General features: G+C 36.0%; 10 protein-coding genes and 1 long non-coding RNA gene across 13 annotated transcripts in view; 6 read left to right on the plus strand and 5 right to left on the minus strand.

Annotated features, from left to right (window-relative positions):
* Positions 1-4,871: 4,871 nt before the first annotated feature.
* On the minus strand, positions 4,872-10,100 carry LOC120637286 (flap endonuclease 1). The gene is made up of 8 exons (XM_039909052.1): positions 9,905-10,100; positions 9,761-9,826; positions 8,728-8,931; positions 7,702-7,847; positions 7,155-7,322; positions 6,502-6,720; positions 5,902-6,051; positions 4,872-5,405 (listed from the first exon to the last, which is right to left on the minus strand). Exons 1-8 carry the CDS (start codon positions 9,984-9,986, stop codon positions 5,301-5,303), a joined length of 1,140 nt encoding a protein of 379 aa, XP_039764986.1. The 5' UTR covers positions 9,987-10,100; the 3' UTR covers positions 4,872-5,300.
* Positions 10,101-10,384: 284 nt separating this feature from the next.
* On the plus strand, positions 10,385-12,747 carry LOC120623731 (plasminogen receptor (KT)). The gene is made up of 4 exons (XM_039889928.1): positions 10,385-10,751; positions 10,826-10,956; positions 11,076-11,185; positions 12,123-12,747. The coding sequence occupies exons 1-4, from the start codon at positions 10,671-10,673 to the stop codon at positions 12,254-12,256; spliced, it is 456 nt and encodes a 151-aa protein (XP_039745862.1). The 5' UTR covers positions 10,385-10,670; the 3' UTR covers positions 12,257-12,747.
* A 498-nt stretch (positions 12,748-13,245) lies between these two features.
* LOC120624729 (mitogen-activated protein kinase 15) lies at positions 13,246-22,769 on the plus strand. The gene is made up of 8 exons (XM_039891424.1): positions 13,246-13,302; positions 13,576-13,929; positions 15,899-16,105; positions 17,323-17,463; positions 18,363-18,502; positions 19,719-19,917; positions 20,427-20,588; positions 21,531-22,769. The coding sequence occupies exons 2-8, from the start codon at positions 13,607-13,609 to the stop codon at positions 21,976-21,978; spliced, it is 1,620 nt and encodes a 539-aa protein (XP_039747358.1). The 5' UTR covers positions 13,246-13,302; positions 13,576-13,606; the 3' UTR covers positions 21,979-22,769.
* A 4,247-nt stretch (positions 22,770-27,016) lies between these two features.
* On the plus strand, positions 27,017-36,473 carry LOC120626203. Its single transcript, XM_039893593.1, has 14 exons — positions 27,017-27,053; positions 28,315-28,510; positions 29,413-29,485; positions 29,751-29,878; positions 30,293-30,364; positions 30,634-30,717; positions 31,045-31,090; positions 31,555-31,724; positions 32,264-32,331; positions 32,820-32,955; positions 33,285-33,394; positions 33,601-33,694; positions 34,562-34,678; positions 36,376-36,473. Exons 2-14 carry the CDS (start codon positions 28,330-28,332, stop codon positions 36,438-36,440), a joined length of 1,344 nt encoding a protein of 447 aa, XP_039749527.1. The 5' UTR covers positions 27,017-27,053; positions 28,315-28,329; the 3' UTR covers positions 36,441-36,473.
* Positions 36,474-40,493: 4,020 nt separating this feature from the next.
* LOC120625269 (GMP reductase 1-like) lies at positions 40,494-63,912 on the plus strand. The gene is made up of 8 exons (XM_039892287.1): positions 40,494-40,650; positions 54,041-54,160; positions 55,117-55,207; positions 57,208-57,374; positions 58,962-59,027; positions 59,816-59,938; positions 61,147-61,363; positions 61,967-63,912. The coding sequence occupies exons 1-8, from the start codon at positions 40,564-40,566 to the stop codon at positions 62,134-62,136; spliced, it is 1,041 nt and encodes a 346-aa protein (XP_039748221.1). The 5' UTR covers positions 40,494-40,563; the 3' UTR covers positions 62,137-63,912.
* Positions 63,913-67,983: 4,071 nt separating this feature from the next.
* On the minus strand, positions 67,984-71,334 carry LOC120624555. The gene is made up of 3 exons (XM_039891188.1): positions 71,092-71,334; positions 70,282-70,428; positions 67,984-69,399 (listed from the first exon to the last, which is right to left on the minus strand). The coding sequence occupies exons 1-3, from the start codon at positions 71,162-71,164 to the stop codon at positions 67,985-67,987; spliced, it is 1,635 nt and encodes a 544-aa protein (XP_039747122.1). The 5' UTR covers positions 71,165-71,334; the 3' UTR covers position 67,984.
* A 5,289-nt stretch (positions 71,335-76,623) lies between these two features.
* Positions 76,624-78,713, minus strand: LOC120626783 (laminin subunit alpha-like). The gene is made up of 2 exons (XM_039894564.1): positions 78,642-78,713; positions 76,624-78,566 (listed from the first exon to the last, which is right to left on the minus strand). The coding sequence occupies exons 1-2, from the start codon at positions 78,703-78,705 to the stop codon at positions 76,624-76,626; spliced, it is 2,007 nt and encodes a 668-aa protein (XP_039750498.1). The 5' UTR covers positions 78,706-78,713.
* Positions 78,714-78,939: 226 nt separating this feature from the next.
* Positions 78,940-81,662, plus strand: LOC120637400. The gene is made up of 3 exons (XR_005659430.1): positions 78,940-78,999; positions 79,581-79,657; positions 81,469-81,662. It is a non-coding gene; the product is annotated as an uncharacterized LOC120637400 (long non-coding RNA).
* Positions 79,384-90,811, minus strand: LOC120637391. Its single transcript, XM_039909217.1, has 7 exons — positions 90,732-90,811; positions 88,181-88,297; positions 86,559-86,741; positions 83,949-84,362; positions 81,409-81,624; positions 80,180-80,375; positions 79,384-79,543 (listed from the first exon to the last, which is right to left on the minus strand). Exons 1-7 carry the CDS (start codon positions 90,793-90,795, stop codon positions 79,414-79,416), a joined length of 1,320 nt encoding a protein of 439 aa, XP_039765151.1. The 5' UTR covers positions 90,796-90,811; the 3' UTR covers positions 79,384-79,413.
* Positions 90,812-93,863: 3,052 nt separating this feature from the next.
* On the minus strand, positions 93,864-128,655 carry LOC120637369 (kielin/chordin-like protein). Of its 3 annotated transcripts, XM_039909206.1 has the most exons (15): positions 128,491-128,655; positions 112,841-112,900; positions 112,016-112,177; positions 110,822-110,962; positions 109,712-109,852; positions 108,394-108,504; positions 107,148-107,203; positions 102,410-102,601; positions 101,618-101,776; positions 100,522-100,689; positions 99,863-99,997; positions 99,360-99,398; positions 98,444-98,594; positions 96,843-97,001; positions 93,864-95,695 (listed from the first exon to the last, which is right to left on the minus strand). In XM_039909206.1, the coding sequence occupies exons 1-15, from the start codon at positions 128,549-128,551 to the stop codon at positions 95,559-95,561; spliced, it is 1,872 nt and encodes a 623-aa protein (XP_039765140.1). In that variant the 5' UTR covers positions 128,552-128,655; the 3' UTR covers positions 93,864-95,558. The 3 variants fall into 3 exon arrangements, with proteins under 3 accessions (XP_039765140.1, XP_039765123.1, XP_039765131.1); XM_039909189.1 differs by lacking the exons at positions 101,618-101,776; positions 102,410-102,601 and having other exon boundaries at positions 128,491-128,652; XM_039909197.1 differs by lacking the exons at positions 100,522-100,689; positions 101,618-101,776; positions 102,410-102,601 and having other exon boundaries at positions 128,491-128,651.
* A 9,052-nt stretch (positions 128,656-137,707) lies between these two features.
* The window catches only part of LOC120626373 (EARP and GARP complex-interacting protein 1), a 9,626-nt gene continuing 3,154 nt past the window's right edge, over positions 137,708-144,179 (plus strand). The window contains exons 1-6 of the mRNA XM_039893882.1: positions 137,708-137,861; positions 139,022-139,156; positions 139,656-139,802; positions 140,448-140,534; positions 140,994-141,182; positions 142,338-142,462. Of these exons, the coding sequence (XP_039749816.1) occupies positions 137,820-137,861; positions 139,022-139,156; positions 139,656-139,802; positions 140,448-140,534; positions 140,994-141,182; positions 142,338-142,462 (725 nt within the window). The 5' untranslated portion in view covers positions 137,708-137,819. The remainder of the gene's footprint in view (positions 137,862-139,021; positions 139,157-139,655; positions 139,803-140,447; positions 140,535-140,993; positions 141,183-142,337; positions 142,463-144,179) is intronic.

The following is a 144,179-nucleotide window of genomic DNA, read 5'->3' on the forward strand; positions in this document are numbered from 1 at the left end:
ACTGCTGGCATCACCAGGGTTTTGCAAATTAAAAATTAACGATGAAATGTGCTCCCTAAATAAGGGAAAAGATTTCCTTGCACCTACTGAGGATATCATGGCCGCAACCACCAATGCCTTGCTACACCAGAGAGAACTGTTACAATCCGGCTTGCAGGGGATTATTGATTGGGCGCACAAAAATCCAGCTGAGTTAAACCCTGATAGACTTTTTAGTAAATTTACCGAAGCATTCGGCAAATCGTCTTCGTCTTACAAATTATCAGAACAAACTTTACAAATTGTTGGCGGCAAAAGGGCCGAATGTATAGAACTTAGGCGTAGGAGATTAATAGCAGAAATCTCGGACAAAAGTATTCAAGCGGCTCTTAACAATATACCTCCTAGTGAGGAATTCTTATTTGATAAAACAACTCTTAATACATTAATTCAATCCCTTGGGGGCCCACATTTTTGGATACAGCCACAAGCACCTAAAATAAGAGAACACTTAAAAAGAAAATACAAAGAACCAACTCCTTCTACGTCAAGAGCACAAACACAAAATAAAAATAATTTTCGCGATAATTACAAAAAACAACAGACACAACATACATACAAGGGTAAAAATGAGAGTTACAAACAAAATAAAAACACTACATTTCGAAACAAGGATACAAAAAAGTGACTATCCGACACATTTCAGGGGAGGGTATTTAAAGATGTTCAAAAAACGGTGGCAAGCGATGGGCGCAAACAAGTTTATAATGTCAATAATAACGGGCTTTCGAATACCTTTATACAAGAAACCTCCTCTGGTAATGCCCACCAAAAGCATAATGCGTCAATATGCAACCAAACCATCATCTGCCATGACTCTAATGATACAAGATCTATTGGACCAACGTGTACTACAAATTGCTCACAAAAAATCGCCCAGTTTTATCTCCAAGCTCTTCCTGCGAAAGAAAAACGATGGATCGATGCGTCCGATCTTCGACCTTCGCGAATTAAACAAATTTGTGAAACCAAAACAGTTTCGTCTGATCTCTCATGCATCAGTTCCAAGTTTTCTACAACCAGGAGATTGGATGATAAAACTAGATATTTCTCAGGCTTACTTTCACATTCCGGCTGCAAAATCTCATCGACCTTTTTTGAGAATAAGCTACAAAAACCAATTGTATCAGATGACATGTCTACCTTTTGGTCTGGCTTCAGCACCTCACCTTTTCTCTTCTGTAACATGTTGGGTTGCGGAAACCCTCCGTGCGAAGGGATGTCGAGTGCTAGTGTACCTAGACGACTTCCTTCTGGTCCACCAAGACCAATCCAAGTTATGTCTTCAGGCTGCGGAAGCCGTGAGGCACTTGGAACATTTGGGCTGGCAAATCAATTATCAGAAATCGATTTTGACACCCACGCAAGACCTAGAATACCTGGGTATTCGATGGCAGACCATAGCAAATTCAATGTCCTTGCCTACGAGAAGGATAAATATTCTCAACGAGGCCTTAAAAGACTCATTACTGAAGAGTCGGATCAGTCTCCGCGAGTGGCAACGGTTGCTGGGGCAATTAAATTTCGCCAACTTTGTGATTCCCAGGGGCCGACTTCATTGCCGCAACATCCAAATATTCCTGCGACATTTCGACAGGAACCGCCCTCGACTAAAACTGTTCACTCCACAAGTCGTGGAACAGGAAATGATATGGTGGTGCAGAGCCACAAATCTCTGGTCTCCTATACATCTAAAACCTGCCACCCATTTCCTGGCCACGGATGCCTCAGATTGGGGTTGGGGTGCCCAATTAGACGGGAAATTAATGTCAGGAGCCTGGTCAGCTCAGCAAAAAGCATGGCACAGCAACAAAAAGGAGCTCTTTGCAGTTATAATGGCAATCACAAGCAACACAAGGACCCTGCGAAGATCCCACGTCTTAGTTCAATCAGACAACCGAACGCTCATAGCATACATTCGGAAGGAGGGGGGAACGAGATCACTCGCTTTACTGACTCTAACATTCGATCTCCTAAACATAACAGACAAGTTTCAGATTACACTATCTGCTCATTACCTTCCAGGACGATACAACATAATCGCGGACAAGCTGTCTCGAGGAAAACCGCCCGCAGAGTGGCACCTTCTTCCTCAGGCTACACGGGAGGTCTTTATAAGATGGGGGCGACCCGAGATCGACCTGTTCGCGACAAAACAGACTGCCGTAGTAAAGAACTACGTCTCAATAGACTGCAAAGATCGATCAGCAAACTATATAGATGCCTTCAGCAGACCATGGAGACACCAATTAGCGTGGGTGTTTCCTCCTCCAAATCTATTGCCAAAAGTACTAACACATTTGAACAGTGCGACTGGGGTATACCTGATAGTAGCGCCCGAATGGCCTCGAGCTTTTTGGCTTCAAGACCTGAAATCCAGGGCATTAGATCACCCACACGAATTACAGAACCTGAACGAGACCCTGATAGATGCCACGACGTCACAGGTTCCGCCTCAAGTGCAGACATTGACCCTGAAAGTCTGGAAAATTGGGGGTGGGGTAGCCAAATAAAAGATTGGTCTACTCGGGAAAAAGACCTATTAAAAAACAGTTGGAGGCAATCTACCTTATGTACCTACTTACCAGCCATCAAAAGATGGCTAAGTTGGTGCAAGAGCGTCCAAATAAATCCTAAATTTCCTCAGCCTGCAGAAGTAGCAAAATTTTTGATAAATCTTTTTTTACATGAAAATCTATCTTATAGTACCATTCTCGTACACAAATCAGCTGTCTTAACCTTCTGCGGTCCCCATGCAGAACAACAATCATTTTCAAATTTTATAGTAAAACACGCCCTTAAGGCAATCAGCGTTGCTAAACCTAAAGCTCCCAGACTAACGCTCATATGGGACCCAAATGTCGTGCTTGAGTGGCTTTCATCTAACCCACCTAAAGATACTCTTTTCGAAATATCTAGACGAACCGCTACTATACTTTTGCTAGCCTCGGGACGTAGGGTTCACGACCTAACTTTGCTAAAAATTTCTAGCGATTTTTTTTGTGACTCCGGGGATAATATATACTTAATACCAGCATTTGGCTCAAAGACTGACACACACTCTTATCGACAATCTGCGTGGAAGCTTTCAAAACATAATGATAAAAACTTATGTCCAGTAACATTGGTCAGGTTTTTGATAGAGAAAAATAGGTCAAGGAGATTGGAAGTTGAGGGCTTAGATAATCTCTTTATTACTGTCTGCAATAAAACTAAAGCTGCATCGCGCACAGTAATAGGCAACTGGGTTCGTACGGTTCTTAAGCAAAGTGGCATTAATGCACCCCCAGGGAGCTGCAGATCAGCAGTAGCTTCCTTAGGATGGTCAGATAACCAACCAATTGACGATATATTGTCTCGGGGTAACTGGAGATCATCAGAAACATTTTTTAATCATTACTGTCGTGAGATTGACTTACCTATAAATAACCGAAACTTATTTTTTGGTACCTTTAATCCAGTTTGAATTTTAATAATATGTGCGCTGATTCTTACAGCACTTAAATTATTTTTGTCATAATGTGTATAAATTATTTGTATTTAATTATTGCAATATGATTAGATAATAGAAAGAAATAAGAATAATTAACTATTATTCTCACTTAATTTCTTAATCCTGATTAAATATTAATTCATCATAGCGTTGTGTTTACATTTCACCAGCAGATAACAAACACGTCTTCACATCAATGCTGTATGTTTTCCGGAGGCACATCAATATGACGGTTTTACAAAACAATAAAACCGATATTATGTGCCGAGAGGGAAAACATACAGCATTGCAGGAAGTTCTTCCTGGTGGAAACTATGACGTTCAAAGTGACAGCGGGTACCCGCTACCTTGCTGGGTGAGACACTAGCGCCATCTATATCGGTAAGATGAACTGCTTTGTTTATAGATAGACCGCAGACAATCGGTAAAGTACTAACTGCTTCTTCTTCACATCAATGCTGTATGTTTTCCCTCTCGGCACATAATATCGGTTTTATTGTTTTGTAAAACCGTCATATTTTGTAAGGCAAAAGTATTTAAAACGTATTTTAATATTTTGTCTAACTTGAATGTTTAAGAATAGATGTATTTTAATCTTTATAGAATAAAGCTTATGAATGTTTCGTTTGTTTTTTTAACTACTTGGTTATTCTGCCAATTTTTTTCACTTTGTCAACTTTAGGGTTATAAAAGTTTGTATATGCTTGTATATTGTAATAATGTTGCTTGCAGGCTGTGGATAATTTAAAAGAAAATAGGTATGCACTTGCATACGTATTTTTTTTTATATTTCATAGTGACAAGGTTTAAATTGCGACTGGTCATTAGTATTTCACATAATTTAATTGGGATTGCTATGCTTGTGTGCGCTGTGTATGTATAGGAGAATGTTTGTATGCGTATTAGCTGAAAGTATGAAAGAAGACGTGTCAGTTGTACGTTTGTATATTATGTATGTCTCTTTGTCACATATGTATTTATTATTTAGCATTATTTGACTCAACAATGCTAGATCAGAAAAACACATTCAATTTGAAAGAATATTTTTGAGTTTCATACTCTACATCTCATTCTTAGGGAAGACGAGAAAAATCCCCTAGCAATTAACAGGAGCTCTGTAGAAAATGGGACTGTTAATACAGTTTAATGTAGTAAGTATAGCGTATAGTAGAAAATTGTATGTGCAATCTGCTTGTGCTTGCTCAAACATAATTTCTGTAACTTAATGCTATGGTATTACTGTATTTCATTTACATTTATTTATTTACTGTATTTTAAAATGCATTTTCTGTTCTATTTGAACTGAAATATGCTGGAATATGCTAGGTATGAGATTAAAATTAAAAAATACTATTATATTATATCAGTAACAAAGTCATTTATTCACATAATATATAAGAATACGTCATATAGAAACATCGATCCTGCGAAAAATAGAATTCTATACTTCAATTTATTTGTAAGAAACTTTGTCTTACAAATAAATTTAAGTAAGTGAAATGAGAAATAACTGCCTCTTTAAACAATAGAACTACCCAAAGACATTTTTAAAACTTTTTGTTATTTTTTTTAACTAAACTTCGATAGACTTAAGTTAGTTGACGGGATTTTCATATTGTCTTCACAAGCGTGTTTGTCAGACACAAAAAATAGAAACTTACGGTTTTATTCGTTAACATGTCATTAATTAGATTTAATATAAGTGTTATAAATGTAATCATATTTTTATAGGGAAACTTAACTTAATTTAATATATATACTAACATAGTTATTTAGGTTTTCTCCCCCTGCCGCCTCCGGTTTTTGTTTTTTTATTTGCATTCTTTTTCTCTTCTTCGGCCTTCCGCTTCGGGTTTGGTGTTGTTGATAATACCTAAATAAAATCTTGGTTAAAAAAAAAATGTAGAAACATCATGTTACAATGCTGTATGAACCTATCTGCTTAATAAAATACATGTGTTAGACGTAATATTTTTAAATAATGCGTCAATGTCTCAAACGCCTTTCCCATTACTAAATTTTTAATTTTAATATTTTTTTTGTATTGTTTACACAGTATTTTTTGTTTTCGTTATTGTCATTTGGATATTTGGCCTGAATTAAAAGCATTTATTATTATTATTATCATATTATTATTATTATATTTAACGTTCGGTAACTTTTTTGATTTAAATTCTAAATGTGTGAATGAAAACCGAAATTTTGTTTTACATGCTTTAGAGGTAGATTATTTACTGTCTCTGGGACTTATCCGTGAAACCGAAAGGCTAATAGTTTTGAATATACCCCTGCCATAGTTTTGACTATGAAAGGAGGCCTGTTACCAACAGAGGGATAGCGTAGTATGATGATATGACCATTTTAGGTACCTTAAAGAATCCATCAAGTCTTCCCTGAGTGGTTCCTGTGCGAGCCTTTATAAGTTTCTTGGCTCCGTTGCGAACCCTGTCCTCATTGAACTGCTTGTCTCCGCACAGGAACTTCACCAGGCCCTCCTCGTCAGGGTCACACCATTTCAGCTGGAAAATAGAACAACGTACACAATGATCGACACTTTCAGAAGTGGGATCAATTGTTTTTTGGATAATTTCATAAATAACAAAATCAAACTGAATACTGTCATCATAAATGATTCATTATTTTCTTTAAGCTTTTGAAATTTATGAGAACGCATTATTACATGTTGCATGTCAAAGTCAAAAAATATCTTTATTCTTTATAGGTGACACTGTTGATGCGTACATGAGAATTACACGGTAGTGAGATGATGGCGATACCACATTCGTAAACTTAAAACTAAAGCTACGAGGGTTCCAAACGCGTCCTGGTCTAAGAATTTTTAAATAATAATAAATTACTATTTTGTTATCAAAGCCGAAAATGAGTAAAATACTTTTTATGTCTATAGTGTACAGGACTTGTTCTATGGAGCAAGTTAATCTTGAAGCACTTTTTGGGGAGTAACTTACGTCGATATCCTTAGCTTCAGCAACTTCGGGCTCTACAAACAGTCTGCGAGCATCCTCAAAGTCCCAGTTCTCCGGGGGCTGGTATTTCTTTGTGTCAATATTGTGTAAGACCTGTTCTATGGAGCGATGTTGTTTGATGAGCTCAATGGCTCTCTTTGGCCCGATACCTCGGATGGAGCCGCAGTAGTCACAGCCGAGGAGTATGCAAAGGTCTATAAACTGTAATGGAATTATGGGCTTTGAAGATATCAGCATTATAACTTAAATGTTATAATTATACCGTAATAATTGTAAGGTAGGTGGTGAATCAGTGAATATAGTCGCCAAAGACAACACTTAGAGTTACTGTAACTAAAAATGGTAAATTCATTTAAGCTATGTTTGTACTACAGTTACATCAATAATTATGATTCTCGGTTATTTAAGGTTTATCCATCCTTGTTTTCAATCTGATTTGCAGTCAGACGGGATTGAAGATTAAGCATCCAAAGGTCAGAGATAATCGTGAGTAAACTGTAAGAATTAGCAAGAATACAGTTGTGATTACCCGCAGGAGTAGTACAAGTTGAATAAAAGATAGAGGATGGCATATAACGGAGAACAGGTAGCAGAAACCTCTTAGTCTGCCCTACTGATGGTGAAGAGGTACATACCTCTTTCTGGTTAAGCTCCAATCCAGACAATACATGGTTCAAGTGGAACTCCTGTACAGGCATCTTCCTGGCCTCCGAGAATGTGAGATGCCTTAACAACACATTTGCTCCAAAGGTTAATGCATCCATATCTTCGGTGGCCACTGCAAACACTTTGCCAGCTTTAACCTGTGTATGAACAGTTTGTATGTGGAATTGTATAACTTTTCACAAGACAAATCTCAAAAATAAGCTCATTTAACTGATTTCAAAAAAAGAGTAGGTAATGTTTTAGCATTTACTTGCCAATTAAGATCGATGTTGCTGATTTTTTTTTTCGTAATGTAATATATATTGTTATCAGGTCATACTTAATACATCTAGTTGTCATTATTATTTGTCTAAAATTATTTAATTTAAAAAAATGTCTGCGCCCAAGCCTCCTATATACACCCCTATATACGTTAAATTATATAATTAAATGTATATTGTATGATAAATGCAACATTATGTATTGTGCTGAATAAATTGAAAATTAAAATGATTGATTAACAGATTTAGAACTTACTAAAGCAGCGCACTGAGCCTCTGCTTCGCAGGGAGCTTCTACAACGGGTACACCCATCAGCTTGAGCAGCTGTCTCGCTTCCTCACCATGCTGCTTGGTCACTTTCACCAGCCGTCGATTGAACTTCTCTATAGAGGCTGTGTCACCTGTAAATATATTTAGTGGGTTAAGAAACAATTCAAGAAGGAATTGAACAAACCAACAATTTATTTCTTTTATTTAAATAACTTTATTGCATAACAAAGAAAACATACACAGAAATTTAATTGTGTGCAAAAGGCAGCCTCATCACTAAAAGTGGTCTCTTCCAGGCGACCTTAACTAACGGAATAAGGCAATGGCATACATACACATACAGTATTAACATATTTACAGTGACAAACACGACTTTTAAAAATCGCCAGGCAGATAGAACAATCTACAAAGTAACATGGAGAATAAAAGAGATCATAAACCCATGTTACTTCATTGTTAAGTCTTTAAAGATGGCACTTGGGTGGCAATTTGACGGCCGATTGGCGCAGTTTGCAGCGGCCCTGCTTTCTGAGTCAAACGCCGTGGGTTCGATTTCCACGACTGGAAAATGTTTGTGAAAAAAAAAAAAAAAAAATTGTGTTAGGCATCCACCAGTTCGAGGTAACATCAGTTTACTCTGTGTGGACATGTCTGATTTAGAGATGCTGAAGTGCTTTTGCATTCCTTGCAAGGCTTAGGTTTGCGGCATTGTATGTATATATGCTGGTCAATGTACTCTTTTAATCATTACGTACAACCATATAAATCTTAATAACAAGACACTAGAAATATTGTGTATGCAAACAAGATTCAGAGCACTCGAATTTTTGGAAAACATTTGTAACAGTTGGCAACTTTATTGTAATTTATTAATTACATTGTTCTTAGGCTCTAAAACTTTTGCAGGTCAGTCACAAAAGTTTCTGTCTTGTTATAAAGATGTCTTTGGGTACAACACTACAGGAACAATTGTTAAAGTTGTTTTTAAATCTTTTAATCTTTAGTACATACCAGCCTCGGTAGCCTTCTGCAGTTCCTTCTCCGCCTCCTCCCTCCTCTCAGCCCGCTTATTCAGCTGATGGGACTTCATCTCTGGTGGTTTTCCATCAAACACATACACTGGCTTAATACCATTCTCAACCAGTCGTATGGTGCGGTAGAATGTGCCCATCAGATGTGATGTGGTCTCTCCGTCCACTGATGTAAGTTGAGCTCCTAAAAAATTTATTAAATATTTTGTATTATGAGTTAAGAATGCTTACTTGGATGATTAGTCTAAAGGACAAAAAAATTACATTATTATCAAGTTTATTAGCCCATTCATGTTCCACATATTTTCTCTTTTATAGAAGAGCTTGTAAGAGCATATACCCAGCATGCTGCTTCAGTGTGGGTGGGCAGGTTTAACCAATTATTTATTACGTCATGTTGATAACCAAAGTGACAAGTGTAAAATTTCTACCTATGTACATTAATTTGAGCATGAGAAAATGAATTACCTACGTTTACTTATTCAATTGTGTAAGCTGTAATGGGTATGGAATCAAAAGAGCAGCCTCTATTTACAATACTGGGAAATACTATTGTCATCTAATAGACAATATTTGACTGCCCACTACCATGGGTTAAAGTGCTCTCTCAGATGGACACAGTCAATTTTCAAACCCTGGTCTGGTACTGAGCATATTTTACAGAATTGTCAATTTGAACACATCAAGAATTCTGTATTTTGTCAGGTTTACATAGACCTGACAAAAACCAAGTAGCTTTATAGGCAATGCAACTTTCAAGATATGTTTATAATTCTTGTCTGAAATCACTCATTCATTTTCTATCAAATTTGGTTATTGACAATAGCAGGCCAGATATATATAGAATTTATTTTTTTAATAAATTCAAGGGTAACCTGACACAATATACATATGATACATGTGGGCACATATCTGAGAGCTAACTTCAGTAAATCCAAGTAAGATTGTGCAACCGATCCAAGTAAGTGGGTACCTCTTGGGACTTAAATAATAGATACAAATTTATCATTTACCTTCACTCCTTACAGCTATTAAGAACTGGTACAAGCTCATAGAAGCATCGATAGCCACTTTTCGACCTGAAATTCAACAATTCATTCATATATTTACGTATTATTCAGTCAACAAAGCTGTTCAAAAGCACATTCTTTACCCACCAAAATAGTTCTTAATTTCCATTTCTTTCACTGCTTGGGGAGCAATGTCCGCAATTAACTTTGATAAGCCTAGAATACCCATTATATTTTACTTTCAATACCAATTTATAAACCAAAATTTGAAATTTTCTATCAAAATCCCAGTGTTTTAAAAAAGCGCCAAAACTGGAATTTGGCATTTGTCAGTTTGAGTTTGAAGTTTAGCATAGTGGGGGGCCAACAGCTTTAATCGAAATGGCGACAATGCAATCTGAAATCGATACTACGTTTTATATATATATATATTAAAAAAGAGTAGAAGATGCTATACATACAGTATTTTTTAATTAATTAAGCTTTTAAAGTATATGCCTGATCTCTAGTAATGAATTAATATATTGAAAGAAAAATCGGTTATCAGTTATTGATTTTTATAACATCAGACCAATATCAAAACGCTTCAATGTCAAATTATATGAACAGTAGTAAAGTCAACTTATTATGATACTATGGTAAAGTGGTGGTAAACATTAAATCGTGTTCCTTTGAATAATTTTAATAAGTTATTATTATATATTGGATAATAGTTTGAACAAAGGAATAATAAATTTTATTTAGATTAAGAAGTCTGTCACCAAACATCCAGCTTGAAATTGTGACTTACTGTATTGACTGATTGTTCAAACAGTAATGTTAAATATAGGGTGTTGTTTTTATTGAGTAAAATTATTATATATTTCAATCAGTAAAATCAACCAAAGTCCAATTTTAAAGGCATCTACAGATAATGGGGAATTATTTTTCAATCAACTTGGAAGATCTATATAGAAACAATGAAAAATTTCTTCAGAATCTTAACGAAATTGCAGTAAGTTTAACAGCTTAGAAATATGTTTTTATTTACAAAGTAATATTTTCCTTTAAAAATGTCTACTTCCTCAGATGGAAAGACAAATTCAGTTAAGGGATCAAATGGCTGAGAGGCAACGGGCTACAGAAATAGCTAAAAGTAGAGATTTATTCCTTTGGACTACAGCATTTTCCTGTGCAGCTGCTACCGGCTTATTTACTGGGTAGGATACATTAGCATATTCTTAAAAAAATATCCATAATTAAAGATACATGACATAACATTTTGTTTGCATTTATTGTTGATTTCTATAAATGTATGTAACTTCTTTTAATTTTTCAGGTTTAGGCGCACTAAGAGAGCATATTTCTTGTTTCCGCTATTGCCACTTACTTTTGTAAACTTATATTATTGGGATCTTGCATATGGAAACAAAGTTCACCGTATTAGAAGTAAGTAATGTGTTGTAGTCTTTGAGTACCCTTAAAAACCTTGGAATCTAAAAGAAAACCCGCAAATTTATGGTCTTATATAAATACTCGCGCAACTTCGTCTGAACCGAATCCGTTATTAGAGGTTTTAATATCTTAAAAAAACCTAGTAACGAATTGCAGCGCTACCTACAAGGTCCTGTTTTATTTCGGACGGCCCGCTGCATTTTTCTTGCTTTTTGCGTTTCTATACCCGTTGCAGCTTCTAAGCGATAGGTTCAATTTTAATAATTCTAAAAGGAATTTGCATTTATATAATCTAAATTAATATTTATAATACTATATATTTGGATAAGGAATAATATCATGATAGGAATGTCAACATTGTACGATTATACCCGTGTTTTTAAAGAAAAATTATAAAAAAAGCAGTTATTGTGACTTAACCATAACAGTTAGACTTATAGCCTCGCGGAATCTTTTGTAGATAAACACTATTACTTTAAATATGTAGTACATTATTTTTATGTATCATCAATCATTATCGCGGCGTACGCCAGTAAAACTCTAAGTTGGTATGATTTATTGTATCAGTAGGATGGTACGCATGCATTCGATCGTTGTTCCACATGCCTTGCGACTTGCTAGTATCTGTGAAGAGTCCTTGTGAAGTGAAGTTATGTCGTTTATCTCCGACAATTATTATCAGATCTAGTCTATAGATTATAGTCAAGTTTGGAAACAATCTTAAAAAAGAAAAAAAGATGCCATCTTAACTATTATACGATATACTGATCTTCAGTTGGCAGGTTTTAGGATGACAAGATAACTACGGTTTTAGGAAAACACTTTCTTACAGGTTATAACGGTTGAAGCATCCTACATTACTATTGTACTTAACATTCCGTGTTTTGTTTATACACAGAAAATGCTGAAGTACAAAATAATTCCTTTTCAGTGGAAGCAGAGCATATCATGACACATGAGTCTGACATGCTGGAGTTACCATGTGGTCTACCAACTCCATCTTCAGTTGATCAAGGCCGTATGGACGAAGAGGAAAAGAAAAAAATCCACCCCCCACTACCTTAGCCGAAATAAAACAAATAATGTTGCTACGAAGTGTGCCTTCACCGCGTTGTAGTTTAGAAGGCTTTTTAGATTTTTCAATGTATGTGCTAGCTTTATAAATAAGGAAAATCGCATTACAAAAAAAAAAACTGTGCAATTATATTAATGTTCCAAATTAAGATATACTCATGTTTAATATTCCAAATCGTCTGTGTGATTTGTCTTACTATCGTCTAACTAAAAGTCTTATCGTCATTCAGTACTACTACTACTAAAAGTTTCTTAGCCAACAACAGTATTTAGGGACTTATGTTTAATTAAATTTTAACTATGAGGTACTAATTGAGTACCTAGTGATATTTTCCAATAGGTAGTAATGTTATATTATTATAAGTTAGTGTGGTGATATAATTATATATCCTTGAAACAGTTGTTGCAAGCATTTATAACTATGTATATTGCATTTACTAGTTGCATCTCATTACTTAATTTTACTTATTTTAACGTGAATACTTAAGTAAGTTTTATATATATACCTACTTACTTTTTTACATATAGAATGTATTTATTTACAGTTTATAAGTAATTTTTTAAATAATTCTTAGAGAAATTTGAAATTTTGGTCATACTTAAGTGATATTATTATTATTCTCTATAAGAATCAGATGTTCGTTCTAAGCTATTATTGCCAATTGCAAAAGTATTATTAATTATAAGGAGTAACTTATTACATTTACCTGTCAATGTTATACTAAATAAACGGTTATCATGAACTTGATTATATTATTTAAATAAACATCCATCTAGTCGAATCAGCAGCTTAAAAAATTTACCATAATCGATTTATTAATAATTGGTTTTTTATCGATCAAACCTTGTTTGTGGTAAGGTCATCATTAAGTGATGTGACAGTGCGGTTGTCATAGCAACGCACAACTTGTTTGGCGCCGTAAACAAATGAATTTCGTCCATCGGAACAAAACGTGGTGATATTTTGATTATACAATAATATTTCTATAATGAAAATATTTTAAAAATGATTTATAGGACCAATATTTGCTTCACGTGTAAGTTTAATCTTTGTTAAAATAAGATAAGTGTTTTTTAAATTTAAGAACAATAGTTTTTTTTAAATTCAGATGAAAATATTTCGGCAAAGGCTTTTTTCTTTCGTTGCTTAGTGGACCAATACAATATAATCGATAATATGATTTTAAATTTCGGTTGTCATGCTACAGTATTCAAATTAGGTAACGATTTTAGCGTTATTTTGCATAATATTCGAAACTCGCTACTACTAGTCATGTTACATGAACCATAATTTACAAGTATTGTTTTAGAGACGAGTTTTAGTCATAAGGCGGTTTAAAAATGAATCACAACGTTGCTAACGTAAAACGGGATGAAAAGAAGAAGGATGTATCGAAAGTATCGAAAAAAAGTCCGGAAAAAAATATGTCTGAAATCGACGAACATATACTAAAAAGGTTTGATATAAAAAAGAGACTGGGCAAAGGTGCGTATGGCATCGTCTGGAAGGCAGTAGACAAGAAAAGCAAGGACGTTGTGGCCATAAAGAAGATTTTTGATGCGTTTAGAAACCAGACGGACGCTCAACGAACTTTCCGAGAGATCATCTTCTTGCAGTCGTTCAGAAATCATCCTAATATCGTTAAATTGCATAGCATACACAGGTGAGTACGATATTTTGACTTGCTACCATTAATTTTAGAATAATAACGAAAATTTTAGAATAAAAACGAAAATTTTAGTTGGGTAGACGTATCGATGTACTTAAAGGAACTTGTCGATTGGTCCATCTTGTAGTTGGGGTGAGAGCGAAAGCTACCATGAGAAGAGCCCAGTTGATCGACAACATGGGGGGGGGGGGAAGGTGGTACTTCGACCTGAGCGCCTCCTGCAAGGAATCGTTTCGGTTCGGCTCGTCGTTTCGTATAAGTCGTTCTTTTGTTACTCCCGATTGTTATACCACACGGTTGCCGTTTGGTTCTATATGCTTGAACGAAAACGATATTTTGATGTATCTTTTAACTGTAACGTGTTTTGTTACTAGATAATCTGAGGGAGATTATTTTCAGTGTTAGGCTAACCCGCTACTATTTTAAACTGCACCTTACCTAACCACCAGGTTTTTACAGTCAAGGTCTAATTAGTAGTGGAATAAAAAAAAAGAGGCGGTGGACACATTTGTCTTTGTACCGTTCGTTCTTATTACAATTGCCGTAGATGTAAGACTCGCACCAGAAAACCTAAAGTTTCATGCTCGTGTTCTAGAACGTACTACGAGTACAATTCATACTTTTCCCATCCTCCATTAACTACTTACCCCTTGGCATAGACTTAATACTGTTGAGTTGACCTTCCGTCTTTCCATCTTAGCCTGACATCCTAATCTTCATTGGGCTTTATCGGAAGTAAACTTCGGTCAACTTTCTGTAACCTTACTTTTTCCGCATCACGCTGCTGCCTTAAAATACGTTCCCTTAGGTCATCTTTCAGTTTACCTAATACTTTCCGCATCACGGTACCTACTGCCGTCCATTTTGTTATCTAAAAAAATACCGCTAGAAGCGAAGCCACAAGGCATTCTTAGAATATCATGAAAACTGATTAACTTTTGCTGAGGATTTATAGTGGGTAGGAATATAACCCAATTTCTCCCCATCTGCCAACCAGAAAAAGGGCGAGGTCATAAAATTTAGGAGCGGATGATAGTCTCGTGGTTTCGTCACGTCCTTGACCTGAATTCCATTACAAAACTATTAAATTTCATTGGAATGCCCTCGGCCACGATTGCTATCTATCATCTTCAAAATTTCCATAAAATGTCAAATTCCTAAGTCAGCCCTGAAAAATTTATTGCTATTTGAAATAAATACTTGCCATATATACTTGAAATATATACCTACAAGCTTCAAAAAGTAACATTAGGGTACTACCCAAAAGGTAGGCAGACCTTTTAAGTAAGGCTTATGCCTATAGCTACTTTACATTTTCCAGAGCTTCCTTGGGAATTTAATAATTACTGGAAATTTTGGGCAGTACCCAAAAGGTCTGTCTACCTTATACCCATTGCCTCCTTTTGCGAGGAGATGCTTTTCGAACCGAAGGCGGTCGAACGAGGGAGAGAAGTGTTAACAACACCTCTCGCAGGACGAGGAGAACTTCCTGCCTCCATGACTGGCAGGCCTGCGGATGGCGAATTTTAAAGGAAGTTTGACTTCCGACAATTTCAAATATCAGGCTCGAAAGGACGTTGCGTGCCGTGTTCCGCGCGTGCATCTCTAAAGGGTTCGGCAGCGACTAGGCTGCCGACAATGATGGGCCCAGCCGTACATAGCTGGGTCAAAACCTTGGTGGGCTTGTGGTGAATTCGCAAGGGCATCCACCAGGCAAAGATACACCAGAGTTTTTAGTGTGTGCAAGCCCCATTGATGACAATAGAAACACCAGTATGGCGGCTGTTTAGCTCCATTTTCAAATTGAATTCGGTCGTCGAGTTTTAAATTATCTTTTTTACGTACTTGTTTCAATGAATGAATGAATGAATATATTCACATGAATTAATATTCACTCATTCGCATACGAATAAAAACATTCATTCATTCAAGGTATCAAAACTTTAGGTATTTCAAATTCCAGAGCCCTGAACAACCGCGACATATACCTCGGCTTCGAATACATGGAGACTGACCTTCACAACGTGATCAAACGTGGAAATATCCTCAAAGACATACACAAGCGTTACATTATGTACCAAATGCTGAAGGCGACAAAGTACATACACTCGGGGAATGTTATACATAGGGACCAAAAGCCGAGTAACGTTCTAATTGACAGTGCTTGTAGGTAAGTGAGTAAAGTGAGTTGACTACGAGGTAGACCTGAAAATTCCTCTTCCGAGGAAGTTGTACCGCCTTGCTCATTTCTGTCGTCAAACAGCATTGCTGTGTTCCGGTCTGAAGGTTGTGGTTGCCGGTGTAATTACAGGCACATGAGGTCCATCAACACCTACGCCTCGGTTTGATGGACTCACTTGGATCACGATGGATTGATCAATAAATACAAAGTATTGAGTGATCATTTGTATTGATCATTCGTATTGAGTGATCAATACAAAGTATTGAGTGATTAATCCATCGTGATTCAAGTCATCCAAAAATCCATCCAAGATCCTGACATGTCTAGCTAAGTGTTTCCGACCGACCCCTGTTTATAGGTGGTGGAAAACCACAGCCTATAAACAGAGGTCGGTCGGTTATTATACTGTAAGAAAAAGAAAGCAAAAGACAAGAAGATTGACCGAGCAAAACTAGGCAATCGACAAGATTATCTAGTTTGTCGTGTCAATTACATTACCTAAAAAAACTAATTACCAGGCTTTTAAATATCATTGTATCTCTTGTTTTGTTTGTTTACCTACCTTCATTTTAATGTAATTTGCTAAGTTTATTTTAATTGCAATGGAAGAGCGGAGTCTTCTGACACTGGGGTAGTAATACTACTCTTAAAAGAAGGCTTCAGCGATATATTGATACCACTTTGTTTCTTACCGAAATAAACTATTCTTATTTTTTTTATTTATCCAAATTAAAAGGCCCGTATTAACCGTGACCGATGACAAGATTTAATTTAGAACTAATGCAACTGAAATGCTTCCTAAAATGCTACGTGGCCTGGCCGCTATGTCCCCTTTTTGACATTTATAGTTGCCAAAAAAAATCAAATAAAACCAAAAGAATCAGTGGGTAATCCTGTATAAAAAAAATTACCGTAAAACTTTATTAAATTACTAAGAAAATATTAATGGCCATTTGCGCTAGGGGTAGCTTTGTCATTTTTCCCTATCGATAAACTTCTACGGATAACGATATAGTTGTAATCATGATCAGGAATAACATACTCGTATCTTCTTTTCGCGTTGAATAACTTCCTAGGGTGATAAAGGAATGTTCTCTCAAAATTTGTTATTTCTATGTTCTGTGGTTCGGGCTGCAGGTTGCTTGGCAGTCAGGACAAAGCCTTTAATATGACTACCAAGGATCACACTTTTAATCTTTTGTCAGGGTTAAGATAGCTGACTTCGGTCTAGCTCGCTCAGTGTCTTCTATGTATTCGGGCGGCGAGGACGGAGCTGATCCTTGCCTGACTGACTACGTGGCGACGCGGTGGTACCGAGCCCCTGAAATACTCATTGCCAGCAAGAGGTAAGTTTCACTATGTATATCTTAATATCTACTAGGAGTAGTAGTAGTTTCTTGTGTAATTACAGGTGCATGAGGCTTGGCATCTACGACTCAGGTTGGAGGAAACAGGGCGGTACTTTATTGGACGTATTCCTTGCATGCCCTGCGAACTTTTGCTTTGTTTATAGGTGATGGTTTCCACTTTAAACATCAGGTGGACTATCTGCTCGCTCGACAGTTATTACTTAAAAAAAAAAACAGGATCTGTTACCTCTCTTAGCACTTTGTCCTTACTATGAGTGAAATATGCTTTTTTTTTCGGCTCAATCAATTTGGAAATTTGCAGTGCCATACGTTCCCAATTAATGCGGGTAAATGATTTATAGTGGGTAGGAATATAACCCAATTTCTCCCCATCTGCCAACCAGAAAAAGGGCGAGGTCATAAAATTTAGGAGCGGATGATAGTCTCGTGGTTTCGTCACGTCCTTGACCTGAATTCCATTACAAAACTATTAAATTTCATTGGAATGCCCTCGGCCACGATTGCTATCTATCATCTTCAAAATTTCCATAAAATGTCAAATTCCTAAGTCAGCCCTGAAAAATTTATTGCTATTTGAAATATGCGCTTCTGTTTACACAGATTTAAGTTACATAAAAAAAAATAGAGATACTACGATAATACACATATAGCCATCTAACCCCAAAGTAAGCATTTCTTGTGGTATTGGTACTAAGATAGCTGGTAAATATTCATATGAAAATAATATACATAAATACTTATAATATAGATAAGCATCCAGAGGCTGAAAAACATTTATTTTCATCACACAAACATTTTTAGTAGTGGAAAACGAATCCCACTGCGCAATTCAGCTGTTAAGCTTCTCTATTTATATATATATGTTATTCTTCTAGCTACACAAAGGGCATCGACATGTGGTCTCTTGGGTGCATTTTAGGAGAGATGCTGGTTGGTAAGCCCTTATTTCCGGGCTCTTCTACAGTCAACCAGATCGAGAGAATCATGGCTTCTCTACCGCGCCCATCTTCTGAAGGTTTGTGCCCATCTTTTACGTTCATGAAATTTTCAACGAGACGCGGGGCTGAAGTGCCAATGGTTGGGGCACATAGCTCGAAGAACCGATAGATGTTGGAGTCGCATAATGCCGGAGTGGCGAAATCGCTCGGGAAAGTTTAGTGACAGGAGACCCCCTACAAGATGGACAGATGAAATAAAACGAGTCGCACGGAGTCGCTGGATACAAGCGGTATAAAATCGTAGCGTGTGGAAATCTATGATCGCTGTGATCGTTATAATCTATGACGTCCACCGCTGGACATAGTCTAAAATTTAATAATTTATGATTTCCTTATCTAATATTATAATAGATTATTTAGGTGATTGGCGATTGGTTGGTAATTAGGAGGTTGGTCGTACAAAATTCGTCAAAAATAAAAATCAACATTTTGGTTTGTTTAAAAGAGACATATAGTGCCGACCCAACATTTGTAGAATAGGGGAAAAAAATGGTTGAAATTCACTTAGTGATATACTTAATTAATTATTTCTATGGACATCCTTTAATGTAATTGTGCGTAAGAAATGTTCACGGTTCTAAGCGTCTAAGGATCTTGTAAATTTATATTTCTTTTTTCAAACTGTAACAAAGACTTTTTTTCATAAAAATTGGTTGTCTGTAAAGTCGGCTTATATAGTTGAACGTGACAACGTTGTAAGAAAATACTGATGGAATGGTTGCATTTTTCAAAAGAAATTTTAATTTTATTTGTTTGATAGATATTATCGTTGCTATAAACAATTGACACCACATTCACTTTTCACTGCACTTCATCCTTGCCGAAAACATGTAAATGTATTATTGTATAAAGCTGTCCACGCGGACGCATCGCTCACTCAAGTAGGAGAGAGACAGATGTCGAACGCGGAGGCCGACTGTGCCCTTTGTCGCTCTTTCCGCGCTCTCGCTTGCACTTCAAGCCTTGAATGGAACACCTCAGAGCGAGGTAACGCCGCATACGTCATGTTTTTTCGTGCGTGCAGCCGGCTCCATCGAATTATAAGACGTTGTCACGTCAATAACTCCGGAATGTTACCTATGTGCTTTTCAGCGAGAAAAAGTATTCTGTTTTCAATTCCAGGATGCAAGCTTGTGCCCTTGATCAAAATTGGTTCAGTGGTTGAGCTGGACATATTGAGCGAACAAACAAACAGCCATATATTAGTTTTTATACTATTAGTATGAATTACAGACATTGCAGCAGTCTGCAGCGGTTACGGTTCATCTCTCATCAGAGAGCAAGCTGCGACTAATGGTGGGGGAGCATCGCTCAACGCTCTGCTGTCCTGTGCCCCGCGAGATGCTGCAGACCTGGTCCACCAGCTCCTTGTGTTCAATCCAGCTAAAAGGCTCAGCGCTGAACGGGCTTTACACCATGAATATGTTGCCAAGTATGAATGTAGGACGAAATATTACTGTGATTATTTAAAAATAAACTGGAGCAGCTTTCGCTGATCCTCACCATTTATGCTGTAAAATTGGTTCTATATTTGATAAGTTTCAATAAGATTTACACTTTTTATATGCAACGAAATGAACCTCGTTATCATACAATATTCCTTTCTGGCTCAACTTTCAGCTATCGATGACCTAGTAAATATTGTCATAATTTAAAATAGAGAGATTCAAGTTTAGGGGGATACAAGACATGTTCAAACCTATCGTTTTTTAAGCTGTAAAATCCCCCAGAATCTTGTGAAGAAGCTACATCTATACAAACAATTTCATAAATAAGTAATAAAAATTACTCATATAACCAAACGACTTCTAGAAACAATGTCGTAAAGTCAGACAAAATGACCATTTAATTATTCGGTCTACTCCGAATTCTATTACGTTAAACTTTGAGGTTTTGCCGTATTTAGAAGTTTTGGGTGTGTAACATTTTACCTCCTCTTAGATTCCACCGTGAAAAAGACGAGCCAATCTTACCGTCGGACGTCTTACTACCATTACGGGACGATAAGCAGATGTCAGTAGACGATTACAGGAACAAACTATACAGCATCATGGCCAAGGGTTTCCAGAACCACACCAGTCAATTGAGAAAAACACATTCCAGGTAAGATATATTTCCTGATGGTGTGTGCCAAAAATTTAAGAATTCTTAGATCAGCTAAATTTACTGCAGATAATTATTATTAGTTAAGTTTAAAATCGAAATGTGTTATTGCATCATTAATGGATAAACACAGACTGAAATTAACGCATTGCACAGTTCAAAGGATGCTACCTGCCGAAGTTAGGGTATATGCTAAGCTTCAACAAACTGGGTTTTCTAATAACAAAAATAAAATAATATAATTAAGCTTAGATATGTTTGCTTATTATTTTAGTTTATATAAATATATTTTGGTTTTATGTTATATTATAGTTGTGGGTTTATTTAGTGAGTTTAGTAGTATTCATTTTATTGCTTTTTTTTATTTTTGTTTTTTTTTATCGATTGTTTTTTTTGTCACTTTTATAAGTTAAGCTTAGGTTATTATTAAATTAAAATATTCAAATGTGGTCAGTAGATGGCTACTCATTTCCGTGGTGTCACCTGGTGCAGGGTGCCAACTGAAAGTCAGCGCTAAATGCTCCCACTGGCGCATGCAGCTAATGCTGAGCTGGCACCTTTTTTCTAGGTTGTAACACACATAAAACGTAGTTAATATTGTAATGTGTGGCGCAATGTAAAAAAAAAACTTTCTTTCTTTCTTTATATGTGTACCTCATAGTCTACAGGAGTAGTAGTAGGGATTTTTGTGAAAGCTCGTCCGGGGGAGTTTTACCATGCTTTTTTCTGCCGCTAAGTAGCATTGTAGCAATGCTCTAGTCTGAAGGACGTGGGTGCTGGTGTAATTACAGGCACATGAGGCTTAACATCCACGCTTCAGGTTGATGGACACAAGCCGGCACGTTGCAGGACATGTTACATGCTCTGCGAAGTGTCTGTTTATAGGCTAGGCTAATTATAGCTATAAAAACCTCACGAAAATAAATATAGATTTTTCAACAGCAAATCCCAAACTCTCGCGGCGACCACCAAAAGCAAGAGTTTCCAAGAAGCCTCAGACCTGACCAAATCTTACGCGAAATTAAAACATTCGAGCGTTTCAGCCGACCAAAAAATAAGACCAAAGCCTAAACCTGTCGATAAACCACTCAAAGAGTTCCGCTCCGACCAATCCATTGGAAAACCTCTTAAAGCTACTAAACTATTTGAAAACCGGGGCCATCATGAATGGATGGAGAACTGCCATGGCGATTATTTTCAACCAGTAAACAGACAAAGTCCTTCGGACGCTGGGTACATGAGTGGGGGTAAGAAAATTGTTCAGCAAAGGAGGAATTCCACATCCTTCTCTACTATAACCATTGGAGGTGATGGCTACGGATTTGGAAACCAGAAACATGGCGTCATCACAGCTAGTGCGCTTATGGATTTAAGAACGAGTATTCGGTGAAAAGGAAGAATTAGAGGCAGAATCTCTTAGTTTAAGTGCGGATAACTTCTTTTATAATGAATTGGTTTTTTATGAGTCTTTTTAAATTGATATAGAATATACAAGTTTTAATATGCTTTCTGAGGTAACGACATGCATTTGTAGTTATGAGCATTTATACTTTTCCAAGCGATATAGACATAATGCTTTGACGAGGTCCTCGAGGCCTTTAAAAAACCTCACAAAATTTGACGTATTTACGTTACCTTAATTGACAGACCGGAAAGAATTAGTATAATATTTCTCATCGTCGGTAGCAGGGTGAGAAACCTTATATTTTATTCCGATCTGTCCGATCCAAAAGAGTGGGGGACAGACCGAAAATAATTAGTTTCATCTGTACTTTAGTCGAGTCTACGGATACAGATTCAACTTTTTATTTCCACTGAGGGGGTACAGATTGGAATAATCCATACGACACTGATCTTTGTAAAACAATGTAATTCGCAAATGCCAAATTGACGTTGGTTCAAGGTCATCGTCTCCCGATGGTTTTAGGTTTAAATGACTAATGACGCGTAGTCTTTTCTCTTCTTTTAAATCTCCACCGGATTACGTTACAAGGTTGACCTCAAGTGTGACTTCTGTAGTAAGCCTACACGGTGGCTTTTTCTTTTTCTTTTTTATGGAATGACCGATGAGACGTTAAGTACAAGCACTAGCCGCTTTACTGCACCACGTTGCTCGCATTTGATGTAACATTTCTTCTTTTTATCTATTTTCCTAAAGGATCATAGATACATTATGCAATATTATAATACTGTTTCTGCTTATTTCTTAAAGTGTCGTGTATGTTTTATATCTATAGTTTTTTTTTGTCTTTCAAACAAAAAAAAAACGATATTTTACCTAAAATGTATTCTTTATTATTTCTATGTAGAAAGTCAATTAATGCAAAGAGCATTTTCTAGTCATTAAATATAGTCTGAGAGACGTTTTTTATAAATCAGAAAAACAGCTACTACATTTGAACAAATTGTTGAGTGATTTGTTTAGATTGCGTTATCGGGGGATACCTAATAGAAAAGAAGCCTTTATCAGTCATGTCATATGTCAGTCATATTTATAAAAATTATAAGATTTCACCCCCTAATTAACATAGATTCAGATTTCAATGTTTAAAAATTGATCCCAAAGGGCATTTCCAGGATCGATCTCTGAACATTGGAATTTGTAACTTGTTTTTTTTTTCTATTTCATAAAAGAGCGTGCACTGATAGGCTACAAATAACTTACTTTTACTATTTGTTGAACATAATGGTTTAATAATAATAAACGTTTTATATTATTATTTTTCATTATTATTTCTTTTTGTAAACCGAGACACAATTGCTATAGCAAACTTGGGCCCCAGTAGTAGGTACATAGTACGGGTAATATTATAACTCTTGCTACTTCTGCAGTGAAGAGGAAACAAAAAATTCCGTTAAAGTATTAAAATCTAAGGTTTATAAGAATTCACGAATAAAAAACGAAAGTTATTGGTCCAGGAATCCGACCCAGAAATCGTAGTCGAATCCGCTTAACTCAAGACAATTCTAACCAATTTCTAGACGATTTGGGGGTAATAGTAGATAATTAATTAGATTGTACAGTCTCTTTTAGTTTCAACCCCGCTATTTACTATTAATACTAATAATTGTTATGTTATGGTATACTATACAAAAACATATTCAAGATTGAACGGTCTAGTCTCCAAAACAAAATATTCTTATGATGTACTCGAATAAGTAAGTTTAGTAAATTTTTTCTTGTCTGTCTTATAATTATAAAGGTTTTCGTTACTTTTCTGCATATAGTAAGTACTAGTTTTCATCATCGTTTATTTGAGCTTCTTTTAAATATCGCGAGAAACATTTTTTTTTTGGGTAACATTGGGTAACATAAATCTCAACAAATCAGTGGATTAATAAAAAAACATTCAGTTCATTCTGTTTAAAATTATAAAAACATTATCATTGTTTTATTTTTAAACATACTTAAATCAGAGGACAGAAACAAATTTTAGTCATTATAATAGGTAGAATTTTTAGAGTGTTTGTAGATTAATTATTGATTATTTAGATATTAGATATTACCCATTAAGAGTTTGAAATTTTTTTATGTGGATGTTTTTAGGCTTACATGTTTATGACACAGGCGCTGTGCATATATAGACACGTTTTGTTATCGACACCGGACTACTATCCACATACGTTCACACACACACACACATACACTCATGCACACACTCATACACACCCGTACGCACATACATCCACTTACTGCATTACCCTGTTAAATCATTTAAATCACCATTTAATTACCCAATCTCCAAAAAAAACATTTTATTTATTTTTCTTTAATATTTTTGCATGTTGCATGTTAAATCTATATCCAAAATAAAATATACTTGTCTTGGGGCCTAAGCAGTGAGCGACAAAACTATGTGACCGTTTCTACTAACACTACCAATGTAGCATTTCTATCGCACTCTTAGCTCATACGCCTTCGTTGAAAGCGTTATCACCAGTGCTTAGCCAAGCTAAGTTTTGAAAATAGTAGATGCTTTATGATGGATCACACGTATCCATAGCTATACGGCTTAGCACATCACTGGTGGACAAGCAGCCTTATAAATGTCGTCATTAATCAAATGTCTTATTGTTAAACACAAGGCCTCCTTGCCCAGTAGAGGGCTTCTGGGATGGCCTGCTAGGGACTTACTCAAGGGCATCAATAAATGATACTAAACCTTTGCTGTCTTTTTTCCTCTCAGTCTTTATGTTTTTCATAATAATAATAATCATTTATTTGCAAGAACGTTTGTACAATATAAAGATGTTGATAAACAATATAGTTATTTTAGAGAGCATCACATTCTACTAAATTAATAGTGTGCAAATTTGGTTCATTGGATATTAAAAAGATCAACCTTAATTAAATGTCAAATTAAATTAAAATAAACACTACAAACACATGATAAAATTAAAAATGACAGAAAATAAATAAATAATGGGGGATATGGTGACTTTTTTTTATAAAGAACACACTTCTTATAAAATCTTTCACACTTTCACAGACTTTTTTCTTCCTCGAGGAGAAAGTTCGAGCATCAAAAAATATAAAACAAGTAACACAAGGTATTTTATCTAACTCTACCTGGTTCCTCAGTGCACGAGCTCTAGCTCTTGGTCAGTCATAACTGTGCCTACTGTCGGTACAAAGTGTCTATGTAGCGCGTTATTAAGTCACGTTATTAAGTCACCGCCTACATTTGTCGGTATTTTACCAAATTGATTGTTTAAATGGTTTATTAAAGTTCCTAGATTTACTTTGTAGTCAAGAAACCCAACGGTGGACAGGAACTGCTAGCATAAAAGGTCCCGGTGTCAATTCCAGCGAGGTAAAAATATCGAAAAAAAATTATGATCAGCAGAGCAGTATTGCTGTAAGTTTGGGGCAAGGAAGGCAACATTACTGAACTCGGTAGTAAGGGTTCTAGTGGCGTTGAACTACTGCATCTAGAAGTAGTAGTAGATTTTAGTAATAGTAGAGATTTTTGTGACAGAGCTCGGTCGGGGAAGAACTACCGCTAAGCAGCATTCATGTATTCCAGTCTGAAAAGCGTGGTTGCCGGTGTCGTACCGAATAAAGGGTTATTACATTCAAAATTATCTTCTTTATACTTGTTACTATGAGTTTTCTAAAAACTATCTCTCATTTGCTCTCATTTGTGACTTGCTTTTTTTCGGCTATTTTACCTATTGTAAACCATAAATTACCTAAACAGTATAACTTCACTGCCATAGCCAACGGTTAAACCTACAATACTCTTAACATTCTTGTAATAATAAAAGATTTAATGAAAACTAATATGTTTTATTTCATCTCAACGTACATTTAAGTAACCCAAACACGGATTTTTATAAGAGGTGGGACAGTTGTAATAAAACCTCACTCCTAGCGTACCGGGAGGCTAAATCGCTTAGCAGTGCGGCTCTGTCGGCAGGGTGTTAAGTAACCACCCTGACGACAGAGACATCTGCGGCCAAAGCCTGCCACCAGACCAGACCAGAGAAAATTCAGAAGTTATAAATTCCCAAAATACCCCTGACCTGAGACGTATCACTTAAAACCATAGCGATCGTACGGACCGGCGGCTGTCGTCGAATATTTTATCCTTTTTCCACCTTTTTATTCACTCTTCGAACGTGGACGCTAGAAACGAGATGAGTACAGAAAAAGATGGACTCAAAAACCGAATGTGTATCACGAATCAGAATCTTACGTGTACTGCCAGCCTTATAAAGATTAGCACGATCATTATCAGGATGTTTATATACTCATTGTTAGTATAAGTACGAAGGCCTGATGGTTGTAAGAATGTCGTCTTTATGAACCACATAGGTCCGGGTACCGCAGTGTGTGAAGTTGTAAGCCCCAAAAGATCACAAAACAGCCCAAATTTCTCATCAGATTATATCTAGATACTTCTATATGAGAATATTAACCCGTCTATTCATCATTCATCACCATCATCATGATCATATTACTGGCTCACTACAGGGCACGGGTTTTCTCTCAGAATCAGAAGGACTTAGGCCGGAGTCCACCACGCTAGTCAAGTGCGGATTAGTAGACTTCACACGACCATTATAAAGAACTCAAAGGCATGCAGATCAAACAAAAAAAAAACTCTTACAGTGTTCTAGAAAAGAGCAAAAGAAGAAGATGTAGAAGACAAGAGTGAATCGGAGACATAACTTAGACCTACTTAGACACATCAACATTTCACAATTTAGCACATGTCATTTTACTTATTAACGAATAGTCGCTAAAACTGTGCCGTGCAAGCATAAAACGCCACTAACTAAAATAAGAAGAAGAAAATAACAAAACATAGAAAAATCAAAATGAAATTCTCAATTTTATTCCAGTTAGCATATTTGGTCGCCTGCCCCTCGAATATAGTGTGTGCATACGCTAAAGTCCCCGTAATTACTCTGGATCATAAAAGAAACATTACAAAGAAATCTATCAGTGAACCTTTGAGGGTAAATGGTTTTATTATATACTTAATTGGTGTTGATAGCCTAGTGGTTAGAGCTTTGGCCTTATATTCGGGGGGACTGCGTTCGAGCACCCACCTCTTACTTTTCGGAGTTGTGTGTGCTTGCTTTTAATTGAAACAGCAAAGTCCAAGCTCCTGTTTTAAGCGTAGGTGAAACAGACCATCAACTTGGAGCATAGCTTGTGGACTTCTGGGTTCCGCTTTTTCATTTCAGTCAGGGTCTGCCAACGCTGCGCTTACCAGACAAACGTCCATCGGTTTTTCCAGCTATGTCCGGCCCTTTGCCTTTTCAGCTCTGCTACTCGTTGAACTTTCTCGGTAACTCTGGTTCTTCTTCCGATGTCCTTAATACTAATCTCTTAGAAATACTTCATCATAGCTCAGTCCACCGCCAGCTTAGTGATTCTGAGCCTTCTTTTGCCTACATTTGAGTTTTTCTCCCACGTTGTTTGACACAATGCATAGTTAAAAGGATATTTCAATTATGAAAATAAGAGTTGATGAATTTCTTAATGACTAGGTTGCTTAGAAGCTTTACGGAAAGATAGAAGATTGATTGTGATATATAGAAGTTGGAAAAGAGCAACTGCTAAGTTCCTTGCCGACTTCTCGGTGGCCTTCTCTGCCTTTCGTAAAAATATTCTATTATGAGAATAACGGTTAATTTTCTATTATAAATATATCTATTGTAAATATAACGGCCTTTACAACTCTCGTGGAAGCCATTTGTTTTTCTGGAATAAAAAGCATATGTTACCCCATACCGTGCTTTCAACCTTTTCCATGCCAAAAATCAAGTAGATTGGTTATTGAGTTACGGCATAAAGTAATGATACACAAACAAATAAACAAACACACTTTCACATTTGTAATATTGTTATGGATGACGTTATTTCTAAAACGCGGGACCGTTCTTTCCGAGACGTGTATGACCCATACAATCCCAACTTCCTAGCTCAATACTGGTACCTGTACTACTAATTTCTTTACCGAAATATTCAACTGCTCCAAGCTTGGTTATATATATTGTTTTGGTTATATTTGAGCTATGTCGGCGTAGGCTCCAAGCGTAGGCGTCGGCGTTCTAAGTGGCTACACAGCACAACTTACATCCTTCTGATATATATTTTTTAAACCCTCTCTCGTTGATTGCTTTCTGAGTTATGGCGTGCTCTTCTTATGCGGATAGTAGTCAATAGTTATTGCCACCAACTGCGGTATTTTAACATGTACCTACTTTTTAGTTTCTTCCCTTCATAATGCTAATCGACCGCGACAAAGACACCAGCGAGTACTGGCGGGAAACTGAAATCCTATCGCTGGTAAGAAACAACGATGCCAACATAGATTACGAGAAATGCGAGATGAGTAGCCCGGAGAAACTGTTGGTGCAGATACCTACCAGACGAACTGTCAGACCGATTTGTAGGAGTAATAATGGTAAGAATTCTCTTTTTAATATGATTTGCGATCGATAAAATGGGTCCGAGTGAGTCATTGAGAGATAAATTTAAAGATGTTAAGATAATGACAGTTTTCAGCCAATACATATTCGAAAATTTAATGTAGAAAATGTGACTGCAATAATTTGAACATTAGAAGCAAAAATAAACTTTCATTGCAATATACTAGACTACATAAAATAAGTCATTCATTTAAAGGAAGTTGTATAAAATTTAACAATAAACTACCAATTGATATTTTGGAGATGTCTCTTAAAAAGTTTAAAGTTTGTATTAAACGTAATCTTATATAAAAGTCCTATTATAGTATTAAGGACTATGTCAACGATAAAAATGCTTGGGTGTAAATTATTGTTCTAACCAGGTTGCTTCTTTAATAGTTTTAAATGTCAATAACAAAACAACCGGCCTAAGTTTGTTGTGGGCTTCTTTTTAGACCAGGGCGCGTTTGGAACCCACGTAACTTTAGTTTTAATTTGACGAACTTAGTTATCGTCATCAACTCATTTCCATGTCATATTTTACATGTAATGTACGCATCTAAAGTTCCATCTATTTGAATAAAAAAATATTAGACTTTGACTTTGATTTTGACATTGTTTCCTTATGTTTTTTTTAATATACTTAAAATGTGGAAAATCATCGCCTATAAACTGAGCTACACTTTGCAAGGCATACAAGGAACACGTCCATCAACCTGATGAGTAGGTGTTAAGCCACATGTGCCTGCAGTTATATATGTATTTTAGGGTAGGCAGTGCTTTTGTGCATGTATGAAGTGCACGCCACTTTGTGCCTGTAATAACACCGGCAACTACAAATACTTCTTAAACTTCTTTAGATTGTTTGAAACTTTTAGTTTAAAAAGTGTTTTTACAGATTTCCAGCTGTGCCCCCAATGCCCCCGCTTCAACAACTTTACTGAATGCGAGCTCTTCCGTGATTCATGCAAGTGAGATGTTGTTGATACCGGTTAACATTATAATATATATTTTATGTAATACAGAAGAACTTTCCAGCAATGGAAGTCTAAAAGATGTGTGTGATCGCAGAAGATGTTAGTAGTAGCATAGAAGAGGCTGCTTTTCGTTGTGCGTGTTATTCGCTTAGACGCCTCGTACGAAACGCGGGTAGAGGAGAGGTGGGGACAAGTGTAGTTCAGTTCTGCCGTCGGTACAAAACATGTACATATATAATTTATTTATTTGCATTTCTAGAGAACGCAAGGTGTTCCCATCGGAGTTTAGTACGTACTGCGACCGGAAGTATGGCCGGTGGAGGGCCATGTTCATCCCAGCAGATTACGCGCAGTGCCGCTGCTGTGACGAGTGCGTTTTCTACAGAGGTATAATCATCATTATCAATCAATTACGGCCTACTACGCTCGGTCAGTGGTAAAACCTATAGGAGAAGATGAAATAATTTGCCCTTTCCCCGGGGAGAAAATGTCCCCTGCCATGCCAGCCAGTCTGATCTATTTTATAGTAGGTAATTCAGTTGAGTCTTGGGTCGCCACCGGTTAGCAACTGCCAGCAACGTTGCTGAAAATAGATAATAATATTCATAATAATATCTTTATTTAATCAAAAAAACGTATAAATTTCATTAGTGTGAAGCCCTGTCTCCTGCGTTAGTTTTAACTGTGTTACAGGAGGCATGCAGAGTGTGTTTGGTGCCCTAAGAAGTTCGGTTCTTCAGTTCTCCTGAATTTTTAAATTATTCTTTCAGTTCATTAATTTTATTTCTTGTATTTTCGTAGAACTGGACCAATCATGTGTGGAAGACGAGTACAACTTTGACGCTGACGAATTCTTGCCTGTCACAACCATCGGTAAGTGATTTTTATCTATTCCACAGATAAACGTCTACGGCTGAACATAGATAGGTCTTTACAAGAAATTTCCACACGCCACACAAGTCCACCCTCTCCGGACACCATTCCATTTCCTTGCCACCCGCACGATCTATATGCCCGGTCCAGTGCCACTGTCACTTCACAGCTTAAGATCAGTAACTAAGTAATATCATAAATTTGTTTTACTTTACAAACAAACTAACTGTCCTTCAGGAACAATATCAATTATAAAAAAATCGTTGCAGATTTTAGAGCTGGCTGCAATCCTTATTGGGGTCATCCAGAACAAGAGTATAGAGCACTGCGCTGTGACAAAATCTTAAGGAGATGTAAGAGGCTTTATAGTTTTAAATTATAACCATCAACCTTAACCTCAATTAACCTCCATCGACATCAACCTTACTTAGAATCCTGACGATAGATCTCAACTTTTATACGAGAAATTGATTTGGACTGCAATCTCTTTTTGGGTCATCAGAAGCAAGAGACAGAGTCTATGCGGTGACAGAATCCTTGTCATTTTATTTAGCCTTAACTAATGGGTATAGGTTTCATCTTTCATAGAATAATTACGGCAGTCTTGGATCATCTGAAACTAGCGTACATTGCATTACGCTGACATTCAACCTTTCGTGATCCTCCATTTATAATTTCAGGTGTGCCTGTTACTGTACCTCCGTTGCCGAGTGAAACATTGAATATGTAAGTAATCAAAGTTCATGATGCCTTAGTACACGACCGTTAACGTATGTAATGACCCTTATTTATTATGATCAAATAGTAGAAGGAGGGGTTTTTGTGTAGTTGTAGTCGAGCTTACCCCCGACGCTCATGCGACGCGGTGTTACAAGTTTGACGTGTCTATGTGTTCACACACACATAGGCACGTCAAACACGTGTGTGTCTGTAGCATCGTATTTCCCGAACGGACGCACCAATTTTGTTTTTTTTTTATAATTTGAAAGGTGAACTAGCCGGGAGTGTTCTTTGCAACGTTTTACGAAATCGGTGCAATATGGCCGCCGCCACTAAATGGACGATTAGATATAGATCCCTCAAGATTGGTATCAAATGAAAGAGCTTGGCTAGCAGAATAATTTTCACTACTTTGAAAGCCGTGGTTTTTTTGAAATCTATATATTATTAATATTTAATTCTCTTGTAAGCCGACGCAGCTACCGATTCGAGCCTCCAACAGAAGGAAGCGACTGTCCCGTGTCGTGCCGAGGGCTCGAATGTCGAGGTGGGCTCGTGAAGGAGTCAGAGTGTGCCGCCGGAGCCTTCCTGCCCGATAAGGAGCAGTGTAATTGCTGCGGTAGATGCAGCACCTACCACCGTAAGTGAACATGTTTGTCGTTTTCACCGACCTACCTGGCGACCATTAATTTTTGGGTCATTTAGGGAAATCACCCTACCACCTCAAACTTTTTTTTGTTATCCCCATCTCAGGAACTGAAGTTAAGTTAATAACAAATGGGGAAAAAAAAGTTTGTTGGTGCTCTTCTTAGACCTAGGCGCGTTTGAAATCATCTCAAAATAATGAAAACGAATATATGAATGCACTAAAATGCCTGTGATACTGATAGGTCTTCATGAATAAAGTATTTTGATTAAAGTCGGATCGCATTAAGACATGCATTTAGTACATGGTAAATGCACAAACTTACACAGCCAATTTCCGGCCGGCCAAGTAAAATTCCTTTCCTGTAAACCCTTTGTAGAGTTACAAACTGGAAGTGTACACGTTTAAAGTTGCTGAAAAAATAGGCCAGTAGTAAGTTTTTTTTTTCAAACTATCATTTATAATATGTTGTTCTTTTCTTCGCATTTTTGCTCTTTATTAGGTACTATAAACTTGTTATGTTTCGTCTGTAGAACTCAATCAGAAATGTGCAGAATTCAAGAAGACTGTCCACCACATTAATGGAACAAAGGAAACCGAGGTAAAAAATATTTATATTTAAATCCCACGATTTATAACAGTGGAAAAGACTGCAGTAGCCTCATAAACAGTGGCTGCTGCAAAACTGTTTTTACCGGGTAGACGAACTGTTAAAAACCTAACTCATCGATTAATACTACTAAAAACAAAATTTTAATTTATTACCTATTTTATTTTACCTACTTTGATTAAAGCAATAAATAAACGTAATTTATTGTTTTCTTCATTCAGTTTTTGGTTGTAGGTAGTAGAGCTTACAGTGACCGAGCTCGTCCGCTAAGTTTCAGTTTGAAGGGCGAAGTAACCGATATAAATACAGGCACGTCAAGCTTACCTAACACTTATGCCTTAGGTTGTTGCGGTACTTGCTTGCTCTGTTATATGCGATTGTTTTCCATTTACCATTTCCTTGTTTCCTTCAATGATTCCCCAAGAATTAAATGTTTTAATATAGTCTTATTTGATAGATTAATAACTTGTGACTTAAAGGTAGAAGAAGAGTTTTTAGAGCCGGGCTGTGATGACGGCCTGGTGTGCAGACAGGGCTTCTGCCAAGACATACACACCGTCCAGGTGTCCGCTGGGTTCAGGAGAAAACGTGACCAAAGATTCCTAGAGGCTAAAGGTTAGAGGTCTTATTTTTGTGATACTTTTAGAAGATTGATTTTAGAAGCAGGACCTAGAATCATAACAGAAACTAATAATAACAGAACTCGTCCGAAGTAGTATTAGCGCAATGTTTACTTCTGCTGCCAAGCTGCATTGCTGTATTTCATTCTGAAGGACGGAACTCAAGCACACGTTGATGACATTCTTAGCATGCCCTGTTTATAGGCGTTGGGTTTCGAGTCACTATTAGGTGGACCACCAGCTTGGTCCGTCAATTATTGGGAGTTTAATAATTACGTTACGCCGGAAAATAATAATAAAACAAACAATTCAAATTTTTCACAGAGCCATGCAAGAATGAGTTGAAATATTTCAAGAAGAAGTACGGAAAAGATGGTCATCTTCATTACAACGCCCCACAATGCACTCCTCTGTGGCTTTATGCTCCAGTTCAGGTAAGCTAAAGTTCAGAATATAACTGACTCAAAAGTTGAAGTTTTAAAAAGATCTGCTGCTGCAGTCATTAATTCTGCATGAACCCCACCTTTAAACAACTTACAGCAGACAATAGAACAGTTGACTCGCGATGGAAAAAAAATTGTTATAAATCTTTTTTTTAAATTTTAGTAAAAATTATATATTCTCTCGTGTTTGTATACAGTGTCGGCGATTCGTTTGCTATTGTGCCTTAGAAGACGGCACTATCATAGATGGAATAAAGGTGCCACGCGTTGAAGTGTCCAACATGAACTGCGGTTAGTAGATTTTCTTCTTCTCAGTAAAATCCAGTCAGAGTCGCAACAAAACTACAGTCATGACTTTCCGAAAGAGTGAATATGAGCATTATCAGTTAGGTATATGCAATTTCAAGATAGGTAAACCACCGAAACCAACTCGGATAAACAGCGTTTGGGAAACTCCCTGAAATATTTTCGTCTAAAATGCTCCAAGGTCTGAAGACCAAAGTCTTCGAACAGCGCGTGTTGCTAGTGATGTCTTATCGCACCGAAACGTGATCGCTAACTATAGGGGTCTCATAATGAGTATTTATATGTGATTGAATCAGGAATGTTGAGATGTGTAGAAGAACCTCAAGTAGCAAAGGGTGGGGAACATAGCTCGATTAACACATGGACGGTGGGGCCTCAAGAAATGGTGACCGGTAAACGCAGCGTTTATAGATCCCTGACAAGGTGGATAGATGATTCAGAGGACAGATATCATTAAAAGAGTCGTAAGGAGCCGCTGGAACCAAGTAGTCCACGGTCTTGTGCTACTTGGTGTCCAGCGCCTTAATGCGACTCGTTTTGATCTTTACAGAGAACTTTGTCTGGCAGTTGATGCCCATTGGTTGACATAGTGATGATGAAATTAAGAATAAAGTATGAAAGTGTTATAGCTAAGCATTTAATGACGATTTTATTTTTCTTTTCCTGGACTGCTGGAAACAGCCCATGACCCCATCTTATTTGAATTAGCAGAACAGAGCACTGTATGTGTTTGTGTGAGTGCGAGGCAGATGACCAATAAATTGATTAATTGCATAATGATTTCAAGATCTATAAGATTTCATCGTATGGGTACTGCTGAGATTACCGGTCTCCAAGTACTTTTTTTTATAGATTGTGTGCGTGAAAAGTGCCGTACGGGTGCGGACGTGGAGTGCGACGGGTACGGGAATTATAAGGGGGCAACGTTCACGTCGCATATTGAGGAGTGGCAGGATCAGCTGGCAAAGGGTAGGTACCTCCATTGCGTCTTTTGATATCTATGTATTTTGCAGCGTTTTAAAACGGTACCTACTTTGCGATAAGGCCACCTTCCACCGAACTGTATTCTTTATCGAACTGGCTCTATGTATTTTACTATTAAAAGATAAAGATTTTTATTAAAAAAATCCTATTATTGACATTAAATGCACAGGGTGTGCAATATCATTGAATGGTCAAAAATTCGATGCTAATTTCGTTTATTATCTAGTTCTTATTTATTTAAAAGTGAGTAAGAAACAAAAAAAAAAATACAGAAAGACACCGTGTGACTTTTTTATTCATTAATTCCTACCTCGTTATCATATATAACTATCCCTTGGCGAAGTTCGATATGGAATGTTCACCAACAAAACGTTGCTTGGCAACCAATGCCACGCAGATTATATGACGTATGAACCCCAGTGAAAAATTGAGTTATTATTTTTGTGAATACTTGAGTAAATACGGCATTAGTTATAGGTAGCTAATAAATAAGTTATATGTTAGTTATACAGCTGGTGCTTATTTAGCCAAACGGCGACCAGCATTTTGGGTACCATGCCCATATGTGAGCAGTTAGAAGGCTCATAATTTCTTTCTTTAAACTAGCAATTATTGTATACTCGTATATATAATTGGAATCTCGGAATCGGCTCCAACGTTTTTTATAAAATTTAGTATACATGGGGTTTCGGGGGCGATAAATCAATCTAGCTAGGATTCATTTTTAAAAAATGTAATTTTATTTGTGTTTTCCGGTGATAACTAATTTGGTGCAGACGAAGTAGCACGGGTCACCTAGTATTATATAATAATATAAATATAAATATACTATGACAATACACACATCGCCACCTAGCCCCAAAGTAAGCGTAGGTTGTGTTATGGGTACTAAGATAGCTGTTGAATATTTTTATGAATATAATACATAAATACTTATAATATACATATAAACACCCAGACACTGAAAAACATTCATGCTCATTACACAAACATTTTCCAGTTGTGGGAATCGAACCCCACGGCCTTGGACTCAGAAAGCAGGGTCGCTGCAAACTGCGCCAATCTTATAATTTTATGGATTTATTTTATCCATAAAATTATAAATTCTGATGTTGTTTTAAGTTGAATTAATCGCAGATTTCTCGGCTGGTTTTTCTCCTTGGCCAACAATCACAACGCCTCCAAGCCCACTTGAGTCGGGTAAATTTCTCATCGTAACAAAGTTCGCTAATCGGCAAAATATATCGTCATTTCATACCTTCTGATAAACGAGGAGTAACCGGGAGGTATCTTTGCATCGTTCGAGTAGGACTGAGGTGCATGGATAATGCAGTCGTATTTATATCAAAATACCCACCAACTCAATGTCATGAATATCAAAAGTTTAATTATTTACCCACTGTATATACTATATACATTTTCTTTAACACTTCTGTAGTCAATTTGACGATTAATCATAAAAAAAATCCGACCATTTTATCAGGAGTGACATTAATTTGACATGATTTTTACTATTTTTTACCTACATGATTTGCATACTGTTAAGCGGAATTAGGTTAAGAGCTAACCATGCCTAATATTTAAGACCTGTATACTAACCCAAATTCGCAAATAAATACATAAATAAAGGTTCGTTAGACTGATGAGATGTCGTTGATGATACCGAACTGCTTTGCTTCTAGGTGATCTACGAAAGTCAACGAAAGCCCAGGAAATGAGGTCAGGTTACGAAGCGAAACCGACATAAAGTATGATGAAGCATTCGACATAATAACCTCTAGTGATGATCAAAGTAAATAAAGGAGTTCCTAACTGTTATATTTAACTTCTCTTTTTATCTATAGCCTTGGCACAAGATTTTCTGCTCGCAATCGAGGAGTCCTTTTTTATTATTAAACTCTGTATCGTAATAGTAAAATTGACCTAATGTTAATAGCCTTAGAGACGCGAATCCTGTACTTCTGATTTTTTAACAAACGTTCGGTACGGCTGTAGAGAATCCAAATATCTGAGGAATGGTAGGCAAATTTGGGCTTTAACTAAATGTACTGTGCATTTAAAATACATTTTACTCCGATGTTTAGATATTCCATACTCGAAAACGACCCATCAATAGCGAGATAGCAAATTTTGTACTAAAACTACGTTGTGCATTATTCATTTATAAGCCGAATAAATATGGGCAACCCTAGCATGTATGCCATGTAGGTAAATAATATAGATGTTTTGGCACATCGCACCTCTAGAAATGAAGTGGCTTAATGCAAAACTCTTGTTTTTTGGTAAACGCCAAAAATTTAATTGATATTTTAAGCTAAGCGTTTAATGTCAAAATTAATATTACTATATGGTAGGAAATAATCATAGGGTATGAAAAAATTTAATGGTAAGTACTTATTAGATATTAATACAAACCTATATAATTAATCATTATTGAAAAGATGACGCTTATTAGCAGACAAAAATTGTGGTCCTTGAATATTGACGGACGCCCGGAAAGCAGATGATTTTAAAGAGACAGAAATAGTACGTAGTAGTTTATTTTTAACCCCCAACGCCAAAACGACGGGGTTTGTGCCTGTCTGTCTGTGGCATCGTATTTCCTGACCTGATTAACCGATTTTGTTTTTGTTTTTTTGTTTGAAAGGTGAATTAGTCTGGTTGGCTATGTTTGATGAAAATGGTACAAAGATGGCCGCCGCCACAAATGGCGGATGACACAACTCACTCAGTATGGGACAGTTTTTTTTTGACAAATCTCGCCCGAGGAAGTACTACCACCTAGCTTATTTCTGCAAATAAGCAGCATTGTTGCAATTTTGTGTTCTGGTCTGAATTGCGTAGGTGCACGTGTAATTAAAGGCACACAGGCTTAAAAACTACGCCTTAGATTGATGGACACAGGGTGGCACGTTGCAGGTAGTCGTCCTTGCATGCCCTGCGAAGTGTTGCTAGGTTTATAAGCGATGGTTGTCCACTTATCATCAGGTGTGCCATCTGCTCCGTCCATCAATTAAAACTATTGATAACGATTAAGAAAACGGGAGGTATCTTTGCATCTCTCGAGTCCATGAAGGACTGAAGTGTATCTACTTTCTTCTTTTTCGGATGGACACTTGCCGATAACCACCTGAGAAGAGCGTAGAATAATGAACACTATATTGAAAGTCGGGCTTTAAATTTTTTATTTATATATTTGAATAAACTAATGCAGCTGTTGTACCCCTTATTAATACATGCAAAAAAGTAGTTGGACGTAAAATAGTTATTATTGAAACTGTTGTATAATAAGGGGTATTAAGACATGAGTTTGGGTTTATTCATACAGATACCACACATAGGGCGGTATGAATGTGGATGTCTGGTGTGTGACCTTTGCACAGAAGGAATTTAAAAAAAAAGCAACTTTATTTTGAAAATCATTTAAAAAATTATATCATATAATGGACATTGGGTGTTTTAATAATAAGCAATAGGCTTACTGTTCTTTTTATAGAGGATTATAAAACATTAAAGTAGATGAAAGTAATTTTCTTAACTTATTAACAGACAAACTTAACACGCACTCTCCAGACGAACTCAGTGCTGAGTCAGTGCTATTTCAAATACACTCCATTATACGCATGCCCTGCTGTATATTTATATGTGTAGCTGAAAGTTGAAACATGAAAGAGATAAAAACATCAAATGAAAACCAGCCCACCTTACTCTCTTTACACTGTACGATACGATTCGATGTGTTGAGACATGATCGATTGCGTTTTACTTTTATTAGTAAAAATTGACCAAGCAGATGACCCAACCAGTGGCGTGCATAGAGTTTTTGACCATGGTATGCATAAAGACGAAAGATGCCATAAAATTAAAAATCCTTCGCATTTATGAGTCATACAAAAATGTTAGGGTAGGCAGAGCTTTTACGTATGTATGAAAACTTATTGCCTATAAAATTGACAGCATTTCACAGGGTATGCGAGGGACGCGTTCTGCAAAGTGTCGCACTGGGCTATCAATATGAGGCGTACGTGTGCCTTTAATTACACCAGCAACTACGCCCTTTAAACCGGAACATAGCAATTCTTTGCGGCAGAAATAAGCAGTGGGATAGTAAGTCCCCGGACGAGTTTTGTCACGAATAGCTCTACTATTACTATTATTATATTATTATTCTTCTTCATCGGCCTCAGCCTATTGTGTATGTCCCATTGCTGGGCATAGGCCTCCTGTCTCACAAGATAGAGGGTTTTACAGCAGATACCCACCACGCTGCTCGAATGCGGGTTGGTGGGTCTTAAAGACTATTATCACACTTAGGGAGATGAGCGGGAGCGATAACATAACGTGCTCTCGACAAGTGTAACGTGGAAGATACAGTGGGAATAAAAGAGGAGCATTTTAACCGGTATCCTAAAACACTGGTGAAATGTTGCATATATATATATATATATAGCTTACATCTTGGAGACGGGCATAGGTTACTTTTGTCCCGGAAAAACAAACAGTCGATAAAACCAAATCAGCATCTCTGATTCCGGACATTCTTTCAATTTCTTTTTCAATATGAACAATTTGTAGTTTTACTTCTACTCCATGTAAGAATTAACAATTACGAATATTTTGAATGAATTTATTCACTTTTATTGAATACAATCCGGAAACGCAGAAATATGAGCAAGTCCTAGTGCACTAGTATTTTTTTAAAATAAATTCTTATAATTTCTTATAATTCCTGCTATGGCGGGAACGATTTGTCGTAGCTACTGTCGAAATTATCGATTTGTCGTGCAGTATAACCAATCCTATGGCTTGCGACTTGGCGCCTGCGCCCGGTCCTTCACAACAGCTGATTGTTATGTCAATAACCGGACGAAATATTAAATACAAAATATAATATTGATCGGTTTTTTTTGTGAAACTGGAAAATTATGCGAGAGTTAAAACTAAAAAAGCTGAAACAACGGGTTTTCTATTGACCTTCACCTAGCGGCTGAAATGATTATTTCTGGGCGCCCTTGTGACGTCTCTGTCACGTTACGTTACTGATGGTGTTGCCAGAATATTTTTTTCCCGTTTTTAATTTAGCTAATCCAATTATAGTACCAGCGCAAAGTTAGGAGCGATCAGTCTTCTTGCTACGCTCGGTTATAATCTACCGCATTGGAGTTTCGTAGAAGTTCTAAACTCTAAATTCCATTCTGAATAGGACAGGGGCTGAGAAAGAAAATCAAAATAGGAAAAAATACAGAACGAGCAATGCAATTCTTAGATTCAGTTTGCTAGAATTAATGTCTAAGAGTATTCAACTTTCCACTGTTGCGATCCACACGTCAGTTGCATCAGTGCAGAGACTTATAACTTCTGATTTTATTTCAAATATTTGGTTAATTTAATCTTAGTTTACAAAGTACATTGCCAACGCTATACGATATTAACAGATAAACAATAAACACCACGAACAAAAAAGTTTAAATACCAAATGTATTTGGAATTTGAAAATATTCAATATATATATAAAAATGATTGAACACTATAACCAGTTAAGTACTTTGATGACATTTATATGAAGAAACAACAATTGAATGCTGACATGCTTGGACGAACTTATTGTCTAAATGCAGCGTTCTTTTTATTTCTTATATTCTTTTTCTGCCTTGTATAGTAAAACTCATGTGAAAGATTCCAAACTAGCACAAGCATAAATGAAAATTTGCTATACCAATTTCTATTCCGAAGAATGGGAAAATAAAATTTCAGGAACTAGCAACATTTGCAAACTCGCGCAGTTCAGTCAATACCGCGCGCGGGAAGGTGTATCGTCCATTGCGAAAAGATTATATTTTTAATTTCGTGAGCTAAAGTGTTTGTACATAATGCCGAATATCATAAACGAGGTTAAACTAGACTTTAAGGATGTGTTACTCAGGCCCAAAAGAAGCACCTTAAAGAGCAGGAGCGATGTAAGTTGGGGTTTTAATTTATGATTTCAATGAAAACCAAAGATCAAGGTCCGGCGAAAATCATTTCAGTCTAGCTGAAACTAATTTTAAGCGCTACAGTTTTTTAAACTCAAGGTTCTTTTTAATGTACACATCGAATTTAAAAATTTCGTCTAGGTTTTTCCTATGTCATGTTTCATGCTGATACCTACATAAAAATAAACAATGCACATAAGTGGAAGTTATTATAAAATTTTTACATAGTTTTTGAGCTTTTAATGTAGTGAAAAAGGCGGTGAATATTCTAGAAAAAAATTACAGTGTACCCCATAAACACTCAAAGAATATTACAAAGAGTTGTTTTGTAGTTTGTGTATTGAGATACGAAATAGGAAAATAAACCCTCACTGCGCGAGTCTAACTCGCAACTTACCAAGTTTAAAAAAAAATGCTCTCCATTATATATAATGTTTCAGTAAGTAAACAATCTTTCCATTCCGTAACTTTTTAGTTTTTTTTTCATATCTTTTAAAAAAAAGAAGAAAGAAAGGATAAAGAAAAAATCGCAGGTTTCCGTACGATATTTTTCTATAGCGTTAAAGTTATATTTAATCTCCTCAAACGCACATAACTCCAAAAGCTTGAGAGAAGCTTGCCGGAAAATGAACTCGACCTCCCGAAAGGGAAAGGAGGCCGAAATCAGAACCACAGAGCTATCAGCGCTTGGCCCCTTTTTATATGGTAGCTACATAGGGTAGGCACGTACTTGATAAATACAGTATATACTTGCATTTTTAAATATAGTATGTATACATACTTGCTAAATATGTATAAAGAAATGTAAACCAACTCATAGTTTATATTGAATCTTTTGTTTCAGTCTTGTTTCGTTTTTTTTTGTGATAGTAAATAAATAAATATACTACGACAAAGACAATACACACATCGCCATCTAGCCCCAAAGTAAGCGTAGCTAGGTTATGGGTACTACGATGATTGTTGAATATTTTTATGCATAAATACTTATAACATACAGATACACATCCAGGCACTGAAAAATATTCATGTTAATCACACAAATGTATTCCAGTTGTAGGAATCGAACCCACGCTCAGAAAGCAGGGTGGCTGCCCACTGCGCCAATCAGCCGTCAAAACGTACATGTAGGTAGATAGCGTTCGTTTGGTGGTATAACTGCCTCGTTGGAGCTCGATAAGCAGGTCGGGCCAATGTAGTACCTAATAGAGGTTTCCATCAAGAACTTCTTAGTACCAACCGGAGTTGCGAAATTGGCGGTGATTTACCCCCGTGCCTCAGAGAGTACGTTAAGCTGTCGGTCTTTCGCTTGATCTCTTTCCGGTCGTGTCGGACTATCGCACTATTAGAGTGTGGGGATAGATTGCATCTGCGTTTGCGCAAACACTTGTGCAAAAATCTGACTAGATATTTTCCGTTTGTGTGAAATCAGTCGGGGAAACTGTTATTTGTTATTTTTTATAAATAGCGTTATTTCATAGTTAAGATGAACTCCCATGTAGCCTCTATTTTTATGCCGATAAACAATAAGTTTCCTCCGGGAAATGGGATATAATTTTTTATCAATTTTACTTCATAGCTCCGTTAAATTTGAATTGATTTTAACAATTATTTTTTTATTCCAAAGTGCATACTATCAAGCATGCATCGTCTTATTTTAATAAGGATCTGATAAATATTGTCGGAGATAAAGGACATAACTCTTCATATAACAGAAGTCGCAAGGCATATGGGACAACGATCGAATACGTGTGTATCATCCTACTAACATAATAAATGCGAAAGTTTGTGAGTATAAATGTATGGATGGATGTATGTATGTATGTATCAACTTAAATTATGACAACTTACTAACTCAGTATACCACGTAAAATAATAGAGGGTACATAGCTTGCTAGCCACGATGATTATGATGTTTGTATCAGATCTATTCTCGCTTTTTGATTGACTCATACGCAGACGAAGTCGCGAGGGTCCACTAGTTTTATAATATATGTATTCTTGACTAAATGGTTATCTGATTTATAGATTTCGAGAAGAAATACAAACATCTTAAAAAAACCTGCATGTCTGAAAGTGCGTCGCAATGTTTTCAGACGCGAGGGAATCCTTTATTTAGTTATTTATTTATTTATTTGCATCCATCCCTTAACTCATGAGGCCCTGTCAGGGCGTAGCAATAAGAAACAGTCTACTGCGGTTTAGTAGGCTTACCATGTCCAGCATGGTGGAAGAGTCCTAAACCCTTTCTGATGGAAAACCCGTTCCTTGTAGAAGACCGGTAATGGGTTTTTTTTTTAACTACAAGTCAGCCCTTGACTGCAATCTCACCTGCTGTTAATGACGCAGTCTAAGATGGTAACGGTCTATCCTGTTGTCCCTAATCGGTTACCAGGCGACGTCATACCGGAAAGCTAAGTCGCTTGGCGGTACGTTTTTTCCGTAGCGTGGTAACTGGCCACCTCCGAAGCCTCCCATCAGACTAGATTAGAGAAAGATCTTAGTCTTTCTGAGAAAATGCAGTAATTATGTATTAACAGTTACAAGAAAGATCTTAGTATTTCTGAGAAAATTCAGTAATTATTAACCGTTACAAGAAAGATCTTAGTATTTCTGGTCTGATATATGGTAGGCAATAGCGTGTCATCCGAGAGTTTTACTGATTCTTTAGCTGAGCAAGAACTTCCTTCTGAATTTTGTAGAAAGACATCTGCCCGTGGATGCCCTGTACCAACCTTAAATTAAAAATATGATAATACCAACACAAAATACCCACCTTGTGGCATGAACCATAGACTAGTTGGTAATGAGTTGCCTAGTGAAAATCGATTGGTGAAAGGTAAATTTATGCCTAGTAATTAACATTGATAAGGCATTACTTACTAAGGTACATTGTCTTTTCCGTTGTTAGTGAAATTTATTAGCATTAGTATCACAGATTATTGATTACGCCTCCATTCAGTAATTGTTAAGAAGGAAGATCTTATTTTTTTATACTCTTTATTTGTACACCACTCAGAAAAACGAGGAAAAAAACAAACACATGAAGAATGAAGCAGGATACAAAAGGCGATATTATCGCTAAGTAGCGATCTCTGCCAGGCAACCTTAGGATTAGGAAAACTAAAAAGAAAAACGAATAGGTATACTGTTTAGAACATACATACGAATATCTACATACTAATACATATTTTAACATACCATAAATACTTAAATATGAGTTTGAGTAGATGAAAAAATAATAATAGTCGTCTTTATTTAGCGAGATAATGAGCATTTTTAAATATGCCCAGTGACTTTGACTGTCTTATATTCAATTGGAGTGCATACAGTAGCATTGACAGTGAACCGTGAACTTCGTTTTGTGGAACGGCATTCTCAAAATCAGCGTACGACTCGATCTAAGTTCGGATTGCACTCCATGAAAGTTCAGATACGTGGTCATATTTGCGTTATCTAAATATGAACCAAATAGCCAGATTTTGAAGACGCTCAAGTTTGTTAAGATAGTCCTCAGTCAAATTAAGATAGCTTGCGTCCGCATAGTCGATAATAGAGCGAAAGAGAATGTGCTGACATAACTTTAGAAGGCTTGGAAAAATGGATCGCAGACGGCACAGCGACCTAAAAGTACCAAAAGTCCTTCTACTCAAATCCCTTACTTGATTAATCTTTCTTGTAACGGTTAATAATTACTTAATTGCAATAATAATTAAGCATAGCACTCAACTCTAAACTGGAGTTTGAAAAATAAAAAATGAAGTTTAAATTACGTGAACGGTGGATTACTGTCCTAACTTTCTGTGACTTGCTGTATCGTTAATCCAAATGACAAACAATAGATTGATTGCATTAACTTCACATCTGATAGTCTGATATTGCACGTGTTTAAGTAATGCGCTAGTACGTACTTGTGGATATGTTTGCATTGACGTGACTCATACGGTCGTAGCGTTTCCGCTAGGGTTGCCAACCGTACCCTAAAATAAAGAATTGTACTCTTTTTCATGGCGGCGTACTTTATAATCTGTGATATTAATGCCCGTTTTCAGTACCAATGGACAAGACATGGCCTAAGTAACGCCTTATCAAAGAAAATTCCTAGGCATAAGTTTACCTATCGATTTTCACAAGGCGACTTATATAACCTAACTTGTCTATGGTTCTTGCCACAAGGTAGGGTATTTTGTGTTGGTAATATCATATTTTAAATTTAAGGTTGGATATAAGGTTATTAAGGAAATCGTTTTTATTCCATCTGTCAAGTTACGAATTCTCTAAACTTGACTAAATGCCGAATCGGTGTCGCAATTTATACAGTGCTTAACGTCATTAGATATCACATAAGAGTTCGTGAAAAGTTTTTTTTTCTCTAGTAATAACTTAAATCCGATTAAGAAGATTCCTAGGTTTAGTGAAAACAGGTACAAGATACTCTTTTTACACAATTTTGACTATACTTAACAAATACATTCATACCCATTGTCATGCTTTGTCAAACTAGAACGAATCTTACTTAACGCAGCCAGCATCAGTCAAGACATGAAATCCTCCGATGAAGATGTTTCTTCTACGGCACAGCAACAACTTGCAAAGTAGAAATATAATACTTAAAAACAAATTAAAATAACTTTACTCGTATTTTATAAAATGGTTCTGTTTTATTAATACCCTCTGAAATCAGCTATGACCTTTTGGAGGACACCGGTCTGGTGTGTCGCAGAAGCATTGCAGCTCAGGATCGTTACGTCACAATGTAGTACCTTTACCTTACATTACGTAACCTTTGGTTGTGGTACCTTTTTTTTGTTTTCTCTTAGTACCATAGCCTAAATGTCCTTGAAATTCAAGAAGATTAGCATTCGCCTGTACGCCTGTTTTAAACTTTTTTTTAAAGCTGACAACCCTACTTGCCGCACATCAAAATTCAAAATTCAAAATTCAAAATTCATTTATTTCAAGTAGGCCTAATACAAGCACTTTTGAAACGTCAAGTCTGTCCGTGTGTAGTGACTCTACCACCGGTTCGGAAGGCAGATTCTACCGAGAAGAAGCCGGCAAGAAACTCAGCAGTTGCTCTTTTCCAACATCAAAAATTTACATTTTATATTTTAACATTCATTTTTCTATCTTGTGAGAGATGAAAGCGGAGCCGGATGCTTCCAAGCAACCTTGTCATTAAGAAACTCATCAATTGTATAATAACCTCGCTGTAATAAATGTGTTTTAACACATTCTTTAAACTTATGGATTGGTAGGTCCAAAATTACCTTAGGAATCATATTATAAAAGCGTATACTCAATCCCACAAATGACTTCTGCACCTTTCGCAGACGATATGCAGATGTCACTAATTTATGACCATTTCTTGTAAGTCGACTGTTTATATCCACTTTTTGTTTATAAAGACTAATATGTTGTCTTACAAATACTATATTGTTATAAATGTATTGTGAGGCTACCGTAAGTATACCAATTTCTTTAAATTTTTCACGGAGGGATTCACGTGATTTAAGTTTATATATTGACCGTACAGCTCTTTTCTGCAATATGAATATAGTTTCAATATCAGCAGCTTTGCCCCATAATAAGATCCCGTAAGACATCACACTATGAAAGTACGCGAAGTAAACAAGTCTTGCTGTTTCTACGTCAGTAATCTGTCTAATTTTCCTGACGGCGTAGGCAGCCGAGCTTAGTTTACCTGCTAGTGTATCTATATGGGTACCCCACTGAAGCTTACAATCCAAGCTCATGCCCAGAAAAAAATGTGTGATCAGTCATGTGTGAACAAACATATTATGTCGCATAAATTAGCGACAAAACTTTAATTGAACCACCATTAGGTACTTCACGAACCAATTCTCTATTACAATTTTGGTTATTTTACAACTATAAATTATAACTGATTTATTAAACTACATTACTGTAAAGTTTTATCAAAATTCGTTCAATAGTTTTTGCGTGAAAGAGTTACAAAAATCTATAATTCCATACATCCACACAAATTCGCTTTTGTAATAGTAGGATAGGATACCTTGTACGTTCGTGTAAGTGACATTACCTAAAATGTATACATACCATTTTATGTATACATATTCTACTTCATAGCTAAATTTTAATTCACTGTGGGATGGTGATAGCAAAATAAACCCTGCTAAGTTTGTTGTGAGCTCTTCTTAGACCGGCGCGTAGTTATAACTATACGCTTCATAAGTGCCTGTGGTAGGTTTCTTTTTTTTTTATGTTTTGTTTTTCAGAATTAGTAACGTACAGTAATATTTGCCGTACCAAGCAGATATTTCCCCCGATAAATAAATAAATAAATATACTACGACAATACACACATCGCCACCTAGCCCCAAAGTAAGAGTAGCTTGTATTATGGGTACTAAGATGACTGATGAATATTTTTATGAATTATATACATAAATACTTAGAAAATACATATAAACACCCAGACACTGAAAAACACTTATGCTCATCACACAAACATTTTCCAGTTGTGGGAATCGAACCCACGGCCTTGGACTCAGAAAGCAGGGTCGCTGCCCACTGCGCCAGTCGGCTGTCAAAAATAGTAGTAGTAGTTCCTAAATGAATACAGAAAATTAGAATTTGAATGTAGAAAGAGTTTCCCAACAATTCCAAGTATTTAAGCGAGTTGTCAGTTGGCATCCATTACAATATTGAGAATCAAACTGAAATAGAAAACTACTGCAATCCAGATCCATTGTGGACAACGAAACAATGTTATGACATTGACTTTGATTTTATTGTCTTTGTACACGATTCACGTGATTTGCATTACGCTAATGGGCAATGCTGCGGATACTGGTATTTAATATCTGAAAAATGTCTGTCCATGCGATGTTATTAGCATCTAGGTGCGCGGTTGCTTAGCCCGCATGTGACCACCATAAATACAGTTAAAATATGCATGGCGATAAAGATTATGTCCGGGAGATATACAACGGGTTTCTAACAGAGCCAACAAGAGGGACATGCCGTGGTGGTTTTTAGTTCGGGTATACCCCCTTTAGACGAGGAGTCCCCCATAACCTCCGTCCTGCCCAAGGGTCGGAGGTAGCTTAAAACTTTTTCACCACGCCAAAAAAAATGGCGATAAGATTAGGCAGCCATTAAAATTGACAGGGACAGCCATTAACATTGAAATAAGTTGTTGTGAGGTCTTAAGTGAGAGTTCCCAGTCAATTGTATACAGGGTAAGCATAGGGTATGATCTAAGCAAACAGATTATATAAAATGAAAAAAAATTTTAGTGACAGTTATAAAAAACCTACCCTTAAGTTTGTATACGAAGACCTCGTCGCACCGGCGCAACGGTGAGTGTGAATTTAAGGTCCCGGGATCGAGTCCCTGCTTGGAAGTACAATTTGAAATTTCAATTTCTGTTTTTTTTTCTGGCGGACAAAGACGTGCCGCTAAGCGATTTAGTGTTCCGGTGCGATGTCGCGTATAAATCGATTAGGGGTATGACTACCATACTCCCTGACAGGTTAGCCCGCTACCATCTTAGACTGCATCATCACTTACCACCAGGTGAGATTGCAGTCAAGGGTTTACATTTGTGTAAACCCTTGACTGCAATCTCACCTGGTTTGGGTGGAATGAAAAAATCTCGTCCTGGAGATTTTCTTGACTTCGCCATTTTTGGTGGCGAACATCTTAGATTTGAAATTTTTCATACTTGAAAATCTGATGTCGTTCCAGGACCATAATTATCCTATGTTGCGCAAATATCTCTATGAAGACGCTCCAAGTCGATGTGTTACTTAGTTAGAGCGTAAAAAAGTAAAACCAACAAACACTTATTTTATGGTATGGCTCTGCCAAGTATCAGCTTGATGCCCTGGATTCGGTGGATCGGCTGAGCTAGAAGGCTCATCGGTGACCTAGCCAATAAATAACTTCAGAGTTTGGAACATCGTCGCAAGTTTGCCTGCCTTTCGGTATTCTATAGGATATATTTCGAAGAATTTGCTCAAGAACTATTTGATCTAGTTCCCTTCTCGCCTTTCTACCATCGAACCGCGAAGCACCGTAGGATCTGCATCCCTACGTGGTCGATATACCGCGGACGCGTACGAAGCGCTTCGCATCTTAGTTTCTGATCCGCACCGCTAGGATCTGGAATGCCCTTCCAGCTACCATTTTCCCCAGTGCCTACAATATGAGTACCTTCTAATCAAGAGTGAATAGGCATCATCTAGGCAAGCGCGCTCCACCTTAGGCTGCATCATCGCTTACCATCTGGTGTGATTGCGTCGATAAATAAAAAACACCCTTTTGCTTTTATAACAGCTATACTATTATGAATTGTTGTGTTCCTTAATTCGGTCGCCATGAACAGACGGACAGGCGGAGAAAATTCAATATCACCCTAGTTAACTATAAGACTTTACTTTGCGAAGTCAAATATCTACGATTAGCAAACTATAGCACATTATAAAACCTTCCACAAGACAAAGTATACCCACGTAAACACCTTTTAAGCGTTTTAAAGTATTAGGCTACATTTTACCTCCGGTTTCAGAACGGCTGATCAAATTAACGAATAACTTTGATAGGATACATCAACTGAACTAGAATGATTAACGATTAATAATAAGCGCAGATAAATACTTTTAGCGGGCTACTATAAATAAATGTGATATCATCTTATAGATATATATTTTTATTGCACTATTGTGCTGCTTGCTGCTTGCTGCTTGCTAACTTATTACAGTAAATTCCTTACTGTTTCTTTTCCTGTATGTTATACGTGTGCGGTGTGATATAGTGTTTCTTCTTCTTCTTCTTCTTATTATTAAAAACTCAAAAGTACTAAACAAATAACCTAGAAGGAATAAACTAATAAATTATGTATCACTACCATGGCCAATACCAATTCCCCAGGCAAAGACATCACGTACTTTTAAATCGACTTTTACTATGTTTCAAAATCAAAACATCAAATGAATTGCGAACAAATATTTGTTATTCAAATTAACGAATTTAGTGTCCCTTATATTGCTAAATACACAGTGAACCTACCCGATCCGAACATCGTTCCTGAATTATCTCAATATATTATACTCCGTGTCAGCCTTTGGAGGTAGACTAGCTTATTTGACCATGAATCATTATTTAACAAACTAACAAGAGTTTGATGTTGATCAGCATTCCAGAAACTCACACGTCCTCATGAGTGAGCAATTATCTGTAAGCAGCTTAAAATAAACGATAGACAGAGTCACTACCTACACGTATTGCTTAAGTATTATTTATAACATTTTTTACACTAATTGCTTATTTGTGTCTGACTCTGGAATTCCCTACCTGATGAACTACGTCAGGCAAAATCCTTGCCTCTTTTTAAAAGTCGTTTGAAAAACTATTTTTTATGTATGTATGTAGTTTATTATTACATATTATATGTATGAACAATATATATATTGTATATGTTGTATATTATGTATTTTATTTAGGCATAAATTTTTATTGTGCCTAAGGTTGTGTGGGAGAGATCGCTTTAGCTAGTTTTTTATTATTTTTTATTTTGATCTCTTGTGTTCCTCTTTGTATTTTGATTTTGTGCGTGCAATAAAGAATTTAATAATAATATTAATTGGGCTTGACGACTATCATGCCAACACGGTTAGTATGGGCAGGGGACAATTTTCTCTCTGGGGAAAGGATAAAAAAGTATCTTCTCATTCGGGCCTCGTTGTCTATGTAAGACGATTCAAGGATTGTCTCGGAGGGATTTTCGTCTGAGATTGTATGGCCACACTTGCTACAGCAAAAACTGGAGACCACTGACGCATTCGTGACACTGATCCGGCTCTTCGCTCCCCTCAGTGCAATAACATCAAACCATGTAGTATCTCGGATTCCACACTCTATCTTAAACAACCTCTCCATCTACTCCTGTCGATCGCAAGCCTCTCCCAATCTTTGTGATTAATATGAAAGTCGCCCATATCTCTCTTGACGTAGTCTTTAAAGCGTAGACGCGGTCTACCCACATTCCTCGTTCGTGTGCAGAGGTCTTCTGCTTTTTAATTCTGCCGCGGTAAACGAGAAGGATTTATTCTATAAGAGTGTCCTAGTTAGCGCAAACGTTTTAGAACATTTACGTTGGTTTCCCTGTCCTTCGATGAAGTGCCCAAGATTTTGCGTAAGCAGCGCATGTAAAAAGCATTTAGCCGGTTGGCTCTGGGCAACCCTTTTCCTCCTTAAAATCATCCCAGGCGTGATAAAAACGGGGGTAAACATTTCTAATTCCATGTTGCCGTGCTTTGGCAGGTGAACACGATAATTTTATCCCTTTTCAGGGAACTCAGGGGACATAATCGGGGCGAGGAGGATGCAATTTTTGTCTGCTGCCTATGCTTACCAGGCTGATTGAAATTCACGCTTGCCTTGAAGCCATTCCGGTTATATTTGGCAGGAAACACCGATGCCGGAAGAGTATATGGTACTTATCAGAAACGTACAACCTTATCCGGGAAATTATATTTCAGTTAGAAGAGAGAATTTCTTAAACTACACGTTTAAGAAATTCTCTCTTCAGTGGAGGGCAACTTTAAGCTGACCGGTACGATGAAATTCGGGATATTGGTTTAATATAATTGCCGCATCCCTAAAAGGTTATCCCGCTACCATCTTATACTGTATCATCACTTAACGCCAGGCTAACTTCTAGTGGAATTACATGGTTTTTTTATAGTATCAATTGCCGCACCAAGCTGACGGCTCATCTGGTGGTAACACGGGACTTGTTCCTTGCATGCCCTGTTAAACCTCATGTGCCTGTAATTACATCGGCAGCGACGCTTAAGGCATTGCGATAATGCTACTTAGCGGCAGAAATAAGCATGATGGTAATATTTTCCCGGACGAGCTCTGTCACAAAAAGCTCTACTACTTCCTCCTAAAATTGGTATTGAGTCATTACGTAACAGTTGCATAAATATCAAAAAGTTATTTAGCAAAAAGTCGTGTTAGCTTTTTATGAAATCGAAGGTGACTGCAACATGAACAAAGAAAAACTTTCTCGGCTGCGGTGCCTTGCTTTGGCAGGGGCATTGGGCGGTGTGCCAATATCTTCGAGTTTCCAACATCGAACAAGGTCGTGAATGTAGGACTGTGGGCCGAATCGATAATGCTGACAATGCAGAAGTTGCGCTTTTAGGTAATTACCTTCAAAAACAAGGAGGTTATCAATTCGAAAGTTTATGTACCTGCCTTCTCCAGAAAGAATACAAGGCATATATTATTTAAACAAATAAATAATAATAAATAAATATACTACGACAATACACACATCGCTATCTAGCCCCGAAGTAAGCGTAGCTTGTGTTATGGGTACTAAGATAGGTGATGAATATTTTAATGAATATAATACACGTAAATACTTATAATTTTTCCAGTTGTGGGAATCGAACCCACGGCCTTGGATGCGGAAAGCAGGGTCACTGCCCACTGCTCCAACTGGATGTTAATGGGCACACTTTTATTGCACACCAAACAAAAATTGCAGAAAAAATTGGAATAACAACACAACACAGCGTATACGGTATACCTACAATACTATTTTAGTTTTACAAATACGTTATCTTATTTTTTATTTCGTTATATTTTTACACTACAAAAAGTAAAAAGCATGGACAGGAAAAGAAGAAACTTCTTATCCTAATTTAGAATTTCACTTCAAGTGTCCCGTTATATACACGTACAACGTATGTCAAAGAAAGTGATATTTTATTGAAAAATCACTTTCAAACTCATCAGCTAAGCTCGTAATAAACAGCGAAAAAACTTATTGCTGGCAAATACGGCCAGGAAATCAAATGTCATAAGGGGCATTGTTTGGAAAGAGGACTAAATACCATCTTTAAAAGTTAACGTGGCTATAATTAAAAGTAACGTATCTTTCCGTTTTCAAAAATCCACCTAAAAACAATAATGACTACTCTCTAACGGATTTCCAAGCGACGGATTGGTTGTACGGATCCGCTTCGAGCCAATTAAATTCAAAATTCAAATTAAATTTTTTTATTTATGTAGGCCTGTCGCAGGCACTTATGAAGCAAAGTTGTAGTGTTTACATAATTGTAATGGTGATAACTTCGTTCGACAACTTAAAACTAAAGCTACGAGGGTTCCAAAAACCCCCTGGACTAAGAAGAGCCCACAACAAACGTAGCCCGGGTAAATTATTTTTTTTGTTATCACCATCTGCACAGTAAATTACCTAATATTAAGCTAAGAAGTTAGAGCAATTCACACCCAATAAATTTTTAATATAATAGGATTTTTCTAGAGTCTATTTTTCTAGAATAAGCCGATAAAGGAGATGGAGTCGTTTGAATTTCTCAACCCGAATATTTTTCATCCGTTTCTGAAAATCCGGATCCCTATAAGGCCAATTTCCTAAAAGGCTACATCTCTCGTTGTTGATAACTGACCTTAGAAATTATGCCATTTAGGATACTTGCTCTACAGATATCTGTCCTTTTGAGAAACTGGCCTTATAGTTATCTGGCCTTTTAGAAAACTGACCTTATAGCATAGTAATCTTACAAGAAACTGCCCTTATAGAAATATGGATTTTTAGGAACAAATCATATTGTTGCAGTGGTGTGTGTGGCCTTCTAATATGGAGCTCAGCTCTGGGCCTCAGGTTTACCAACGATAAACTGTTCCGCGGATTGGCGTCAGTGAATTTCAAGTTACTATGTATTTACGTTAATCCTGATATTATAGTTCTCTGGCAGGACATACTTTGACAGCCGATTGGCGCAGTTTGCAGCGACCCTGCTTTCTGAGTCTAAGGCCGTGGGTTCGATTCCCACAACTGGAAAATGTTTGTGTGATGAGCATGAATGTTTTTCAGTGTCTGGGTGTTTATATGTATATTATAAGTATTTATGTATATTATTCATAAAAATATTCATCAGTCATCTCAGTACCCATAACACAAGCTACGCTTACTTTGGGGCTAGGTGGCGATGTGTGCGTTGTCGTAGTATATATAAAATTAAGTATATACTGCAGTTTTGTCCAAGTGAAAACACGTTTTGTTCGGCCATCATTGACGTCATGACTTGTTGTCGCATCTCATTTCTAGTTTTTCACGACCTTCAATCTTAGATACCAGCATATTATAAGGAGCAAGTTTAACCGCGAGTTTTCTTTAATACCGTGTTTTTATTTATGATAAATTCTGAGGTTTTTTTCAGTTGGAGTTAAAAGTGTCCCAATCTTTTTATCTGCCAAATAGCTATCAGTTTAAATGTGCTTTGCTTACAAAAAAACAAACAAACCTTACTATATTTAATCGTTGTACGTTGTATTATGGTTCCAGGTGGATCTATTTCGAGAAATCACATTCCGCAACTCCGGGCAGACGTACCGGGGAGTCCCCGTGATGGCGAGCAACATGGACACTGTTGGCACTTTCGAAATGGCCAAGGAGTTATCTAAGGTACATTATCATGATTGAATGAGTGAATGAATGAATTGATACTCTTCTATTGTAAGCATACAAGGGCAAAAATAACAGATACTAAGATAAGGTACATAGTCCAAGTTTTTTAAATACTTTTAGATTTACCTATAAAAAATTATGTTTTGTGTAAGAGGATATATGGCAAAATAAAATATCTCCATCTGAGCAATACTATGAGAGCATTGTAACAGTTTTTATGTATACTCCCCGCAAATCTTTTATATCCCCATATACTTACTTACCTCAAAAGATTAAGAACTTCATTAGGGCAATGTAGAAGTTTCGATGCATCCTAAGTAGATTAAAACAATAGTTTTAAGATTAGTACAGCGATGCTTATGTCTGCCGCCAAGTAGGTGTAGTCCAGTTGGATAGGCGTAAATGCTTGTGTTAATTGTTTTTCTTGTATAAGTTACACTGTTGATAATTAATAAAAAAAATGTATATAATTAAATTATCCCCATCCCTACTAATATTATAAATGTCAATGTAAGTTTGTTTGTTACGCTTCCACGCAAAAACTACTTAACCGATTCTCACGAAACTTTATACACATATTCTTGGAAGTGTTAGAAGTAATATAGGATACTTTTTATCCCGATATTAAGCTCGGTTTCTTTGGGACAGGGGTTGAAGTGTTTGATGATTTTACACCATAACTCCGACAAATTTAAAAATATTTAAATAATTATTTTTGTACTATAGAGGTTATAATATGTGTTTAATTTTGCCCAAACTGAGGTTGTAGATATAGGACAGAAATCCTCAGCGGACAGCAGCAAACCCCTCATTTAAGGCTTAGGGATACTGAATACTTTAATTGTTTTTAGAACTAAACTAAATTTAATGCCACATCAAAAAAAAATCAGACGCAGACGAAGTCGCGGGCAACAGCTAGTAGTAAATAAAATTATTCTTACTACTTTTTTCAGCACGGCTTGTTCACGTGTATACATAAATACTACACGACGGAGGACTGGAAGAAATTCGCAGAGGAGAGTCCCACATGCTTAGAACAAATGGGTAAGCGAAGTGGATTATCTATGACCAAATATGATTAAATTCAATATTCCCATCTGAATTCTTTATTCGCCTCACGGGGTAATTTGCTAAGTACCTTATCAACTATCATCAAATTCAAAATGTCTTCATTCATGTAGGCTTATCACAGGCACTTATGAAGCGTTCATACATATATGTTTACATAATTGTAAGGGGGTGGTGATAATTTCACCACCATTCGCCAACTTAAACCTAAAGCTATGAGGGTTCCAAACATGACCTGGTCTAAGAAGAGCCCACAACAAACTTAGCCGGGTAATTTTTTTTTGTTATCACCATCTCACAGTTTATTTATATTAAGCTATGAAGCTAGAGCAATTCACACCCAAGGTTTTTTATCGTTTAAGTAATCCGTTAATATTATAATAGGATTTTTCTGTAAGCTTACGTTTTATATAAACTTTGAACTTATTGAGGGACATCTCAAAGATTTCATTTGGTAATTTGTTATAAAATATCATCATCGGATAACCTAATACATAAATAAATAAATATATTACATCAATGCACACGTCGCCATCAAGCCCCAAAGTAAGCGAGCTTGTGTTATGGATAGGTACTACGACTTCGACGGCCGATTGACGCAGTGGGCAGCGACCCTGCTTTCTGATTCCTGCAGGGCTAGCACGGCCAAGAGACAAAAATTATATACCCCTATTATATCCCGTGATAAGGGATATAATGAACGTGTCCATCTGCTAAAGCGCGGGAACATGGAATAGGAGAAGTTAGGCCCCGTTTATTATTACACAAATATTATTTGGATATTATTTCCACTTGTGCGCCAGTGCTCTGAGAGTTGATAAAGATGTGGGTGAAGATATTTTTTTATACTTTCCCCGGGAATATAATTGTCTCATTGTTTTTCAGTGTCTGGTCAGGTGTGTATCTGCATATAATAAGTGTTTATGTATTTTATTCATAAAAATATTCAGCAGTTATCTTAGTACCCATAACACAAGCTACGCTTACTTTGGGGCTAGATGGCGATCTGTGTATTGTCGTAGTATATTTATTAACTATAAGATAACTAATAAACAATTTGATTATTATGCATAAATACTAAAGCCAGGATGATGGTAAGAGACCTGATGGATTGACGCTGGCTTGTTGGGAACAGGGTAGGGCGTTTTTGTGCGCAACATGCGTTGACACATTGGCCGTTCTCAGCCATCTTAGCTACGGCTCCCGATCATGATGGGAGCCGTAGCTAAGATGGCTGAGAACGGCAAAAGGCGTAAATATGCCTTTCTAATAGAGAGTTACACATTTGTTCCGTTTATGTAACTCATCTCCGAGACCCTGGGGCCATGGAGTCTAAATGAAAAAAGTGTTTGACGATTTCAAACCATAACTCCGTCAAATGACAACCGATTTTAATAATTATTTTTTTACTGGATACGTTATACTATCAGTTTAGTTTTGTACAATTATTGTTTATATCTGATGAACGTGATTGGAGATAGAGGACAGAACTCCTCAGCGGATATTGGATAGACGCAGGCGTAACTTTGCGGAATTCCATGATATATTATGAAAATTAAGCTTAATTTTGCTATACTCCGTGAAAAGGAAAAGAATCTGTATGGTGTAATTTATAATTTCTTCAATCCTTATAGTCCACACCATACAGACCTTCGGCAATGTATCCTCGACGTACGTTTCGCTCCGAAACCAGCGCATCCTCAGGAAATATTGAATTTATAATGAATAATTGTTATCAAACAACTATTCATTAAACGTGCGTAGTATGTGCCCTATATTACTGAAGGTCTGTCTGTCGAGTATAAGGATTGAAGAAATTATAAATTACACCATACAGATTCTCTTGCTTTTCGCGGAGTATAGCAAATTAAGCTTAATTTTCATAATCCTCAGCGGATGGCAGTAAAACTCGATTTAACGATACTGAATACAATATGTGCTGCCACATTTATGAGAAAAAATAATTTCTTTTTCAGCGGCAAGTTCGGGTACTGGCGAAGCAGACTTCGACCGCCTGTCAGAAATCCTCAACAGTGTTAAAGACCTCAAATTCATATGCCTTGACGTCGCCAACGGATACTCGCAACACTTCGTGGAGTTCCTGCGACGAGTACGGGCTGCGTTCCCCACACACACAATCATTGTAAGGACCTGTAATATAATTAAATAGCTGGTGCCCGCGACTTCTGCCGCATTAACAAACATGATGAATAACGTAGGTACATTTTTATTTGGATATGATATATATGAATTATAAACTAAAATAACCCCCTAAAGACTTTCAATATCGTGTATATTATTCTACTAGTCAAGCCCTTTCATTTGACACCCATATTTTGTTGAGGCGGCCATCTTGGACCTATTTACATAAAACATAGATAAGAACACTAGGTATCCTACCAATAATATAGAAATTAAAAATTTAAAGAACCCCTAAAGACTTTCAATATCGTCTACATTATTGTACTAACTAGTAGCCCTTTTATTTGATACCCATATTGAGGTAGTTGTGAAAAAATATGTAAACAACCATTTTGTGGCGGCTGCCATCTTGGACCGATTTTCATCAAACATAGACACTCGTGACTTATTCACCTTTCAAACAAAAATAGCGACCAAATTGGTTTATCCGTTCTGGTGCAACGACGCCACAGACACACAAACACAACACAGCGACGTTCACGTGAAATTTATAACAAACACCTCGTCGTGTTAGCGTCGAGTGTTAATGATAATATTATGCTTATGAAAACAAGCAATTACCTTCCTTCGTAATTAATTGTACTTAAGAACAAATTTGATTACCGAAAATATGGTTTGAATGAGTTTACCTTTAAAAAAAAATTGTACTTTTAAAAGGCAAAAATTCCGCCATACACAGTTTTGGCGTAACTTTAACCGTTTTCTCATCGCTCGGAACAGAAGCTCTATAGAAGAAGGAATATTTTTCCTGTTTTTGCAACTTTATTCATAGATTGGTCATCATATTTTATTATGTTATGATAAATGTAATATCCAACACAATAAGATTTATGCAATCCGAACAAAATAATAAGAGCTTTATTGAAACAATGCAAGAAACACACACGAAAATGAAACAATAAAATATATATATATATATATATATATATGTATAAATACAGTTGTGCGCAAACGCGGTCTTATTGCAAAAACAATCTCTACAGAAAGACAACCTTTGATGAAAGTAATTGAACACATAAAAGTGGGGCAGTGCAAACAATAAAACATAAACATGCGAAAAAAACTACAATTGTCATAGAAATACATAGACATTATATATATTTATAATAATCAAATATAACATACTATACTATACTATATTATATAGCATGCACATATCATTATTAATAAAATAAATAAATATATATAATAAACTATTGTTAACGGGCTTCCGTATTCTTAATGGAACTCAATATTACTCGAACATTATTTAGTTTTATTATTGTTTCACATTATTGTGAGTTACAATATTAGATATATAAAAAATAATGTACCTGCACATCTTTCCATGATTTTATGTCGAGTGCCGGCACAGACCAGTGAATAAAAATACCGGCACCACAGTATACACAGACAATGACAATCTGTCAATATCTGTGGTTAAAATTAGGGTTGATAACAATGTGATATTTATTAATTTCAACCTATTTATTTATTTATTCATATATTGTTATATATTTAATTATATTTAGTATGATTTTCGTTTCAGGCCGGCAATGTAGTTACGGGAGAGATGGTGGAAGAACTAATATTATCTGGAGCTGATATTATTAAGGTATATATTATAATATTCAACTTGTTTATACCTATATGGGTCAGAAAGCAGGGTCGCTGCCCACTGCCCCATTTCCTGTCAGTTTATTGGTTGCTTTGTCGGGGCGTAAAAGAAGGACAAACAAACAAACACACTTTTGCAATTATAATAATAGTAAAGATTTCTCTCAATAAGTTCAAAGTTTATATAAAACGTGAGAAAAATCCTATCATAATATAAAGGATTACATGTATGATAAATAAAGCTTGGGTATGAATTGCTCTAACTTCATATTAATTCGACTGTGAGATGGTGATAATAAAAAAAACCTGGCTCAGTTTTTTTGTGGGCTCTTCTTAGACCAGTGCGCGTTTAGAACCCTCGTAGCTTTAGTTATAAGAACGAATGTAGTTATCACCATCACCTAACATTAGTGGTAACATATTGTATGTATTAACGTTTCATAAGTGGGTTCCAAACGCGTCCTGGTCTAAGAAGAAGTCCACAACAAACTTAGCCGGGTGTTTTTTTTTGTTATCACCATCTAACAATGCCATTTAAAATTATTAGAAGAGCAACCTGATTAGAGCAATAATTCACACCCAAGCTTTTTATCGATTACGTAGTCCTTCATACTAGGACTTTTCTATAATCTTACGTTTAAAACAAACTTTGAACTTTTTAAGAGGCATCTCCAAGATGTCAATGGGCAGTTTATTGTAGAATTGTATGCAATTTCCTGTAAACGAATTATGAATTTTAATTTAAAAGCCCGCAGACCTTTTAATATCTCTTAATAACCCTTTTAGGTCGGAATAGGACCGGGATCAGTCTGTACAACCAGGATAAAAACTGGTGTAGGTTACCCACAACTGTCTGCTGTTATAGAGTGTGCAGATGCGGCGCATGGACTGAAGGGGCATATCATTTCGGTAAGCGTAAAGCTGACATCGCCATGACGCTACAGTCGCTATAAGACTGATGAATGAATGAATGAATGAATACACTTTTATTGTACACCACATAAACATAAAAAATTAAAAAGTATATATAGTAATCCATAAGTTTAAAGAATGTGTTAAAACACATTTATTACAGCGAGGTTATTATACAATTGATGAGTTTCTTAATGACAAGGTTGCTTGGAAGCATCCGGCTCCGCTTTCATCTCTCACAAGATAGAAAAATGAATGTTAAAATATAAAATGTAAATTTTTGATGTTGGAAAAGAGCAACTGCTGAGTTTCTTGCCGGCTTCTTCTCGGTAGAATCTGCCTTCCGAACCGGTGGTAGAGTCACTACACACGGACAGACTTGACGTTTCAAAAGTGCTTGTATTAGGCCTACTTGAAATAAATGAATTTTGAATTTTTTGAATTTTTGAATTTAAAAACAAAAAAGTATACAATTTGGCGGCCTTATCGCTGCATAGCGATCTCTTCCAGGCAACCAAAGGCGTTAAAACAGCTCAAGAAGAAAGGTAGATGGTGCATTTAACTGTACTATGTTGCAAATAAACATGCATAAACCTATATATACAAATATAATATGTACATATAACAAACTTACAATAAAATATATAGATAGTGATAATAATTAATATATACCTATATTATTACTTAATTTATTAATATAACTGATGTGAAAGGCATATACTTATTTCGGCGTCGACGGTAGGAAACCCGTAGCTTAATTGGAGAAAGCGCTCAGGCCGCGATTGCCAGAGAGTCATTGACCAGAAAATTGACATCTCCATGCTGATTAAATTCATAGAGAACTGGACACGTTCAGCACGGGGAAATGATAAAAATGTATTCCCACAGCTTTATCAACTCTCAGAGCATTGGCGCACAAGTGCAAATAATATCCAAATAATATATGTGTAATAATAAACGGGGGTAAGCTTCTACTATTCCGTGTTCCCGGGTTTTAGCAGGTGGGGACGTTAGTTATATCCCTTGTCAGGGCACGTCTTTGTCGGGTGGTAACTAGCTACGGCCAAAACCTCCCGCCAGACCACTCCATTCCACCAAGACCAATACTTCCAGTCTTAGCTGAAGATTTTTCGAGGAATCTAACGTCCGGTATTATGGTATTATTATGGAACCAAGGCCACTGTTAAAAGTTCTGTTGAATCCAGGATGGCGGTTGCGCGTGTCCTGGTGACGTGGCCAAAGCCTTCGGAGCTGGCGCGGACTTCGTGATGGCGGGCGGTATGTTCGCTGGGCACGACCAGTGCGGCGGTGAGGTGGTCACTAAGCCGGACGGCAGGAAGGTTAAGCTGTTCTACGGCATGTCTTCCTCCACTGCTATGATGAAGCATTCGGGAAAAGTTGCGGATTACAGGTCTGCTGAAGGTGAGTATCAATGTTTAAAACACTCTAGAACTTTCAGATTTCGGACGATTCCGTGAAGAACCTAGAATCCTTAATACAAGAGTCCGCCATCGAGGAGTCGTTTAGGAGTCGAGTATTAATCTCTGTATCGTCATAATAAAAAAAAAATACAACCGAATTGAGAACCTCCTCCTTTTTTAATTCGGTTAAAAATGGATCTAAGCCTACCTAGCTTTAGCCTATGCTCCCTATTCAAAATTGGCACTACGCGAGCTGTCCATACGCAATGACTATAAAAATATTTAATAATCTGCCAGATTTTAATAGGAACACTGAAAATGAAAATGAATTTAATAACACATTAAAAAAATACCTCATCGTTTTTATTCCGTAAATGATTTAAATGTAGCATTATGTATTGTGCTGAATTAAAATTGAAAAGCCTTAATACGGTTTTTTAGTGTCTTTAAAAATAAAGTTTCTTTAAGAGACATGAAGAAAGGTTTTTACTAAAATCTACACCTCTTTGGGATGAAATAGGGGTGGGGAGAAGGTCAATCAAACATCTTCTTGGTAGGTTAGATACAACATTCAGTTAGTTCTTTAGTATTATGTATTTTTCAGGTAAAACAGTAGAAGTGGCATACCGAGGAGACGTGGAGGCAACAGTCAAGGATATTTTAGGCGGCCTTAGATCAGCGTGCACCTACGTAGGAGCCGCGAGGTTACGGGAGCTGCCGAGGAGGGCCACCTTCATCAGGTGTTGTAGGCAGGCTAGCGATGTGTTCTCGTAAGCTATATATTTTACTTAGGCATGAATGAGGTATAGAAGAATATAGTTTGAATCACACACAAAAGTCATGTTTCCTTTACGTCACCGACCAGTCTGAAATTTATGTACGTCTAATTCGCATTAGCACTGACAGTTGGCAAAGACTAGACAGGCGTCTGACGGTTATCAACTGTCAATGTCATAATCAAATGTTAAATTATTTACTGACGGGTGAAGAGATGGAGAACTGAACTGTCGTTTATGAATGAAGTTTTGGTTTCATTACACATAGCTCATGTCTCTATTGAGTCATTTATCAGTCGAAAGTTCCATCAGACGCTTTAGGCTTGACCTAACCGAACTATCTATTAATACTCTATAATTTTTAACGGATTGGAGAATGATGTGTGTGAATGAAGTCTTGGCTCAATCATTCACATCAGTCACGCCTGTTTTACATCACTGATCAGTCAAAAATCGTAAGAAGCTCCACTGTTGTGACCTCACGGATTTACTTTTTGCATCCTCACGGATGTTAATCAATACTTGCTAATATTATAAATGCGAAAGTGTGTTTGTTTGTCTATTTGTCTTTCCTTTACGTCCTAACTAAGGAACCAATCTACTTGATTTTTGGGATAGAGTAAGTTGAAAGGGCGGAGAGTAGAATAGGAATAACATAAGAGTAACATACTTACTTTTTATCCCAGGAAAACAAATAGTACCCACGGGATTTTTAGAAAACCGTAATAAACTCTGGTGAAGAATGCGGGCAACAGCAACTACCCTATAATTATTGACGGACCGCTGACGTGATCAAGGCGTGACTGACCAGACACGTCACTGGTCAGTCAAAAATGTAAAACGCGTTATAGTCCAGTCAGTCAAGACAATTAATTCATTATAATTCCAAAAGTTTTCAAATTTTGATGTAAGGTCGGGAATGGTATTAAAACAAACTATAAAATTTTGCAACCTGTTCTGCGGTCCGGAACATTGTTAAAAATGCAATAAATCATAATTTGCTCAGTTCTTGAGACCAAAATACCAAAAGTTCTGCATAGTTGGAGTGGTGTTAAATATATTATTTTACATGACGTGTCAAATTTGCAACCAATTTAAGTGTACGGAACATTTTTTGTTATAGGTATATTTTTCCGATATATGTGTCAAGTTTGAAAAAGAATTTTTGGAACGTTTTCATTCAGTTTAATAAAAAAAAAACATTAATTTTCAATAAACAAAAAGCGTTCCGTACACTTAGATTGGTTGCAAATTTAATACGTGATACGAAATATTATATCGAAAACTTCCCCAAGTTTGCAGAACTTTTCGAATTTTTTTCACGACCATACAGCAAAAATTAATAATTTAATTGCAATTTTAACAATGTTCCGGATTGCGGACAAGGTTGCAAAATGAGATTTATTGTCGTCCCAATGTACCATTCACTTGACCGAAGTTTGAAAACTTTTGGAATTATAATTAAATTTTCGATTTCGAATGTCAATAATGACTGGACTATTAGGTTTGACCTGACTGATGTGTACCAATATTAGCTAATACTCTATAACTGTTCACTTACCGGTGACGTGACGTAATGGAGTCTTGAATTATGTGTGTAAATTAAACCTAAGGGCCGAAACAAACCAACTGGCATTGAAAGTCAACAATAAGTGTTAAAACTGTTGATCATCATTATCTCATGAAATTAATAATCAATTAAATCCTAAATCTTCAGATGGCAAATTAATTCAGTAGTGCTATCATTTTCACAAAGAAACGGTGATAAACTAATGGTGCGTTCGCACCATTAGTTTTTCGGCGTTACTTTCGGTGTAGCCGAGTTCGATCTTCGGCACGCACTTTTCACTTTTCGGAGTCGTCAATTATTACTATAGAAAAAAAAAACTATCTGCCATCTGAAGATTTTGAATTAGTTACTTAGGGCATATACCAACCGATGAACGTCTACTTCTATATAGATGTCTTGTCTTTTTTCTACCTTCTGTCCCTAACAGCTCCCGTTTTGTCGTCTGTCCAGCTAAAGGACATCCGCCTTTAGTTATTTACGTGCCATGCTTCGAAGCCTTCAATTCTATAAACACACACAGCTATATAATTGCTATAGTGCGTATTAAAAACTGTATAAGTCTGTTATAACGGTTATACAGCTCTGACAAAATTTTACGTACTAGTTTTATACAGGGTTAAATAAAAAATAACTGAAAGCTCTCGGCCTTGTAGTTCCTATTATTAAAACAAACAAAATTTGTTCTACGACTTTTCATAATTCATTATTAATGTACTTTATACAAAATAAATTATAAATAAATTTATTTCTATAAAGTGAATATAGAAAGTATACATTTATGTCTACAAGTGATTCGACAACGTCGCGTAGTCAGTGACCGCACGATTGAGTCGTGTTTCGCGCGCTTTTGCCGATGTTACACAGAGTACTAATGAGTAGAGTATCAATGTTAAATATTGAATATCTAATATTTAACAAACTACGAAGTCGTAGAACCAAAGTTGTTAGTTTTAATGGAACTAATTACAGGCCGATAGCTTGTATCGCCTCGCTTTAGTTGCGTCGCGTCATTGGTACAAATTAATTTCACCCATCTATACTAATTATGTGTTGTAAGTGTGTTTCCGCCCTCAGAGTGAAGAACAAAAGAATGGCGTTATTTTTAATTAGAACTCGCTCTAAAATGACATTCGAGGATAAAGATTTTAAAATTTTGCTAGGTACCAGTTTGCTTTACGACGCTTGAGCAATAACTTTGGTTGTAAGTTCGCTTTATAGATCTCGGCCTTTGAGCCACGTCGTCTAGTGAGCTCACGAACCGGTGTTTGACACGAAATAAAAAATATAGTCTGTATCCATCGATGCTATTGCTGTTGAAACTTTCTCTCGTTAATCGTAGTATAAGAACAAAGCTTGCTATCGAGCATCACAAATAAGGTATGTGACGGAGTTCCGGCTTCGGTTCCGATATACCGAAACTTGCGGTTTATTTCACTCCTCCGGTTTCGGTTCCGGTTGATTTGAAACGGAGATTATAATGGTTCACCGACCGATTTGCGCGACGCGCGGCGTGCTTATACTTGTTGAAACACCCCACGCAATCAGCGGGAATTTACGTTTACGTCGTTTTTGGTGCCTGTTGGCTACATTCGGTTCACCTCCGGTTCCAATTTAGGTTACGGTTCCAATTTCGGTTCTGTTAAAATAAAGTCAAATCTCCGGTTTCGTTTTTGGTTTTGATAAAATCACTTCCGTAACATCCCTATAACAAAAAAAGTAGGGAAGACAATGCAAAAACGGGCTGGACGAAACTTTTCCTAAGCAAAGTGTAAGTTTGCGTCCTGTATGCGTCCATTCACAGGAATGTTGATCAAAATCGCTTGTCGTGATTGGTCGGACGTTGTACGCAAACATAGACGCCGCGCTGTTTAGACGCGGGTATGACTCCGCGAATTGGCCTTGCTTTTAAAAGTTATGCAATGGTGTTATAAGTAGAAATCGGACCATAATTATCTATATCGGAGTTATTACCTTTCATAATCATTAATAGGTATAAAAATATGTGTGTACAAATTTTGCTGAAAAAAAACCCTGTATCTCAGACTTAGATCAGAATTAAAACACAGTTAAAACGAGACAGAGGTAAATTATTTACTGTCTCCGAGACTTATCTGTGCAACCGAATGCTTAGAGTTTTTGAGTAAAATACTGCCATAGTTTTTACTTTCTTTGTTTTTACTGTCAGTTTATTATTAAGGTACGCATCGCGTAGGTACTATGCACATGTCGGTCTTTTATCTTCAATAGGGTTGTCACAACACTTTGAATGTTTTGAATTAGTTTGTATGGAAAAATAAATATCTTTCTTTTGATTTAATATTATTTCAAGGAGTTTGTTAGGAAATATACTTACGCACCCTTCAACAACCCTTCAAGTATTTCGTTACTCCGTTACACGTTGTATAGATTTCAGCCAGAGTACCTACTTATTGGAAATGGATAATGATGTGTCTGCGTTGACACTTGGGCAGTTTCGTTAATAAAAAAAACAACAAGTAATTATAAGTATCTTCATTCCTATAATTACTTGTTGTTTCGTCTTCTTTTTACTTATAACATCGTTGAATTAAGTAATAATAATAATTGTTGATAGCTTAAGCACAAAGATTGTTAATTTTAACCGTAAAATGAGGACTGATTGTTCTTTTTTATATTTTAGGTTCTTTTACATTGACAATAATTGAGTTCCTTTCTCACACGAATATCTGTGCTTATAAAGCACCCTTATGTTTAATTTAATGTAATTATTTATTTATTTGTATGTAGCACAACCTATTTATTTTTAATGTTTTTTTTAATAAAATAAATCCTTATTGTTTAAATCTTAATGTAAGTAGGTATTGTTTTTGTTAAAATTAGTAACTAAAAGAATAAAAGACGTCTCTTGTTATCATCGTTTGATTAAAATTATTGTGAATTTATTTTGGAGTTTCATTTCCTTTCAGATACCTTCCTCTTCCGAATTAATCGAAATATTATGTATCTCGAGAGAAACATTTTCTGGATTTTTTTTCTTTTTATTGCACACCAAGCATTTTCTACCAGCCAACCATCTAGGGAGCGGAAATTAAGCCTGTGTAACCATTTTTAAGAAATTTAGAGTCGTAAGGTAACTGATAGCCGAATGAGTTTTCCCTTAAAATTCGTTTCCGTTTCTTGGAAAAAACGTGAAGCCTTCGATCCCGAAGATGGGCCTGCGTTTGACGATCAGACAAAGGAAACCATTCATGAGACCTTGTTTGGTGCGCGCTTGCTTAAATGTCTATTTCAGCTATGCATCGCATAGCTGAAATAGACATTTGATGATGCATGATGCACAGCGCTGCATCTCGCTCGGCTGTTGAATAACTGGATACTCGATAGTTTTGGGTATGCTAGTAATTCGCGCTACGTGATGTGATGTACGTGTTCCTAACTACATTTATCGGGCTCATTATTACGCCATTGTTATCTAAATGACACGATCCAAAAGGCTCTTGCTACAGTAGATATTCCTGCTCACATTGAGCTATCGGAAACAAGCCGGGAGATGGTAAAAGACCTGATGGATTGACGCTGGTACCATGGCAACAGTGTAGGGCGCTTTTATGGAGCGCAACATGCGTTGACACATTGGCCTCATATCAGGGAGACAGCATCAAGACCGGGCGCCGCAGCTGAGATGGCTGAAAATGACAAAAGGCGTTAGTATGCCTCTCTCTTTTGTCATCCTTGCCGTGGAGTCCATGGGGACCATGGAGTTTACGTGAAAAATAATGTTGCAAGACATTAAGCCTCGGTTGATTGCCTCATTTGGTGACAGAAGGGCTAGCTCATTTGTTTCGCAAAGAATCAGCCTGTCAGATGCAGCCAACATTCTTGGCACCATTCCACCAATATAATCATCATCATATCAATCCATTACCACCACCACAGGGCCACTATAGGGCATGGGTCTCCTCCCACAATGAAAAGGGGTTAAGGGCGTAGACCACGACGCTGGCCTAGTGCCAGTGGTAAACTTCACACACCTTTAAGAACATTATGGCGAAATCAAGGTTCCCTCACGATGTTTTCCTTCACCATTCAAGCAAGTGATATTTTAATTACCAAAAACGCACGTAACTTAGAAAAGTTATACGTGCGTGCCATAATTAGAACTCGCCCCCCCCCGAAAGTGAAGTCGAAGCTACCCACTAGGCTATCACAGCTTAGTAATTTTTATTATAAGTATAGCAATAAGTTCTTTTATAACATTAAGACAATGGTTACCTACCTACCAAATAAAAGAAAAGCTTTACTGTGTTATTTTAATTTCATTAGAGCAATTGTTTGTTGTGCAGATGGAGTTGCCGTTTGATAAACAGAAACACAAATTACAATCCAACTTATAAGATTGCCCTTTGCGACATTCCTCACCATTTTCAACGACTACCGGTACTATATCAACCGAAACATCGGCAGATCTTAATGCGGCACAAATCCTAGAGTCACACTCCACGGTTTTCCCATCAGCCAAACATCGGCAAATGTTGCAGTCATTTCGATATTTGCGCATAGGTTCGCAGAAACCGTATAATGAATTAACATCTTGCAAAATTATACCTTCCAATGTCATTTTTCCGGTTAACCTCTGAGGTGAGTCGTCAACACATTTCTCGTTTAAGCGACAAACTTCACGTTTAATCTTATCTTTGATATAGCAGTGACACACCATACAATTTTCTTGGTAAAAGGTTCCCGGCACACAGTTCTTTTTCTGTCCGTCAATCACTTTGGAGTGGTCCCAATTCTTTAAGGGTTTATAGCTATTGCACATTATACGGGTGCATGTAATATGCTTTATACCATTAACAAGTTTGCTGCACTCACAAATATTGCAATCCCGTTTGAATGCCGTTCCTGGGACACAGCTTACATCGTCTGGCGGTTCTACAACTTGTTTTAAATTATGTTCAGTCGGTTCCTTGTTAACTTCAAACATTGATTGAAGTTTTTCAGTTCTATTGATGCATTTTCTGATGGTGCAGAACATTTTCAATTTCTTGCCGCAGTGACAAAAGTTGCATCCAATTTTGAAAACTCTGAGCGGCTTTTTTCCATGGCATATACTATTCGATTGAAGTTTTACAGGTTTATTAAGTTTACCAGGCTTATTTATTCTTTTTGGTTTAGTACGCTCACTTAAAGAATTGGAATTTCTAACTTCTGCATTGGAACAATTGCCGCAAATCAGTCTGTTATTACTGAGACATTCACAATTTCTGCAGCCAAGGATATATTTATATTTTGGATCGCACGTTGCATAAACTTCTAGAACTTCTTCTGTGTCGTTATCATTTTTTTGAGACACGGTTAGTACAGCTGTTCGATTTGTTTCTAGAATAGGATCGTCTTCCTGACATTCTTTTTTGGTACACATTGTTGGGTTCAAATATCCCAATGAAGGACAAAAGCAGACGTTGCAACCGACGAGGTATAATTTAGTAGGAGTGCATGACTCATTTTGGGACAGGCGTATTTGTTCTATGAGTTCAACAGAGTGGAGAACTTGCAACAGGTCTCTACAGACTGGATTTGGCCAGTTACCATATTCGTCGCAGACGCATAATATACCTCTTCGTAGATAATGTACACCCGGAGTGCATGCCAGAGGTTTGGTTCGCCATGAACCGTGTCCTTCCATGCCTACATCTATTTCATGAATAGCATCTGTTAAAATAGAAATTTAAGCAGTTACTTGAGCAAAATAAAAAAAAGTAAAGTAATTAAATCTCCGGAAAACAGTTTGTGATGTAATGCAGAGTGACATACTCGTATGCACTATCCTACCTACTTTTGCATCATAGTTCAGGTCAATACTAAATCTCTCATATTTATATAATCAATTCAAATATAGTCTTTGTATGTCGTAAAAGGGATTGTGTTACTACATAACACTAAAATTGCTTTTAAAAGAGAACGCGTCATAAGGAATTTTTATAGGCCTAAATATTGAATTTTTTTTTTTTTGGCTATGGTTCTCAACGTTTACTGGAGCTTTAACCTAAGTTTTCTACGTTGTAATTTTTTTTATTCAAAGTGTAATTACGAAATACAGTTGAAGGGTGAATAAGTATATTTCTTAAGGAATCACCATGTTAAAAATAATTCAAAAGAAGCATGTTTATCTTTACCTACGACCTAATTCAAAACATTCTAAATATTTATATATGACAACTCTATTGAAAATAAAAGATCAACACGTGCATAGTACCTAATAAAGTTACAGGAGTCATTTTATTTTACTTTTGCAAGTGATGTTAGAGCTGTATGTGATTTCTTTCAGTAAAAACTATGGCAATGGTTTACACAAAAACTACTAGCGTTTCAGTTTCACAGATAAGTCACCGAGATAGTAAATAAAGCATCAGAAGTATTACCTAAGTTTTCATTTTCACGTTGTATAAAAGAATATTTTTGTACAACATCTATTAATCAAACTCAAATCTCTAAATCGCTTCATCCTTTTGGGATTCTATGACCATAAAGAAACATGTTTATTTTAATTTCATGCAACTTTTTCATTCTTAAAAATAAGACTTAATAAGTTACCTTTGAAATGTCCGAACATGTCGATTTCTTCACAAACTCTAGCCTTGCATTCATATTTCTGTTTCGCGTTGCAACGGCACCAGTTGCAATCATTTAACACTACTGAGTTTTTAACACACCGATCGCTCCAAATCTTCTGTGCCAGAGCTATGGTTAAACAAAATCTACTGTTAATTCAATGGAAATTATGGACCGAACTAAAGTTTTTAATCATTGCAATTAATCTCTCCGAAAGATAATAACTTATGATCACCTGAGTAAGTCTAAAAAACAAATATAGATATATAAGATACATCGCTGGAATCTTTTTTACAGCATTCCAAACTCCATACCTTATCGCAGATAAAGTAAGTAGATATTTTTTTGCTTTGACGTCGTGTTATTTTAGAACTTTTAAATTTTGGAATAATATCATGAATAATATTTTTATTTATTCCTCCAAACAACAAATTTGTCTGTTCCCTCTATTATACTCATTATCTATTTTATTTATTTAAAAGTATGTATACGTAACTAAACTTAACAGATTCCTATTTTCAACATAATATTTTTTTTTATGCAAATCTCTAAAGAAATGGAGGTGTTTTTGATATTTTTTGAGAATTCCAGTTTTTAGAAGCGTCTTTTTAACATTATTATGACTGTTTGGTAGACTACACTTGGGCAAAGATGACTCTGTAAATGCCTCCCTCGTGGCCATGATCCTGACTATTGCCTAAGGAGCGAGTTCATTAATGTGACTTTCCACTACCCTTTATACTCTGTGGCCACTGCCTTGCTTAACATATATATTATAATTTTTACACTTACGTTTATTATGGCTATACATTTCAATGGTGGTTAATTGTAAAACTATTAGAAATATAATTCTTAGAGTGAACATTGTGGTACGTTATAGATTTAACTTCCAAATAATTTGTTAAATTACGATTTCACTTCATTATGGCTTTAAAAAAAACTGAACGGAAGGATCTACCGAAGAAACAGATCCGTCGCTTGAATTTGATTTTTTATAACCTTTAAATCTATAAATATATCGCTAGACGAATCATTTTGAAGTAACATGCGAATCTATAATTAATTGCATAGATTTTTAATTAAATCTCGGTTTTGATTTCTGCTTCTTTATGATCTGCACTATAAAAGCAATAAAAAATATGATTACTTCTCATTTTGATAAAAATTAAGCTACTCCTAGTAAATAAGGTGACCTTACGCTGTCTTTGATGTTTGTAGCTATTGGTATAGCTTAAAACATCAAAGACAGCGTAAGGTCTTAGATAAGGTTTATCCTTAGATAAGCTATATCTAATACTTAATATTTAAGATTCTTCTAACAATAGACTTTAATAAGAAGAAAATAAAACTAGATTAAGACACTTTAACGTAAATTTTACGATTAATCTATGAAGAAACTGGAAGTAAAAAAAATATGTACGTATGGGCACAGGACTGGACTCCTAATATGTTTGACATACAAATTTAAATACAATGTTAGGAGTAATCTATGAAGATATATACAATTTTACGTAATACCACCGAGATCAGGGTATTTACTTTGTGAATCAGATTTATAGCTACGTCGTTACAGAGATAGCCCACAGGTACTATAAAATAAAGAAGCAGTTGGTCTAAGCTCTATGCCTATTCTCCTCTCCTAAGCTAGAGTGGACCCTGAGCCAAGCAGTGGAATATAAATAAGCCGAATGATGTTGATAATAATAATAGTATCCATTCTTACATCTTATTAGTACGGTAATGCGACTTACACTAATTAGATGGTGCTAGATTATTTTCGGATAACTGTAAAAGTCACTAATTAATTATATTATTATATTATTTTTATGTATTTTGTATATATATAGTATATTCGAATGTTATTGTATTAGTATGTAGAATTTTGTTATTATTTAGATATATTAAATATACTTAGTAGTTATGAAATATATTGTACCTTTATTTGACCTATACCACAATTAAACCTTCTTACTCACATCCTGGGGTAGCTGGAAGAGATCTCTTATAGAGATAAGCTTTCCTTTGTACACTTCATGTATCTTATGTTCACAATCACAATTTATGGTACATAAATAATAAATAAATAAATAAATAAAGTCACAGAATGAAAGATAGGTAGGATTTTACATTTCCTATACAAGATAGTATAATATAGTATAGTGCAGTGTAGTGTAGTGTCTCTACATATCGTAAGATTGACGCAATTGGATATTATATATTTATAAACATAATACGTGTCAAATCAGGCTGAGAGAGATGTCGCGAGACCTACCGAGGAACTCGCATATGCATTACGACGATTCTGGTTTTTCTTGAACTTGAATTCATTGAACCTAAGCTCTTAAGCTTAGGGGTCCTAAATTAATAACCAAATAGAAAATATCACAAAGTAAAAAGAAAACATTTACAATAATCCTTTTAACGAAATAAAACGACCCATGACAATAAATTACCCTATTTTATTACAATCCTTTTTCGTACACAGTGTTTTACCATTTGTAAGACAGAAACAAGTGTTGCATTGATGTTTTACAGTCTTACCAGGTGTACAGTTGTTTCCAGAAGTTATGGTTACCATTGACTTTCTAATAGCGACTCTCAATAATTTGTCTAGAACGTTCGGTAAATAATCATTATCGAAGTTATTCGCTTTAACTTTTATAAAAGGATATAATATATCCGTAAAGTTAAATTCAATACTGTCTATTAATAAATCACTGATATTATCGTCGTCATTATTTTCACCTCCTAAATTATTTTCTATAAAGCCTTTGATGTTTTCATCGGAGTTTCTAAATCGAACTTTTGCATCAATATCTGTCACATCTTTAAATTTGTAAAAGTTCTTAGATTTATCTGGTGAGAGGTAGATGGAAATTTGAGTAGAAGAATCTTCAGATTTCGCCTTAATTTTATTCTCATAATTTAGTATCGTTCTACTTCGTACTTTCTTAGTTGCTGATCTCAACAGCCCATCTTCGGGTGGAATTATATCCATCAAAAATTGAACGAGTTTTTCTCCACAGTGATGCATCTTGTACTCTCCTAAAACAACTCTTTCCGATATATTTTTCGTGTTGCAGATAAGTTTATGCTTATTCACACAAAAGCATAAATGACATTGAGATAACTGATACCAATGCTTCGGTTCACATTCGGTAACATAGCCTAATCTTCGAGATTTCTCTCCATTGAAGCATTTATATTGCGTACATTGTTTATCATCAACTTTCCCATTGAATCCACAGCGGCAAACGTTACAATCAATATATATGAACTTGTTTGGTTCACACTTCCGATTATGTGCATTTGTTCTTCGAAAATTTGAACGACATTCTTCTTTTTTGTTGGGATCACAATCCCCTTTTTTATGATGCAGTAACTCTGTAACGAAACCACACCTAATATGTTAAGAATGTAAGGTATTTATTTCTTAAAATAAGTTCTCTCGGTTTGATGTTTGAAATATATTACTTACCAGACGTTACTTTAATCAGGTTATTTAGAAGAAAATATAATACCCATAAATATAACACGACCATTTTATTCGAAAACTATTTGAGCACTCATAAATTAATTAGCGAAATGCGGGCAGGTTTTCAAGCGTAAATTATTGTTTTCTCCGCCCATGGATTTTAAATTAAGTAGAGTAACTTACTAATATTTATAAGTTTCAATTGACTTTCAAAAGGGTGGAAATAGCCAATTTGAATGTATGATTATGTCTTTTTTTAACAATTTGCATATTTTTTTGGATTCAGATATTGGTTCAGATTTTTTTAATTTTATAACCACTAACTACTACACTTAATTTTTGTTGTATGCACAGAACATTTAGCTTAATTGTTTCGTTGCCCAACTAAAATAATTCTGACGAAATCGGTTCTGCCCATCTATATGTAAAAAGAAACCTAGATATCCTTGAGAGCCTGTATCTGTGGAAGTTCAGTTGAAAGGATTTCATTTTTTAATAATACTGACACGATGGTAAGTAGTAAGCCGTATATCTTAAATTCGGAATATAATAATAATTAATAGTTAATTGATCACTATTTAAAGGAAAATGTTTTGCCTTAGAGCAAAATAGTAAATGAAAATCTATAAAGGAAAATGAAAGAAAATCTAAACAATGACCAATTTATTCATATCAAAGAAACTCGGTGTCACATTAGAACAGTTCTTGGCGTCGCTTTTAAAACAGTGCTCCTCAATAACGACGTTGTTCTCGCATTCGCATATGAAACAGTCGTCCATAACTTTGCCCGGTTCGCCACATTTGTATGTTGTATGCTTTGAATGTTTGACCGTTACTCTTACACTTTCTCTCGTTATTTTAGACTTTTCTTTTGTTGTATTATCTGTAAATGTATGTATGCGTTAGCGGAACTTCAAGCAAAATAATTCACATTAGCTTAATTTTTTTTATGGAAGATAACAATGGACGGACGATAAGTGGAAAACTAAATAAATAAATAATTAATAAACTACGCCAGTACACACATCGCCATCTAGCCCAAAAGTAAGCGTAGCTTGTGTTATGGGTACTAAGATGACTGATGTATGAATAATATACGTAAATACTTATAATATATAGATAAACACCCAGACACTGAAAAACATTTATGTTCATCACACATACATTGTCCAGTTGTGGGAATCGAACCCACGGCCTTGGCTCGGAAAGCAGGGTCGCTGCCCACTGCGCCAATCGGCCGTCAAAGACTTGCAGAGGATACGCTCTACAAAATGGCGCCCTGTGTCCATCAACCTAAGGAGCTTCATATACCTGCAATAACATCGGCAACTGCGTCCGTTAGACGAATCGCAGCAATGCTACTTAGCGGCAAATAAGCACATCGGTAGCGGTAACTTTCCCCGACGAGCTATGTCAAAAAAAGCCCTTACTGGTTCAATCGTTTCAAATTCATAATATTATATTTTTAGTAAGCGAAGCCGGCGAGAGACTTAGCTATTAAAAAAATATTATCTGTTAAAAAAACAAACGTATATATATATATATATACGTTTTTTTGTATGTTTTTTTAACAGATAATTAATTTTTATATATCTATTAACTGGTATATCAGGTTCCTTAAACCCATAGAGTAAAGCAAAGAATGCCTTCTGTTGAAGTACCTTTATTTTATAATAATACAGAATATATAAAACCAAAAATAAAGCCTCTAATAGCACTTCAATCCTTTTTAACCGACTTCAAAAAGGAGGAGGTGGTTCTCAAATCGTCGGGATCTTTTTTTTATAGATTAACACATCGTGTCTGAAATCTGAAATAGTTGATCGGGCAAAACCTTTCTAATCAGCAATGTCACTATAGAGTTAAAAGTTACCACTTACTCTTGGTGAAAGCGGTGATAGCGTAGTGGATAAGACTTTGCCTTCCTTTTCGAGGGAACCGAGTTCGATCTCCTGAAGGCACCTTTAACTTTGCGAAGTTACGTGCGTTTTAATCAATTAAATATCATTAACTTGAACGACGAAGGAAAGCATCGTGAGGAAACCTTATCCAAGCATATCCCACCAGCGTGGTGGACTACGGCCTGAACCCCTTCTATTTCTGAGATAAAGACTGGTAATGGGTCGATAATGATAATGATGACTCACTTTTGCCTTCAATTCTTCGACCCATTGATAGGAAGTTGAATCCTGGATATGCTTCTTCACAAAAAAAGGATTTGGGCAGCGGCCGGCAGAAACTGTTGATTTTACCCATATAGGGGCAAATACATTGCTTGCAACTGAAATATGATTGGAGATTAAAATAATAAATGGCGAAATCACTGAGAGCTGTCGGAGACACACACTCTGAACAAGACGTGCTAGGGGCTTTCGTGGGTACACAACTGTATGAAAAGCAACTTAATTAACTTCACCAAAACCTGGATCACATAATGTTCTTGACAAACTCCACAATAGTCTTAGTTTGGCTACGCACGCCACCGAGACTAAAGTGATCGTGTTTTGGAATACCAATGTCCAGCAGTGGTGTCCAGTGAAAAACGCAATATTATTTACTTAGCTCACCGTATAATATACATAGTTCCGGGAGTGCAATCCTGTCTTTCAGCGCTGGTCGAGATCTCGTAAATGTAGCATTTATCATGAACGTCTCTTCGTACTCTAGAACTTGCGGTTCCATGATTGACTATTCGAGTGGTACCTTCTTCCTGTAAGTATATCGAGAGTTCTATTTAAAGGTATCGTAAAACATAATCAATACGAAATTAAAGCCATGTCATCATCAACCTATTACCGGCACACTGCACGGGTCTCCTCGTTGAAAGAGAAGGGTTTTATTAAAATTATTTATTTACCAATAATACAAACCAATCTTTCACTTCGGTCCAAAACACCACCAGCTTTAATTATGTCCTCGTTCGCGTCACAAAGTAAAGGTTCGCAAATCGCATATACTTTTAACCCTAAGTCTGGACAGACGCATATATTGCAACCCATCGAAAACTCTTCTCCAGGGAAACATAGATCCAAATTTCGGGTTGCATCATCATGAATTTGGTTTTCTAATAAACTGTCGGTCAGTTTGTATGTACTCCATCGGGGAATGCTGCAAGTATTGTTGGTGCACACTTTATTTGCCTTATTTCCATCTGGTGGGCAGACGCAGACGTTACATCCGTCGCTGAACAAATGACCAGGACCACAAGCATCAGATCTCAAGAAACTCTTTTCACAAGCATTTTTAGTACACTTAGCAACATTTTTAAGACCATCGAGCGGACAGAAGCAAATGTTGCAGTCAACTTCGTAATAAGCAAGAGGCTCGCAAACAAACACATTTATAACTTCCACAGCCTCGAAACAGTCATTCTTTGTACAAACCCTTTCTTTCAAAATTCCACTTTCTGGACAAATACAGAAATTGCATTTAACTTTAGAAATAGAGCCAGGGGTGCAACCACCATTTGGATTTTCAGTAGGTTCTGTATTCAGGTGAGATTTATGAGATTCCATAACGATTCTTTTTGCTTCGCAGTCATCATATGTGCACCATTTTGGATCAATCTTACCAGCTTTAGAACAATAACATGTATTGCACCCAAAATCGACTAATGTACTTGGATCACATGTCGTTGTTGAATCAAATTTTATGCGACTACTTTCTAAGTGATCATATTTAAACTCTTCAATAACTTGAGTACAAAAATTTAAATTTGTCTCACCGTTATCTGGACATAAGCAATATTTACCATTATTAAGATAAAGAGTGCTCGGTTCACAGCCTTCACTGTTTCCAACTATTTTAATTTTCTTTTTGTCAATTAGACTTAAATCGACTTTACTATCATTCAAAACTTTTTCAATAACATTTAATTTACTTATATCTGTACAAACTCTAGTACAGTATGTTTCATTCGTGAGTCGATTGCTAGGACAAAAGCATTGCATACAAATCGGTACAAGCTCTCCAGGACTGCAGATGTCTGTCTGAACGTAATATTTAAAATCGGATATCTTTGAGCAATTGAGTTCTAAACAAGAATGCTCATTAACAGTGCCCTCTAAGCTACAGTCACAATAAATGCATTTAGGCTCCGTAAATGCATGCGGTGTGCAATGATTTGGAGAACTTCTCAGTGGATGTAAATATACCTCTTTAGTACCCGCGTCACAACCATTTTTAATGCATAGTTTTTCATCAGGTATGCTGTTATCAGGACATCGACAAACATCACATTCTTTTCTATATAATGTCCCTGGAATACATCTCCGCTTGTAATTGGATTGGGGCTGACATTTCTCTAAGCATTTATCGACAGCGAAATATCCTTTTTCAGAGCAAAGACATTGGACACAAGGTAATAGATACATTACGTTGGGTATACATTGGTTCTGTTTGGTTAATGTTATAACATCAGAAGTGTGATCTATAGTGCAGGATGCGTCGACAGCGCATTGTGCATCAGAAGCATATCCCGATGCAGGACAGTAGCAAAGACTGCAATTTACGTAGTATGACTTGAATGGTGTACATCTCGAACCATAATCCGTAAGACCTTGGTAACTAACACCAGGTTTTGTCACCCAGTTGGAGCAAAAAGCACTAGTGCATTTAAGTTGGCCATTGTTTTGACAAATGCATTGGTTGCAACCTTGCCATATGACTTGGCCTGGCGGACAAGGCTGTCGTCGTGCGGCAGTCTTGCAATTGGCTTCGTTTAATCTACCTTGAAGATCACACCAACACAGACGATCGTTTAGTGCGAAGTAAGTGTTTGGCACGCACGAACCTACAAGACAATGTTTAATATAAAGAAAAATGCAAAATAACACGCTCGGGTTTAATTATACATTTAGTGACTTACGCAGTGAATGAATTTCATATGGCAGACGTGTTAATAAAACTAAAAATGTTACACCGAGGAACATATTTTTATGTGTAACAAAAATATTGAAACTATCAATCTATAAACAATAATATTCATTATAAATCTAATTTCACGCACAAAAGGCGCCCAGCTTAATAAAATGCATTCTTAACAAAGACCTTTTTTAATTTCTTTCCCTTTATTGTGATTTTATAATCTTAAAGTTAATTGCAAATCAAGAGTTAATGCAATTTTAAATACAATGACACAATTACTTCTCTAGTGGTTATAAGAACAAAATCGTACAAGCTCCTATATATTTGATTTTTTCTGGCACATATTAAGGAATTAAATGGTGAGCTTTGTCGACATGGCACTGTTGTAAATGTATATTATATTATTATTTACTGGTTAAAATCATTGATAAATTACATGGAAATATTCTTGTTAAATAAATTTGGTAGCATGAAGCCTATATTTGAAAACAAGTAAAAAAAACTGGTGTCTGGCCACTCTGAGTGTAACCCTACACTCAAAGACTTTGAGACTCCGTGGTCGCAAACGGATCCCAGAACAAAGTCTGAATACAAAGTCTCCGAGCTTACCTGCGGACAGACAGACGGAAGGATAGATGGACATGATGATACCTACAAAAGTCAGGGCGAAGCGGATACAGTAAATAAAATAAAGCTATAGAGAAATCTTATTTAATATGTCAACAACACTACATTTTCAGAGAAAAATTTTTCTTACGTTTTTACAATATACGTCAAAGACCATGTTTCTCTAAATAGGTTTGCTTCTCCTGCAAATCTTTTGTCTGTGAATATGTGAGGCAGATCTTCTGGGTACACCTCAAACTGCCATCAGGTTGACAGTAGCACTCGTTGCAATGGAACCTGTCAACATCATCAGTATATTAATATCCCATTTCAGCATCTTTAACTGAACCGGCGAAAAGTGGTCTTTTTATTCCACTACAAGGGATAACCTTGATCGTTAATTACCGGATGGTAAGTAATGATTTAGTCTAAGATAGTAACGGGCTAATTTATTATGAAAGAAAGGTCCCCGCAGTCCACCAAGCTGGTGAAACGAGTTGCCGGAGTCGATAAAAAGGGCCCCTTCTAGACCGTCGTTTAGAAACTGGTCAAGGAGTACATCTCAAAAAAGTTTAAGTGACACCCTTCTCCGGCGTAAGTAGTCTTATCTCCATGTTATCATCTTTACACGCTTTTATTTTAATTTTGAAAACACGTTCATATACACGTATGTCTATAAATTGCGAATATCTGTATATAAAAATTTACATATTCACAATTAACATGTGTATATATATTTACTTTATTACTTCCTAAAGTTTTTGGAACACAAGGCCGCCTTTTGTAAAGTGGTTTTTTTTTGGTTGTGTAAAGTGAATAAATAAATAAATAAAATTTTGAGATGAGATCCGTTCCTTGTTCCGTTCTGGTGGTAAATGGGTTTAAAATGTTGATGATGAGCAATTTTTCTATCGACGTCAGAGTTAAACTTACTTGTAAGATACATGTGGTTGACACTTCTCCTTCTCGATATCAAGAGTCAGTTTAATGTTCGTGTCAGCCGCTGACGACAGCAACTGCTTTCCAGTCAAATTCTTATCACAATTGGGTATCGGTCGGCACTGGTTCTTACCGTTCACACACTTGCATTCGCTGCACAACAGTTTGAAGTCTTTTTTACATGGACGTCCTTAAACAACATGCACTTATTTAGTATAAAGATTTGTTTAAAGTAAATAACGCTATATATTGCAAGTAATTTGATAATACTGCAATTCCAATACAAATTACTTATCTTTGGTTCTTTGCCTTTGTTTTTAAATATTGCAGTTATTATTAAAAAAAAGAACGGTCTAGCAATTTTGCACCCTATGTATATTTTTTTTTCTTTAAATCGGGGTTTCCGCGCAATTAAAACATAGGTACCTGGTGTCAAAACGTTAACATGACGAATAAAATATGTGTAAAATATTTTTAAATACTTTACCCCACTGATCTCTATAATTACGACTGGGACAGGCTGCTGCCATTTTGTTTTAGAATTCAATAATTGATTGGCTCCATTTTGGCGCTATAAGTATGAAACTGTCATACGAGTATCCAAGGAATTAAAATAAGATTTACTTAAAACCACTACAATTCTTAAATAATTAGATATGATGCAGCTGTCTCCGAAGCAGAAACTGCCTTCATGATTGCCGAACTTCGTAAAAGACGGACGTTAGAAAAAAAAACAATATCTTATTAGCTCCCGATACACTCGTATGTCACAAATGACGCTTCAAATGAGAACAATATTTAAGCTGTTTTTTATCGCATTAACTTTACCAAGCAGTTGGTTAGTGGAAAACTGGCAACACTTCGCAGGGCATTCCAAGGACACGTTCTGCAATGTTATGCCTCATGTAACCACAGCTGTTATTTGTGTACCTGCAGCCAGTCCAATGTTTAAAATTCAGCTTAATTTGCTATACTCCGCGAAAAACAGGAGAATCTGTGTGGTGAATTGTTTAAACAATTATTCATTGTACAGTCAACATCTCCTGAGGATGCTCCTCGCTCCGGAGCGAAACGTGCGTAGAGGGTACATTGCCGAAGATCTGTTTGGTGTGGAGTATAAGGATTGAAGAAATTATAAATAACACCACACAGATTCTCCTGCTTTTGACGGAGTATTAAGCATATTAATTAAGCTTAATTTTTATAAGAGGTCAGAGCCATACCTGTCAGCTCTTTAGATTGAACCTCTGTAACACTGGCGATGTTAATGCAATACTTCACAGTGCAGTAGAGATCATGTTTGTGAGTGCAGAAGCAGATGTTGCAAACGACGTAGTAAGTCTTTCCGGGATCGCATTTCACGCCCATGTGCGGAAGCTCCGGGAGATCGACTACAGACCGCGTCTCCATTTCCGATATTTCTTTATCACTGAACCGATCTGAAAAAAAAACGTTAATATCTTATCTGTCCTAGCCAAGGGCCATCGATAAATAAAGCAAACGAATCTAATTATTTTTTTACCCTTCCCATCCATGTCACAGCTGACGTTTGTGTGTAGTCTAGTGGGAGGCTTTGGCTGTGGCTGGTTACCACGTGCGATGTCGCGTAGAGACAGATTAGGGGTATGAGTAGCATACTCCCGAACAGGTTACCCCCCTACCATCTTAGACTGCATCATCACTTACCACCAGGTGAGATTGCAGTCAAGGGCTAACTTGTAGTGGAACAAAAAAATAAAACAAAGTAAAACAGCAGTACCGAAATTGTTTTAAACACTAAGATAATAGATAGAAATGTGATGATAACATATTTAAGACCCCACCCCTTGTCACACAATGTCACACTTCAACGACCCCCACCCTCTCAATAACGTGTGACGTAATTTAGGGATGACCCGTCAAGGTGATAGAACCTTAGGGTACATTTACATATTTTAAACGTCTCTTACATCTGTAAAAGTTTTGTAGTAAGCAACTTTTAGTTACATGTTCTACAAAATATGATTTGAAGAATATTTATTGCTTTTGTACCTACGAGCACAGCACTTACACCCACTTTCACTAAGTAATGTATTTTCAGAAGAGATGGTGAAGAACAAAACATTTTTCACCAACACGAATCTGTTGAATTTATTGCTGTAATGGACGGTGATCAAGGACGGAAAAGGCAAAACTGTTGCTTATACTTTTAGTTGTACTAGTGTAGTTTCACCTTTAGTGCATAATTACAGTTTAACAGAAATATAAAATTCGAAACTCCTCTTTTGAAGTTATTTTCTTGTCATAGGTCAGTAGCAAGGGCTGGATCAGTTTGTAGGCAAAGAATCTGTCACCCCTGATGCAGCCAAAGCCATTTAACACTATGTCACACAAAGAATTCATTGGCGTGTAAGTTATTATGTTAATTTACAGATCTGTAATTCGATTACCAGAATAATCCAAGTTCCATTTTTTTTGGTACCAGTAGGCTAGCAAAGGCAGGAGACAAAAATTCCCCGATTATATCCCCTGTGATTGTGTAATTGACGTGTCCACCTGCTAAATAACGGGAACATGGAATAGAAGAAGTTAACTCCCGTCTATTATTACAAGTTATATTATTTGGACATTAATTCTACTTGTGCGCCAGTGCTCTGAGAGTTGATAAAACTATGGGAGAAGAAACATTTTTATCCTTTCCTGGGGATATAATTGTCTTCTGCCCATGGTAGCCGTTCTGACCGGAAATTAAGTGTCGTGCATTTTTCAAACTCCATGTCTCCTGAAGCCGTCGTTTACATGTATTATTGGAGCAGCTTGGTGGGAAGGGGCTACCGGGACATTAATCGGATGAGGATGATTATAATTTAATTTAACTGTAACGCACAACGCTTTTTCAATACGCGTGTCCATTTAAAGAAGCAACTATTACCGCAAGCCGCGTTATGAAACTTCGTTCCAACAGATATTTAAACTTAACATTAAAGACAGGAAAGTTTTTGGAGTTTATTGGAGTTTACTCCTTAAGAATCGATTTTCATATATAAGGAGGAAAATCTACTGATGAATGACCTTGTTACGTTTTCGCTTTGTGACGTTGCATGCGCAAACATGCAACGTCGCTTTCGTTTAATTAACTTATTTTTCCTATTTAAGTTACCAAGGAAACCGAATGTTATCTAGGTAAAGAAACAAACACATAAATATATGGGGCAGAGTGAGATAGAAAACATTATAATTTTTTTTTCCTATTCTTGTTACCATGGAAACTAAATAATAAACATTACATTTATCCTAATAGTTCTGATACTCTACATCCACCTCAATCTCCCGTAGGCTACTTTTAAGAAGTTACGCCGTGTGTGAATAAATTGCACAGGATTTTTAATTTACCCTTTCATATGGTATTAATCTTTATTCAGCTAATTAAACTCTTTTTGTGTATATTTCGACAATCGTACTTAAGTAGTAAACTCCAGTCGTGCGTCGCAGCTGACACACACTTTTTAATATTTTTTTCTTTTCTTGTTTTGTACCCAACAGACTGTGACCAATTTTAAACATTTTTACCATAGAAAGAAGAATTATCACAAGGTTTTTTAAAACTTAGAAAATTGCATGAATGTAATCTGAAGTAGCAAAATTATTTGGCGTGCGATTATTTGCGGCACGATTAAAAAACTTATTAAATTATCGTAGAGAAAAGGATTCCGCGGGATTTGTTAATAGCCGTAATAAACGCGGAAAAAACCATGGGCGACAGCTAGTTAACGAATGTACTTACTGGGAGAACCGCCGCTACATGTGCGAGTACATTTAGCTACCATTTTTTCGTTACAAAAGCATTTTTTACATCCATTTTTATATATCTTTCCTGGTACACATTTTCCTTCCGGTAACTGGGGGTATTCGCTATTTATTAGTTTCTTTTTCCCATTGTTTTCGGGGCCTTTTCTAAGGCTACCTTTTTCTGTTACTTTTACTTCTTTCTTCTTCTCTTTCTTCTTAGGTTTATCTCCTACTTTTCGCAAAACTCTTTGTATGACGTTCTCAAAGCATGCCATCTTTGTGCATAGAAGCATATTCTGTTTTCCACATTGACATGTATTGCATGATATCTTATATAGCTTTCCAGGGACACAACTCTCACCGTCTTCGATTTCCGGTAATTCATGGTGATTAATGTTATTATGGGTTGCTGTAAGCAAAAATAGTATATAGTATTTTATTAGCAAATATAGTATTTTTTTGGTTTGTAAAAACGTAATACCTTAAATATGCATTTGCCTATACAATGGGCCCCGGTTATCCGACCCTCGTCTATTCCGGCACCCCCTGCTAACCGCGATATCTATTATTATTAAATATTTCTTGACAAACTACGCTATCAAAGTATAACACTGTGGTATAACATATTAAATGTTATTATTTGACCTGTAATTTGGAATGCAGGGACCTCTTTTGTAAAAAATCCATACTGTAGTGGGTCTTAGGGTTTCGTATATATATAATCCGACAAATTTGCTTTCCGACACTACCCTGCAAAACGTTTGCAAGACTACTGGGGGTCTACTGTAGTTATTAAATAGAAAATAAAGTACAAAACTAAATTAATACAGATAACAAATTAAAGCAGAAATTAATCTAAAAAATAATCGATTCCAGCGCAGCGAGACAATAATTGGACCTATTATTGGGCAGCATTGCACCTTCTTAACGCCAAGGCTAATAATTCGGCCATGTTTACTGCTAGCTCTAGATACTCTGGTAGACTCAATTAAGGCAGAGGTTTTGCCTTATGGTCCAGGTTTACATGAATTCTTCATTGTGGCTAATGTGAAACGTGTAAGCTCACTTAGATTAAATAAGAACGCCTTAACAGCAACCGATATATTAAGATAGTTTACTAACTACTGTAGCATTCAGTGGTGAGCAGAGTACATTGGACTCGGGAGGAGCAGAGTACATTGGAACTTAATGCATGTTTGAAGTGTGCTGGAACTGGATTACTCAGTAAAATGTTTACCGCGAAATATTGATTTTGGTTAGTCTAGAAACAATTTACCAGTTTCTACCCAGTTGCTAAAAGGTTTCTAGAAAATACGTAAGCTATAAAGTCAAGCTTAGAAACTATTTTTTTTAATACATAACCTAGCGCTAATCTGCAATCAATCTTAAGATGAGTGACAATTTTATGAAACTTGCAGCACAAGAAGTCCAACTGGAATGATTAGAACTAAAATGTTTTAACTTTAACGCTTTATTTAGGTACGTCAAATCAACAAAACATTGTTGTAACGGTAGTAATAAATGTAAAACTCAAAGCCACAAACCCAGTTCCTGACAAAGATCGGTAAACCAAAATATAAGCTAGAATCCTCAACTAAACCTTCACTTGTCGTGGAGGTGATACAAGATGCAGATATAAACAAGAATGTATACGTAAAAAACTAAACATAACACAATTTCGTATCGTAACTACATTGATATCATGTCTTTCATAACGTTTAATGTAATCTTTCATTCATTTGTCTTATAGTTATACATAAATTATGAAGTTCTATCTAGTTAGTGTATGTGGCCCAGCCGTAGTAAGAAGATGTAAAATAAGTAAATAATAACTACCACGATAGTGATACGATGATTTTCAAGCAATTTATACGTATTACACATGTGTAATGGCAAATAAAAATTTAAAAAACTGTAGATAAAGTTTCTTGAGCCCAACATTATTTGTAATAAGGCTATGTTGTGTAAAGAGAATGAATATAAGTTTAATTGATCGTTCAGTTAAGAGTATCAGCGAGAGCTCTTTCGTCAAATATAAAATCCTCCAAACAAACCATTGTAGTGCAAGTCAACGTTCCCTTTTTACTACAGACGCAGGCGTTGCATTTTATTCTATACTTTTCATTTGGCACACATTCCTGCCCCTCGTACTGAGCTGATGGTAGATTATAAAAATCCAAGCTTCCATCGTCGATTCTTAATGCTGATTTTTTACTACCACATATTTTATTCGTACAAACTAACTCGCTGTTCTTATCACACACGCAAATATTGCAATCTATTTTATATTCCATAAGAGGAACGCAGGTGTGGTCCATATTTTTTCTAATATGACTTGTATTAGTTAACAACGCAATGTCATTTCTCTGTAACTCCTGGAGAGACTTCTCGCCTACTTTAACGCAGAGTCGGTCGATAAAGAAATTTATATCGCTACAAATGCATATCTCATCTTTTGTTCTGAGAAAGTCGCCGAACTTGCAAACATCTGCTTTGTGTGGTTTTGTGGTACAAATTCTGTTTGTGCACGATGTTTGTCGGATTCTGCCTGAGTTGTCGCATTGGCAAACATTACAGTCTATCAAAAATAACGAGTTAGGCGTACAAGGGATGGTGGAGGTAGATCTTAAGATGTGTTTCGCCTTATTATACGATCGAAGGTATTGGAAGGTCTCTCTGCAGTTAAAGGATAACCATCTTCCCTCAAAATTGCAGGTGCAGTACAGCTCTTCGAATTTGTAGGTTACATGAGGTTGACACTCCCCCTTGTATGATTTCCTTGGATTCACTGAAAATAAAATATTAATTTGTGAAATTTTACTACCGATTTTTACTTTATTATCTTTCATCTAAATTCCCAAGACAATTTATTTATTCGGGCGTCAGAAATATAGAAGCGAAACATTGAGTTGGCAAACATTTGAGAACCTCCCTGGCTCAACGGTGAGCGCTGTGCATTTAACTTAGAGATCCCGGATTCGGTTCCCAGCAGGGATAATTTAGTAATTTGGGACATAGGTATGTGACCGAAACGCTCACCGGCGCGCAACGCCAGGGAGATCGTCGAAGTTTCCAATCCATCCGGCAGTCCCACTTTCATTCAAAATGGTCAACTATCTAGGTAAAATCGTCTATACTCGTACGAAGAGATCGCAATATAGCAATAAGGCCACCAAATTGTACGTTCTACCTTATCGTGCTATTGTATATTTATCTCTGTGAATTTACTTATAATTAATTTATTTATACCACAGAGAAAATTCACAGAGATTAATTGTATATTATACTTAGTGTATTATTATATACAGATAAACACTCAGGCACTGAAAAACATTTATGTTCATCACAAAAACATTTTCCAGCAGTGGGATTTGAATCTACACCCTCGGTCTCAGAAAGCAGAGGCACTTTCCCCTGCGTCAATCAACCGCACTATATGTCGTATCGCGTTTATGTGAGGTATTAAGTATTTTATGTTTGATTTCAATAAAAAAGTTATGGGACTGATAAACCATACATGATTACGGCAATAAAGTCAAAATAATCCAAATTAGCTGAGCAAAATTTTAAAATCTCAGTTAATTTCAATAAAGTATTATGGTGAGGCCGCCATAGCATGATGTTTAGTATTTTTAAATAAGTTTAATTAATAAATACCATTTACCAACTAACTTTTATTAGGGCAACCGTAATTTTAAAGGAGCTCTGTAATCAGTTTGGTTTCTAGTTTTTAAGAATGCCGATAGATGGCGCCAGCGCCTTTTTATGTAAAAAGATATCGCGCTAGCGTTTGTCTGTGCAGAAAACATAAGTAACCCGAGATGACGCTAGGAAACTTTTAATAGCATGATTTGGTTTGGTATAGTATATATATAAAATATGCTTAGCTCACCACTTTTTAGGGCCACAGTTGGTAATTGCATTTACGTTGAAATTTGACTAATCAATTGGGTTCCTACGAATTCCGATCGATGGCGCCTGTGTCTACATTTGTTCCATGCAAAACAGTAGTCAGAAGTATTTAGACTGCAGTTTTGCGAGCCCTCCGTCTTAGCTCATAGCATAGTTGCCATGGCCGTGGTATGGTAAACCAGTTCAAAAATAACCTTAGAAAATATTTTTGTTATGTTACAAGTGCTTGTATGAATGAATATACTTTTATTGCACAGCACGCGCATGTGATGATATTGATATTGAAAGTAAATATTATCAGTGCGTCTAACTCACCCGCGCTCTTCGGACACGTCGTGGCGTGGCACACAAACACGCCGTCCACATCGCACATACATTCGTGACATGGTCCTTTGACAATCTGTGTTGGCACGCACGAAGCTTGCGGTTTTACTGGTCAAAGTTAGATTTAGAAAAAAAATTGTAAATCAATATACAATTTTTTTTTAAATAGTTTAATTTAACATAGTAAAACCCCCAAATCCAATTGTAAAATTTAGGTTCTCTCCATAGTTCACCATTTTATATATGTATGTGAAAAATGATGATAAGTATATAGGTACTCATATAAGGTAAAGTTTTAGGCATATTATTAGAAATTATTTTTTAACTAAAGCAATAAGTGTAATACAAACTGTTGTTAAAAAGATAAAGTATTCAGAAATACCTCCGAAATAATCAGAAAATCATTTACCTGTTAACATAGGTAAATAATTTATTAACTGTAACCTAATTAGATACTGCATTAAAAAATCATTATATTAATCTTATAATCCTTGACAGTAAGATAAGAGTTACTAAATCGTAATCACAGTTGCTGGGTCGCGGATGTGTGCGAAAGCGTTCCCGTGGCCCAGCAGGGTTGGTATCCATAAGGATTCCCACGTGGAAAAAAAGGGTAATAACAGTTTTCAACAACCAGGTGACAGGTTAAAATATACCTATATGGTTTTTAACATTATTTCCCAAAAAAAAGGCGGCAATCAGAGTCGTCATTTTTTTTTACTCTATTGACAAGATTTATTTAATAAACCTGAAGGTCTTCATCACAATTTAATATAAAAATGGACTAACTAGAATGTAAAACTGTTACAAATGACAAAAAAACAATCAACATCAGTTCAGAGCAGGGAGCTCTTAATTATTTTAATTGGAACTTTGGATCCATTTGACCAGATATCAGACAGATTTTTTTGGCTTGGCTTTTCTATTACTTCATATTTAAATCCTTTCATACCTAACTGTAACCAATTACAGCATATGGGATCAGAATAATATTATATTTCGCATATAATAGCTTTCCAATAGCGAAAATAAAATTAAAATCTGTTCAGTAGTTTCAGAGTTTATCTACTACAAACAAACTAGTCTTTCCTCATCATAATATTACTAACTATAGATTTATACTTACCTACCTAATTTTTTTTTGACTTATTACTTAATCATTTAAATATGACTACACACAACAGAGCGCATATTCAAGTCTCATTTCTACCGTACAACTACATACAGTGTTCACTATACGATGTACGTGGAAGCTTAGTTTACATAACCGTCAATAGATGGCGCTGTGCCGGAAAAAACACTCGATATCGTTGTGTTCACTCCAAACCTATAAAAGGCCGAACATTTAAATCGTTCGCCAAAAAAAGTCCACTGCTGGACTAGGTCTTTATTTTTGAGCCCTTAGCTACAGTTTGTAGGTAAGGGGATTAAACAACTATAGGAAAATGCTATATACACGTTATATGTTAGCATTAAATGAATATTACATATGAACATCAAGTGTTTAAGTTATTTTTATTTAAACAATTGACTTTCATGAGACTAATTATTAATTTTAGGTATAAAACGTGTTCTAATGAAATCTGTTGTACACACATCTCTCATCATCTAAACTAACCTAAAACGGGCTATAAAGTAGTAATGTCCTTTTTTTTACTGAGCTGAGAGAACTGTATGTAGGTCATTTAATTCGACGAAAATCAATGCAGAGATGCCGAATTGACTACCGGTACTTCTTCTTCTTCTTCTGTTCCTGGGCCTTTTCCGCACTTGGTTGGTCTGGGACCGTCCGTTGTACGTATGGCCACTGATGCGGCTCCCCGCTGGATCACTCCAGCCTGACTACTGGTACATCCAAGTATTATTGTGGCGAACTGACGTTGTTTCGTACATTTGTACGAAACAACGTCAGTTCGCCACAATGTCAGTCCGTCTAGGTCCGTCGGCCGTCCGTATACAGTTCGGCCGGGCCGCCAATGGCAATGGCGACCGAACACTGACAAGCTGCAGTAAAACGCGATGTTTTTGTCTCTTTCTAGCGGTAACTAGAGAGTGGCGGGAATTATTAATATTTACTCGTAGTGCTGCAAGTGATCCATAAACGGTGCGTCAACTTTAGGGTCAACCGCCCTACTGTTTAACTATCAATTTAAAGGTTTTATGTAATTTGTAATACAGCGCTGGTAATTTAGCCCTTATTTTAGAGATTTATGTAAAATGGAATTAGCACCAACCAACCTCATTATTGAACAGAATTTATGAAATAAACATTAACAAACGCAATGGAAGTCGCGGGTAACTGCTAGTATATATAATGTACAAGAATGGCTTTTACAAACGCTAAATTGTCTCTGAATATTTTTGACGTTTTGGCAGGGTATTTTTAAAAAAAACCCTGTTTTCTGGAATACTTTTTTTTTGGTTGCTTAGTTAGAGCGTGAAGGACGAACAAACAAACACTTTCGCGTTTATAATATTAGTTAAGATTGCAAAAATCAGCCCTAAGTATATTAGATGTAGAATTTTATATAAGTAAACTTACCTAATAAACATTTTACATTGCACAAATGAAAAGAAATAAAAAACGCAATTAAACCCAGTCTCATGTTAAAGACAACTATTTAGAAATGATTGGGAAACTCAATAACGCAGTTAAAATTATGGCGTTTGTATAGCTCATTGCACTTCCACATCAAATTTAACGGCTGTAATTTTAAAATTACTTTTCAAATCTGCGATAAGTTTTTTAATTTTTTTAATTTATTTCTCTGGCGTAATAAACATGGAGTGGACATGTTTTTAATTGATAGCTTACTTCTCAATAGGAAAAAATAACCAATTTCTATCAAATATTGTTTATTAAATAATACCCAACTGTAACGGGTGTTTTAAACTCAACCTTTTTGCAACGCTTGATGTGACGTTACATACAATGACAACAATTAATAAAGTAGCAAAGTTAGACAATAAAATACCTAAAAATGCGAAGGTACTTCTTGTCATTTGTTGTTATAAACTTTTACGATTTTTGAAAGGACTTGGAATCCATGGCCGTAAAATAAATTAAAAAAAAAACTTTTATGACATGACATTCACTCTGAACAATAGCGTCGCTTTTTCGCAAATATTTGAATGTTCTATAGTATTTAATACACATCAAAAAGGCAATTCTTGCAAGTTTAAGTTCTGGATATTTATTCTTCTGGGCGGCGACCTCACGCTGTCGAGTGTTATCTATCTGATGCTCGCCAGCGACGACGGCTGGTCTACTGTTGCCTCCTTCTGTGAAGCCATATTGGCTTTGAAGCCTTGCCTAATGGCTTCACCGAAGAAGGAGAACGGGTGGCAGGAGGCACAGATATGCGCATCTTATGCCACCCCCGTAGACACCATTACGTGCCTTCGGCGAGTGCGCCGGGGCGTCAAAGTTGCATGCGACCGCGATCCTTTGACGCCCCAACTTGGGTGCAGGCGGCTCCGCTGGGTTTTAGCGGGTATTCTGGTTGATGCTTCATCGGCCAGCGAGTCCCACGTACCCTGCTGGAGGCTGCACAGTTCTGACTTCGCCTCCGACAGGGATGCCTAAGCGCATTTCCCAGCGTCAAAAAAAAAGACCTACAAGAATAAAGTAAATTTGAATTTGAATTTCATGATGACGATGTCACACTGCATCCGAATGCACAGTGCTGTTACCAGAAACAAATAAATGCATATGAGGTATTAGTCGTGTTGTAAAGTTTGAAACGAATAATCAAACAAGTAAGATTTTAAAGTCAAAATAATATTAAAAATTTGAATGTAAGTCTGCTTGTTTGTGTTGAATGTATAGCATAGGATATTCATCCCAGAACAGCATCACGGTAGGAAACTTTTATCTGGAATTACTATACGGTTATATAAGGTTCGCCGCCATTTCTAAAACACCGCATGAAACCGTAAAAAAGCCACGACCGTAACAAAGCTTGGTTATGAATTGCTCTAACTTCATAGCTAAACATTAACTCGACTGTGAGATGGTCATAACAAAAAAATACTGGCTAAGTTTTATTGTGGGTTTTTCTTAGACCAGGGCGCATTTGGAACACTCCTAACTTTAGTTTTGATTTAACGACTGCAGTTATCACCATCACCTAACATTTGTGTTAACATATTAAATGTATGTACGCTTCATAAGTGCCTGTGAAGGTCTACATAAATTTTGTACTAGTTATTTAAACCTCAAACAATTCAATGGTGGGACCTCATCTTATATCTATATATTAACATAAAAATTAATTATTAAAACTAAGCAGATTGATCTTTTCCAACATCATTTTAAAGTTTAACAATCTTTAGAATTTTTCTGTTTTGTGAGAGATGAGAGCGGAGTGGCCTGCTTCCAAGCAGCCTTGTCGTTAAGGAATTCATCAATCGTGTAGTAACCACGATTTGTTAAATGTGTTTTAATATATTAAAAGGTAGATCCAATATTACCTTCGGTATCATGTTATAAAAGCATATACCCATCTCCACAAAGGATTTCTGTACTTTTCTTATGGAGGGTAGAGGTAAGGAGAGTCGTCAAAATGTATTAAATTAGGATGGCGCCACATTTGCATCAGGGTAACTCTTTAAAGAAGCGCCAAATATAAATATTGTTAGAGTAGGCTTGAAAAATAAACAAGGAAGTATGGAGATACAAGGAAGTAAGGTTATATTTACCACAATATTTTGTACAACGTAAGTTGTTGAAATTCTCAATAATTAACTACTTTAGTCGATAATGACATTAAATTTTTTAACTCGGCATACTTCAATTCATCTACGATTGCTACATTCATACCATACCCTGTGCATCCACCAGCGCCATTGTGGAGGATTTTTGAACTGTTATTTAGCGCATACACTGGACACTTTTTCAACTTTTCTCCCATATAAGATGACTCTCCTTACCTTTACCCTCCATAACTTTTCTCAGACGATATGCAGATAATATATGATATGCACTTATTTAGGTCCGTTTCTAGTTAGTCGACTGTTTATATCGACTTTTTGTTTATAATTACTTATGTTTTGTTTAATAAAGATTATATTATTATAAATATATTGCGAGGCTACTGTAAGTACTATTTCTTTAAATTTGGTACGAAGGGATTCGCATGATCTAAGTTTATATATCGATCGCACAGCTCTGTTCTGTAGTATAAATATAGTTTCTATATCAGCAGCTCTGCCCCATAACAAGATCCCATACGACATTACACTATGGAAGTATGCAAAATAAACAAACCTACCAGTTTCAGCATCTGTTAACTGTCTCATTTTTCTGACAGCATAAGCAGCTGAGCTAAGTTTACCCGCTAGTGTCTCGATATGGGCACCCCACTGTTGCTTACAATCCAAGGTAACTCCTAGAAAAACTGTGGAATTCTCCATTTCTAATGATTCTCCATTTATCACTCATTACTTTTTTATCAACTTTCTTTACATTTGGTAACATAAATTCGACGCACTTTGTTTTCTTTGCGTTCAAAACTAAGTTATTAGCAGTAAACCAGTTAGATACATGCGACATAGCAAGGCTTACATATTCAGAATTGTCTTTAATTATGTCAGTCTTGAAAATTAAAGATGTATCATCTGCAAACAGTACAATGTCACTATATAGTCTATAGTCAAAAATAAAACCCATAAAAAAAATCAAATTTTTTATTCGTTTCGTGATTAAATTCGCACAATAATAAAATGTATTGCCTAATACATGAGTACCTTGAAAGTACTAAAAGGAAACTACATTACAACGAAAATATTTCGCTAACCACGCTATGGAAATAATTACTAGAACTATTGCAATTGATAAATTACGGTTAATGAAGGACACACATTGTCTTGTGTATTCTATATTTTAGGGCAAATCGAATGTGGGTTTTTCTAAAATACACTGTAGAATCCAAGTCAGGAATGATTTTGTTTTAATCGTTTTTCTATTATCTCTTATTTCGCTTGGTAAAATATCGAAAAAGATTTTGGTTATAGACCGATTCAGATTACATATGTTTTCTCTAGTTTAATTTACGACCGAGATTTACGATGGCAAAGTACGATTATCTTTTTAGTTAAAATTCCAAATGGTTATTATTATATTAATATTAATTTCCGACCGGGTTTCATACTGAGAAAACTCTACTTCTTCTACTATCTTCATCTCAGTATCATCGGCATGCCAAAACTTTACTACATTTAGCAATTATAAGAAAAATGGAAGCCAATTATAAGAAAAAGCTTTTAATTTTTAGCTAATCGTTACAGAACCACCATGAATTCAAACATTTTGGTTAGTATATAAAAACTACAGTCTCAAATCTCTTAAGCTATTCACCATAAATGCCTAACAAACGTTGGCGATGTCTAGACGACTGTTGGATTTTGTCAATATCTGAGATAATAGAAAAATTGTTAAGACGAATGTGATAGGTACTTTTTATAAACCGAATAAAAATAATACAAACACCCGATTTGCAAAAAGCGAATCACCCTTACATACTAACACTTAATTACGACATATTGACGATGAAAATGAATCTAAACTATATTTCAATCGTGGTTTAACGCACAGAGATGATCTTCGTACATTTAACAATGATTGAGTGTAACACAGGCGTTATGTTCTTATTATCTTAATAACTAAAATACATTTTTAAGCAAACACACAAATGATGTCCGAATTAAGTGTGGAATTAAATACTTTTAAAACAATGTTACTGATCATAGTCCGATCACTCAAATGTCGACGCTTAAGAATCTCCACCTTATTTTAAACAAATACTTCCGTAGCTAGGACTTTAATCTGATCAAATTTGTTATCACACGATACCTGATAGTTTTACTAATAATACTTGATCTACTAAAAGGATTATAGATAAAAAGGAATATTAAAGAAATAATTAGGTGTTTTTGTATCAAGGTAGTTTAAATTAAAGACAGAATGCATTAATGATTTGTATCTATGATGCACACAAAAATTCAACTGTTGTATTAGCTGCTATAAGATATATCAAAGAGCAATAAAAGAGCTGCTAAACAAATTTCAATCTGGATGTGAAATATACGAAATATATTCATTGAAGCACAAATAGACAAATTGGCTTTCAACGTTTAATTATTGAACAAAAAAAATATGGATAAATCTAAAAAGGATTCAAGATTTCACAGGATACCTTAGTAGATTGAGAGGTGTCAAATTAAAATGTGAAACAAAGCAAAATAAACTTTTCCAAAATACTACGATATAAATACATTTGTGATAGAGTGTCATAAACAGGCTGTTAGTAATGATGAGGATTTATTTCTTTTCTATTTAATTTAGGTATCGTATGTTAATTAGGATCAGTTAGATCGTCGGCGTGATATCCTGGTCGCAGAGGCGTATCGTGCAGAACACGCTCTTGCCATCAGCTGAGCAGGTGCAATCATTGCAGCCACGCTTGAACTGCTCGCCGGGATTGCAGCGGAAGCTTAGGTCTGAGTCTATAAATAAAATAAAGTAGGAAAAGGTATATATATTTTTTATTTTATTTTAAATGAATTAAACATTTGGAAAAAAATGCCAAAAGAGTAAGAGAGATGGCCTGCTTGTAGCTTGTCAGGCGGTCTATCGTAATGCTCTTTTAGATTAGCTACAAACTCTACACTTTAAAAGTACGAGAGCCATTTTTTGTCTGTAACATCAAATTCAAATTTTCTATCAACTTCAAATTCATGAATGGTTTTTTATTTCGAAATCGGATAACTTCTTAACAATTGGTTACGTGTTTGTAACAATAACTATACTATAGCCAAACTCGATGTGGAATTTATGTAAAACAATCCAAAAATCACGGTTTATAGGGTTGTCACACTTTTAATACTCAAAAATTGTAATTATATCACCATATCCAAGTTAACCAATTTTAGTTTAACACCGGTTTTCTGAAAGATACCTAAACCGCCCAGTGCGTAATACGAAAGAAGAATAGCTTAACATAAAAGTTTAAAAATGTTTTATTATTACTACATGTCTAACGCGATATTCCATAATGACAACTATAAAATAGGGTTCCTATTTTATAGCTGTCATTATAGAATATCGCGGATCAGTAACATTTGGTCTCATTTTGATAAATCGTCAAATAGATTACAAAAGGTATGATATAATAATTTTTTTCCTTCGATTAACGAACTTGGTTACGACGTGTAATCCTTTATATCGAGTAGAGAGAGACTTAGTAGCTAAGTGAAATTTTCTTCGCAAACAACGAGCCAAAAAATCGATTCGACGGAAAACTGTTACAAAATTAAATGATGAAATTTAAAAAAAAATAGATAATTATTGATAATATACTATATATTTCTAAAAGTCTGAATTATTTATTTCAAGTAGGTATTCTTAAAATAATGTCAAAAATTTACTATAGGTTCATAACATCTGCGTGCCATTGGTTGCTCAGCAACAATTGGTTGGAAAACATTCCATGTCGAGTTTTCCTTAGGTATAGGTACATTTCTTAAAAATGTTACGTTACAGTCCAATCAAATTAACATAAATTTTACTACACGAAACTTTTATTTTATTTCTTTGATTCTTTATCCTAAAGCACATCAGTTACTTCTTCATTAAAATCCATCATAACAATACCTGGAGAAAGTTCCTTGTCCGCGTCTTCTTCAGGATTGTCGTCTTTGCAGCGTTTTATTGAGCACGTTGCATGGTTGCCATCTGCTTCACAACGGCATACGTTGCAATCCTGGCTGAACACGCTCTCAGGCACGCACTGGGTTGCGACTTGGGCCGTTGCTTGAGTGCAAAAAATGGATTCAAGATATCAACTTTTAGTTACAACCATTTTCTTTTTAAATCTTTATATATATATTTCTTGTGTGCGTGTGTATGTCACTGAACTCCTCCTAAACGGCTGGACCGATTTGAATTATTTTTTTGGTATGCGTTTGGGTGGCACCTTGGATGGTTTAGATGCACAAAGCAGCCCGACAGATGGCGCTAGAGTCCGCTAGTAAAATATAAATATATTACGACAATACGCACACCGCCATCTAGCCCCAAAGTAAGCGTAGCTTGTGTTATGGGTACTAAGATGACTGATGAATAATTTTATGAATAATATACATAAATACTTATAATATACAGATAAACACCCAGACACTGAAAAACATTCATGTTCATCACATAAACATTTTCCAGTTGTGGGAATCGAACCCACGGCCTAGGACTCAGAAAGCAGGGTCGCTGCTCACTGCGCCAATCTTCCGTCAACATCGTTTTAACATTATAGGACATATAGGATTTTATGCATTGATACCCTGATATGTTGGAACAGTTAATTTCACCTGAGTTAGTTTTTAGCGAACAGCGTTTCGGCGACAAAATATAAATTCGTGGTTAAGGCAACTTGACAAAAATGTAAGATGGGAATAAATAAATAAATAAACTTTTTTTTCTTTTTATTTATTCCTGCACTAGAAGCTAACCTTACCGGTGGTAAGTCGGCCCGTCTCTGTGGATGATAACTAACTACAGCTGAACTTCTGAAGCCAACATGAACAGACAGTCATTATAAGTTCCTAAATTGCCACTGTAGGGTACCTTATAGGACAACAGCACTTACCTGGCGGCCTTTGTAAGTTTGTAACTAGCCCCCACCAGACCAGATTAGAAAAACCCAGAAATTATAAATTCCTAAATTGACTTTGGAAGGAACGCCCACTTATCCCATTATAATGATAAGGATTACTTAAACGGTAAAAAAGCTTGGGTGTGAATCTAACTTTATAGCTTAATATAAATTTACTGTGAGATGGTGATAACAAAAAAAATATCTGGCTAAGTTTGTTGTGGGCTCTTCTTAGAACAGGGCGCGTTTGGAACCCTTGTAGCTTTAGGTTTACGTTGGCGAACGAAGTTATCACCATCCCCTTACAATTATGTAAACATATATGTATGAACGCTTCATAAGTGCCTGTCGACATGAATAAAGTGATTTAGACTTTGAATTTGAATTTGCACTCACCTGGCGGTATATGTGAGTGGTAACAGGCTACAGCTGAAGCCTCCCAGCATACCAGATCACAAAAATGGCGGAATTAGAAATTCCTAAATTGCCACTGTCAGGGACGTTCTACTGCGGCGCATAGATGTGGTGGGAAGTAGAGTCAAACCTTATTTTGGTGGAAAGGATCTAAGCAGCTAAAGCAGTTAGTATAATGTGATATTGTCCTCACCTCGTTTCCTCCTAGCTCCGCCATTGCCATTGTTGTTCTGCGCTGCGCAGTCGATACGTGTGCAGGAATAGTTCTGACCTTCGTTGTCGCAAAGGCACTTGTTACAGTCCATGCGGAACTCGAGACCGGGTTGGCAGTTTTTTGGCGTCCCCTACTGAACACCATACGCGTTATATCTGGGTTGTGTTGTTTTCATTATACAAATAAAGGTACACTGTAGTTTATAATGTAAAATAACAAGGTTATAGATAGGTTGGAACTTCAGTCTTAATTTTGGGGGACTGAGTTCACCAGCACGCACCTTACTTTCCGCATTATACTCGTATAACACATACGAGTATAACGCGGAAAGTTAGGTAATTAAATACCCTTGCTTTAACTGTGAAGGAAAACTACGCGAGGGAAGCTTGAGTTATCTATAAACTTAATAAAGACCTGAAAGTCCACCAATCCGTACTTGGCTAGCGTGGTGGACTCCGACCCAAAACTCTTCTCATTCTGAGATGAGACCCGTGCCCTGTAGGCGTGGGGCCGGTAATGGGTTCCAGAAGAAAACCATCCCATTTAAACAAACAATAGAATAATAATTAATACTCAACCACCGGTTAAGAAAGCAAGTTATAAAGAGAAGAAGCTGGCTAAGTAATCCGTAGTTACTTATAATTGTTTTGTATAGACATGACATTTAAAAATTTCAAACAACATTATATTTTTAAAGATTTCAATATCCCAACTAGCACGAAAAGACAAAAAAAAAGAGGTAAAACAAAGTTAGAATTACTCTAAAATTTCTGTTTTACTGTATTTTTTCTTGTATGTCATGTACATGCACTATTGCTACTGTACAGCACTTATGTAGTTTTAATTCTTACAGTTAACTCTTCGTGCTAATTGGGGGATGTCATTGTATGAATACCTGCGCAGTCGCTCGAACTCTTCTGTTCAAGGATAGTTTCTGTAAAAAAGAAATCATATATTAGTCCAGTTAAATATTTAAGGAATACCACATAATAAGTATACCTGATTCCGACGTTGAATAAGATTGGAAATAAACATATAGTAGCATAGTATTTAAGGATTAGTAGATAAAGATTCGTTTTTAAATAAAAAGGATGAAATAAAATGTTGTTACGTTAATACAAAACTATGACAACACTTCACCACATTATGAGCAGAAGATTTCCAAAGGAATAAAGAAGTTACAGATAAGTCAAAACAAAACTATAAGTGAAACCAATCGTCGACAATCACCGCCACCTCAAGTCAAGAAATTAACAATCTAAACAGAAAAAAAGTAGAAATACAAGAAAATCCTGCAACCAAACAAAGCCCTATATTAACAGAGGAAAGTGTGAGCTTTAGACGAAAGAAACCAATAATACCTAAAAAGGTTGGATAGGCAGGTACATAAAAACCCACCTTTCCCTTTTCCTCTGGTACACACGCCCTTCGTGTACAAGAGAAAGACAATCCGTCAGGGTTGCAACGGCACATGTTACAATCCAGTTCAAAAACTTCGTCCGGTCTACATTTTTGCTTTATCTTCTCTCCATCCTATGGATATTTATAAGAAAGTCGAAGAAAATATCAATGGTTGAAAGTAAAATATACAAAAAGTTAGATAGTTATGAAAAAGTAATTATTGATTAAGAATATCGGAATTCCAAGCAAATATAGAAAATAAATAAGGTCAAATAAACTCTAAATGACTTAATGAAGATAATTTAACCATGAATGCGATACAAAACTCTTTAAAGGTAATGCCTCTTTGGTTTAACTCCTAAAAACTGAAAGCAAGTAAAACTAGCACATTCTCGAAAGTTTCGGACAATATTTCAAGCGTTTTCGTAAACCATTACGTCCGAATACTTCGTAAGATTCACCTCAATGCAGTTGTTAAAATGTATTCTACTTCTGTCTCTGAGGGAGTAATAATGTTCAAAATGGCGGATCAAACATGCATTTTGATACTGTATCAAGGGAGATATTATATATCGATAATAAACATCCTAGAGGAAAAATATAAATGACAAGCCTTCCCAAATACTAATATCCAACACCCAAAAGACAAAATCTACCTCAGGTTTGTCTTCAACGACCTCGTCAGGCAAGTCAGTTATGCAGACTTTTCGGGTGCAAAAGTAACTAGTGCCATCTTCATTGCACCAACAAGTGTTACAATCTTTGATAAACATGCGATTAGCGGCACATACCACATCTTTTTCGTTTATTGCTGTCCTTGACGCCTAGAAGGTTAAACGTTAAAGCATGGATAAAACGACAATCATCAAATATAAGGAAATTAAAAAAGACATTATAGTAAAACCTGAAAGGAAAAATCTGATTAAAAAATAACAAAGACAATAATTAAGTAAAGGGAAGGTGAGAATTATCTATTCTCGTTACACATCAAAGTGATGACAAAACAATTGATATCGAATAAAAAATAAAGCAACATTTTTGTTTCAAAACATTTAATAAACAATTCCCTTGTGTATCTGTATCATGTATACAGTCGTCGGATCCTTATGGCACGATCGGTTGCAAATCCTGGAAGATAAAAAATACAATATACATTATCATCTTCATTTCGAAAGAAAAAAATATTTAACGTTTATGCGGTTGTTTTTAAATCTACTTTTCTATTCTGTAATTTTTTGACAATCACTACTCTAAATACACAATAATCATAAAGGTTGTACATTCGTCACAAATTTAGCATTGAGATGACACTTAGCGATTTTATGAACTTTAGTGAACTCCTAAACCAGAGCAGATGAAAAACTGCCACTTTAATAACACTTTATTACAAGATCTCAAATGACAAAAATAATTTGAGTATTTTACAAACTTGAACAAATATTTCTGACTTTACATAGACTGTAATACCGTTTGAGTTCACAAATAAAAATATACTCCGTAAAGAGTAATCAATAATTTTACTCTTTAACAGTTCACTGCTGATCAAAGGCCTCTCCCGACAGGAGAGTTTCGGCCATAATCACAACGCTGGACAAACTTGAAAAAGGCTATTTCCAGTTCTTTACGACATGGGAAGAGGTGGGGGTGGTGACAGCTGTATTCTGATCTGCCGTCACCAAACGGCAAAGAGTAAAACGCTAAGCAATGAAATTTTTCTCTATAACTTTATAAGAGTAGTTAGCTGTTACTTACTCTCAATTCACGGAAAATTTCCACGTCATCAGGCAACGGGCACGGCTTATTGGTGCAACTAAAGTCCAATCCATCTGCACTACAGTGACATGTGTTACAGCCGATGTGGAAGATGCCGCGAGGTTTACATACCGAATGGCGTTCAATATGATCTGCGCCCTACAATAATCATTCAACCTAATTAAAGTCTATGAAGAAAAATGAAATTGTCAAATGTAAATATGTCGCTTTGACAATAAGCGATATATTTATATTTGACTAAATACTATATACAATCCGAAAAATATCTGCTTCGAAAGTCGAAAGTAAATGTTAAACAATTTGTTTCTGTGATCTTCAGCTACGCAAGGTAAAAGTTAAAATTCCCCGAAGCAAATTGATTATCAATATCTAGTTTGCTACAGTTTTTTTCCGTATTATATATAGCTACTAATTTAATTTCGCTTGAGAGTAAATGAGCAGAGCTATGTCAAGATCTCTACGTAATACTCCTAGCATAGCTCAGGAATGCGGAGATCCGTAGAAGAACATGAGTTACCGACATAGTTTATATAAATAATTATACTACGACAATACACACATCGCGATCTGGCCCCCAAAGTAAGCGTTGCTTGTGTTATGGACACTAAGATGACTGATGAATATTTCACTGAAAATATACGAAAAACATTAATGTTCATCACATAAACATTTTCCAGTTGTGGGAATCGATCCCACGGCCTTTGACTCAGAATGCTGGGTCGCTGGCCACTGCGCCAATCGGCCGTAAAGTTGAGAGATGAAATTACTGACCTCACTTTCCATAAAAACTTCGACCTCATCTTTGACGTCCCTTTCCATGCACTCCTGGTTTGTGCACGTATAGCTGAGTCCATCGGACGCGCACTCACAATAATTGCAGTACACTTTGAACGACGCATTCGGTTTGCAAATGGGTGCGGATCTTTTGGAAAAGCCATTCCCATGTATCCTTAAACTGGTGACCTGAAACATGGATATGTGTAGACATGCTTTGTGATGCAGATAGCAATATAACTGTTAATATATAAGAATATGTGAAGTCAATAGAATTTTATAATCCAGAACTATTTGAATCTAATTTCGAATCGGTCAGTAAACATTTATGCTGTGCCCAACAGGGTAGAAGCACATAAAGAAACCTCGACTAATATCGAAGCATCAAAAACCACTCCACTTTAGTAGTGTTTCTCGAACAGGCGCTTAGACACTTTATTCCATATTATGACAATTAAGCTTCATTTGCTATACTCCGCGAAAAGCAGGAGTATAGCAGGAGAAATTATAAATTACATCATACAGATTGTATGATGTAATTTATAATTTCTTCAATCCTTATACTCCATACCAAACAGATCTTGGGCAATGTACCCTCTACGCACATTGTTGAAGCAACAATTATTCATTGTAAAGTCAACATCTCCTGAGGATGCTCCGGTTTCGAAGCGAAAGGTGTGTAGATCGGTACATTGCCGAAGATCACCACGCTGCATGTGTCCTTGAATTCCCTGAACCTTCGAAAATAAATAAATATGAATATTAAAAAAAACTTATCTCTTACTTACTCAAAAAAAAATATATATATACACTTACCTTAAATTGTTGGTGCCTCTTTCACCCAATGTGCTAATTTAGTCACAGAACAAAATGTGTCTAAATTCCGGATAATACCGGAGTGTTAATCATTTGTATGTATGATAAATGAAACAATTATTTGATGGAGATATTCGTTTAACCATTTTAACCTACCAGTGCTGTGCGAGGATACGTTTTTCAGAATGTAATTGGCCCCAAAAGGTTTAATTTTGATAACTTTGCTATGTACCCCTAGTATGTGATTACTACGCTTGCAATAGTGGAATTAAATAAATAAACGGCGCTATAAAAATGCTTATGCATCTGACGGCCGATTGACGCAGTGGGTAGCGACCCTGCACTCCATGCGTCCAAGGCTGCGGGTTCAATTCCCGCAACTGGAAAATGTTTGTGTGATGAGCTTTAATGTTTTTCTGTGTCTGTGTGTTTACCTGTATTTAATAAGTATTTATGTATATTGTTCATAAAAATATTCATCAGTCATTTTAGTACCCATAACACAAGCTACGCTTACTTTGGGTTTGGACGGCGATGTGTGCATTGTCGTAGTATATTAAATTTTTTTATTTTGAGTATCAAACAACAGTGTATTTTATCATGGACGTGATAATATTAACGATAAAATGGACAATATATATATAAATATATATCTACATAAGAATCCTCCAATCTACGCACGCTTTGCGCCGGAGCCAGAACTTCCTTAGGTGATGTTGATTTTACAACGCACAATTGTATAATATTATTCCAGAACTGAATTTTTATTGTATATTATCATGAAGTTCCTTAAAGTAGCGCCTCTAATATCCGAATTTGAATTTAAATTCAAGGCATTTAAGTTTCATTTTAGTCTGACGCTACATTGGTTCGATACTTGTAATCGAGTACTTGTAATGACTGCAAACTTTCAATTTCATACTAAGGGTACATACAAAGCTGTAGTTAAAGAAGTTTGAAAATGTATCTTTACATAAAACCTGTTTTTTAAATAAAATCGCAGTGCTTAAATAAAGAAGTGCATTTAATTATTTTGAAGAAATAGTGAATTTATTATTTGGTTTTGATGAATGATGTTACGTAATACCACGGGAACTATTTGAGAGTTCCGTATAGAAAGTACATGTCCTTTTCCATAGCATAGGTGACATGCATACCAAATTACAAAACTGTCTTCCCGCGGCGTAGCTCGTAAACAATTTTCAATTTTCCTCGAGAACTACTTAAGGAATCGGGATTAAAAATAGCCTATGTTCTTTTGTATGTCAAAGGCCTACATGCATGCTAAATGTACCACCACAATTTACAATGTGGTGGTACATTTAGCATGCATGTACCGGCTAAGTTTGTTGTGGGCTCTTCTTAGACCAGGGCGCGTTTGGAACCCTCGTAGCTTTAGATTTAAGTTGACGAACGAAGTTATCACCATCCCGTTACAATTATGTAAACAAATATGTATGAACGCTTCATAAGTGCCTGCGATAGGCCTACATGAATAAAGAAATTTTGAATTTGAATTTGAATTTGAATTTGAATTTTGAATGGCGGATTTGCAGTCTTGGCTGTCTTAGGCCCTGCCACAGAGCTTTATCCTTTCCCTTAGGAGTTAATTGTCTCCTGCACATGCTAGCCGTACTGCAATTATATCCCCGGGAAAGGATATATGTATCTTCTCTCACAGTTTCATCAACTCTCCGAGCATTGCCACACAAGTGGAAATAATATCCAAATAATATATGTATAACAATAAACTTCGCGTTTATTATATGATTCCTAAGGTGATTTTGCTGCCAATGCACAAGTTTAAAGAATTTGTTAAAACACATTTATTACGGCGAGGTTACTATACAATTGATGAATTTCTTAATGACAAGGTTGCTTGGAAGAATCCAGCTCCGCTTTCAGCTCTCACAAGGTAGAAAAATGAACGTTAAAATGTAAAATGTAAATTGTTGATGTTGGAAAAGAGCAACTGCTGAGTTTCTCGCCGGCTTCTTCTCGGTAGAATCTGCCTTCCGAACCGGTGGTAGAGTCAATACAAACAGACAGACGTTTGACGTTTCAAAAGTGCTTATATTAGGCCTACTTGAAATAAATGAATTTTGTGTTTTGAATTTTGAAACGGAGGTAAACTTCCCCTATTCCATATTCCCGTACTTAAGCAGGTGGCCACGTTAATGATAACCCTTGTCAGGGGATATAAAAGTGTCCACCATGGGAACATGGAATAATAGAAGTTTACCCCCGTTTATTATAACACATATATTATTTGGATATTATTTCCACTTGTACGCCAGTGCTCTGAGAGTTGATAAAGCTGTGGGAGAAGATACATTTGTATCCTTTCCCCGAGGACATAATCGTCTCTTGCGCATGCTAGCCGTGCAAGGCAAATCCGCCATTAACAACATAATATGCAAGTTAACAGTTACTTCACGTACGCGATGACTTTTGATGAGATTTATTAGAAATATAAATAGAATAGAATAGAATAGAAAAACTTTATTGCAACACAACAAAAAAAGGAAAATACAAGGAAAACAGTAATAGTACTTAGTGCTAGGGTGCAAAGGCGGCCTTATCACTAAAAGTGATCTTTTAAAGGCAACAAAAGCCGATAAAAGAGTGGAAAATGGATGGTGCATAAAGTAAGTTACAAAAAAAACAAAAAAAAAAAAGAAATGTAATATAAACTTACATGAACATACATACTACATTTACATATTAACTACACAAATACCAACATAAATTTATATATACTATGATAGATATATGTGAATAATAAATCAAATAATTGGACAATATTCTGGCCACAATCAATAGAAAGCAGTGACTTGTATACAGTGTACATGCACTAAGAGGGCAGTTGATATAAAATTAAAAAAAAATCTCCAGTACGGGTTATAAAAACATAAGGATAGGCATTGCAAGAGTTATAAAAAGCCTACCCCAAAGTTTTTATAACTTGTACTGGAGATTTTCTTTATTTTATATCATCTGCATACCCTGTGCATACCCTCTATGCACGCCATTGGAAGAGAAGTGTCAAAGTCATGGCTCAACGTTGCTCAACGAAAACCGATGGACGTTGAGATGCCAAGGTGCTGGAATGTCGCGAAGCTGAAGTGGCAATGGGTGGGGCACATAGCTCAAATAACCCATAGACGCTGGGATCCCAAGGTGCTGGAATGCCTCGCACCGGTAAACGCAGTGTTAGAGGCCCTCGACGAGGTCGACAGATGACATCAAACGTGTCTCAACGAGACGCAAGAGCAACAAGACCGTGGTTTGTTGGAACTCCCTACAAAAGACTTATTGTCCAGCATCGGACATCAATCGGTTTTTTTTTAATATTAATAGCGGGCCATGATGTTAAGTGATCGCCCCCATAAACATCTGCAGCACCAGAGAAGCCACCGATGCGTTGCCGGCTTTAAAGGAATTAGTTTATCCGCCCCCTTGAATAACCCTAGATTTTATTTTGGCGGAAAAGGGTTGATATGATGATAAAAAAATGAAAACGTAAATTGGTACGATAATGGGTAACGTAGCGTTACGCATTGCAAATACCATTCTGTCATCATAGAATATATAATAGGTACAGACACTTCACACCAAGTAACATAGACGTAGCATCGTAGACTCGACTGTCCCGGATTTCCTTACAAGCAACAAGTTTGAGATTGGCCCGAAACTCTAGATTTCCATTATTGAGCCAAAGTTGGTTTCATCATGTTTTCGAGAAGATCACATTCATAGTCTTAATACTTAAAAGTTCAAGATACATATTTATTATTTATTTACGATAAAAATTGTTATATTGATTTTAGTTTAAAATGAAATTTTGCGCTTTGGCCCGTCACCTTGTGCGCTTACTTTTACCGTGCAATTTAACAAAAAAAAAGTGTAAAGTACTTACAATTTCGGGTTCAGCGCCCTCTGAGCGTTTGGTGCGGCTGGGTTTAAAATCGGTTACTGAAAAAACGTAAAAAAATATATATTTTTGCATAAGTTTAGGAGGGTTTTTAATAGGAATAATTGACGAAAACCAAAAAAAACCATCGCGTCGATTTATTATTCAAAACATACCTTAAATCCTTACGTTGTTTTTTGGAACGTCTTCCTATATTAAAAGAACATTATAATTTTTTTATATTGTTTTATTAGTGTTCTCGTGTCCCTTTAAAAAAAAGCTCATTAGCCTCGTTTTTGATGCATACAAATGTAGCATGTGGAATAGATAATAAATCTTCGATTTAATAGCTTGACACAAGAGGGAGACTTGTGTCGAAATCTTGTATAGAAGTGTAGAGTTTCTAGTGAAACTTATCTACTATCGCGAATAAAGTTTAAATTTTCGGTGTTATCCTAATTCCGAAATAAAGGGGCAAGTTTGTTTGTTTTATTCGTATGTTTTTGCTAAGTAATGTTGGTGTAACTACCCGCTTAAAATAAAATTGTCGTACATTTTCTATTTAGCTGCATGAAGTTATGCTGAATAGTTTATAGATTTATATGTTTAGTTGTAAGTTTAATGTTTTATTTACCAAGCAAATTTCTGTAATTCTATTGCTAAAATAAAGATGTTAAACCATAAGTGAGATTTTCTAGCTCAGATCGTTCGCGGCTGTTTTGTGACAATTATTTAAGAGGCCCCTTTATAATTGATACTGAAGCCAAACATTAAATGTACGCATCAAAAGTGCCATCTATGTGCCTATTTGAAAAAAAAAATGGGAAAAAACTATATTTTTAATTTCTGTCTGTACCTCGGCCACCATTTTTAAGAGAGTTCTTATATTATTTGCTAGGTTTCCGGGGCGGCAGCTGCCCTCCCCAAACCCCCCTGGGAACGCCTATAGTGCACAGTAAACTAGAGTGTTTATAAAAGTGTCCATTACGTTGTAAATATATACCTAGTTTAGGTATACCATTTTATATTATTTACATCCTATTAATTCTTTTCATAATTCCGTTTCCTTTCTTCATACTTAGTTATTTTTCAATGTAAAAATTTTCCTCGTTTCAAAAAAAAAAAAAAAAGAAAATATATGAATAAGAATAACATGGGCATAATTGATCACAGAATAAGCTTTTGACAATAGTTCAATCGCTCAGCGCTCAGAACCAATAAACCAAAAAAAGAAAAAGGAAAGTGTCCATACCGATAGGTCCATCACATCCCATCCTAGTGCAGGCGGCTCGGCCGTTGTCACACCAGCAACGGTTGCAATTGTTCTTCCAAGACGTTTCTGGGGCGCAAGTCGAGTCGGGCTCTAGAAATAAAGTAAATAAATATACTACGAGAATACACACGTCACCATCGAGCCCTAAAGTAAACGTTGCTTGTGTTATGGGTGCTAAGATGACTGATGAATATTTTTAGGAATAATATTTGATTTATAGTAATTTGTTATTTGTCTCGTAGTGAATTTTTGTCGATAACTTCATTAAATAAAAGGAAAAAAAATTATAGAATTTTAATTTAAATATTTAAAGGTCGCTCGACAAAATCCAAAGTAAACGCATTTGAATATTTAATTGAAACTTTTTTTTTTGGTCTATAAAAATATACCGTAACGAGAAAAAATCGATTTTTGATAATTTTAGATTTTTTTTTGAGCTGTCCTTTGGGGAGAGTTCATAAAACATCGAAAACCGATATTGTTTCACGTGAGACTAAAAAAAATAGTAGTTTTTTTACGCCACCCTAATATACATAAATACTTATATTATACAGATAACCACACAGACACCGGAGAAAACGTTCATCACACAAATATTTTCCAGTTGTGGGAATCGAACCCACCACGAAGGTCCAGTGCAGTCCGGTGGACTCATACCTACATACCTTTGAGAACGTTATGTAGAACTCTCAGGCATGAAGGTTTCCTCACGATGTTTTTTGCAAGTGATTTTTTTAATTACTTGAATCGCACATAAAATACAAAAATTAGAAGTGCGTGCTGGGATTCGAACTCGACCACCCGAAAGTGAAGTCGAGCTTCTTGCTTCATTCTAGTATACAAATTGTATACAACGTGTAAATGAAAGCCGAAATATTCACTTCACAGACTGTATAGATACAATATTTACTGTCTCTGAGACTTATCTCTGACACCGAAACGCTAATTCTTTATGAGTAAAATACTGCCATAGTTATTACTGAAAGAAATCAGATACAGCACTAACATCACATGAAAAATTAAAATGAAGTGACTCCTGCCACTTTATTAGGTACGCGTCGCTTAGCGTAGGTACTATGCGCGTGTCGGTCTTTTATCTACAATAGGTTTGTCATAAGTAAATACTTTTAACGTTTGTATGGAAAAATGAATATTATGATATATTTTTACAGGTTTATTCCGATTCCGATTCAGTATTTTGTAATTCGACTACACGTTGTATTAAGGACTTATGTACCAGGAGCACATAGCACGCAAGGCGGTTTTGATTCCACTTATAATCTTACTATTTACGTACCATCGCCCTGTCCTTTACATGCCATTATCGTGCACGCCGGAAGTCCGTCTTCAGAGCAGAAGCATGAATTGCAGTGGGAATTCCACTTCGAGCCCGGCAAACACTCTTTCCCCTGACGCATTGATGGTGAAATTGTAGTACCTGGAAAATATTTTTTTTTTCCTAATTAATGTTTTAAAATCAGAGCGAAAGTATTAATTTCAGTGGTTTTACTATTTTGAGCCTTATGGACATTCTTTTCCCTGACGCATTGGTGGTATAATTGTAGTTGATCGGTGAAGCGGTTTAGCCTAGTGGTTCTAGGACTCCTTCAAGTACTACATATTTCAGATGTTTTATTAGGTACATGGCCGGAAGCGGTGATAGCCTAGAGGTAAGGACTTCGGCTTCACTTTCGGGCCGCTGAGTTTAACCCTCAAACTTTTCTTATCAATACACTAATCTTCAAGTTATCAGCGTTTTAAGCAATTGATATTATTTGCTTTAACGGTGATGGAAAACATCGTGACGAAACTTGCCTTCCTTAACGTTCTCAAAAGCGTATGAAATCCACCGACCCGCACTTGGCTGGCATTGTGGACGACGGCCCAAGCCCTTCCTACTGTGGGAGAAGACTCTGGTGGGCAGTTAGTGGGTTGATATATAAAAATTAAAGGAAACGATACTACGACAATAATACAATACACACATAGACATCTTGCCCCAAATTAAGCGTAGCTTGTGTTGCTAAGATAACTGATGAATATTTTTATGAATATGGTATACAGATAAACACCCAGACACTGAAAATCATTCATGTTCACCACACAATCATTTTCCAGTTGTGGGAATCGAATCCATGGCCTACGTATAATTGCCATAGGCATAAAATTTAAGCTCGTTACCATTTTAGACTGCATCATCACTTAATAAGATTGCTCTTGAAAACTAGATTTTAATAAAAATAAAGTTTCTGAAGTAATATTTCACGCCTCTAGAACCGTAAAATATTTCTTCAGAAACTTTATTCGAGCAGGGTCCCTGCCCAATGCGCCAATCGGCCGATGATAATTTATGATGATTTTAAAGAAGAAAAGCAATAAAAGAAAGATGATAAGATATACAGCTTACTTGCTTCGGGTAGAACTTGTAGCGGGGGTAATGATGACAAACATCCAATCAAAGTGCAGATGCTGACACCGTTTTCAAGGCAAGAGCAGGTGTTGCATTCGTTTTTGAAAGATGTCCTTGGTTTACATCTGATTGGATCTCCTGAAAATTTAACAAAAGTTTTAGTTTTATTTCTCATGAACCGTAAAAGACGGATATGTATTTATATCTCTGTAACTACTTTTTTTCTTTGGTGTACCTACAATAAAAGTGTATTCATTCATTCATTCATTCATCTATTACCGCTACAATAACATATCTTAAGTAATATGCGAAAGTTAGTTTGTTTTTTTATTTTTTACGCCCCAACGAGCAAACAATCGAATTTATTTTTTGCGTAGAGTTAGTTAAAAGGACTGAGAGTAACATAGGCTTTTTGTCTCAGGAAATAAACGGTTCCCACGGGATTCGTAAAAAATTGCCTAAATAAAATGAAAACGTGCGTGTACTTGAATGAATGTTATGTTGAATGTACACGCGTTAGAAGTTATACTTCTTCGGCGTAACAAGATAAAAATCTATTCAAAATTTTATATTTCGCCTTATTCTAATCTGTTTTGTAGTAAAAACTACTCTAGCAATAGAAAAAAGGTATTTATGATATAATAATTTGATATATTAATATATTGAAAGTTTTATTATTACGCATTATCTAATTGATTATTATTGGACAACCAAGTTTCGCTCAACATTAAAATTTGAAATTTTAGTACAATTGAATCATCTTCTTCTTCTATTTTTACAACTACAATTAAATCATTAGAATGACCCCGTAGACTTTGACAATTGAAAGTATACAATGCCAAACCTTTTATTTTTTAATTTTTGAAAATGTAATATTGGGCTTCCACACTTTTTAGCTTTAAGTAATAGTAGAGTTTTTTTATGACAGAGCGTTAAAAAAAATACGTTTGGTAGTTTTCGCGTGATGAGACATACAGACAGATACACAGACACATAGACGTACAGACAGTAACAACAAAAATTGTTGCGTTCTATTACTTATATTTCGAGAAATAAGTAATCTCTCACAGTTATTTTTTTAAATAAAGTGCCCCACATAACGTGGAATATAGGCAAGAAAAAGGAGAAGAAGATGAAGAATAGAAGGAGAAGAAGATGATGAAGAAGAAGTGAAATAATAATTTAACTTACCATCGTCGCCTTTCTCGCAAGTGTCCATCCTCGTGCATTCTGCATGCCCTTCCTCAGAACACCGACATCTGTGGCATTTGCTCTCCCATTCGCTCCCGGCCAGGCATTCCGCCCATCGGCTCTTTTTTCTCTCTCTTACATTACTGGAAGGTTGTGTCGATTCTGGAAATGGGAATAACAGATGTTTTTATGTATTCGAAAGTTTAAATCTGTACCTACATCAACAAATAAATATAGTTACACTCTGATCTGATTAAAATTAAGGAATAAATAAATTAATAAATAATGTTGTATGATAACAATATAAAATACCTACCAACAATAATAATAATCTTAAGAGAAATTTATAAATGAGTTTTTTTTTATTTGTTTATTCATTTTATTAGTAGTAGTACAAAAAGGGAGCCGCATTTCATGCATAGAAAGTAAAAGTAATTTTATTGTAGTATCGTTTATCTTTATTTGGTATATTGTTTTATTCCACAAAAAGTTCAAGTATACACCCCCAGGCCATTTTGGAGTCTATGTGAAAATGAATAAATGCAAAATTATTAAATCTTATAAGACCTTATTTTATTTTAATTTCATGAAAAAACGGAAAATTCAAATGTTAAAATTTAGTCAATTGGGGTCCTCCAAATCACTTTCTTTGTTTATTTAAAAGTATAGCTGTCAGTTCAGCGCGACGACCCAATAAACACTGCGGGTGTACAGAACGTTCCAAGTCTTTGAATTAGCCGACGCTTTCTCTCGGTGCGAATCGTCGGTCGCTTTGTACCGTGTTAACTACTTGAGCAAACGAACTATATAAAGTTAAACTCTTACCTTTTTCCGTATTTTCTGATATGCACTGTGCATCTTTTGATCCGGGTTGGCAACTGAGTGCTGAAAAATAAAAAAAAAATAAGTTGAAAGCTAAAAATAAACTTTTTTTAACCAAATTAAAAAGGTTGCAATTCGACTGTTTTTTTGGATATTTGGTTACTCGATCACTCCGTCAATTATAAACCGGTTTTAATGATATACTTATTATGAAAATTAAGCTCGTTTTTCTATTCTTCTCGAAAAGCTGGAGAATCTATATGGTGTAACTTATATTATCTTCAATCTTTACAGTCCACACCAAACAGATATTCGGCGATGTAGCTTCTACGCACGTTTCGCTCCGACACCGGAGCACCCTTAGCAGCACGGCTAGCATGGGCAGGAGACAATTATATCCCCCGGGGAAAGGATATAAATTTACTATTTTTAAGGATTACTAGCCGTGCAGGAGATGTTGACTTTAAAATGTTAAATTACCTAACAAGAAAAGTAAGTGAGTTTAATGTAGAAAATTACTTTTTCTTCATTGAACTTGGCAACGACTTAAAAATGTTTTAGAAAATATTTATTTCTTACTTTTTAGATGTTTAACAAACTGGGATTTTTTTTTCATTTTTTTGAAGTATTTTCAGAAGTTTAATTTTATGGCCTTTAGGGTAAAGACTACTAACTCGGGGTCTGGGGGGGGTTACTGAATCTACCGGAGATCCTAGAGCTGACAGTGGTGCGGTGCAATGCCGCGATAGCCTAGTGGTTAGCACATCGACTTTACTTTCTGGGGCAACAAGTTCAATCCTCTTACTCAGAGTTCCTTTTTGACATTTTAATTTCACTTGCTTTAACGGTGTCGAAAAACCGAAAAACTTTTCGAAACTCGTAATAAATTTTTCTCAGATAAGAGATAAGATGTTTGTGCTAAACTGTTAGGGAGTAAGGCAGTCATACCCCTAATCTGTTTCTACCGAAATCGCACCGGAACACTTAATCGCTTAGTGACACGTGTTTGTCGGTAGGGATTTAACTAGCCACGGCCAAACCGTCCCACCAGACCCGAGAAAATTCAGAAATTATAAATTCCCAAATTGCTAACACGGGACTTAAATTACCAGCGCTCACCGTTGCGCCAAGGAGTTTGACAAAACCTATACAAAAACTATAGATATCTTTGAAGTTTAATGGCATATTGCATAGTATCACAGTTTAACATAGCATCCTGGAACTGCGTGCTGTAGAAAGCCAGCCTTAATAGTCGACCCAGTTTGTCATGCGGGTGATACCCGCATGACAAACTGGGTCGATCATCAACATGATCATTAAAAAAAACAAAGATAAATACTGAAATATTTCAGTTATTTGTTGATTTGCTTATAGGTTTCTATTTGTTAGCGAAGTTGTATACATAGTAATATTATGTATGAGAACGTGTGTCTATTTCGTTGTTACCTGGTTCCCCTAAAGAACAAATCTTGATGAAGTTTGGCATGTGCATAGCTTGCATCTGTGATGAAGGACATATCTTAGGGAACGTTAAAAAGGGCCTTGTTAACGTTCCCGTGGGTTACGGGATTACGAAAATAGCTGTTATTACGTATGCAAGGCTTCCTAACTATATCGTTTTTGGTGAATTTTGCACGCTGGAGACAGGGGTTGGATCTTTTTAATAATAATTATAATAATTAATCGACCGACCGTTATTGTCCAGATCGTCGTTTCAGTCAATGGTCTTCTCGCGAAAAGCTTCAACCAACATCTCAAGAAGCTTTCGTTTGGTAGTTGTATCAAGGGTCGGATACAGAAGGCAGTAGTCCTTGAAACGGCGCGTATTGTGAGGAGGTTCCTCACTCTGGAGCCCTGACCGCCGGCTTGCTTGGGCATTCAAAAGCCCCGCAAGCGGATTGTGGATGGTTTTTTTTTATAAATTTTTAATAGTGTTTTTTATTTTATTTTTAAGCATTGTTAAGAATTTAAAAAAAAATTAAAAAAGAATAAATGATAGATAGATTTTTTTTATAATAATTAATAATAATAAATCACCGAATGGACGACCCTGTACAATAAGCCTGATATTGTGATAATGGACCGCGCACAGTCTACGGTGTTTTGGTGGACATCACGATTCAGTATGACGAGAACCTCGTGAAAGCTGAGACCGAGAAAAACGTAAGTATCTAGGTCACGAGATTACTGCCATGTGGCACGTGGAGTCAACTGAAATCATCCCTATAGTTATATCTGCGAATGGTTTAATCCCAGTTAGCCTAGCACACCATCTATGATCTAAGGCGACTGGGGTTCCGTGGCAGCTCACTGGCAGCCAAGATGCAGAAAGTGGTGTTGCTGGACTCTGCTAGGATAGTCCGCCGATTTCTTAGCCTGTCGCCCAGACCCTCGGCCGTCTGGTCTCCCCTGCCGGGGTGTAATCCTCTGCCCGGTGCAAATATGTATTTATGTAATGTATATTTAAGTGTATTAATCTTTATGTATCTAAGTAAGTATATTAATGTTGTTTTGGCTCACTCTATGTATTTATACTGTACACGGGCGTGAGAGAAAATCTCGTTAATAATAATGAATAATAGTTATTTCTGCGAATGGTTTAATCCCAGTCTGCCTCGCTCACCATCGGAGGCGAATGGGGTTCTTGGGTAGTTCACTGGCAGCCAAGATGCAGAAAGCGGTGTTACTGGACTCGACTAGGATACCGGTTTCTTAATCTGTCCTCCTGACCCCTAGCCGTCTGGTCTCCCCTGCCGGGGTGTAGTCCTACGCCCGGTATAATAACTATTTATGTAATTTTTATGTATCTAAGTAAGCAGTGATAGCGCATTGGGTAGGAGCTCGAATTCACTTTCGTGGGCCTAGTTCGAATCCCAGCACCCACCTCTAACTTTCTCTAACACCTTCATCCCTGCGAGTTCTACATAATGTTCCCAAAGGTGTGTGGAGTCCACCAATCCGCACTGGGCCAGCGTGGTGGACTACGGCCTTAACCCCATCTCATTACAGTCAACTAGATACCAAGAGATAACCTGAGATAAAATATTTACAGTCAACTGCTAAATGGAGTGAAGTAACTAAGCGCCTGTTTGGAAAACACTACTGGAGTGGAGTGATTTTTGACGCTTCAATATCAGTAGTGCACACGGTTTCTGTATGTTCTTAATTCTCGGCTTTCAAGTAGCCTTCTCATCAACGAATTCATCAATCGTATAGTAAAGACAAAATCAAAAATATCTTTATTCAAGTAGGCCCGGCCCATAGGTGGCACTTTTGATGCGTACATTACATGAGAGTTACACGGTAGTGAGATGATGGCGATAGCCATATTCGTAAACTTAAAACTAAAGCTACGAGGTTTGCAAAGGCGTCCTGGTCTAAGAAGAAGCCCACAACAAACTTAGCCGGGTGTTTTTTTTGTCATCACCATCTGTGAAATGGTGTCATTTAGAATTATTAGAAGGGCAACTTGGTTAGAGCAATAATTCACACCCAAGCTTTTTTATCGATTACGTAGTCCTTTTTACTATAATAGGACTTTTCTATAAGCTTACGTTTAATAAAAACTTTGAACTTTTTAAGAGACATCTCCAAGATGTCAATGGATAGTTTATTTTAGAATTGTATGCACTAGGTGTGCTACTGGGTACGACTATCTAATGCGATTACCAACTCGTTTGCCAAGCGTGGTGATTGCTGATTATGGATGAACTATTGGGAGAGGTCTTTAGTCTGCTACGGGCTATTAATGATGTTTGATTTTGAAAAAGGAATGTCCTATTTTGGCGCCACATTTTTTTCAACAATGGCCGCCGAAAGTCACGTGACGCGGTTTCGTTGGTCCGCCCGGCCGATCCTCGAGTTGGCCTTTAACCTCGCAATTATTGCAGTTCTATTAATAGCGGGCAACAATTGCCTCGATAATTGCCGCTCGACCAAGATAGCTTTGTCGGCGGGAATTTCGAAAATTCTAACCTAAACAACGGTAACGAACCAATTTAAGAGTGTTTGTGTGTGCATGTGTGCGAACGAAATGATTGGCGGTGTCAATGCTTTTGTACTACGTTGTTAAGAACGTTATTTGTTTTTAGAGATGTAGATACGAGTAGCTTAATAGAATTAATATATGTGAGGAGACTGAGTTTGATCCCCGGCACGCACCTCTAACTTTCTTGAGCTATGTGCGTTTTAAGTAATTAAAATATTACTTGCTACAATGGTGAAGGGAAACATCGTGAGGATTATGTTAAATATATCAACAAATTAGTTAGTTTGTATACTCATTGATAGTAGTCGCCTCGTACGACACGCAGCGCGGCGAGGCGGACAGAGCAGGGGTGGTGACAACTGTATTGTAATCTGCCGCCACCACACGGCACAGTTGAATATAATGAATGAATGAATGAATACACTTTTATTGTACACCACATAAACATAACAAATTAAAAGTAAAAATTTAACAAAAGGTATACAATTTGGCGGCCTTATCGCTACATAGCGATCTCTTCCAGGCAACCAAAGGCGTTAAAAACAGCTCAAGAAGAGAGGTAGGTGGTGCATTTAACTGTACTGTGTTTCAAATAAACATGCATAAACCTATAATAAAATATAATAAAAATATAATGTGACATTTATAATTATTTTTGTGCAATAACATAGATTAAAGTCTGAAATCGCTTAAGAAATAACAGAGAAAAATGTAGGTACACAGACAAAAAAACCCGTATGGAAATAAGAGTTTCCGTCTCTTTGTAATCGGTTAAGAAAAATACGTCCCTTCTACGGTAAATAACCCTAATCGAATACTAATTCAACTTCAAAGAATCCGTTATCAGCGTTTGTTATCAGTGTAACACAACAAGTCGGCTGTATGCATTTCATAGCAAGCGCCAAATAACAAAGAAGTCGGTTCCGTCGGATTCAGCGGAACGCGGCCTGACCCCAGATAAGGTTCGATAACCGCATGTTAATGAATTAGATGATATTTCATTTCGTATTTCTAAATTTGAATTCAAATATTCGACCTGTTCTGAGCCCACAAAAAATTAAGCCGGGTTTTTTTTTGCTATCACTATCTCACAGTCAATTAGAATAGAACCCATAACTTAGTGATCCACAGTCGACCATGCTAACAGATAGACAAGGCGAGGCACTTCAAAGTCACGAGTAAACAATCTCTGGCTCCCGTTAACTAATTGGTGGCGAGACTAGTAGTCGCCAATCTATTTATTTTGTGGCTCGTCCAATACGTTGCGTGAACGGTAGAAGTAAACGGTTTTGGCACATTAGAGTACGCATTATAGATAGATTTTTCGTAGAGTATTAATGTGGCGTCTTTCAAGAAATTTAATTTTTCATAAATGAATATAGCATTTATTGCTTTTTAGAGACCTTGGGACCGTAAGATCCGGAGGCACGAGCTCTTTTAAAAAAAAATAAAAAATATCATTAAGGGTTATCGAGTCTACCGGTGTTCCTAGGGCGGGCAGTTATTTTATCTAAAGAATTGGTATGGCCATCCAAAGGGGCAATGCTGCCAGCATCTTAAGAACTGTGCCTCGCTGCGGTAGTTTCGAAGACGTTTTAGATTTTATTTAGTTTTACATAGTTTATTTTAGGTTATATTTATATAACAAATGTAAAAGTGATATTACTAAAAAGCAATAAATATTATCTTAATATTATTTAGTATTTAGTATTTTATAAGTATATGATATGCACATATTTCTTATATCCCAAATATATATATTTATTTTTCTGTGTAATATAATCTGTAAATGAATATACTTTTATTGTACATAACAGAAATAAAAAGAACTAAGGTATTTTTTGTAGTTATTACGTAAATATAGTATATTTCAGTAAATTTATTTTTTCTTTAGTTTGTGGATGTGCACCATCCACTTTCCACGTTTTTATTTTCTACGCACGCTCAGGTTGTCCTTATCACGCTTAGTGATAAGGTCGCCTTTCCACCCTAGTACTAAATGATATTTCTGTTCCTTGTAAGGTTTATTTGTGTATGTCGCAATAAAGTTTTTTCTTTTTTCTACGCAACCAATGTTCATGATGGTGAACTTATTAGTCATAAAGGTTAAATATGAAACTAAGAAAACTTTTATCTACACTTTATTACGTGGGAACGGTATAAATGACATCATGTTTTCTATTATATCATAATAATTCCTGTAATTATAAACACAGGGTGACAGGGCATTGCGATATACCGAATAATATTCATTACGCATACAATATTATGTCACGCATTTGTAGTAGGTAATTGATGGATCTTGTACAAATATAAAGAAGCTTTAATTCTATATGTTTCTATACAATTTGTTTATGTTGGAATTAAGTGTACAGACTTGTTAGTCGACGATTCGTTTTTAGACGAACTCGGCACAGCGGTCAGCGCTGTGGTTTTAAGTGGAATTTAAAGTTTCTGAAGTTTCTCTTGTTTGGTCTGGTGGCTGTATACGGCCTTCGGCCTATGCTAGTTGCCACCCTACCGATAAAGACGTGCCGCTTAGCGATTTAGCTTTCCGGTACTATGTCGCCTTGAAACCGATTAAGTAACTGCCGTACTCCCTAACAGGTTAGCCCGCTACCATCTTAGACTGCATCATCACTTACCAACAGAGATTGCAGTCAAGGGCTAACAGAGATGCGTGCGGGGTTTCGAACTCGCTCCCCCGAAAGTGAAGTCGAATTCCTACCAACTGGGCTATCACCGCACCGAGCTAACTTGTAGTGGATTTGTAATAAATAGATAATTAGATAAATATACTACTACACACATCGCCATCTAGCCCCAAATTAAGCGTAGCTTGTGTTATGGGTACTACGATGACTGATGAATATTTTTATGAATAATATACATAAAATACTTATAATATACAGATAAACACCCAGACACTGAAAAACATTCATATTCATCACACAAACATTTTCCATTCGAACCCTCGGCAATGGACTCAGAAAGCAGGTCGCTGCCCACTGCGCCATCGGCCGTCAATATAGAATATAGTATTTGTAGGTCGTAAAATGGATTGTGTTAATACATAACACTACTAAAACTGCTTTCAAAAGAGAACGCATCTAAAAGGATTTAAATATTGAAAGTTTTTACTTTGACTTTGGTAAGCAAGCAAGGCAGCGACCCTGCCCACTGCGCCAATCGGCTGTCTAACTTACGTCTACCTATGTTTGTAAGTCTATTTTGCCGAAATGCCGTTTACTCTACCTTTCATTCAACTACTTCTTGCCACTTCTTGCCACTGTGCCAGGAAGATCTATAATACGAATTTATTATGATAGAACACATAAGATGGGGCTGGCATATCCGTGTTGAACAAATGTCCCAAATAAATAAAGATTAAAAAAAAAAAGATAGAACACAAACACGATGTTTGATACGATAATAGTAACATAGTGTATGTGTTATGTAGCAAGTCTACGAATAGGCAATAGAGTCAGGTAAGATGGGGTGATAACGATCCGCAGAGGGCACTGAAGGTTATTGCCCTTAACAGGCTTTCGCGTTAAATTACACTCACTTGCAAATAAAATTATAAAATCGCATTCACTAAATTTATTCGAAAATTTTAAAATTATGATTTGGTTAAATTTAGATTCAGGTTGAATACCTTTGAATTTTTTGTTCAGAGTTTAACTATTAGTTTAACTTTAAAAATACTACGTTATTGTGTTCGTATGTAGAATTATTTTTCGCATAGAATCTAGTATTAAAAAAAACTTGTGAATGATTAAAATTAACGACAAGAAAAGAATCTGCCTGAAATTTTTTTTACGGTAACAGGTATTTTTATTTTTTAGTTAACATCAAACCTATTGATGTCTAAAATTGTGCGCATTCCTTGCTTTACTACAACTTATTTTACGTAAACATAATAATCACATCCGCACATTCCGGCGCGTGTTTATGTAATTAAACTTTTATCTTGTAAGCAATGCTCTGACGCGTATATCTTTACGCTCATCACTCATTTCGTAGTTTGAACTCCGGCTTGAACTAGATTAAGTCCATTTGAATAATCTTTTCAATATTTATCAACTCGTATTATTAATTCTTATAACGAACGAGCTAATACATATATATTCATATTTAAATAATAATAGCTTCATTAAATCACATAGAAACAATACAAGAAGATAAAGACAATAGTTTTAGATTGCGAAGGCGGTGTTATAAAAGTTGCCTTAAAGTTATCTTTTAAGGCAACTTAGCGTATGACGCTAAAAGTTGAATGGGCAGTGAATAGAATAAACCTCCATAGATATTCAAATACATGTCTTAAATCTAATTTAATATGTTTTAATAAATAAAAAGATATATTTAGAAACTGAAAACCCATATAATTCCGAAAAGAGCAAGGTGCGTGCAGGAATAGAACTTGATCGCCACAAAAGGAAGAGAGAAGGTTAAGAATGAAGAAAATTTAGAAGTTATGAATTCCCAAAGATCGAATCGCCTGCCCAGGATCGAAGCCCGTATCTTCAAAGACCACAGTATTTACCACTGTACCCCGGAGGTTGAGGTATACCCCTATTTTTGGCCCGCATTGTACACAGTCCTGCCAATATGCAAAACGTGCTAAACGGACTGAATCCGAGCCGCATAACGGTAAACAAATATATGTTTATGCTCAATTATACCGGTTCGCTTGTTTATTTTGTATTTAGCTTAATGGAAAATCTCAATTAATTTAAATAATACTAAAAACTTTACCATAATATTGAACTTTATGCACGGTATCGATATGTTTTTATCTGTGTATCGTTTTTTTTTTGCATTAATATGTAATTAACTTACTTAATTTGTGAATTGGATTAAAAATAACGGCTTTGAATTAAATTACTTACCTACATTAAATATGGTCATATACTTTTTTTTTCGTAAACTACAGACTGATCTTGGAGATATCTTGGAAAAGTTCACAGTTTTTATTACTTATTGGAAAAATCTGGAAAAATGAATGGAAAGGAATAAATATAGATTGTTAGAAAGAATAAATTTATTGCGTCCAAACACAACTAATCGTGTGTGGGATCGAACCAATCGACCCTACTTTCTGGGTTCGTGGGTTCGATTCCCACAACTGGAAAATGTGTGTGTAATGAACATGGATGTTTTTCAGTGTTTGGTTATCCCTATATTATTCATAAAAATCCATAACACAAGCTACGCTTACTTTGGGGCTAGATGGCGATGCAGTGGGCCGGTCTTTTAAAGGCAACCTTAGCGTAAAAGCTAGTAGACAGTGAATATATTTAAAAAAAAAACCTTGTAAGAATAATCGTACTAATATTATAAATTCGAAAGTTTGTAAGGATGGATGGATGGAAAACTACTGAGCCGATTTGACTGAATTTTGAAATGTGTCACCATTTCAAAATTCAAAATTCATTATACCCTGGATTGACACATAGGTTCCTTTTTATCCCGGAAAAATATACCCGCAGGATTCATGAAAATAAAAAAAACGCGTACGAAGGAGACCGCGTTCAACAGCTTTTATTATATATATCTACTTAGTTTAAAGTTATACTGTCACAAGGTTATACAGAGTGCCAAATTTTAAGGTAACATATGTTCACTATAATGCAAGAAAATGTAAGAATGCTACAAAATAGAAAGCCATCTATACAAAGATTAGTTGTGCCCTGCGGTTTTACCTCTGTTACCGCAGAGATCTTTGTAGCACCGCAGACATATTAGATAGATCGCAGTGTGAAGTTACATAGCTTAGCCTACCATCCTTAACAAACGGTTTTTCAAATATATATTATATTTATTACCTAAAGCTAATTTGTTTTTTTTTGTATGTTTTTACACTCTAATCTCCAACAAGTATTTTTTGCATTTCATCTGGCCAGATTTTGAGAAGACTAAGTTTGGAAGGTTTATTTTTATCAGATACTAGCAGTCCCCCGTGAGTTCGTCCTACGTTCGTATCTACAACTTCTAATTAGTACAATTGTTCCAATATTAACTTTCATTCTACGACCACGTTGCATCGCCCACCCATTGCCCGACTATATATCTAAGAACCGTAGCATGTTGTAAAATAGCCAGCCCCACTCGAGAATTAGGGTATCGTATTAAAAAAAAGGAAATTTAATTGTTTTTTTTTTTAATTTTTTATTTGAACTGCCAGTACAATTGCAAAAATCTTTACGGTATCTTTATAGTTACATGATTTATTGAAGAAGGTTACGCGAGTGAAACCGCGTACATTTTGGGAATCAGCGTATCAACATCATCACATCAACTCATTATCGGCCCATTACAGAGCACGGGTCTCCTCCCACAATGAGGAGGGCCCAGTGCGAATTGGTGGACTCCACACACCTTTGAGAACATTATATAGAACTCTCAGGCATGCAGCTTTCCTCACCATGTTTTCCTTCACTGTTAAAGCAAGTGATATTTTTTATTATTAAAAACGCACATAACTTAGAAAAGTTATAGGTGCGTGCTGGGATTCGAACTCGGGCAACCGAAAGTGAAGTCAAGCTCCTACCCAATGCGCATAGTATGTGTATAAAATCGTGTTACTATTTTTCAGATCCCAAGAACAGGCAAAAGGTACAATGTCATTTGCAGGATAAAGTGAGGCTAATAGTAATTATTAATTTTCTATTTTTTCTCAACGTGAAACATTCCCTAGACCATAGACAAATCGGTCCAGAAGTTCTCCATTTTTAGTAAGACTACCAAACAACAATTTATTTTTATATATACAACGTGTAACGGAATTAAGAAATACTGTTGAAGGGTGCATGAGTATATTTCTTAAGGAATCACCGTGTAAATATATTAAATTAAAAGAAGCATATTTATTGTTCCATACGAACTAATTCAATACATTCTAAGTGTTTACTTGTGACAACCCTATTGAAGATAAAAGAGCGACACGGGAATTGTACCTACGCTATGCGACGCGTACCTTCCTAATAAAGTGGCAGGAGTCACTTGATTTTACTTTCGCATGTGATGTTAGGGCTGTATCTGGTTTCTTTCAGTAAAAACTATGGCAATGGTTTACTCAAAATTTATTAGCGTTTCGGTGTCACAGACAAGTCTTAGAGACAGTAACAATTTACCTCTAAAGTCTCTGAAGGATTATTTCGGTTTCCATTAACACGTTATAGGTATATAGATAAACGTATAATTTTTTATAACGATCGCTAATTCCTATAATGAAATACAAATGGAAGATATTTTTTTTCGAATCCGCCAACGCAAGGCCTTCAATGGCGCTGACGTAAGTGTGCGTGTAAATAATAATGACAACCGCATAATTATTAAGATGCAGCAATAATGTAATTATTGCAATGGGAACCAACCGTCGACTTCCTTGTTGGGTTAGCTTTAGGTTGCTCTTTAAATCATCAGTAGCCTATAGCAGTTCCATGGACTAAAGGCCTCTCCCAATGGGAGGGTATGGCCGTAATCACCAAGCTGTGCAATCTGATCGCAGTAGAGTAGTAGTAGTAGGCTACTACAAAATAACTTTACTAAAAGAACTTCTTCACATTTCGCAGACCGATATGCAGATAGTTGTAGTATCCTATAGTATCCCGCTTAGCACGTCTTTGTCGGTAGGGTGGTAACTAACCAGTCCAAGTATGAAACTATTAGAACACATACTTTAAATTTATGCTTATTTATATAATGGTTAGTCCAGAATGATCTTCGGAGACATGCTATTAAAACGTTACTCAAAGAACTTCTTCATCTTTCGCAGACCGATATGCAGATAGTTATAGGATAACTACAATCGCAAACTTCAAACTAGAGTTACCACGGTTCCAATCGCACGATTAAAATAAAGCACACAACAAAGTTAGCCGGGTGCTGTTTTTGTTATCACCATCTCCCATTGTAACTGTTACCCAAGAGCAGGCGCTTATACACCAACGGTTAGGTCTAGAAACAAAAAGGCTTTAGCGTCAACGCTTTGGCCATAATCGACCAGTTAGTGTAGCGTACTCTCAGCTACTACTGTAGGACTTTGCTGCCCGTTCTACGTTCTATAGTAGTTCGTATAGTCACCTCGTACGAAAACCGTTGGAAGAACTGACAGACAAAGCAAGTTGTGACTACTTTTTCGCATCAATTCAAGCTCCCAAGTAGTTTATGGATGGCAAATTGGAGGAGCGTAAAGGGCGCGGACCACCTAGGGTTCAGTGGAGTGATAAAATAGAGTTAGGGTTTTTCTGACCGCTTCCGATGTAGAAATTTGCTTGATTGTCCTGCTGGGTGGCGACTAGTATGGGCAGGAGGCAATTATATCCCCGGGTCAAAGATAAAATGTATCTTCTCCCACAGCTTTATCAGCTCTCAGAGCACTGGCGCACAAGTGGAAATAACATCAAAATAATATATGTGATAATAAACGGGGGTAAACTTCTCCTATTCAATGTTCCAGCGATTTAGCAGATGGGCACGATTAAGATTTTATCCCTTGTCAGGGGATATAGGTGATGATGATGATGACAATTTATCAATAGCCTCAAGAAGTTCAAATTAAGTGATAATATAAATCTAACTTTGCATTTTCAAAGCTTATTTTCGCTTCATTGCGAAATAAATTGGCTTCAGTAGTTAAGTTTAACGATAACAAGTAAAGAAACAAACAACCGAAATCTTAATCTTTATAAAATAAGTATACCTAGATGTATTACTGTGATTAATATTTACAAAAAGTATATTACGTCCTAACTGGTCGATTATGGCCAAAGCGTTGACGTTATAGCCTTTATGTTGCACCCGGCTAACTTTGTGTGGGTCTTATCTTAATCGTGCGATTTTAACCGTGGTAACTTTAGAATGAAGTTTGCGATTGTAGTTATCCTATAACTATCTGCATATCGGTCTTCGAAAGATGAAGAAGTTCTTTGAGTAAACGTTTTAATAACATGTATCCGAAGATAATTCTGGACTAAACAAAATATAAGTAAGCATAAATTTAAAGTACGTGTTCAAATAGTTTCATACTTTGTCTGGTGGGAGATTTCTGCAGTGGTTAATTACCACCGACAAAGACGTGCCGCTAAGCGATGAGGGGTATAGGTTTAATATGGTGACCGCGATTGGCGCAGTGGGCAGCGACCCTGCTTTCTGAGTCGAAGGCCGTGCGTTCGATTCCCACAACTGGCAAATGTTTGTGTGATGAACATGATTTTTTTTCAGTGTCTGGGTGTTTATATGTATATTATAAGTATTTATGTATGTTATTCATAAAAATATTCATAAGTCAGTACCCATAACACAAGCTACGCTTACTTTGTGGCTAGGTGGCAATGTGTGTATTGTCGTTGTATATTTATTTATATTTATTTATAAAATAACTGCCATACCCCTTAAAGTTTAACCCATTATCATATTAGACTGTATCATTACTTACCTGTGAGATTGCAGTAGTCAAAGGCTAACTTGCAGTGGAATAAAAGAAAATTACAGCGAGGTTAAAGAGTTGCTTCAGAGCAGGCAGTTCCGGTCTAAAATGATTGTAAAATAATGTTAAAAAAGAGCAACTGCTGAATTTCTTGATGGTTTCTTCTCGGTAGAATCTGCATTCCGAACTTGCGGTAAAATAACAAACGGACTGGCTTGACGTTTCTGAAGTGCTTATAAAGTAGGCCTACTTGAAATATACGAGTTATGAATTTTGAATTTTTAAATATCTCCCCCTAAACGATGAGACGAGCAAAAAAAAATCATTCCCCCTTTACGTTTTGGCGAGGTAGAAGGTGCTAAAATGATGAATGAATGAATACACTTTTACTAAACACCATAGAAAATTTAATTCAAGTTACAAAGATATAAACATAGAGCAAAAGAGTACAATTTGGTGGCCTTCCAGGCAACCAAAGGCGTAAAAAGAAAAAAACATAGAAAAAAAAAGGTACCTAGGTGGTGCAATTAATAAAATATAAACATAATACAAATATCTAATAAAGTAAGTAATTCATTTAAAGGAAATTGTATTCAATTTTACAATAAATTACTAGTTGATATATTGGAGATGTCTGTGAAAAAGTTCAAATTTTGTATTAATACAAATTTTACGTTTACGTTTAAACGTAAGCTTATAGAAAAGTCCTATTATAGTATTAAGGACTACGTCAACGATAAAAATGCTTGGGTGTAAATTATTGCTCTAACCAGATTGTTTCTTTAATTAGTTTTTAAAGGACAATGTGAGATGGTAATAACAAAAAAAAATAACAACCGGCTAAGTTTGTTGTGGGCTTCATAGACCAGGGCGCGTATGGAACCCTCGTAGCTTTAGTTTTAAGTTGACGAATTTATTTATCGCCATCAACTTACTCCTATGTCATATTTTACATGTAATGTACGCATCAAAAGTGCCATCTATGTGCCTATTTGAATAAAGAAATATTTGACTTTGACTTCAATATAATATAATAAATATAGCTATAATATTTTTTTTTGTCGTCGTGATTAATTTGAATGCCTACGCCAAATGACAGCTTTCTAGTACTTAAAGTGAAGCTGCGAAACTTTAAGGATGCTTTGGAACCCTAAAAATAAAAATCACGCACGAGATCTGTATAACCACGTTATAAATAACGACCTAACTGCAAAATACTTATTCAAAATGATTTTACCTACCTATTTTACAAACGTAATGTATCTTTGAAAACTTTATAATCGAATTGTGTAAAACCTCTCAGTCAAGAATGATGAAGATGATGAGCTGGTTATTATGGCAGATAGACGTCAATATTTCAAGATTATTATTTATTGATTTATTAAAAAATATATATATTTTATTGCCTATAAAAAATCATGGGTCTTTTTAACAAGCTATGAAGTAAATTACGTATTCCAACTATGCGCCAATGATCGTCGGAATATTAAGAAAATATTTAAGCGGTCGGAAACAAAAATCACATATAAAAAACTCACTAAAAACACTTATTTTTACTAAATAAATTAAGATTAGCTACTTTGAAAAATCTTGAATCCAGTCCCGCACCTCTTATTTACGAAGCTACTTCTAATTACAACATTCAGTAACAACATCTATATGTATGCATAGACTCATAAAAGAAAAATTGATTGAAAAAATATGGTATGCGTAAAAAGCCTCGAATCCGATAAGTTCGACTTACGTACCAACGCGTAGTTTGTTCGCACCGAAGATGCGTCAATAGAAGCCTGCCTATGTATATAATAATTTACAAAAAATGGATACATATAAATAGACTTCTGTAGCGAGTAAAATCAAGTTCAGGTTTTTTATTATAATTTGATGCATTAAATATCCCGTAAATAAATGTCAATTTCCACACCTGTTTTCCTTATAAGATTCGTAATAAGTGGAATAAGATTACCTACATATAAGGACCTACTATGAAGTCTTTTTATATTAGTTAAGAGTAATTATAGATAATGCTTTTTTGTTTTTTTTTTAAGTGTTAACTTTACAGAAAAATAAATAAGTTTTTAATAAATTTATAACATTTACTTTTTAGGTGATGGTTGGATGGTTGTGTTAAAAAAACTAATCCAATTTTGTAAATCAGTTCAATTTGTTAAAAAAAATAAGATATTTTTTTATAATTATTTTTTTAACCGTCTATGCTCAGTTACTCACCACTTCCTCTACTTAAAGTCGCCAGGCACACGACAAAGCTCCCCAACACAACCCACTTCATTTCACAAAAATCCTAAAAAATATTCACAACACAATAAATAAACTAAGTGACGCGCACGTCCACTTCCCACTGCGGCTTGAACCCTACTGATCTTTGTATTAGTAGCAAATGCACTATCATTATAAAAGCATGGATCATAGTAATTATTTTATTCATCCCTTATTAAAAATAAAACCTACGCGCTTATTATTTCTTACAGATAAAAAAAATTACAGTTAACTCTATGAATTCTAATTTGAAAATGGAATGTAATCAAAGAGATGTCCGAATCGGGCGTGGTTATTAATGACCTCATGTAGAGAACTATCAATTAATAGTAGATTACAAGCAAGCGTTCAAATATTTACTATTGGTGGGAACTTAATAATGATTTGGGACTATAATGATGTACATGTATAGAGAGAAAGCTTATCTTGATCTAAATTAATATCTAAACGTCCCAATGAAACCATTATTCGCTACTTCTCAAGTCTTTTAATTCTTATCATATTATCAGAATAAAAGGTTTTCTTAATTATAAAAAAATATGTTTGTCAGTTTGTTAAATTTCCTTAGATTATGCTGCAATGTACTTATTGCAACCGTTCGACGTGTATTTTAAAAGACTTCCAGAAAAAGAGAAGCTTCTCTATTCCACCTATATTTGGATAGTTTGTTTGTTACGCGATTACTCCGTCAATAATAATTAAGAATAGATCTTGATGATTCTTTGTTTTTTTGGTAGTTTCAGCTTTTTTTTAAAGCGTAATTGGCTAAATATATTGACGACTGTGGTCTTATTAATTGGAGTTCTTTGTTCGATCCTAGGAAGAAGCAATTTTTAGACTTATAATTACTGAGTTTTGTCTTCTTGGAGGATACCACCGACAAAGACGTGCCGCTAAGCGATTTAGCGTTCGGGTACGAGCCGTTTAGAAACCAGGACAGCCTACCTACAGCAGATAAACAAATTCTTTGCACAAAAGTTAATTTTTAGAATAAAAACTAATAACCTACTTCCGAACGGTAATATAAATTATATACGTACCTATATAAATAATTCGCTGAGGAATTAATCAATTAAAAGGTTAGCTACCTTTTAATTGATTAATTCCTTTTACTAAATACCCATACATATAAATACGTACCCGTATTATTTTAAAACTTAAAAAAAATGAGTTTCGTATCACAACATCTTACATAATTTTTTTTTAATTAAATTCTGATGAGTGTCTCTAAAATAGCAATCGAATTGAACATTCAAATACGAAATTTAGGTATCTAGGATTTACAATTTGAATTTGAATTTAGTCTAGAAGCACTTTTGAAACGTCAAGTCTGTCTGTTTGTTTTCACTCTGCCACCGAAATGGAAGGCATATAAGTACTAGCAAGAAGCCAAGGCAAGATACTTAAAAGTTACTCTTTTACATATTGTAATAGAACAACTTTTAAATTCATTTTCTATCTCGTGAGAGATGAAAGCGGAGGGGTGCATTTCCAAGCAACCTTGTGATAAAGAAATGTATCAATTGCATAGTAACTTCAATGCAATCCATGGGTTTTAACGCATTAACGCAACACCCAATTCCACAAAATATTACATCTGTATCTTTTGCAGACATCTTAGTATTTCAATCATTCAATTTTTAACTTGTTCGGTAAACGAAAAAAAAATTTTAGTAAAAATTACAATTTAGATTATTATCTAACCACAACTTTTTTGATAAAAATCAAGTAATCCTATAAATTCACAATATAAAGCCCAAATCAACCTGGTGAAACCGTCGACAAAAATCTCGCTTGTTCGTTGAGAAAAAACCCGAACTTTTTCGTTCGTTAAAAACTTTTTGGAAATTTTATGTCTACGGCCGCAGGCTTCAAAGGCTTGCAGAAATTTAAAAAAAAATCTATAAAACCGCACCTAGCAACAGACTGGCCGGTCGCCTCAAAAATAAGAATAAAAGCGGGAAAATGCGAATTCTAAATATAAACGGTTACATTCCGAAGAGAACAAGAACTGTCGTAAAAAGCGCAGTAAAGTTAGACAGCCCTTTCGACATAACGACGCGATACACATTTATTTTTCCTTTGCCCCGAACTTTGTGAATCAAGTGGGGTTAAAATCGAATTCCTAAATTCGAATTGCTGCTAAAACGTAGCTAAAAACGATAAACAATTACAATTTGACTGTAACATAAAGTGATATTGTTTATGCATCTTTTCAATCCAAGGCGTTGAGAACTTTTCAATTTACCTAGTTTGCCAATGTCGTGTGTATGAAACGTAAAGATCCACCAAGCAAATACCGTAATTTAAATCATTGCCCTAATGATGCGTAACGACTTATCAAACAGAAGTTCAAAAAGTCAAAATATTGATAAAAGACAACGTACTAAGATGTTTTTTAAGTATGCCATGCCATTAATGTTTTGAACGTTTCAAGGGAAATTTTATTAATATGAGGCGGGTGCCTCTCTGTAAAACTTTTTCTCATTTTGTTTTTTTTGGATTTATGTATTCCAAGCACTTTGCACTTCACAATTATAATGTGTTCCTTATCCACAGAAGGAACTATTCTTTCTTATCACAAATGGTGGACTTTCTTATCATAGCTATCCAGTAGAAGACGTATGTAGACTGTATTTAATGAATATATTGAATTTTCGCTTGTCTGCTCTGGTGGGAGGCTTTGGCCGTGGCTAGTTACCACCCTACTGACAAACACGTTCAGCCAATCGATTTAGCGTTGCCGTACGAGGCCGCGTTGAAACGGGTCGATAAGGGTTTAATATAACTGAAATACATCTAACAGGTTAACCCGCTCATAGACTGAATCATTGTTAACATCCCACAGCCGATTCACTACCTCAGTTGACAACACATTTAGCTAGCCATTGTGGAGATTTGCCACCAAATAACCTGCCATATTTTGCATTCTGAAACCTATGTTTCCAACTGAATTAATTTCATCTCGGTTTAAAGGTGCATTTAAGTACACAATGTTTTATTGATTTTTGCTTTACTTGATGTATACTTTACAGTGGCCGTGGTGTGTATTGTCGTTATACTGTATATATTATTTACTTTTAGAGGTGCGGGGACTCAAACTCGGCCCCACAAAAGTGAAGCTGAAGTCCTAATCAACTTATACGGGTTACTAAAAGCGGAATAAAAAAAAAGTATCGAAGTCGTGTCGTCGATTGTAAAGCGCATCAAAAGCGCGGTATCTTTGAAGGCGCGACGGCGGCGGCGTGTGCTCGAACTCCGAGATTTCACATTTGAGATAGATGGAGACAGATATCAATGCAGCAGACGCGACTAAAATGGGATTAGTGGACTTTAAGGCTGCCTGTCCATTGACGCTACACGTCTACCACGAGCAGGAGACGTTTTTCTCCCCGGGAAAGGACAAAATTTTATCTTCTCTCACAGTTTTAACCACTAGAGCACATGCGAAAATAAGTACTTACTACGACTACTTATTCTATAGCTTTGAAATCAACTACGATTCATATGGAATCTTAAGAGTGCCATCTAGTGCATTGGTAAACAGTTGACCTAAAGCTGCGTTCGAGCCTTTCACCAACACTGCGGGGTCTCAGATTTTATTGCTGAACTTTCAACCTCTAGCTACGATGGCAGGCCTTGGCCTAAATTAGATAGTGTTAAAAGACAATACTGGAGAAGTGTTCCCCGCGCTAACCCGGGTAAAGAGGTTCAGCCTAGAGGCCTTGCCAAAGCTCGGTCGATACCCTCGCTTTGCCAAGGCCACCTAGCACGGACAAGAGATGAAAATTATATCACCCGATTATATCACCTGACAAGGTGATATAATTAACGTGTCCACCTGCTAAAGAAAGGAAAATGGAGTAGGAGAAGTTTACCCCCGTTTATTGTTACATATATATTACTTGGATATTATTTCAACTTCTGCGCCAGTGCTCTGAGAGTTTATAAAGCTGTGGGAGAAGATAAATTTATAGCCTTTCCCCGGGGATATAATTGTCTCCTGCCCATGCTAGCCGTGATGGAGATTTCCACAAACAGCTTCGTTATCTGGTGCGGGACCGGCATTCGCTCCTACGGCAACTTTTTTTTTTAACTTTTCTTTTACAAGTGACTGCAATCTTACCAGCTGTTAAGTAAAGATGCAGTTGAATATGGCAACTGACTAACCAGTTAGGAGTATGCCAGTACCTATTAGAACAGCAGAACATCTTTGTACGTAGGGTGGTAACTAGCCAGAGCCGAAGCCTCCCACCAGACCAGACCAGAGAAAATTCTCCAAATTGCCTGCTGGGGTTCGAACCTGCTCCCACGCGCTCAACACTGCGCCAGCGAGGTCGTCAAAAAGAACATCTCTAGTGGACACCTGCCTTTATCCACAACCTGTTTTGAATTTAAAGTAGCTTTTCCCGCGAATCTGTCCGCATAATCGGAACACTTTATCTATCTTAAAATAGAATAGAACGAAAATAGCGACACATAAAATGGTTTAGTACACTTTTATAACCGAATAGAATATCAACTAGGTACTAAGTTAGCATTTATCAATTTGCACACGTAAACTGGATAACCTAGGTAGGTACTTTTTTAAATATACAATGGCATAGAGACTTCAAAATAAAGTTGATGGGATACATAGCGTGTCACCTAAAAAGGAACTGTATAATTTTCTGTACCTCCCTCCCCCCCTGGTGAGATTTCGTGAGATTTTATTTAACCCCCTCCCCCATCCCCCAATCTCATGTTAGATTTTTCAAAATGTGGGATTAACTTACGTTAACGCGTTGGATTTTTATTGTAAAAAGACTAATGGACCAAAACAGTATAATTTTTTTTTGTATAAATCAGGAAAATACAAAATTGCGTGGTATTTGCCGAGACCCCTCCTCAACAGAACATAATAGAATAGAATGGAAACAGAATGGAATAGAATAGAATTTTATTGTTTACTGTTTACACATAGAAAGCAGCAGATGATATAAAATGAAGAGAATCTCCAGTACGAGTTATAAATACTTAAGGGTAGGCTTTTTTGACGGCCGATTGGCGCAGTTTGCAGCGATCCTGCTTTCCGAGCCCAAGGCCGTGGTTTCGTATCCCACTACTGGAAAATGTCTGTGTGATGAGCATGAATGTTTTTCAGTGTCTGGGTGTTTATATGTATATTTTAAGTATATACCCATAACACAAGCTACGCTTACTTTGGGGGCTAGACGGCGATGTGTGTATTGTCGTAGTATATTTATTTATTTTTTATTTTTTTTATTTTATAACTCTTACAATACCTATCCTTAGAATTTTTTAAAACTCTTACTGCTGATTATCTTACTTGCATATCATCTGCATACCCTGTGCATACCCTTTATGCACGCCACCGAGTCGTACTAAGACTAAAATAACTAAGAAAAAAGTAACTACTTTATCTGAGTTTATTTATCAGTTTATCTTTTTCTATCGAGAAAATTTCACCGAAAATCCCACAATGGGAAGGGCCGTAGTCCACCTCGTTGGCCCAGCAGATTGGTGGACTTCATACGCCTTTGAGAACATTATGGAAAACTCTCAGGTATGATGGTTCCCTCATGATTTATTCCTTCACCGTTGAAGTCGCGTGCATAGCCCTTGGACCCAGGGTATGCACAAGGTGTTTAGGACAAACATAAAGTAAAAAAAAAATAGATTTTAGGTGTATCGTAGTGTATTTTTAATTACAAAACTTTAATGGACTATAAACTGTAAGACCCTAAGTGTAAGGTATGCACTGCTTATTTACATAAATGCAATGCACGCCACTACAGTTGAAGCAAGTGATATTTTAATTACTTAAAATGCACATAGCATACAAAAATGAAAGGTGCATGCTGGGATTCGAACTCGGCCCCGAAAGTGAAGCCCAATTCCTAACTTCCGCTACCATTGTGTTAGCGGTTGCTCCTACGCTACGCCATAAACAGGTTGTGACGTTACTACAAGCTTAATTAATATAGAATTGCTTTAATAGTTCTATTTTGCTTTATATAATTCGTAATAATACTTGTGTAAATATTTAATGTTTTCCAAATATTATAATAACAATATATTTTGTGAAATAACTTACCGGAAACTAATATCGTAAAATATTATTATTGGTTCGTTTTGTTGTCAACATTGTAAACGGTACCTGAACCGTATAAAAGTAGACGCATTACCTGCCCCCCGATGTCGTCGAGCCTTGGGGTTCTTCTCATGGCGAGCTTTCGCGCTCGCCCCACTCCCCCGGTGACGCCGTAGCAACCCCTCAGGTGGTTATCGGCAAGAGTCCTTCCGAAAAAGCAAAAAAGCATCTCAAGCATTCATTAGGGTCCTCCAGTTCGAGGGAAGCCAGTTGCTAAGGTCCAAGCTGGTTTAAGTTGGCGGCCTCAATCAGATGAGACTCGTAAAGAGTCTACCCTCTCCATGCTCAGTCCTTCTCAAGCATTCATTCTGTATCAAGTAGTTGTAGGGGGAAACTCTGCTCGATTATATGTAGATTGTAAAAAGTGAAAAATAGTATTATTCCAAGTCCTTATCCCCACGTTCTTCAAAAATATTCGTTTTAAATTATTAATTTCATATTATTAAATGTAGGTATCATAAAGTATGGTGAAGTAATAGATGCGTGTACGTGAATTACGTAGCACCATTGATAAAACTATATTTTTTCTGTTTTCAGGATGTTCCCACGGCTATCATGCAACGTTCCGGTTTAGCGAATATCTCAAACTATATCCGCCTGTGGATATGATGTCAATATAATATAATTAAAAATACCTACCTACTTAATATTATGATTTCTCAGATGGTGGTACCATTAGGTATCGTATATTAGGTTAACAAGGTCATTTAGAAAGGGGCAGATGGTAGTCAATCTACGTAGCACCTACAGATCAATAAGTAAATAGAAGCACAAACAATTCGTTCAGTTCGAATTCAGACCAACATGGTCTACCACTGTCTACTAGTCTATGGTGTATCTTATACTTCTTCACAGACTCATTGAAATTAAGTTTTTTAATTAATTTGAATAGCCTTTCGAAGGTGTCACGTTTAGGCCATATGGGGATCGCTATCTCTGGAGTTTCATATGCGAAGACTTCTAAATAAAAAAAAATTAGACTTATTATATCACAGTTATCTACACGTTTTGGTGAGTTGATGTCAGTTAAGTTCTTTCAATAATGAAGCGGTGATAGCGCAGTGGGTAGGACCTTTACTTCACTTTCGGGGGACGAGTTCGAATCCCAGCACGCACCTCTTACTTTTCTAAGTTATGTGCGTTTTAAGCAATTAAACTATCACTTGCTTCAACGGTGAAGGAAAACATCGTGAGGAAACCTGCATACCTGAGAGTTCTCCATAATGTTCTCAAAGGTGTGTGAAGTCCACCAATGCGCACTGGGCCAGCGTGGTGGACTACGGCCTTAACCCCTTCTCATTGTAGCAGGAGACCCGAGCACTGTAGTCTGTAGTGGACCGGTAATGGGTTGATATGATGATGATGAAGTTATATCAGTGTCAGTAAGTACGTATACGTTACGATAGTAACATACCTATTAAAATAAATCAATGGAAAGGTGTTCTAGTTAGGCTAGCATGCGCGCAACGATATAGTTATGACTACCCATTATCTCGACTATCTTTATACAAAAAATACGAGTAATCAGGAGAGATAACAATCTCACGGCACGATTTTTTTAGGATTATACTTAGATGTAAGAAAAGTTCAAATTTATTAAATTTTTATTTATTTTTTTATTCAAAACAATACTGGCCTTTATAATGCGATATAGTAGTATGTAGTAAGCTGTATTCTCTCTAAAATTACCATGGTTAACTAAATCGAATAAGAAATAATATTCACGCGATGATTGTACGCTGAGAACTACGCTATTGATCCATGAAATTGTGTTATTACCAGTAATTTTCTTTTATTTATCTGACAAGGTAAGTAACTATGTAATCATTGCCTATCAACTGCTATTTAAGCTTCGATAGACGCTAAGGCGTTGTAGGTATTTAATAAAATTGCATTTGACGCATATCATTTAGTTGGTGGTACCTACAGATTTATACTGGTAACACCGCGGCGCGGCGCTAGTTTTAACACTGATTTTGACGAAGCTTGCTATGAGTATAGGTTAGGTTCTCGACTTGAAATTCAGCTTTATAAAAATTGCGCGGGGACTAATAGATGTTTTTGGGTTAAAAAGTGTAGAGTTAGAGTGTAACGTGGTGGCAGGGAATCAACGTCAACGTCAACGTCAAACGTTCCTTGAAGAGCAAGGAAATAAGACTTTCACTAACTGATTCTTGATATAGATTGAGAAAACAGCAATGGAGGTCAACATAGTCTTTAGCTAGGCTATAAGGGGTTAGCTGGGTTCTTCAGGAACTATTTAGTAAATACGAAACCACTAGATCGTGGCGGTGTGCTGCTTAGCCTAATTCGGAACTATAGGGTACTTTGGTTCAGAAACCCTAATAATTTACTACGGAACGGTTTAGTAAAGCATATAGTCTGTGGAATAAGAACATCATGAACGTATAACACCGTCAAGGAGGCAGTACTGGAGCATTCAGTGTTGCATCTCAATATGGATTGTGCGTACCAAAAATAAGAGACTAAATCTTTTGTCGTCTTTTGTCATGTGGAGGTCTAGGGGCTTACTGCTATTGTTTAAAGCAGTATTATTTTATTTTGGAATAATATTCCTTTAACCGTAGGTCTTCAAACTATCGCTTAGAAAATTGCGATAAGTTATTATTTAAGTGTCTACATACCACCATAGTTACATGCTCGCGACCGAAAACTAAGATGTAAAAATAAGCTTATTTTTTGATTTTTCTTTTCTACAAAATACGTGAACTTGAAGAAATAGTTTATCTTTTAGCCCTTTTTACCACTTCTAGCAATTTATTCATTAAAACTAAAATAATTCATTAAAACTAAAATAGCGCCGAAATTGAAAATGGACATGAAAATGGCGATTATGTAGAGGTGGAACCTAGCAAATCCACTAAAAACGCCAGCATCAAGTTAAGTTGAACAGACTATCTATCATAGTCGTAGTTCATAGTTAACTTCTATATCTGTGAAATAAAGTGGGAAGTGCAGTTTCAAACACAGACTATAAGGGTTAAAAAACGTCAGTTCAGTAATCAGTTGATGATTTGACTTTTGATTACTGCATTTGAGATGCGAATAATTGTGTACATTTTATAATTTTGTTTTTAACAAAACTTATATTCCCAGTTCAGTAAATATGGAGGAAGGAAACTCAATAATCTATGGACTTGAACATCAGGTCACATTTTAAAATTTTTAGAAATTATGCGTGTTAGCTAGGTTTAAGAATTTAGTAGATCTTCCAGCCCGAAAAGATCTTTTCATTTTGCCAGCTGTGCTAAAACTAAATATATGGATAAGTAACACACTTGTGTCTTGCGTACCTACTTTGTTTTTGCTTCATTTTCATTACAGGATCTGTACATGATTTTTCTTATTAATTTAATGGGTAATAAGAAATTGACAAACAACATTGTTGAATACACACTACAATATAAAATAAGTTTTAAGTCGCCGTAATTAGGGATGTATCTAGTTGCGACACAGTGGAAAGCAATCATTAATCTAAGACAAGGATATAAAGCTAGGTTCTGTAACTGTAACAAACAATACATTTTGATAACTACGTATAAAAGATGCAGAACACCTAATCAGACACATATGCATGTGTGAAATTTATCATTGTCATCTGTCTTGTTAATTTAATGGCCCGCTGTGCTATTCCAATTCTGACGGCTGATTGGCGCAGTGGGCAGCAACCCTGCTTTCTGAGTCCCAGGCTGTTGGTTTGATTCCCACAACTGGACAATATTTGTGTGATGAACATGAATGTTTTTCAGTGTCTGGATGTTTTCTATATATTATAAGTATTTATGTATATTATTCATACAAAATGTTCATCAGTTATCTTAGTACTCATAACACAAGCTACACTTACTTTGGGACTAGATGGCAATGTGTTTATTGTTGTAGTATATTTATTATTACAAAAAAAATGTGGTTGGTAGTCTCAGGTTACATACTGCAACTCTAAGCTGGCCACTATTATCAACTGATTGTGATTTGTATCAGAATGACAGAGACTGACACCTTTACAAGCTCTCTGAGGCCTGAGAAAAAATAAATGCCAAATGAACCGCTTAAAATCATACATCTAACCAAACTAACTTAGGTCAAAATGAAGTAAGTTTTTAAGTAACCTAACTGTATTTTTTTGCCAGAGTGATCTGTCAGTAGTCACTGTGCTACTGCATACTGTGCATGCATTGGCAGTAGCATTGATCTCTTATTTCATTAGTGCTATTAATTAATAACTCCATACAAATTAGCAGATTAATTTAAGTTTGAAGGTTACATTTAATACCTTAAAATGAACACTGGCTCTGTTTTAATTTCTAGACCAGAGCCCTGTCACCACAATATGGCGAAAGTGATGCTATACGGTTCCTTATTGGCACGCAGAGCTTGAAGCCTAACACCAATCAAGTGCATGTTGTTGAGCTGGAGGAGGACACAGGAGCTCTGCATACTAAGGTATTTTTATTTATAATATTCGTTGGGATTAGTATTACCAGTGTTTAGTATTTTATACTTTATTTTATCTTTTTACAATAGCACTTTTTATAAAAAGGTCATAAAAAGATATGAGCACATCACCAGTTGAGTGTGTCCTCCTTTGAAAGGATCTCTTTAGATAGTAAGTTAATTAGTAAAGGTTTTCATAGCTTTGTTGCAATAAATTAGAATCAATTTTTTAAAGGGATATAATAATAAGTAAAACTATCTACTCTTTTAGGATCTCTCTATGGCATTGTCCAATGTCATCCCCAAAATGTTTGATTAAACATTTACAACTCCCTAGTTAAACCTCACCTTGATTATCTTTGAGAAAATGGTGCTTGAGGATTTTTGGGGGCCTGCTTAACGGTTTGCGATGTAGCTGCGTTGCCAGTTCCCTCCTTTATTCAGCTCAAGTTTTAGGATAAAATATTTTACAAACTGAATAAAATAAAAGAGAAGTTATTTCTTTTAGGTATTCAAACATGACATCGGGGAGATATGGCATTTACGCTGCTCGCCTCACGATGCCGCCACGCTCATCACAACTCATAATTCCTACGACCTTGATACATGCCAGTGTACGATGGGAGTTTCTATTTTTAGGCTTCCTTCTATTGAGGTGTGTATGATATTTTTATATTTATTTTTTATTATTTATTAAGGTATCGTCACGAATATTGTTACAAGTTGAGCAGTCTGTCATTTGTAAATAAAAATTTATGTAGATTCACTAAGTTCAATCTCTTCCGAACAACTATTGAATACTTTGATGTTTTGTTTTGTTCAAATAGTGAAAAGTAATTTGATACACGAAGCAGGCAAAATTAAGATTACCCGAGACTAAAACTACACAACTGTATAGCAGTAAAACTATACAGTTCGAGGGAGCACTACTATACTATAGTCTACCTAAAGAGAGTTTTTACAAGAAATCGTTTTATGTCATTGTTTATACCACCTATTATTTTATTTTACTAGTTCCTAAAAGGTACTGTTATTTGTTTAAGATGCCAGTTTTGTATCACACGAACTTGATGAATATTTCCACTGCTTTATGTTAATTTTGATTTCTCATTAAGTAAAACTGTTCCTTTTTTAAATAAAATGTCTTTAAACCTAATTTGTTTTGTCAGTTCTTTTAACGAGTTCTTTTGCGAGAATATACAAAATATGTGGACCACGTATTTTGTATATTTGAGAGCTCGCATTGCGCAAAAAGATTTACTCCAAAGGAAATGATTAATTACAGAGATTATTTTTTAAGGTAATACCAAAAGACCTTGACGATCTCAGTGCAATGCAAAATCGGAATGCAGAAGATATGGAATTATTGAAAACGATTACACCGGAAGTAAGTAAAGTAAATAAAGTCTTAATGATGATGGGATGTTTGTACGTTTTGGTTTGAGAACAATTCTGGGGTCTTAGCTTAACTAAGGAAGTGAATGCGTATTACATAATTTTTTCTTAGTTCTCTAACCCGTTTTAAATAGTCAACTTAGATAAGTCACAAAGTCAGTTTGTCAATGGACACAGACGTCTTGAAGCAAAATCTTGCGCGCTTCTGTCTTGTGAATTATAAGGCAGAATCGCAAGGTGTTGTTACTTCACGAGATAACTTTACCCTGAACATGAAATAACTGAAATTGTTGGGGAAAAAAGGCAAATAAAAGTCATACTCTTAAACATTTCAGGGTTGAGGCAAAAAGAAAGAGATATCTAAAAGCGATTACAAACTAAGCTTTTAGACACACACAAATGAAGCCTATTTGTATTGGATCCTTCGAATCTGATATAAATAAATTTCTAGAAACCCGAAGAAGAAATACGCTGCGCCGAATGGCATCCGACGGACGCCAACCGTATCGGCATCGTATTAGACAACTACGTCAGCATTCGGGACTCGAGTACCGGCGAGCAAGTGGCCAGTGTCGCACCGGAGGGCAGAACCAGGCTCAAGTTCACCGGCGGCAAGTGGAGTCCGCAGGGGCACAGTCAGGTAAAATGATCTTGTCGGGACTAAAACCATTATTACATATTAAGATTTTTGTACGTTACCTCTGTAATAGAAATAAAGAAAATGTTAACAAGATGGTCAGTCAAGGAGTTCTTTCCGAACTCATGTTTGGTTTCAATAGGATCGGTAGCTGGTAGCACAGCGCTGCTGTAAAACCATCAACTGTGTACAGGTTTGCACGAAATTTCGTTATTGTTTTAAGTTTTTGGTGTAAATCTTTTAAGAGACTTGTATATCAAGTAGGCGACAGCAGTTATTCAATTGCCAGTTTTTGAAACCAACGTACGTTTCTTCTTCTTGACGGATTACAGTAACTGTCCATCTGATCAGAAGAGTCAGTTGTAATTTTGTATTCGTATTCGGCAATTTTCGGCTATTTCGCTTACTCCGAACTGTTACGATTCCAACAGAATGTTTCGTTGTTAACCCGAGGACGCCACTCTTGTCTTTCCACTTTAGAACAACAATTCCGTCGCCATTTATTTTTGCTATAATCTCCCCTTTATGCAACTTTGTAGCACCCTCAACGATTTTTTCGAACTGTGCAAAGCAAATGCGTAGACCGATTTAAAAGAGACTTAGCTTGTACACAAATTATCGGTTACAATACTTCGAACCGTATCTAAGTATTTCTATAACCACATCTGTAAACAAATTCTGGCCAGGCGTCTTTTTATTACTATCATATACTATCATAACCATCAAACATCATATTTTTACTTTGAACAGTTTTATCCTATATTTGTGCTTCTTCGCAGGGATACGTTGCATGAAAACAATCCTGCCACGGATGGCAACCATTGACTCATTATAACTTTGATTAGTGTTTTTACCTACACTACTACTTTTTATTATGTAAAAAGGCATATACTTAGTTCAGCATCGATGATAGGAGAGCCGTAGCTTAATTGAAGAAAGCGCTGAGGCCGCGATTGCCAGAGATTCGCAGGTTCAAATCTTGTTGGTTCCGAAATTTTTTATATGCATTTTAAATTTATAAACGTCGAAATCGATGTTATTTTCTCTATTTATTAAAAAATTCTGAGCTCGATAATCCGCATCTGACTTAAACCAAACGTGGTTATTTTTCTAAATTCAAAATCAACCCCATAAAAAATTAAGCTTCAAATTTTTTAGTTCACAGTACTCCAGGACACGCATATAAAATGTTTTGACACACGGACGGACTGCAGTAAGCCCGCGTGGAACATTGAAAGTGCACACCGACAATTGGCCAGGGATATAGACTTCAATCCGAACAGGTAATCACATTTTAATTATGTAGTTTACGAATTGTAATAATCAGCAAAAATGTAACTATATTTTGAACTCAATTTTTATTCAATATAGGATCGTGATTCACTACACCAGCGGAAGGAAAGTGTATACTTGATGGAGCTTAAATTGGGAAAATGCCAATTATTTCTAGTTTAGAACCAGGTTATAAAAATCATAAACACAGAACTTAGAAAGTACTTTGCTTTTGTCCATTGTAATATTTGACGTCAACACAAATGGTGCACTCGAGCAAATCTGAACAACAAAATGGCTTATTTACAAAATGCATTAAATTTTAAACACATTTACGAGAAATAAATAAAAATCAAAATATACAAAGGGATATAGATAGGAATCATTTTATGTAAAACACTCGAGTAGCTTTTTTAAATACAGTCAAAATCTGTTATAACGACATCGAAGTAACTGCTCATATTCAGTTGTTAAAACCGATAGTCGTAAAAACGGGTGATGTTTAATGTGTATCGTGCAAATACAAACAAATCGATAGGCAATTATTGGAAAAATATATTCATGTATATAATTAAACTATGTACATTTCGTTTATTACACATAAGTGCAATGCATATTATTTTTCTGTGTGCATAAAATCTGTAATTTTAGTTTGTTTGGAACACTTCTGTTGAAAATAAATATTTTGTTATTCAAGTTGGATTTTAATTAACGTATCGTCATAATTGCTCTGGATGTGGAACTGTTCATTAAAAAAGAACAATCTTAAAGCATTGGGACCATCATTCAAAGGTACTCTAAATTGTTCTTCAGAGTCTTCTTGTTCGTCAATATATATCCAAGTTAGAACTGCAACACGAAAAATTTGTAAAAAAATGTTTGGGCCGCTTGGGGACTGCTGACTGACTTAAACTGTTACTACTCATGAATTAATTATAAATTACTGGTATTTAATGTATTTATTTTTTCAGAGAGCATTTAAATTTATTTACAAATAAATGGAAAATTTCAGAGATCTTCTTTGGAAATTTCAGAGAGATTTGGTGTTGAAAATTCTTGAGGTTCTCGTAAAACGATTTTATTTCCCATATCCCATATTGGTATTCCCAGTTCCCATATTGGAGGATTTATTTCACGGTTTTCAATCATTTCCTTTAAATATTTTTTAAATCTTCCGTTTATTGTTTCAACTACTGAGCGACACAGGGTAACTTTTCTTGTCATTATAGCCTGAAGGTGGCCCTCCTGATAAGACTTTAGTGGTTGGCATACATATACACAGGATGTTTTGATTTTTTTGAGTTCTGACTTCGTATAATTCATATACTTCAACTATATGACCATCAGTTACAAAAAATTTTTATATATATAAAGAAAAAGCTTTGAATATAATTCAGTAGAAAAAATTCTGTAAAACTTAGTATTCTTAATAATAATGCTTTATTTATTCCATCAAAATTTACAAAAAAGTTACATTCCTTACAAATTACTCAAAAAATTGTTAAGTTAGTGTTAGTATGTTAGTCCTTATGTTAGATGGATCCCATAGGATGGGTGAAAGCCTCCTCCATATCTTTCCACACTTTTCTGTCTTGGGCAGCTTTCATCCACTCTGTCCCAGCGATGTGGATTATATCATCAGCCCATCTTTTATCCATCCTGGTGCTACCCATTTTGTTAGAATTGTAGTCCATCAATTATTTTGCACCTGGAGATATGACCAGCCCA

This window comes from Pararge aegeria, chromosome 1 (assembly GCF_905163445.1).
Source record: "Pararge aegeria chromosome 1, ilParAegt1.1, whole genome shotgun sequence".
NCBI classification, from domain to species: domain Eukaryota; kingdom Metazoa; phylum Arthropoda; class Insecta; order Lepidoptera; family Nymphalidae; genus Pararge; species Pararge aegeria.

Coding starts and splice junctions, on each gene's coding strand:
- LOC120637286 (XM_039909052.1), bottom strand. CDS start 9,986: ATGGGTATTCTAGGCTTATCAAAGTTAATTGCGGACATTGCTCCCCAA. Junction 7,848..8,727: donor GCAGAAGGCTACCGAGGCTG/GTATGTACTAAA, acceptor ATATATTTACAG/GTGACACAGCCTCTATAGAG. Junction 6,721..7,154: donor TGGAGCTTAACCAGAAAGAG/GTATGTACCTCT, acceptor ATTCCATTACAG/TTTATAGACCTTTGCATACT.
- LOC120623731 (XM_039889928.1), top strand. CDS start 10,671: ATGGGGAATTATTTTTCAATCAACTTGGAAGATCTATATAGAAACAAT. Junction 10,752..10,825: donor AGAATCTTAACGAAATTGCA/GTAAGTTTAACA, acceptor CTACTTCCTCAG/ATGGAAAGACAAATTCAGTT. Junction 10,957..11,075: donor GCTACCGGCTTATTTACTGG/GTAGGATACATT, acceptor TTAATTTTTCAG/GTTTAGGCGCACTAAGAGAG.
- LOC120624729 (XM_039891424.1), top strand. CDS start 13,607: ATGAATCACAACGTTGCTAACGTAAAACGGGATGAAAAGAAGAAGGAT. Junction 16,106..17,322: donor CTAATTGACAGTGCTTGTAG/GTAAGTGAGTAA, acceptor ATCTTTTGTCAG/GGTTAAGATAGCTGACTTCG. Junction 18,503..19,718: donor ACCGCGCCCATCTTCTGAAG/GTTTGTGCCCAT, acceptor TATGAATTACAG/ACATTGCAGCAGTCTGCAGC.
- LOC120626203 (XM_039893593.1), top strand. CDS start 28,330: ATGCTAATCGACCGCGACAAAGACACCAGCGAGTACTGGCGGGAAACT. Junction 29,486..29,750: donor CTCTTCCGTGATTCATGCAA/GTGAGATGTTGT, acceptor TTGCATTTCTAG/AGAACGCAAGGTGTTCCCAT. Junction 30,718..31,044: donor TGACAAAATCTTAAGGAGAT/GTAAGAGGCTTT, acceptor TTATAATTTCAG/GTGTGCCTGTTACTGTACCT.
- LOC120625269 (XM_039892287.1), top strand. CDS start 40,564: ATGCCGAATATCATAAACGAGGTTAAACTAGACTTTAAGGATGTGTTA. Junction 57,375..58,961: donor TCCCCACACACACAATCATT/GTAAGGACCTGT, acceptor TTTTCGTTTCAG/GCCGGCAATGTAGTTACGGG. Junction 59,028..59,815: donor CTGGAGCTGATATTATTAAG/GTATATATTATA, acceptor TAACCCTTTTAG/GTCGGAATAGGACCGGGATC.
- LOC120624555 (XM_039891188.1), bottom strand. CDS start 71,164: ATGTTCACTCTAAGAATTATATTTCTAATAGTTTTACAATTAACCACC. Junction 70,429..71,091: donor AATGTATAGCCATAATAAAC/GTAAGTGTAAAA, acceptor GTTTAACCATAG/CTCTGGCACAGAAGATTTGG. Junction 69,400..70,281: donor CATGTTCGGACATTTCAAAG/GTAACTTATTAA, acceptor CTATTTTAACAG/ATGCTATTCATGAAATAGAT.
- LOC120626783 (XM_039894564.1), bottom strand. CDS start 78,705: ATGTTCCTCGGTGTAACATTTTTAGTTTTATTAACACGTCTGCCATAT. Junction 78,567..78,641: donor ATATGAAATTCATTCACTGC/GTAAGTCACTAA, acceptor ATTGTCTTGTAG/GTTCGTGCGTGCCAAACACT.
- LOC120637391 (XM_039909217.1), bottom strand. CDS start 90,795: ATGAGACTGGGTTTAATTGCGTTTTTTATTTCTTTTCATTTGTGCAAT. Junction 80,376..81,408: donor TCAATCTAAAGAGCTGACAG/GTATGGCTCTGA, acceptor ATGTTGTTTAAG/GACGTCCATGTAAAAAAGAC. Junction 79,544..80,179: donor CAACCACATGTATCTTACAA/GTAAGTTTAACT, acceptor TGATGTTGACAG/GTTCCATTGCAACGAGTGCT.
- LOC120637369 (XM_039909206.1), bottom strand. CDS start 128,551: ATGAAGTGGGTTGTGTTGGGGAGCTTTGTCGTGTGCCTGGCGACTTTA. Junction 110,963..112,015: donor TTGCGAGAAAGGCGACGATG/GTAAGTTAAATT, acceptor TTAAATTTTCAG/GAGATCCAATCAGATGTAAA. Junction 99,998..100,521: donor TCGTTGAAGACAAACCTGAG/GTAGATTTTGTC, acceptor AAATATCCATAG/GATGGAGAGAAGATAAAGCA.